Below are 103,758 nucleotides of genomic sequence, written 5' to 3' on the forward strand. Positions count from 1 at the left end.
TGTGTGAAATGAAGGGGTGGGCGGCGTGCTTGCAGAGTTGAGATGTCCTCATCGTCCAGGTGACAGAGAAAGGCCACAGCACCTCATATTTCGCTTGGGCAGCTTACACTCCAGCGGTCTGAATATCCACTTCTCTAGCATACCCTTGCTTTCCCCCTCTTTCTCCATCCCTCCCCCACTCCAGTTCTCCGACCAGTCTGACTGTCCCCTTGGTTAAGTTTTATCTTTGTATGCTTCGTAGTCAACTTCTCCTTGCTAACAGTGATCTATTCTGCATTTTCCTTGAACTACATCCCCTTTGATGTCTCGTTCTCACTCCTTACCCTCCCTTATCTCTGTGTCTCCCTCTCCCCGGTCTCGACCCGAAACATCACCTATTCCTTCTCTCCAGAGATGCTGCCTGTCCCGCTGAGTTACTCCAGCATTTTGTGTCTTATCTTCAAGGTAAACCAGCATCTGCAGTTCCTCCCTACACAGAGGTCACGGTTTGTTGCGGCAGTGGGCGTCAGGGAAAGGAAACGGATATTTTCACCTTGGGACCGTGCCCTGGGCTGAAGTGGTTGATGTTTACTGACCAGTGTGTGTGTGTGGCCGGCTACCCTCAAGCCATGAGATTGCGACAGCCTCTATTTTGCCTGCTGCTGTGCTGTGTCGGTGGGCGGGGGGAATGGAGAAAGCTGCCAGACAGGAAGCCCGCACAAACGCACTGCTCCCAAACAAACGGCGTTTTAAAAGAGACCCTGCCTGCCAACGGGGGCAGCTGGACATCGCACGGCTCGCAGCAGACAAAGAGCTCACTCTTTAGGTCTGAACAACATGCCTTTGAAACACAACAGTGCTTAGCGGCTCTAGCTCTGCCAGTAGCAGAGATCCGTCAGCGCAAAGTCAAGGCACAAAAGATAACACGTGCCGGCTTTTTCTGATGATTGCAAGGGAAAGTTTGCACGACGTGGCAAAGAAAGTTATTTTCCTTGAAGTTCAGGTGTAATCTGTTTAAAACAAAAAAAAAGTAGTAGATCTAGAGTTGAAAGATGTTAACGTCAGATTGAGGAAAGCAGAAGGGAAGAGATTGTCAACAGCTTGGGCAGGTGGGCAGCCGTCCGAGGCGAGGTTGGAGCAGGGGGTTCCTCCGAGGCAACCATGTGGATCAGCAGTAAGCTGAAACTGTCCCAGGTGAGTGAGTGTTGGAACCGGGGATGGGCACCTTTGTGCCCGGCTACCGCGGGGAACGCACAAGTTTAGCCGCATAGAGCGTTAAAAAAAATAGCCGCAAAGTCTCAGACAATTCATATTTGTCTTCAATTGCACATCTATTAAAGCCTGCCCTGTTTGCAGATCCTCTCGCTGTTAACGTTGGTAGCCGGGGTAAATGTTTGCCATGGATATGGGTTGCGCCGCTTGCAGAGATCAGGAGACACGAACAATCGTGAAGGTACTTTTAACTCTTGTTTATTCCCATTCGCATGGGTTCGAGTTGTTTAAGCGAGAAAATGCCAGTAGTACATAAGTCATCACCGTGACCAGCTATGAAAACCTGTTTTGTGGTCTACTACTCGTTGACTTGCATTTCCAATCATTTGACATGACACAAATGTTAACTGCGCTTTTAAATCTTGCATTCTATATATATACACACATATATATATATGATGAATGAGCAGTATTCTGATAACGTCTGTTTATTTCAGCAGTGGCGAGTAGTGAGTGTCCTGATGATCGCAGCCAGTGTAACCCACGCACAGGTTGACAGCACGATTCGGAAACTTACAGGGATACCTTTACTCTTGTGAACGCAGCAACTGGTTTTAGCGCTGCGTGCCGCAAAGTCGTCTAGTGCGGTTAATTATTGTCCAGTTCAACACAGTAACAATGATAGTGATGATTATATTGCAGAACCGGCTGTTCTAATCGGTGGAAAACGCTTCAATAAACGGACCAAGAAGCACCACAATCTATTAGGGTGTTTACGAAGCTTTGAAATATATAAACGAATTAGAGGTTTAACGTTTTTTTTACCTTTTCTTCAGTAGAGATTGTAATCATTCAAATGACATGAGAGCATCTTAAATTGCGTTTCCCATGTTTAACAAATGCGAGTTTAATCGGATTATATAATGCGCTTGTCTCGTCGTCGCTCAGAGTGCAGAATGATGCCTGTTTACAACGAGGGATCAACCTGCTCGTCTCACTAAGAAGCCTGGGACGTTAAAGTTACATTCGTTCTCTACGTTATTTTTCCGTTTCTCGCAGTGGAGTAACGTCACAAATTGAGTATATCAGAATGAAACTAAAAGAGATTGAAATGTTCATTCCAAACCTTACCAATGATTGTAAATAAGATTGTGAGAGGGAAGCCAGTGAAAGGGTCTCGACCCGGAATGTCACCTCTTCCTTCTCTCCAGAGATGCTGCGTGACCCGCTGAGTTACTCCAGCTTTTTGTGTCTATCTTCGGTTTAAACCAGCATTTCACTTCCTTCCTTCACAAAGGGCATTTGGAGCTATAGCCTGATTTAACATGTTTTAGATTTAACATTGGGAGCTATTCTTTCAACTAGAAAATATAGATTTTAGTTGTTCAGAAAATTCATTTAGTGAACCTCCACCTGGTGATGAATTATCAAATTGTAATAGTAATAAATTAAAGTCAAAAGTAAGGTTTTTTTGTTATTACAATTTCCAGAAATCCTCAGTATTATGCATCTTATATTTCTAATGGGACAATCATTCCTGTGGAGGAAGGAACTGCAGATGCTGGTTTAAACCGAAGATAGACACAAAATGCTTGAGTAGCTCAGCGGGACAGGCAGCATCTCTGGAGATAAGGAATGGGTGATGTTTCGGGTCGAGTCTGAAGAAGGGTCTTGACCCGAAACATCACCCATTCCTTCTTTCCAGAGATGCTGCCTGTCCCGCTGAGTTACTCCAGCATTTTGTGTCTTATCTCCGGAACAATAATTGCTTTTGTTTTAGACAATAGACAATGTCAACAGTTTGGGCAGGTGAGCAGTCGTCTGAGGTTTTACTTCAATTTGTAACTGTCAAATCTGACAGCATCAGCTTTTGAAAATGTCCACAGTGTAATTGTATTATTTATATCACAACTTATACCATGTGAGATTTTACCACTGCAATTTTGAACTGAAATTGCTTATTCTTATCTAAAATTTGGTATATTTTGTGGAATATTTGCATATTAAAATTATACTTTAGAATTGATTGTTAAACTGTTAATAATCTGATTAAAAAATCCAGTGATTATTCAAATAGATGTAGCTAACTAGAAAGGAAATTGCAGTTGAAACAATTTGAACGTTGAAAGAGATCACATTTTCAGATGGGAAACAACTCTATAGGAGCTAACCGGAATTAACATTTTATTTGCATTAAAATGGGATAGCATTTAATATATTTAAGCATTTAATATATTTAATATATTTAAGCATTTATTTAAGCATTTATTTAAGCATTAATATATTTAATATATTTAAGCATTTAATATATTTTTGAGAATGTGAGTTTTAAAATTCAAAAATGTTAAAATTCAATATAAATGCTATATTAACGATATATTTGTGAAGAATAATATACAGACAGCTTAATCCAGGAGTGACAACCACCAAGTAATTACTTTAACCTACATAGGCGTTTTTATGACAAGTAGATTTACATTGTGTCTACTCTCGGGGATTGCATTACTGTTGTTAATCATTCATTAGAGCATCGACTTCTTAAATCTTCCTGGACCTTGATATCTGACATAGAAACATGGAACCAGGTTCCTCTGTTAATTTGGAGGCATGACAGTTTAAAAAAAAGCCTTTTTGTTATTTTAAGAGAGCAATGCCATTTCACCACCAGATGTAAAGTAACTGGTCAACTTTTGCAGTTTATGTTGTTATGTGGGACTCCTGGTGAGATAATTCTTAGTTAATTAGTAATCTCACAAAAACAAATGTTCTTAATTGCTATCCAAATTGAACTAAATTAAGATTAAATAGCGTCCTATAATATATTTTGGACATATATACTAGAATAACTCAAAAAAATAGTGAAGCTCAAAAGCCCCCATATCAAAAGCACTAGTGCCGTTTTACATCACAGTTGTCTTGCAGTGTCAACCACATCACTGATTCAAAGGACACACAATTGTAGGGATCTGCATAGTTTTCACATTCTACTTATGTTCTATAGATACTTCAACTTTTCATCAATATTACATTTTGAATAGTTGTTGAGCATTTGTGGCTGAATAGATTAAAGTTTTCCTTCGCAGACCATATGTTTTGCCTTTTCACTCTGTGGTCTTCTGAGATTAACCGTGTCTTGAGAGAACAAACTGGAAGCAACTATGCATGTTTTCTGCAAGAATTTGTTTTGTTTCTGTGGAGGGTGAGTGGGTGAAACCTGTTGGTACCAAAAGGATGGAATCTTAAAAATAGTTATCTTAACGTTTCAAGCACATTGGACGCAGTTTGAATGAGCCCACACCTTCACCAAATGTTTTTGGTGTTTGCACACTTTTGTTTTAATCTAAATCATTTTTTTGTTTGATCTTATCCTACAATTCATGTAATTTACTTTCTTAACTTGTGTAAAATGAGTTGGTGCATCCAAAAAAGCTCACAGTCTTGATTTGCCACACATTAGTCACTTCTAAATTTCAAGTGGAGGGTTTGTAGCATAATTAGTGCAGCTTTAGCTATTTCAATCATAATTCTCATCTCTCTTAATTAAATGACGATGCATGTATTGGAGCAGGTAGATCACATTTCTGAACACATTTTGTGGTTGTCTACATGCAATATTATTTTATAGGGAAATAAATTCAAACGATTTTCTGGATTATTTGGCTAACTAAAGAGTGCTATCCCTAACTGATGTTTATGTTTTGTTTCACACAGTTCTTTCAGATGCAGCCCGAGCTACTGCTGCAGGGTCATGCAGCAGCAGATGTTTTGAACTGCAAGAGGCAACCCCACCCAACTGTCGCTGTGACAATTTGTGCAAAAGTTATAACAGCTGCTGTTTAGATTTTGATCAACTTTGTTTGAAGACAGGTACTAATTCAGAGATGAACATGCTTTTAGTTGTATGTTCAAACAATTTTATATTCGAGGGCTTGTTACCCTCTCACTAGTTTCCCCTCGGCATCCTTGTGTCATGGTTCACGTGGTTGAGAAGGAACTTTCAGGTTGGAATTGGCTTTTCCTGTCTCTTGCTTCAACCTAGCACTTCATCATTGCAGTCTCTCTGCAGTGATTCTTGTAAGCGCCTGCTATACTGCATGACAATGTAACTAAGACGGGCATGCTGTACACTGTGTGGCATAGTAATGCAATATTTCTCCTCAACTAATTGTGCACTTTTCACCTTCTTCAAAATCAAAACATTGGAATGCAAGTTGAAATGAGATCCCATCTAAATATATGGTTCTGATACCCGAATAAAATAGTCCGATGTATTTTTGTTATCCCCATTTTCTGTAAGTCTATTTTCTCCCCTCTTTAGGTCACTCTTTTCCATCTCGTCTCAACCCTCGATCCAGAGGGCAGGCAGGTGAGTTAGCTGGATTCAAAATATTTAATCTTGATATAGTGTGAGCATGTTGTGATGTATTATATTGAAAATCTATTTTTGAATAAACGCTTGTATAATAATGGGCCCATTTAAGTGGCCAGTGTTTTAGCAATAATATTATGGTCCTCCAATAAGGTAATAGTCAATAAGATCCAAATGCAACCATGCCTATTTATACTTGCCTGCCATCTTCAGGTGAGTTTAACAAATACTCACACACAACCCATGTTCAGCTACCTATGGAAATCACTTTCCTCTCAGAGAGGTGTTAGCTTGGACCAAATCCTGACTTTCTGTCATCAGCTAATGCACACGTTTCAATTAGTGAAGCAGTGGGTCACTTGTCTTCCAATAAGCAAGTGATAAGCCTCTTAAGCTTGTCTTCCAGTAGATTCAGTCTTGCAAATTGTTGGTTCTTGAAGGACAATTTTATGCCTCTGATCATGACATCGGAAAATCTACAGCCAGAGCCTTGTATCCAGACAAGTTGGTAAATGTTGTATGGAAAGAAAAAAAAAATATTTGCAACCATTTATCAACGTAATTGTCAGTTGGCAACAGTTCTCAAAGCATGCTGTTCATAGGTTGGTGCTTTAACAAATTGGTAAGTCATGAGTCCAGACAAAGGTTGGCTAAGCTGAAAAAGTATGGTGTTGCCTATATGATGCTTTTTCACAGAGTACAATCAATGTGTGATGCTCTATAATGCTGCTACATGCATCCCAGTTGCTACTGCATTCGACAAAGTTACACAGCTCTGACCAGTTTTATCTGTTCATGTCCAGAAGCTTTGGAGAAAGTTGGCTGTTTGCTTTATTTCATGAGGATGCATATGTGCTTAGTTAGACAGTGTGGAAATGGGCCCTTTGGCCCAACTTACCCAGGTCTACCAACATGTCCCATCCACACTACACCTTACCAATGTCTTATACAATTGTAACATTCTTTACTCAATACTCCGAGTATGGGGTGATTTATTTCATATACTAGGTGTAAGTTTCCTCTAATTGTGGAAAGATTAGCAGTTGTTTACTTTGGAAGGGAAGACGTTGAGACATATAACAGTTTGAGGCATATTGAGCAGACAGAAGATCCAGACTAGTGGGTTAAAGTAATTGGTGAAACATTGAGAGGGAAGTTGAAGTGATTTTCGCCCAAAGGATAGAGGGGACAGAAAGTATCTGGGTGTGTGCTTGAAATGCTGAAATCTAAGTACTGTACTGTCAGTTGTGAAGTGGGGTTGAAATGGGCAGCTCAGTCATGGTCGTACATGACAAGATAGAAACAAATCTCCCTGTAATGATTCCCCAATTGGATGTGTAGGAAGGAACTGCAGATGCTGGTTTAAACCGAAGATAGACACAAAATGCTGGAATAACTCAGCGGGACAGGCAGCATCTCTGGAGAGAAGGAATGGGTGATGTTTCGAGTCAGACTGACGAAGGGTCTCGACCCGAAACGTCACCCATTCTTTGTCTCCAGAGATCCTGCCTGTCGCGCTGAGGTACTCCAGCATTTTGTGTCTATCCCCAATGGGATGTAATGGTATGAAATGAACTGATGTGGAATGCAAATCCCTCTGCTGGGATAAAATGGTGGACCTGGTCCAGGGAAACTGAGTTCCCAATCACGTGCGCTTGTTGTATAAATGAACCACCTTCTTATCTCCGTGAGATAAAAATCCAAGGCCAGCAAAGAACAAGGACTTTTCTGTATTCACACTGTCAATTTAAAAAACATTTTTTTTTGTGCCATTGTTTGAAAATTGGGTAGCTTGTTGTTCTCACTTCCCCATTATGAACACTTAAATCCTTCTTGATAAGATTACCCTTCTTGGCCAGCAACTGAAAAACTTCAATATAAGCTGGTCCATTTGGTAGAATTCCAGCCTTTGAGTTAGCAGGTTGTAATTACAATTTGCAATCCAATGGCCTGTCGTTGTGTCGTAGATTTATATGGCACAGAAACAGGCCGTTTGTCTCGAGTCATTCCTACTGACCAAGGTGCTTTCCTATAAGGTCCCTTTAGCCTGCATATTTGGCCCATGTCTCTTTAAATCTTTCCTACTTATGAACCTGTACAGATGTCTTGTAAACATTGTAATTCTTCCAAACCTTTTTATTTCCTCTGCCAGCTAATCCTATATACTGTACTGCCTTTTGTGTAAAAAAACATGCTTTTCAGGTCCCATTTTTAAGTATTTCTTCTCTAACCTTAAACATATACTCTCTAGTTTCCGTCTCCTCACTCTTGGGGGAAAAAGACTGACCATGCATCTCATCGATGCCCCTCATGATTTTAAATACCTCAATCAGGTCATCCCTCAGCATCCTACACTCAGAGGGGGGAACCCCAGCCAGATTAGCCTGACTAATCTTCTGGAATTTTTTGAGGATGTAACAAGTAAAATGGATAAGGGAGAGCCAGTGGATGTGGTGTATCTGGACTTTCAGAAAGCCTTTGGTAAGGTCCCACACAGGAGATTAGTGGGCAAAATTAGAGCACATGGTATTGGGGGTAGGGTAATGACATGGATAGAAAATTGGTTGGCAGACAGGAAACAATGAGTAGGAATTAACGGGTCCCTTTCAGAATGGCAGGCAGTGACTAGTGGGGTATCGCAAGGCTCGTTGCTTGGACCCCAGTCATTTACAATATATATTAATGATTTAGATGAAGGAATTAAAAGTAACATGAGCAAATTTGCAGATGACACAAAGCTGGGTGGCAGTGTGAACAGTGAAAAGGATGCTATGAGGATGCAGGGTGACTTGGATAGGTTGGGTGAGTGGGCAGATGCATGGCAGATGCAGTTTAATGTAGATAAATGTGAGGTTATCCATTTTGGTGGCAAGAACACAAAGGCAGATTATTATCTGAATGGTGTCAGATGAGGAAAAGGGGAAGTGCAACGAGACTGGGTGTCTTTGTACACCAGTCACTGAAAGTAAGCATGCAGGTACAGCAGGCAGTGAAGAAAGTGAATGGCATGTTGGCCTTCATAATGAGAGGATTTGAGTATTGGAGCAAAGAGATCCTTCTGCAGTTGTACAGGGCCATGGTGAGATCACACCTGGAGTAATGTGTGCAGTTTTGGTCTCCTAATCTGAGGAAGGACATTCTTGCTATTGAGGGAGTGCAACGTAGGTTCACCAGGTTAATTCCCGGGATGGCGGGACTGTCATATGATAACAGAATGGACGACTGGGTTTGTACTCACTGGAATTTAGAAGGATGAGAGGGTATCTTATAGAAACATATAAGATTCTTAGGGGATTGGACAAGCTAGGAGCAGGAAACGTTCTCGATGTTGGATGAGTCCAGAACCAGGGACCACATTTTAAGAATAAGGGGTAGGCCATTTAGAACTGAGATGAGGAAAAAGGTTTTCACCCAGAGAGTTGTGAATTTGTGGAATGCCCTGCTGCCTCAGAAGGCAGTGGAGACCGATTCACTGGATGCATTCAAAAGAGAGCTCTTAGGACTAGAGGAAGCAAGGGATATGGGGAGAAGGCAGGAATGGGGTAATGATTGTGGTTGATCGGCCATGATCACATTGAATGGCGGTGCTGGCTTAAAGGGCCAGATAGCCTACTCCTGCACCTATTTTCTATGTTTCTATCTATGTTCCTATCCGGTCTCTCCTCAGCTGTATGTCCTCCTGTCCTGGCAACATGCTTGTGAATCTTTTCTGCACTCTCTCAAATTTAATTTCAGCCCTCCTCTGTCATGATGATGAGTACTACACGCAATATTCCATATGCAGTCTCAACAATGTTTTATACACATGTAAGATGATATCCCAACTCCAGCACACAATGCCAAGTCCAATGAAGGCAAGCATACCATAATCCATCTTCACCATTGCTGCTGCACCCGCTGAGATTCTCCAGCATATTTGTCTACCTTCGATTTACCAGCATCTGCAGTTCCTTCTTAAACACTTCACCATTGATCTACCTTGATCTGCCACTTTCTATCTACATGTACCCCTACTCTCTGCTCCTTGATGTCATCTTCTCGTGTCCCCTTTTTGATCCTCTTAAGGAATGCTCCTACATCCTTTATGCTCCTCAAGGGGTTCACTTGATGCCAGCTGCTATACCATTCCATATGCCTCTTTTTTCTGACTTGAGCCTCAGCATCCGTCAACAGCCAAGGTTTCCTAATCCTGCCAACCTTACCCCTCACTCTGATAGGGATGTACTGGCCATGAACTCTCCCAATCTCACTTTTAAAAGCCTCCCATTTGGCAGACATCTCTTTATCCGCCAAAGGCCTTCCCCATTCAACCTTTGCAAGTTTTAGTCTAATGCCATCAGAATTAGCCTTGTCCCAATTTAGGACTTAAATTAGCGGTCCAGTCATATCTTTTACCATAACTATTAATGCTGATAGAATTATGGTCACTTTTTCCAAAGTGCTCCCCACTTAAGTCACTTGCCCAAATTCATTTCCCAAGAGGGAGTCAATAGACAATATGTGCAGGAGTAGGCCATTCGGCCCTTCGAGCCAGCATCGCCATTCACTGTGATCATGGCTGACCATCCCCAATCAGTACCCTGTTCCTGCCTTCTCCCCATATCCATTGACTCTGCTATCTTTAAGAGCTCTATTTAACTCTCTCTTGAAAGCATCCAGAGAATAGGCCTCCATTGCCTTCTGAGGCAGAGAATTCCACAGATTCCCTTCTCCATTAGGGCCATCTGCATATAGATTGAGAAGACTTTCCTGGTCATACTTAACAAATCGTGCAAGGGCTTAGATGGGGCACAGAGGCGTTCCTAGCGCCCCAAAAAACAAGGCTAACATTCCAATGCAAATGGACAATGTGTGATTTCATCAGACGAGTTTGCCTTTCAGAGGTGTTTGTTTGATGGAAGAGGTCCCATCAGACAACTTAATTGCCATCAGTAAAACAGCTGTTAATTCATCGGGTCAGGAAGCATCTCTGGAGAAAAGGAATGGGTGACGTTTTGGGTCGAGACCCTTCATCAGACTTTTCTCCAGAGATGCTGCCTGACCCTCTGAGTTCCTCCAGCATGTAGTGTATCTTTAGTGTAAAACAACATCTGCAGTTCCTTCTTGCACAGCTGTTAATTCATTGCAGCTTGTGGGTGTTGTGTATAATTTGATTGTTGAGTTTCCGAAATCATAGCGATCACTACACATCCTGAAAGTGTATATTTACCTTTGGTGCTTAAGAATAACAACAATATACATCAAAGATTGCAATTACTTATCAACTTTCTTTAATCTGGTGTTCTAAAGTTTGGATCTATCGATTGCAATAGAATCAAATTTTAAAAGTAGGATGCAACAATGCAGCTTGTGTCTTATTTTGTATTTAACAATGCTGACTAAGGGTGGCTATCTTGGCACCAATGTGCGACTAGACATCTTATAAAACTTGTGTTGTGCGTAACAGGTGGAAATGCAGTAATAATGATTATCAAAATGAATTCTGTGTTGATTTGTGCAATATATTAATCAAAAATATGAAAAAAACTATTCAAAGATGGGAGAAGTGATGATTGTAATTAGGAACATCTCTGAATATTTGTGTGGCTGGTGAATATTTTAATGATGCAGCGATTGCCACGTGTTTCAGGTCGTGGATGGGAGTGTAGCAAAGAACGGTGCGGGGAAGCCCGGAATGAAGATTTTGTTTGCCAGTGTTCGGAAGATTGCATGAGCAGGGGAGATTGCTGCACTAACTATAAAGTCACTTGCAAAGGTAATCTCAAGATTTTTACTATCCTCGCAAGAAGCTAAATGTGGTATGAGCCCTGTTTTTTGTGAGCATAGATTGTCAAGGTCAGTGCCTCCCGATTTCCTGTTCCAAATTTTAATGGAGGGAAAGAAAGGTCTTGACCCGAATCATCACCCGTTCCTTCTCTCCAGAGATGCTGCCTGTCCGGCTGAGTTACTCCAACATTTTGTGTCTATCTTCGAAAATAAAAGCTCTCTAATTCATTTCTGAGTTTCAGTAAATTCTACCTGCCAATTGCTTTCTTTTGGCAGTTGAGAAAGTCAAGAAGATTGAACCGTGGGTTGCCAACTGATAAAGTCCACTATTTTAATGCAAGCATTTCCTCCTGTGTTCATTCATTATTGCACTTGTAGGGTTATTTAGTTTTTGAATGTGTGCAATAGGGAAACTACTGCCGATAGATGATTTTATTCATGAGAACAGAATCCTTTGGAAGTAAATGGATTCCTTTGAATATGAACGAGAATCTTCAATAACTGGGTTTGATAATTCTTATAAAACTAAGTGGTAGTGGCCAGAATGTTATTGGCCTACTATAGAAAGGAAGTTCTTTCAGAGCATTTGGGTGTGCCTGGTATTTGCTTTGACTATGATTGCTCCTTTGCAGTTTTTTTCCCAACAGAATAAAAATGTTTCAAAATGCACATTTTGTTTTTAATATTTTAAAAATCAATAGCATTTAAAATGCTCTGACCAAATTCAGGAAAGTTCTTACATAAGCACATATTTGCAGATTATATACCATTGTTTTGTGTCTGGGAAAGTAATTAGCAGATCTGATTAATACGTAGACATTTCATCTCTGGAACTAGTCAAAACCAATCATTAATTTACTTTTTAAAACATGAGTTTCTGTTGTGTATATGAATGCTATAATCCAATATTTTGTCAGTCATATGATGAACTTTCCCACCAGGTGAGATTCGCTGGGTCAATGAAGATTGTGAAGATTTGAGAACAATGGATTGTCCAGCAGGGTATGTATAATCCAACATGCAAAACTAGACAGTGATCAAGTTAATTAGTTGGGGAAATCTACATTTGATTAGCATGATTGAGCTGCCATTTGATTACTGCAGAGTTAAGCCTCTGTCCCACTTACGTGTCCTTGGCACGCTAATTACGCGACCTCATCGTCGTGTTGAGCCGCGACGTTCCCGCGAAGGTCGCTCGCGTCATCATGCACTCGCACAGACGTCTGGAGCGCGTGACGTCATTTGAAGATGGACACAAAATGCAGGAGTAACTCAGCGGGACCGGCAGCATCTCTGGAGAGAAGGAATGGATGATGTTTCCGGTCGAGACTCTTCTTCAGTCTGAAAGAAGGGTCTTGACCCGAAACGTCATTTATTCCTTCTCTCCAGAGATGCTGCCGGTCCCGCTGAGTTACTCCAGCATTTTGTGTTATCTTCAATTTTCTTGGCCCCGCTCTGGGAGTAGAAATGGGGGCGGATCCGGACCGCAACGGCCGTGAGCCCCAGGCCGAGTTCGGCGATCGTTTGCCTGCTTCTGCTGCTGTTGGAGGTGAGACGTTGCGTCGTACTAGGGTCTTCGGCCTGTCCCACTTTGGCCATCAGTTACGCGACAGGCCGTTGGCGCGCGAAGATTTTGTTCGCTGCAAAAATTTCGGAGCCCGGCGCGATGTCGCGCACAACTACATACCCCTCCATGCTTCTCAGTGGGACCTGCCCCGCGCGGCCATACTATGCCCGTGCGCCTCAACGCGATGACGAGGTCGCGTAATTTGCGTGCCAAGGACACGTAAATGGGACAGGCCCTTTAATCACATGTACTTTACTTTAATCACCTTCCCTTTGAAGTTAGAATTGGTGAACACAAGACTTGTTAATATGTACAGTACGCATCGTCTTGCATTTTACCAATAATATATTGGAACTTCACTTTTGGATGCACGTTTTTTAAAGTGCTTCTTTTTTTGCTGTTCAGACTTAGTCATAGACATTGAGTGATACAGTGTGGAAACGGGCCCTTCAGCCAAACTTGCCCACACTGACCAACATGTCCTAGCTACACTAATCTGACCTGCCTGTGTTTGGTCCCTATCCCTCCAAACCTGTCCAATCCATGTACCTGTCTAACTGTGTCTTAAATGTTGGGATAGTCCCAGCCTCAACTATGTCCTCTGGCAGCTTGTTCCATACACCCACCATCCTTTGTGTGGAAAAGTTATCCCTTGGATTCTTCTTAAATCTTTTCCCCTTCACATTAAACCTATGTCTTCTGGTCCTCGATTCACCTACTCTGGGCAAGAGACTCTGTACATCTACCTGAACTATTCCTTTCATGATTTTATACACCTCTATAAGAACACCCTCATCCTCCTGTACCGCAAGGAACTGAGTCCCAGCCTACTCAACCTCTCCCTATAGCTCAGCCCCTTGAGCCCTGGCAACATCTTTGTAAATCTTCCCTGAACCCCTTCCAGCTTGACAGCATATTTCCTATAACTTGGTGACCAGAACTGAACACAATATTCCAAATGCGGCCTCACCAACGTCTTATACAACTGCAACATGACCTCCCAACTTCTATACTCAATACTCTGACTGATTAAGGCCAATGTGCCAAAAGCCTTTTTGACCCCATTCCTTATTTGGATATCAGGAAATACCAAATCTCACATGAACCAGCACCACAAGAAGGTGTTTTGAAATGGCTTTAAAATTGTGTAAATATACATTTCTGCATGAATATGCATTTTACATTTCTGAGTAGACAGATGAAATGTTGCAACTAAATGGTAATTAGTGGTGATGATCACTTAAATTGCATTCAACTAAGTTTTATGTTTTGGTAACTACCTTTTGAATAGTGCAGAAGAAATGTACATTTCCTTCGTATGCCTAGACATGCATACATTTAGTTTACAAATATTTTAGCTGTATTGCCATTGATTATTTGAGACCACATCTTCGATTTAGTTTTTATTTGATATCTAACAAAGCACCAGACTTTGTCCATAGGATGACATGACACTGAAATACCGGGATTGCACTTTGCACAGCGTTTCTGACTTGCAAAGTAACGCTCGATTAATTTTTGCTTCCAGGATCCTATCCTTTTCCTAAATGGGAGAATAGATGTGATTTAGTCATTGTTAATATCCCGAAGTCTAATAGATACATTATCAGAATAGCAATTGCATTGATCCCTTCCGTTAACATTTCTGCTTTGCACATTGCAGCTTTGTTCGTCCACCATTGATCATTTTCTCTGTGGATGGCTTTCGTGCTTCATATATGAAGAAAGGAGGCAAGGTCATGCCCAACATTGAGAAACTAAGTAAGATTGTCTTTAGAAATGCTTTGATTTTATTTAGGATCAGCTAAGATTTGTGCTTACTAAAAGATGGAAAGTTTCTATAATGCCGATCAGAATAAGCTGCACCAAATTTAGATTTAGAAGTAGCGAATGAATTTGTGCTCTAAGCAGCTTGTTTGGGGGGAAGCCGTAAGTCGTGCTGTATTCTTTTAGAAGCTGGATTATGAACCTGATTTATGCTCGGTCGTAAACTGATATTTGGAAATGATTGGCAGTGGACACTGGTGAAATGATTCAGTCAGAGCCACACAGCGTGGAAAGGGACAATACTGCCCGACTCATCTGAGCCCACCAAGTTGCTTAACCCAGCTGTTCCCGATTGCCTGCACCTGGATTGTCATCCTCCAAACTTTTTCTATCCATGTACCTGTCCAAGTGTCTTTTAAATGTTGTAAACGTGCCTTCTTCTCCAACTTCCTCTGGCAGTTCTTTCCATGTACACTAGTTTAGTTTAGAGATGCAGCCCGGAAACGGGCCCTTCGGCCCACTGCATCCACACCAACTAGCGATCCCCGCACATTAACGCTATCCTACACACTGTAGGGACAATTTACATTTATACCGAGCCAATTAACCACCTACCTGGACGTCTTTGGAATGTGGGAGGAAACCGAAGATCGCGGAGAAAACGCACGTGGTCACGGGGAGAACATACAAACTCTGTCCAGACAGCACCCGTAGTCGGGATCGAACCCGGGTCTCTGGAGCTGCAAGGCAGCAACTCGACCGCTGCGCCACCCTGCCCGCCCACCCCGATGCTGCTTATATGCATGGCTATCACATAATGTTCTGAACTGCTGGGGCAAAATGGCACATTACACATGGAGCAGTATTAGTAAAGTAGCTGTTAATATTTCATATGAAAACGATGTCTTAATATGTGATTAGAGTTTTATTTCTGCAGAGGTGTTCATTTGATATCTTAGTCTCTGTAAAACTGATGGCACTGAATCTGTTACCATGGGCTAATACTTAAGAGAATGTTCACTAAGTAAGAGATAACATTTGAAAATTCTAATAATGCTTAGGGGCATTCAAATTTCCCTAAAAAAACATGAATACATTTTAGAGTTGATACAGACTGACTCTAGCACCATGAATGGCGCATTTTTAAAATTGGGATCCACTCCAAACTTGGTAAATTTGGTCTGGTTTAGTCTATAGCACTCTGTTACTCCAAACCAGCTTCAAATAATAACATATCTATGTATGGCAATCTACTCTAACATTCAAAGTACATCTTGCACTTGCCTTCCATCCCTAGATTGAAAAATAATTTGCAGTTGCAAAGATGACATAATGAGATGAGAACATTTTGAGGGATCTTGAATGAACTCTCTTTGCTAGTATTCAATTCAAAGATCTTTACTAAGCACATCCACTTGATTGCATTTTGTTTTACAAGATTAATCAGGAGCAACAAACAATCTGTTTGAGGAACTCTATGGATCAAGCGGCATTTGTGGGGTGGAAGGAACTGTTGACATTTCAGGTCAATACACAGTTTTAGGACAATTCCATTCCTTATCCAGGAGTGGGTTAACATATGATGAGTATTTGACGGCACTGGGCGTTTGCTGGAGTATAGAAGGATGAGAGGGATCTCATTGAAACGTCTTGCAGTCTTGCGTTCCTATCGTACAGTCGACAGGAACTTCTGAACATCGGTTCCTGCAGCTGCAACAACTTTTTGCGCAAACTCCGTCTCGCGCCTGAACTAGCCAGAAGAGCGGAGCAGTGGATCATAGACGGCGACGCAAACGCAAATACCGCCGTGAATGCCGAGGTGGGTTAAAGGCCAGGTTAGAGTTAACCCCACACAGGCTAGCGATTCCTAGCCTTCTTCTCGCCAACGTACGCTCACTGGCAAACAAAACGGAAGAACTCCGGCTACGGATTACCTCCCACAACTGGATCAAAGACTGCAGCATCTTGATCTTCACAGAAACATGGCTTAACATTGACGTTCCTGACAGCGCCATCGAGCTAACGGGGCGTCATTTACTCCGAGCGGACAGGACAACAGACTCCGGTAAGACCAGAGGTGGGGGTCTGTGCATTTATGTAAATAAAGCATGGTGCACGGACTCCACCATCATCGAGAGTCATTGCTCAGCTAACCTAGAGTTTCTCATGGTAAAATGCAGACCATTTTATCTGCCCAGAAAGTTTACTTCCACTGTTGTGACTGCAGCCTATATTCCTCCGGATGCTAAAGCTAAGCTTGCAATGAAAGAACTGCATACTGCCATTAGCAACACAACCCCGAGGCAGCCTTCATTGTTGCGGGTGACTTCAATCACTCCAACTTGAAGACTGTACTCCCCAAATTCCACCAACATGTCTCCTTCGCCACTAGAGAAAAAAAGATACTGGACAATGTTTACACAAACATGGCTGAAGCCAACAAAGCCGTCCCCCTTCCCCACCTTGGACAGTCTGATCAACTCTCATTGTTCCTGCTCCCAAAATACTCTCCACTCATCAGACATATTAAACCCACAGTGAGGACAGTTAAGGGCCTGTCCCACTTACGTGTCCTTGGCACGCAAATCACGCGACCTATTGGTCGCGATGAGCCGTGATGGTCCCGTGAAGGTAGCGCGCGATTTAATGCGTACGCACAGCCGTCTGGAGCGCGTGACGTCATTTGAAGATGGACACAAAGCTGGAGTAACTCAGCGGGGCCGGCAGCATCTCTGGAGAGAAGCAATGGGTGATGTTTCGTGTCGAGACTCTTCTTCAGTCTGAAAAGAAGGGTCTTGACCTGAAACGTCACCCATTGCTTCTCTCCAGAGATGCTGCCAGTCCCGCTAAGTTACTCCTGCATTTTGTGTCCATCTTCGATCGTTTGACTGCTAATGCTGCTGTTGGAGGTGAGACGTTGCGTCATGCCAGGGTCTTGGGTCTATCCCACTTTTGCCATTCATTACGCGACAGGCCATTGGCGCGTGAAGATTCATTCGCTACAAACATTTCTGAGCCCTGCGCGATGTCGCGCACGACTACATACCCCTCCGCGTTTCTCAGTGGGACCTGCCCCACGAGGCCATACGATGCCCGTGCACCTCAACGTGACCACGAGGTCGCGTAATTTGCGTGCCAAGGACACGTAAGTGGGACAGGCCCTTTAAAGTTTGGTCAGAGTGAGCGGACTCCACACTTCAGCAGCGTTTTGGAAACACTGACTGGAATGTGTTTGCAGCTCAGGCCATCCTTGACTCCCACACAGACATTGACTCTTATACCTCCTCCGTTTTGGACTTTATCAACTCCACCATTAACAGTGTCACCTCCCTGAAACGGATTACCACATTCCTGAATCAGAAGCCATGGATGAACAGTTCATCCAGGGCTAACCTGAAGAGGGGCATCAAGAAGGCCAAGCACAGCTACAAGCTCAGGATTGAGGAGCACTTCAAGAACAACTCCGACCCCCGGCGCTTGTGGCAAGGCATTCAGGCCATCACGGACTATAAACCCACCAACACCACTCCCACATCCAGCGACGCCTCCTTCCTTGAGGAGCTTAACCACTTTTATGGCCACTTTGACAGGGACAATCAAGAGATGGCCATCAAGGCTGTGCTACCTGCTGATCACCAGCCGCTCACACTCACCCCCATCGATGTGCATGCAGCACTGAGTAGGATTAATGCACGAAAGGCTGCTGGCCCTGACGGCATCCCCGGGCGTGTCCTCGCGGCCTGTGCTGCGCAGCTGACAGATGTCTGGACTGACATCTTCAACCTGTCACTTGCCCAAGCAGCTGTTCCCACGTGCCTTAAAACCACCTCCATCGTGCCAGTGTCAAAACACTCCACTGCGGCGAGCCTCAATGACTTCCGCCCAGTTGCGCTTACTCCCATCATCACTAAGTGCTTCGAGAGGCTGGTCCTGACACACCTCAAAGACTGCCTACCTCCCACACTGGACCCCTATCAGTTCGCCTACCGCAAGAACAGGAGTACGGAGGATGCCATCTCCACGGCACTTCACTCCGCCCTCTCCTCCTTCGACAACAGAGACACCTACGTGAGAATGCTGTTCATCGACTTTAGCTCAGCATTCAGCACCATCATCCCCTCCAAACTGATCACCAAACTCAACGACCTGGGCATCGAACCCTCCCTCTGCAACTGGACATTGGACTTTCTAACCAACAGACCCCAGTCTGTTAGATTAGACAATGTGACCTCCTCAAACCTCATCCTGAACACCGGCGTTCCACAGGGCTGTGTGCTGAGCCCCCTCCTCTACTCCCTCTTCACCTACGTCTGCACACCTGTATATGGCACTAACACCATCATCAAGTATGCAGATGATACAACGGTGATTGGCCTCATCAGCGACAACGATGGGTCGGCCTATAGGGAGGAGGTCCAGCTCCTAGCAGCATGGTGCGCTGACAACAATCTGGCCCTTAACACCAAGAAGACTAAGGAGCTCATTGTGTTCTACAGAAGGTCTAGGGGCGGCACGCACACCCCCATCCATATTAACGGGACGGAGGTGGAGCATGTTTCCAGCTTCAGGTTTCTGGGGGTCAACACCTCTGATGACCTCTCTTGGACCCACAATACCTCAACACTGGTCAAGAAGGCTCACCAACGTCTCTTCTTCCTGAGGAGACTAAAGAAGGTCCATCTGTCTCCTCAGATTCTGGTGAACTTCTACCGCTGCACCATCGAGAGCATCCTTACCAACTGTATCACAGTATGGTGTGGCAACTGCTCTGTCTCCGATCGGAAAGCACTGCAGAGGGTGGTGAAAATTGCCCAACGCATCACCGGTTCCTCACTCCCTTCCATTGAGTCTGTTCAGAGTAAGCGATGTCTGCGAAGGGCGCGCAGCATCGTCAAGGACTGCTCTCAACCCAACCACAGACTGTTTACCCTACCCCCATCTGGGAGGCGCTACAGGTCTCTCTGTTCCCGGACCAACAGGTTCAGGAACAGCTTCTTCCCTGCTGTTGTTACACTACATAACTCCACGCCTTGGTGATTGCCAGTCACCCCCCCCCCCCCCCCTCCCCACCTCGGACACTTCTTCCCCCCCCCAAAATTGCACTACTGCTACTGTTTATACATATATATATTTTACTGTTCCATTATTTTGTGTTCCCACTTCTGGGTGAGATGCTAACTGCATTTTGTTGCCTTTGTACTTGTACACTGCACAATGACAATAAAGTTTTGAATCTGAATCTGTACCGATTAGTGAAAGGCCTGGATAGAGTGGATGTGAAGAGGATGTTTCCACTAGTGGGAGAGTCCAGGACCAGAGGTCATAGCCTCAGAATTAAAGGACGTTCCTGTCGGAAGGAGATGAGGAGGAATTTCTTTAGTCAGAGGGTGGTGAATCTGTGGAATTCATTGCCACAGGCGGCTGTGGAGGCCAAGTGAGAATGGAGGCCAGAATGGTCTAATTCTGCTCCTAGAACCTATGATCTTAGCGATGCTAAATGTTAATAAACTGAGTCCCACAGGTTGCTCCAGATTCCGGTATCTGCAGCCTCTGGTGTCTCTACTTCTCCTTCATGAATACTTCAGTCAACTTTCACCTTATTTGAGAGGAGTCCTTTCACTGCTTTCATTTCAGGCCTCTCTTTTTTTAAATATTCGAGGGAAAGTGTTGTTTCATCTTTACAGATTCCTATTCAGTTTACCAAAGAGTCCATTTGTTTCCCATGAAAGTCGAAGAAAGTTTAAGTAAGAAGGCGTTAAAGCTGTATGTAAATGTTTTCTGTCCTTATTTTTCGTTCTGCTGCATTTACATTAATTAAACTACATTCACAAGTAATGTTAAACAAATCTATGGTTTGAATCGGGCCCTGTTCTCCGAAACCCTAAAAGAACATAAGTAGCTATTGAAGATAGTAGAACCCTCTGTCTCAACAGTGACAGCATGAAAACTTGTAGTTTTTTTATTGCTGTATAACATATTCCTTAACTGTGCCTATTTTAGGAGACCTATGAACATCAGAATTGAAATAGGTTTTCAGGCACAATGGGTTAGAACCTGACTATGTGATGATGTAAATATTTGAAATTGAATCGGCACAGTTTGACATGTCCCAATTTTGATATCTCTTGACTTCAAACAATGAAATACAAGGTAATACGGGAAAGAGACGATCAGATTTGTGCATACAGTCAAGAACGACACTGATAAACCTATTAACATGCAGTTTGTTGCTTAAATTCATTCAGTTTCGGGACCGTTTTGTCTACTCCGCTATTATATGTGATTTCAACTATTGAAATGTTCAGGCTTTACATGGAAATGTTGCCGTGAAATGTAATGACTTCCAGATGCATATTTGATGTGATCCAAGGATGACAAATTCTGCAAGAACTTGATTTAAGTTAAAGAAAATGAATCCAGATACACAATTTTTACAGATGTAACAATTTTATGAAAGTTGATGTTTCTGAAGAATTGCATCTCAATCTCAGTTGTATATTTTGTAGCTTTTAGAACTCCTCCTGGGTATTTCTTACCCACAAATCAGTATTGTATTTGATGACAAATGTTTCCTCTTAATTAGGATCTTGTGGGACTCACGCTCCCTACATGAGACCAGTTTATCCAACAAAAACCTTCCCCAATATGTATACTCTTGCTACAGTAAGTGTTACATTTTATATAACTAGCTGCTTTTGCTTCTTTCATTTTGATACAATGCCAATTTCTTTATCTCTTAGCAAATAAACTGATTTATGAACACTTGGCTTGCATTTACCAAATAACCTTTAATTTCTGCACTATTTTGTAATACAAACTTTCTTTTCACTGCTCCATGAAGAAGTAATTATTTGTGATGGCCGTGCATTTGTGCATACTTCATATAATGAAACTTGGTCAACAAAAATAGGAACATATGTATATTTCTTAATGTGTGGCAATTTAGGCAGGATTTAGCAAGGCAGTAAATCTCAAGGCAGCAAACCGCGAAAGGAAAGTGAACTGTCCTAAATTTAAAAAAAAAAATGCTCGTGACAAATCTGTTGTGTACTTCCAGCATTTTATGCTTTTTTAAAAATCTTTTTGCGTTAATTGCAATTATTCAGGCTAGATGCAGGAAGATTGCTCCCGATGTTGGGGAAGTCCAGGACAAGGGGTCACAGCTTAAGGATAAGGGGGAAATCCTTTAAAACCGAGATGAGAAGAATTTTTTTCACACAGAGAGTGGTGAATCTCTGGAACTCTCTGCCACAGAGGGTAGTCGAGGCCAGTTCATTGGCTATATTTAAGAGGGAGATAGATGTGGCCCTTGTGGCTAAGGGGATCAGAGGGTATGGAGAGAAGGCAGGTACGGGATACTGAGTTGGATGATCAGCCATGATCATATTGAATGGCGGTGCAGGCTCGAAGGGCCGAATGGCCTACTCCTGCACCTAATTTCTATGTTTCTATGTTTCTATTCGCCACTCCTGAAAAATTGTGTATGAATTATTGGTGAAGATGGATTGGAATTGGTTTTGTCGACTTTTGTAATATCATTTCTGAAAATACTGCAGATTGCTGGCATTAAAGGGATTTTGCTGCAATCAATGTCATAAGGAAGAATATTGTTGCAGGAAAACAAATAGCAACACATTTTTTTAGAATACTGGTTTGGCATATTTCTTATAAATGACATTGACTAACAAGTTATGCATAAAGGCTTGGAAATAAGCCAACAAAGTTAAAATAAATCCTTTCTAATAATTGGATGACAAGCTTTATCCTTGTTTCCAGCTGTTTGTTGAGTACTGCTCTCACAAGCCTGATTTAAACTAATTTTAACGATAAACAAGCCTTAATGTGCTGCAATAGTGGGGACCCTGTGTGCATCGGAAATATATGTGATTCATTAATGGAAATAGTGTTTTGGTTAATGCTATGTCAATACCTCGCTGCACTCTCACCCCATTTTTCACTTTTACAGAACATTCTGTAGTATAACTCCAGGTTTTGAAATCATTGAATGAGCAAACCATTTAAAGCTGAAATAAAAGGAAAAAGAAAACATGTTTTACCAAGCAAGCACAACTGCTAGTTTTCCTACCCTTTTCAGTACCTGGCTCAAATAGGCAGACAGTTTTGGCTATCCAATTTTAAGTTGCTATGTATGGTTATTTGTTAAATGATTTATTGTGGCAAAGGTTGTGTAGATCCCGAGTATTAAAGACCGTGCCTGATCAATTTTCTTTGGTTTTTTTATACAAAGGGACTTTATCCTGAATCACATGGAATTGTTGGAAACTTAATGCATGACCCTGTGTTCGATGCCAACTTCAGCCTTCGAAATAGAGAAAAATTCAATCCTCGATGGTGGGGAGGACAACCAGTAAGTTCTAACTCCTTTTCAGTTGAAACCTTGGCCGAAGAAAGTAGCACAGTATGTCTCCTATTTGGAGTCCATTTATCATCCAATGTTTTTATTAATGTTTCACAACATAATTAAGGAAAGGAAATGAAAAACTTCAAATACGTTAACTGATAAATAACATAAAGTGAACGTTTTTTTTTGCATTGATTTATTCTGAAATAATGAATTCCTGAGTTTAAGTGGATGAACAAATGACACTTTTAATAACACAGGAGGCAATAATAATATCGCAGTGGTAGCACTCAATCTGAACCAGTAGGCATTAGTTTTCACTGTTATCCAAGGGTTTCAGTGTGCAATCTCAGCTGACATATCAGTGCTGGGCTTTCAGAGGTGCTTTGCGGCATCCAGCACCCTCCATGCAAGAACAGACCATCACCTGCATAAGTGGGGAGGGGAGGGGGGGGGACAGACAGCCCTGTTTGCGACTACGGACATCCAGACCAGACCATCTCACACAGCTCACTGAGGCTTTTTCCTGGGGGCATCAAAGCCATCCACCCAGTAACTGATGCTGCACTGGCCTGGATGTCTACCCTTGATCTACAACTTCAGGCTGTGCACGCCATACGCAAGAAGATGATGAGGTGCTTTCATTTGTTTTTAATTATTTAGTTTTAGAGAGACAGCATGAAAACAGGCCCTTCGGCCCACCAAGTCGACACCATCCTGCGATAACCCATACACTAGCTCTAGGTGTCCTTGAGACTCTTGAAAGGTGCCCATAAATAAAATGTATTATTATTATTATTATTATTATTATTATCCAACACACTAGGGACAATTTACAGAAGCCAATTTATGGATTCAAACTCAGAGAATTACAGTAGTAGCCATTCGTAGGTATTCGGGGCTATTTTTTTTTCACTCGTGGACATTTTTCAACATGCTCAAAAAACCCCCGACTTACCTGATGCCCCGAGTACTTATGGCCGGCGTAACGAGCCGCTACGAAATATCTGCGGATTCCTACGGACTCGCTACGGACATTCTCTGAGATTGAATCAAGGGGAAAACTCGGGAGAATTTGTGAGTAACTCGGGAAAGTGGGACAGGGGCTTTACTTACAAACCTGCACGTCTTTGGAATGCGGGTGGAAACCAGCATTTTTTTTTCACGAAAAAGATTCATGATCATTTTACATCTTATCTGATGTATGAAAAACATAACTTTCACCCATATTGCAGTTGAGCAAACATGGTTTCGAACAGGTAATTTCTGTATATAATTTCGGAAATAATCACGATGAGATGAGATTTGCAATCTCTGATTCAAGAATTGATTCCTCAGTTCCAGGCAGTTTTATTGAACCGTGATCCCGTGAGTTTCTTTGACCAGGAATACTTGCAGCAGTCATCTCGGGGCACTGGAAATATTCCACCAATGCTGTCTTCACAAAATCCTCTAAATCCACTGGAAGGATAAGAGAAGTGATGTCAGTGCATACTTCCAGGCCACCATCACCTTCACAGTGGTCTGTTCCCACTCTGTCAACTCTGTTGACCAGGCCAGATCGTTGACATGCCTGATCCAAGACTCCTGAGACAGATGGTCTATTAGTTTAATTTATTGTCACGTGTGCCAAGGTACAGTGAAAAGCTTTTGCTGCGCGCTAACCAGCCAGCGGAAAGACAACAATACACAATTACAATCAAGCTATTCGCAGGGTACAGATACATGATGAGGAAATGTGCAGGAGTGAACTGCAGATGCTGGTTTAGACCGAAGATACACACAAAAACCTGGAGTAACTCAGCGGGACAGGCAGCATCTCTGGAGAGAAGGAATAGGTGATGTTTTGGGTTGAGACCTTTCTTCAGACGTCTGAAACGTCACCCATTCCTTGTCTCCAGAGATGCTGCCTGGCCCGCTGAGTTACTTCAGCTTTTTGTGTCTATCATAATAAGGGAATAATGTTTAGTGCAAGTTAAACCAGCAAAGTCCGATCTTTCCAAGTTCTGACATGACAAGAGATTAACACGGGGACCTAACACTACATACATAAACTGCTTACAGCGCTCCCTCAGAGGGGCTCAAAAACGCTAGGGAGTAGAAATAGGTTTTGAGTCGTGACTTAAAGGAGTCGATGGAGGGGGCAGTTCTGATGAGGGATGCTATTCCACAGTCTAGGTGCTGCAACCGCAAAAGTGCCATCGCCCCTGAGCTTAAATCTAGACAGCAGGATAGTCAGTAGCCCCAAGTCATCCGACGTGAGGGACCTGGAGGTAGAAGGTCTGTGTTAAACAGTGGAAGGAGCGGAACCATCTCTCAAACTATCTGCCCTGTTGGCCCATCTTTGGAAGAGTCTGTTGTCCCCAAATTGTATTCATCATCCACCACAGTACTTACAATGCCAAGTCATGCTCAATCTTGAACCAACATGTAAGAAGACATTTCATTGGCAAGATTGATGCTGGTGGAATCGCCCTTTGCTACAGACAGAAATGTATCTTCCATCCGCAGGAATTTAATTGTCCTCAGCAGTAGGTCCTTTCTCAGCAGGCCTTTCTTTCCAGAGCAAGCCCGCAAATGCATAAGCTGCATGATTTTGTAGAGTGACTTTGATCCTAATGACGTTTAGGACAGCATTCAGAGATGGATGTTAGCATCCCAAGGACACACTGATGTCCATACTGGAGTTTTGAAAGAGCTGGCCATACATTTCATGGAATTATTCTTGTGGAATAAATGTACCCCGACCATTTACAAAAACGCGAGAGAGAAAACTGAGAGCTACTGACCTGATGGCTTAATGTCAGTAGCAGCGGAAATGTTGAGATCAGTAATAAAAGATAAATTTGCAGAGCACCACAAAAGCATCATAAAACTGAGTAGAGTCGGCACAGGTTTATGAAAGGGGAAATGATGTCTGACTAATCTATTGGAACTCTTTGATCTGACTCATAGAGCAGATACAGAGGAACCAGTGGATGTTGTGTGCACTAGGTTATGGTCACTAGTGAGGGATAGGAGTCAGGGGTTCCCATAGATAACAAAAATGGCTTTTGGTAATGATACTAGTTACCAAGGCACATGGTGGGAATCCATCCATCGATATCACACACATGATGTGTGTTTCTGCTTATCAGAACAAGGTGAAATCTGCAAGCACTCCAGGATCTTGGGCACAGCTGCCACTCTACCCACTTCCTAGTATTCCTGAGCCTATCTCTGGACAGTGACTTAAGCCCCTGTCCCACTTACACGCTATTTTCTGCAACTACAGGCAACAAGGCTGTGACCACATGGTTGCGGGGTGATGACTGTATGGTTGTGAGTTGTTGTCTCAAGTCACCTAAAAAGTCGTAATGTTTTTCTGGCCGCCGCTGGATTTTGAAATGTTCAAAACTTTTCGACGACTGTGGGCTTGACATAGCTCCTGTCGTAGGTTGTCGCCAGGATGATGCAGGTTGTCGCCAGGTGATGTGGTTGTCGCCGGGTGCTGACTTTGGTGAATTCCATTGGCGACTACCTACGACAACCGGCGACAGGTTCCGGCGACTGAGTTGTCTTCAGTTGTCGCCGACAGTGTCGTTGCTTATCATAGCTTGTCGCGGGTGGACGCAGGTTGACTTTGGTTGTAGCCCTGTGGCCGTAGATTGTCGTAGGTGTGGAAGTAGGTGGACGTCTTAATGGGTCTCCGGTTGACAGTAGCTTGCCGTAGCTTGACGTCGACAAGCTGGTAGGCTGTTGTAACTTGTCATAGACATTGTCGTGGGAGGGTCCAGTCGACGGTTTTTCGGCAACCTGCTACGACTGTGAGAGTCGCCGACAGTCACTGAAAAAAATCGCCTAAGTGGGACAGGCCCTTTAGCCCACATTCCCAGCAGCACAGTTGACTATCCATGCTTACTACATGCTCATGGATACAATGATCTTTGGAATGCAGGAGCATATATAATGAAAACGTATTGCATTTAGAAGTCTGTTAATAAGGTCCCACACAAGGTCGGTCATTAAGTGTGGATCTTAATCAAATCTTATATTCTAGTGAGTTAGGAGTGAGAGTCGCAAGGCAAAGGAAGAAAAATCAAGAAAAAGAACTGTCGAATCGGAGAGAGAGGTTGTTTGGGAGGAGCAAGGGTCATTCAGAATGGGAACAGGTGGTTGAGAGGGGCAGGCCGTGGTCAGAAGGGGCCGGATTACTCAAGGGAAAGTGGTTGAGTGTGAGATGAAGGGTGAGTTGCAGAAATAGAGAAAAAGAGAAAAGGAAAATCAATAGAAATGGAAAAGTGTGATTAACGTTTAGAGTGTAAAACTATCTTGGGTGATAGGTATTGGGCAGGAAAATGTCAAAACTGAGAACATGATGGTAACGATTTCACTGAGAGGCAGAGCCAGCCTGGAGGCAGGGTGGCTACCTCCTGTTGCCATCTCTGACATTCTGGCAGCGACTGCCACCTCCCGGCTGATCGCTACCAAGTCAGAAGTATAGAAAAACTATATAGCTCTATCAGCAGACCAGGAATAGGTGGCGTTTCAGGATGAGACCCTTCTACAGACTGAGAGTTAGGGAAAAGCGAAACGAGAGATATTGACAGTGATATAGAGAGATATAGGGGACATTAAATTTTTTGCACTTTTTCAAGTTAATGAAAGATATGCAGAAAAGTAACGATGATAAAGGAAACAGCCCCTTATTAGCTGCAGGCTAGGTGGAAACTATATTAGCAAGTTCCCTCGCAGAATAGATGTCCCTCCCATCGATTTAGTAAAATAACTAGATTTCAATCTTAAATATAGGATGGAAAGTTTCCACGTATAGTATTCACCCCATCAGCAGACTCCTGTACATTGACTCCGTCAAAGGCATATTTACTTTCCACCAGGATGCATACTGGCATTGCAAGGGAATTGAATGGAATAAAATTCCAGCACATCCTAAAATGCCTGGTGATTGCCATTACATGGTTACTGGTAGAGAGTTAAGAGACAAATCTCTCTCATGAAATTTTACTCCAAAATGATCACACTTTGATGAGAAAAATAAAGGAAAGCCAGTTTAACATCACATTGATGTTAACATATAATGAGCATTTGATGGCACTGGGCTTGTACTCTGGGCAGAACAATGTTGCACCATGTCTGTTCTGAGTGTGTGATGCAAATTATTACTTAATCTTCAATTGATAACCGGGGCTTGTAATGAAGAATTAGGTTGACTGAAAAGATATGTGATCAGATGTCATTTTGGTCAGCCTTTTGGGGCAGGTGGTTGCCTTTCGAGGCTTCCTTAAAAGGACAGGAGCAGTAGACAGAAGGGGCCTCTAAAGTTTCTCTGAAGTTGTGTATCGGAGGCACAGACATGTAAAGAAATTGTTTCATCATAAAGCTAGAACATCCTACCTTTGCCATGTGGACCATGTAACCAGCACACATAGGGGACCCACCACCATGGATAACATCTGCTGATTTCCCCAGCTGCCAAGAATGAATAAATATAGCTTCTGCAATGCAAGGGAAAGCCAACTTTTCACTTCCCCTGGTATTTACCTGTACACCATTCTACATTGTACCTGTACCGTGACAACTGATTTCCTTTCCTGTGTCTTGTTAGATCTGGGTAACAACTGTCAACCAAGCAGTAAAAGCGGGCACGTTTTTCTGGCCTGTGTAAGTAAAACATTTTATTTGTTTTCCTTTGACATTCTCTTTATTGATGTGCCAAGATGTGGCTTTAAACAGCATCAGCAAAAATATATGTACAGTTTGAAATCTCTTTGCATGTGTAATTTGGTCCATTTCTTGGAATTTTTGTAATTGGTGCTAGCCTGTTACTGGTTCTGTAACCCTCTCTAACTTGTGTGCTACGCATTTTCCTGCATTAGCTATTTGCCCTGATTTCACATCACTTTCTCATTTGTGATTGCTTATGTGAGTTCATAAAGAAGGCTATTCAGTAACAAGTTTTATGCCTGTTTTACAAATTAAAACCTAACAACTTGATATTTTAATGGATTTATGTGTATTGATTGGTCTTGGATAAGTGTTTATTTTCTGATTACAGTGTCATTCCTCATGAACAGCGAGTCTTTACAATACTTCAGTGGCTGAACTTGCCAGACAATGAAAGGTACTTTTCTTTTCATAGATCGTAGATAGATAACAATCTCTTCGAACATTTAAAAAAAAAATATTGCTGCAAATCATCTGTGGCCAGGATTTGTTTATATTTTGGTATATTAAAAAAAATGAGCCTTAAAAAAATGCTGTAGGAATTTTATTATTTAATCCCTTTTTCCAATCTTTTCAGTCCAATCGTTTAGGGGTGGCCAACGGTCTACATGGTTATAGCTTTGCATTTTTCACACACTGCCTTATTTGCCTTCATGTCTCTTTCTCAAAAGTTAATAAGATGTGTATTTGATAAGTTTGTACTTTTAAGCACCATGATAGTAATCTGGAAATTACAGTTTAACATCAGTCTTGGGGAAGTTTATAGACCTGATAACCTGGGGAAAATTAATAGTCAGTTGGATTAATGTTGAAGAACCAGCACATAATATTATGGGGATGCTTCATGCCCTCTTACCTTGGTTGAATTCATTGATGATATTACCCAGACAGGTTGTAGCAGGGTGGACAGACAAATTAGATATAGATTTTCAAAATCTGTAATTTTCAAAATATATAATAGCAAAAAATAAACAAAATGAGCTCAGAAACAGAACAGAGGGTAAATTGTTTTTTCTTCAACGGGAAGCAAATATATAGACTTAACCCTGGAAGAGATAAATTTCTCAATCTCATTGGGTGAAAAGGCTAATTGGGTGAAAAATATAAAATAATAATTATGTGTAATGTTGGCTGCTCCAAAATGATTGGACTGAAGAGATGGGCAAAGGGAATAAGATAGTGGAATTCCTATTGAATGCTTAAGGTTCTTTGTTTATATACCAAATATCCGGCTACAGATAACTTGGGATTAGATCTGGTAATTGTCAATGAACCAGAGCAGATCAAGGAAATAAAAATGTTGGAACTTCCGAGCAATAGTGATCATAATGAAATAAGGCTTCTGATGATAATAACAAAAGACATAAGTGTAATAATGACTGAGTCAATAGACTTACGTAAAGCTAATTTGGAAAGGCTGAGAGATAAAATAGGCAGCAGTATTGACAGCAATAATGGGGAAACTATTCGAACAGTGCTCAACAAAGTGGGAAATCTAATCCTTCACTAAAGTTAAAGGGCAAATTAAACATGAGAGCCCATGGATGAAAAAGACATGCTGGAACATTTGATGCATGAATAGAGGAAGATGTTTATATGCAGCAGAAGGGCCCATGATAAGAAAGAGGGGATGAAGAGAAAAGTTAAAAAAAAGATTAGGAACACTTTGGAGGAACTATGAAATTAAATTGTTAAAAATCGTAAAAGGGGTTGCAGACCCATCCTTAAAAAAAGAAGGTTATGTTAGGAATAGGGTCTTTAGGGGAAACTATAGATTATGACTGAAATATTAAAACATTTTGGTATTTACTGGGAAGATATGAAGACATGAATTAGGAGTGGGCCACTTGGTTATTTGCACATAGCATCGGAAGATGAAAAATGAAATCAGGATCAATACGTTATTATGATATGACTGTGGGATGGAGTATATATGCCAATCACTGGATATTGTTCCACAGGATAGCAAAGCAAAGTATCTATACATAACTAAAGCTCTGATCTTGTTATCTTCCGGTTTGCACAGTCTTTATATTTGCGGTAAAACAGTACGCGATAGTGCTACGTTTTTTGCCAGCGCACTCACTGTTCTCCTCTGCCTCGAGTGCACCAAGTTTCGTAACGATCGGGGGGCTAATGTAAAAGTGAGCGAGGTTTAAAAATTGCGCGTGCGCAGATCGATCTCCTCACCTGCCAATCGGTGGCGCCTGGATTGGCCTTTTCTCCTGTCACTCTGCGGGACGGTCCGCCCCTTCCTGTGCCATCGCGTCTTTACTGGAGCTGAGGGAGGCTCTGGATGGCCGGCTCTTGATGGCCTGGTCTCCAACCAGACACAATTTTCGGAGGGACTGGAAGCGGCCCAGCCCAGCCCAACCCAGCCCAGTCCAGCCCGGCGCGGAGACAGAGATGTCGCCAGACGGAAAACGGAGACTCTGATCCCGGTGGAGGAGACCGTCCAGCAACCAGCGTGACCAGTGAGTCCTCAGCACACCGTCAGCTACAGCTCCTTCCACTCTGGTCCCCCTCGCTGGCTCCTGCCCCCCCCTTCGCCGCCTTTTCTCCGAGTTCTCTCCCCCCACCCCACCCACACCCCCCACCCGCCACAAACATTCCCCCCCGCCCCCACACCACAACCCGCAACCCCCCACCCCCACCTCTCCGGCTCCACAATGCTCGCAGCCCACCCCCACAACCCACCCACCCCTCCCCCGGCCCCCACATCCCCCCCTCCCGCTCCCACACCCCTCCCCCCCACAACCCCCCAAACCACCCCCCCCGCCCACAGACCCCTTCCTCCCACATATCCCCCGCACACCCCTCCTCCCACACACCCCTCCCCCTTCTGGCTCCACAATGCTCGCTGCCCTGCCCCCACAACCCACCCAGCAGATATTTGAGGTGTAGTCTATTTTGGGTTTGGCTGCACAGACAATGAAGGAATCAATGAGGAAAGATTGCAGAAGGTTCAAATGAAGCACCAATGCCAGCATGGGCTTGTTGGGCAGAATAGCCTTTTTTCTGTGTTGCATACGCTATGCAATCTTTTGTAAAGTTTGCTTGGGTTTTGATGCTGCCTGACCCACTGAGTTACTCCAGCACTTTGTGTCATTTTGTGTAAACCAGCATCTGCAGTTCCTTGTTTCTTCAAAAAGGCATGGATGGTCTGGAAGGGAAAGATGAGGATCAGATATAGAGGTCATCTGCCTCCTGCTCTTTGACATGGGCCAGATTTCTCCAGTTGATGATTATTTATCTGTAGATTCGGCTCCATTTCTAGGTTCAGGCTAACAGTCCAAGCTTGGACATCTGGCTAGTCTCAGGTTGTGGCCAAGAGCGCTAATGATGGTTCACATCTCTTGTAATATTTGAACTCATCTGAACTGACATAGTACCTAGATAGTGATAATGGTGGCTGCTGGATGCCATAATAGATTGACGGATGGAGCAAAGTGGCTAAATAGCAGCAGGGCATCTCGGTCCTGGCAGCTCATGGTAATGCTGGTTCGTATGGCTATCTTCTCGAGTTGGGATAAGCAAAGGACAGCTCTAAGTTGTCTGTCCACACTTGCCCATTGTGCACCAACCTATATATCATATTCAAAAGAAATAGCTGAGTGGTCCCTGTCAATCATAATTCTAATTGATTCATCCCATTAGTGAAACAATTGCCAACAGACAATCTTCAAATATGAGCTCCTGCCAGTATAGGTAATAGATTATTATCCAATTATGTTTTATATTTGTATTGGACACAAACTTGTTGAGGATGCATTTATGCAACAATCCAAGATAAGGACCATTCTAAATCATGAACTGGGTCTTTTCTGCACCTGTTTGTTTCAAGGTGTCACTTCTTTTCATTTGTGTTTCAGCCTCTAGAACAATTCTTATTTTCCCAGAGAAATGTGGCCTGGATTTTCATTATGCTCCATGAGCTGCCTTTCCAGAGTTTTCCTGCAAGTTTAAGCTCTTGATTAAAATGCTATTGTATTCCTTGCCTCTGTTCCTGAACAATGTCCCAGTCACTATTATAAGGGTGTACATGCAGTAAGTGAATTCACTTTACACATTTTGACTATAATCTTTGTAATTAGTTCTTGTTCTAATTTCCACCGTTTGAAGTCATGGTGTTAACATTCCAATATTTGCTGCATGTGGGGTGGTGAATATGTGATCTACAAGCAAAAACTATAAACTTGGATTACAAGGGCCAGAGGAGAGATTTGCATTCACCTTGCATCTTCCTTGGAGGGTGTGACAAAGATTATAATGGGGAATAAGGAAACGGCAGAGACATTTAACAAATATTTTGTCTGTCTTCATAGTTGAAAACACAAAGACATTTGCTGAAATTTATTTGAAACCATGGGTCCAATTGGAGTTAATAATTAATACTTTCAATATCAATAATCAATTCCGTAATTATTAATTAAGGGATTCTATCCCAGATTATTAAGAGGCAAGATATGAGAATACTGGGGCCTTGACGGAGATCTTTGTGACCCCTTTATCCAAAGGTGGGGTCCCAGAGGACTGAGGATTAGTCAATGTTGTTTCTCTGTTAAAGAAGGGCAGTAGCGACTCGGAAGTTATGAATTGATGTGTCAGGTCACATGTAGAGAAATTATTGAAGAAGATTCTTAAGGATAGGAACTACTTGCATTGAGTTTTTTGAGGAGGTGAGGAAGATGCTAATGAAGGTAAATCAGTGGATGTTTAAACATGTACTTTAGTAAAGCTTGCAACAAGGTCCTTTTTGGTAGGCTGATCCAGACGATTGACGTACATTGGATCCATGAAGACTTGATCGATTTGATACTGGTTTAGCTAGGGGTGACAGGAAAATAGTGGAGGAATGTTATCCTGACTGCAGGTCTGTGACCAGTGATGTTCTACACAAATCAGTGCTGGGACCTCTGTGATTTATGCAAATGATTTGGATACAAATGTAGCTGGCCTGATTAGTCAGCTTGTGTATGACACAAACATTTGTGGAGTTGTGGATTATAGTATTAGCTGCAAGCGGACAAATTTGGATTCTTTTCTCTGGAGTGTAGAGATTGAGGGGTTGTAAATGGCCAATGCAAGAGGACATAGCATTGAAGATGTAGCCATGGGAACTTGCGTAGGCCCCAGCTATGCCTGCCTTTATGTTGGCTACATTGGACGGTCCTTGTTCCAAATATACATTGGCGTCATCTCCCAACTCTTTCTCCACTACATCAACAAGTCCATCGGGGCTGTGTCCTGCATCTCTGCAGAACTCATTGATTTCATTATCACCATCACTAACTTCCACCCTGCCCTCAAATTCACTTGGACTATCTCTGACATCTCTCTTCCCTTTCTTGATCTCTCTGCCTCCATCACAGGCCAGACTTTCAACTGACGTCTACTACAAACCCACTGCCTCACCTAGTTAACTGACCTACACCTCCTCCCACCCTGCCTCTTGCAAAGATGCAATCCCCTATTCTCCATTTCTCCATTTCTGCCATATCTGCTCCCAACATGAGGCTTTACACTCTTGGACATCTGAGATGTCCTCTTCCTTCAGTAAACGTGGATTCCCTCATGCAGTCGTAGATGGATCCCTCACCCATTCACCCATGTCTGCTATGTGTCCCGTAGTTCTGGTCTCTCTTCCCCTCTCCCCAGATGGAACAAGGATAGAGTTTCCCTGATCCTTAACTTTCACCCTACCAGCCTCTGTATCTAACGGTACCCGGACGGGGCGTGGAAGGACGAGAAGCCGAAGCAAAGAAGCCGAATGGAAACAAAGCCAAAACGCCAAATAACCAAAAGTATACAAAGCCGAAACGCCAACGAACCGAAAGAGCAGGACGCCTAAAAGCCAACTAACCGAAAGGCTGCGTCGCCTAAAAGCAAACTCACCGAATGGCCGCTCTGTCTAAACGCTACCTAACCGAAAGGCTGTCACCTACAAGCCAACTAACCGAATGCCGCTCTGATGAAAAGTCAAACAACAGACATGACGTCGCCGGGGGGCGGTAATTGTCAGCGATTGTTCCAGATCTCCGCGTCCATCGCATCATTGGCCGGTGGAGACGGGAGGGTGGGGGTCATTTTCCCACACAAGCCATTATTTTACTTTTCGGCAAAGCAGCATTCAGTTAGTTGTAGGCGACGCAACCTTTCGGTTAGGTGGCGTTTCGGCAGAGCGGCCATTCGGCGAGTGCTTTTAGGCGACGCAGCCTTTCGGTCAGTTGGCTTTTCAGCGTCCTGTCCTTTCGGTCCGTTGGCGTTTCGGCTTCGTATGCTTTCTGTTATTTGCCGTTTCGGCTTAGTTTCCATTCGGCTTTTTGGCTTTGACTTCTTTGCTTCGGCTTCTCGTCCTTCGACACCACGTCTGCACACGGTATCTAACATATCATTCTCTGCCATTCCTATTCATGTACCTATCCAAATGTCTTTTAAATGGTATCTGCCAAAACCATTTCTTCTGGCAGCTCATTCCATATTTCCAGAGGTACCAGCCTCTGTGCAAATAAAGCTGCCCCTTGGGTTTCTGTTAAATCAATCCTCTCTCACCTTATACCTATACATTCTAGGACTTGATTCTCCAACCATGGGAAAATGCCTGTGAGCACTGACCCCACAAATGCCAACCATGATATAGTGTTTACAATATTTTATGTGCTTTCTACAATTAATAGTAAAAACTTGGGTAGATCTGTGGCTTTATTTCAAGGATTATAATCTGGGAAATATGGAGGTGGCTCACACGGTACAAAGAAAAAAACAAACAAATAGTTTACAAATGGGAAGAAACAGTAATTCTTGGCAGGGGGAAAGATCTGAGTGTGCCTGTGTACACAATGCATGCAGTTATAATCACCAAGTAGGAAGGCAAATGTCATGTTGAACTTGACGCAACGTAACACTGAATGCAACAATCGTGGTGTGAAAGAGGAAATAAATCGTGCTGCAAATGTACAAGACTGTGATGAGATTGAAACAATGTACAGATTTGGGCAGCATGCCAAATGATTGAAGTAACTTGGAGAGAGTGCAGCATAAACTCCGTAGGTTACGCACTTGATTGTAATCATGTATAGTTTAGAGATACAATATGGAAACAGGCCCTTCGACCCACCGAGTCCGCGCCGACCAACGATCCCCACACACTAACACTATCCTACACACACTAGGGACAATTTACACTTACACCAAGCCATTTAACCTGCAAACCTGTACGTCTTTGGAGTGTGGGAGGAAATCAAAGATCTTGGAGAAAACCCAACGCAGGTCACGGGGAGAACGTACAAACTCCATACAGACAGCACCTGTCTCTGGGTCTCAGGCACTGTAAGCGCTGTAACTCTGGAACCTGGGTCTCTGGCACTGTAAGCGCTGTAAGGCAGCAACTCTACCGCTGCGCCACCGTGCTGCCCAACTATTATAGTCTTTTTGTTGAATGGATAGCAAGCAACAAAACATATTGTAAACACTATATCATGGTTGGCATTTGTGGTGGGGGGGGGGGTCACAAAAATCTGTCCAACATTACAAATAAAGGGAGGATTAGGACACATGAAACCCTCAAGCCTACTTTGCAGTTTCCAAAGATCCATGCCAACCAGGATGCTCATCTATACTCACAGAAACATAGAAAATAGGTGCAGGAGTAGGCCATTCGGCCCTTCGAGCCTGCACCGCCATTCAATATGATCATGGCTGATCATCCAACAGTATCCTGTACCTGCTTTCTCTCCATACCCCTTGATCCCTTTAGCCACAAGGGCCACATCTAACTCCCTCTTAAATATAGCCAATGAACTGGCCTCAACTACCTCCTGTGGCAGAGAATTCCACAGATTCACCACTCTCTGTGTAAAAAATGTTTTTCCTATCTCGGTCCTAAAAGATTTCCCCTTTATTATTCCCCTCTTCTTATTTCCCAGTATTTAATCCATATCTCTCTAAACCATTCCTTTATTTGTAATGTTGGACAGATTTTTGTGCCCCCCACAAATGCCAACCATGATATAGTGTTTACAATATTTTATGGGCTTTCTACAATTAATAGTAAAAACAGGTAGATCTGTGGCTTTATTTCAAGGATTATAATCTGGGAAAAATTGAGGTGGCTCACACGGTACGAAGAAAAGAAAAAACAAATAGTTTACAAATGGGAAGAAACAGTAATTCTTGGCACAGGGAAAGATCTGAGTGTGCCTGTGCACACAAAGCATGCAGTTATAATCACCAAGTAGGAAGGCAAATGTCATGTTGAACTTGACGTAACATAACACTGAATGCAACAATCGTGGTGTGAAAGAGGAAATAAATCGTGCTGCAAATGTACAAGACTGTGATGAGATTGGAACAATGTACAGATTTGGGCTGCATGCCAAGCGATTGAAGTAACTTGGAGGGAGTGCAACATTAATTCCGTATGGTTGACACCTCTTACGCACTTGATTGAATGGCGGAGCTGACTTGATGGGCCGAATGGCCAAATTCTGCTCCTATCACTTATGACCGTATAACTTTGTGCAACATGGACTTTCTGGAAGTGTAGAAGAATGCGAGTTCTGGGTTGATTCAGGTCCGTGTTCATTGAAGCTGTTAACATTGTGAGAGGGATTGATAACAGAAGAATATTTCCACCAAATTTATTTAGAAACATATTGTCAAGTTTGCTCAGCTTTTGATCTTTATTTTTATTTCCCTTCCAATGCACAACACTGTACCATTTTTAATATTGCATTCTTCAATGAGGTTACCATGTTCACTGGCTAGTGATTTCACGCTGTGGTTTCTGTGGTGTGCTGCCTTCCCGCCTGCATGTTCATGTCCTGACGTGAGAACATTGCAAGAAGCTGGGAAGCCGGGTGATACTGAGGGAAGGGGAGTGTTGCAGAAACAAACACAAAAGAGATTTAAAACAGAAAGGGGAAGTAAAGTCTTCCTGGCTTAGGGAATGATTGGAAAATGTCATAAGAAAATGAAAAAAATGATACAAGCAAGTGCAGGAGTATCTCTCCTGCGAGCAAAGTCCTAAGTTTGTTTTATGTTTGAACATTATTGTGCAGTGGGAATGGAGACCGAAAATGCACAACATCCAAGAATGCCGTCTTTACCAGAGGTGAGGCTTTGAGGATGGGTGCACGTAACACTGAATGCAACTATTATATTCTGGAATAAAGGGAAAAGGGAGTGTGAGGGCGAGGACAGAAGCAAAACTCTTTTGTGTATGGAGGAATCGAAACATGAAGAAGGAAGAAGTGTATTTTTTAATGTTGCATGTGAGTTAGAGGGGGCCTTGTACTGTTGCAGCAGAATGACCACCTGAAGTTCTTGTGCTGAGGAAAGGAAAGACAGCTGCTGCAAACGTGAGACTTTGCAAAGCAATTATTTTAATGACCTTTCCTCCTGCTGAACAGATTTGTTTGATTCAACTGGGATTGCTCTTTTAGTGTTACATTTTCTAGTTTTGAAAATGAAAATGAAAATGAAATGAGAGAGCAATAAATCAGGCTTCTGTACACCCATACTCCGTACATGCGGTCTGCCATATAACATGGACAGTGCCATTGCGGTGTTTTTAATGGGGTTGTAAAAGTAATCTCTGAAGAATTTATATAAAACTAAAGGGCCTGTCCCACTTGGGCGACCTAATCCGCAAGTTCTGGCGAGTTTGCCCTCGACTCATACTCGCAGCATGGTCGCCACGTGGTCGTAGGAGGTCTTTGTAACTCTCCTTCATGCTCGAGAGTGGTCTCTGCGTACTCAAGGCCTCAGCTAGGTCGCGACATTTTTTTCAATATGTTAAAAAATGCCTGCATGTAAAAAAAGGTCGTCATGCAAAAAAATCAATACTTTTTACTCGTAGGTTTAGTCGTAGTAGGTCGTAGCAGGTCGGTATGTTAGTCGTACGTAATCGAGGGTAGTCGAGGGTAGTCGTAGATAGTCTTCATCATAGTCGAAGGGAGGTCGATGGAGATCGAAGGTGGTCGTCTTCACTCTCAACTATTCGGTGTCCAATTTTCCCAAAGTTAGTAGTAGCTAGTCGAAGCTAGTCTTCAGCATAGTCGAAGGAGGTTGAAGGAGGTCTTCTACATAGTTGAAGGAGGTCTTCAACATGTCATTTTTTTATACTCTTCTAGTCTCACCAATTAGGTCACTCAAGTGGGACAGCCGCTTAACACTTATTTTTAATCCAGGGGTCCACAGATCAACAAAAAGTCACGGCTGATTTTATCATCCAAAGTGGGCAAATTTAAAATAATATGTTTCCTTTATATGGCCGCACCTTCTTTCACATTAATAATGCAGACTGAAAACAATTATTGCAATATCCAATGGTTGTGGGTAAAAAGAGCGACTAAAAGTATTACAAAATACGTTTAGATGATTTTAAATAATTAGTCAGAGAGAAGAATGATTTGAAGAGAAATGTATTTAATGGCAGCATTTCAGAATGCTTTGTTGTGGAGTATTTGAGGTTGACAACATTGCATCCTTTAAGTTAAAAATACTGGTATATATGAGAGGTCATAACAGTCAGATTAATTTGCACTTCAAAGAGTTTGCATGGATGCATTAGATAATTACCGCTTTTTGACCCGCAAAATCATTTTGGTTTTGTTGTTGTACCTTGAGCTCTCCATAACCAACTTTTGAAGTTACCGTTCTTTTTGTGATCATCCTAATAGTCAACCTCTTGTTCTCATAAAGTGGGAATATTGGTGTTATGGTCTCCGTCACCAATGTTGGTTTAATAAACAATGCCAGTGTTAGCGTAATGGAGACTGGACATTGAAGGTGATGTTGGTCTCATGAATGCAGCAGGCTCGGCAATGCAGGTTAGCTGTAAAAATACTCAAAGTGTAATTCTGCGCTGTCCTGACTGCCCAGGCTTGTTCAAGCCACACAGGAAGGTACATTATGGCGAAAGATAATGCCACATCCCACAACCAGTACAAGTACATTATGTTATTTGCCCCTTACCAGAATCCAACCTTTTATTCAATTCTATGACTTCTATGGCACCAAAATATAATTTGTGAACACACTTTCTAAATACTCCATAAGTTGAAAGGTTTCAAGAGTTTATTTCTTTAACAGCCACAGGGACTAGTACAGCTTCCATAGTATACTTCACATAAAGATTGGGATCAGATATCAGAGGAGATCCAGTATGTGACTTTGTTTAAATGTTCCTCTATGTTCTCTATATAACGCATTGCCTGGGGACCCAAAGGCAGAGCTTGGATAGAGCATTAGGATGCTTTAAATAAAAAAACCTGCAGATGCTTGAAATCTGAGACAAAAGCAGAAAGTGCCAGAAAAACCCAGTCAGTCTGGTAGCAACTGAGGAGAGAAAAACAATTCTCCTTTTGTGTCTACACCTTTCATCAGGTGAATATGTTCAGCCTGAAATAGCGACTGTTTCTCTTAGCATGGATGTTGCTTTACTTGCTGAGCTTTTCAAGCTTTTTTTGTCTTTGTTTAAGGTTAATAAAGGCTATCGAGAGATGTCCCAGCTTAATTTCATCCCAACTGAGCAGAGGACATAGATGTTATCTACTTGGACAAGCAGGGAGTTTCTGATAGTGATAGGGAGTCTGCAAAATAATTATCCTTTGTGCTAATAGGTTTTAGGAACGGTTTCTTCCCCTCAGTTATCAGGCTTCTGGATGATACTTCCATAAGCCAAGGTACAGACCAATTCTCCTCTGCTTCATTGTGGACATTGGACTTTGTCTATGGCATGGTTGTGCTACAATGCTGAAAACTATATTCTGCAATATATTTCCTTTTGCTCTATCTTCAGTATTTGAATTTGGCTTAATTGTATTCATATATAGTATTGTTTAATGTGATTGGATGGCATGCAAAACAAAGCTTTCCACTGTACCTTGGTGCTCATGACAATAATAGACCTGAGGCTGAGCAACCTCTCCATACTCCAATTGGTAGAACACTTGTCATCATCTGGAGAACCTTCAGACAGTTCCACACTGCAGGTGTGAATGTTGGTCATGAGTGCTTTGCATGACTGCTCATCATTGGTGGCGGCTGCTCAGCAGAGCAGGCATTGCGGCTGACGTTGCATTACAAAGATGAAAGTGGCATGCAATGGCTAGGGAGATGCATCAAGGGCTAACCTTTTCGAGTTTACACTTCAGCAATGAGAGGTCCCACATGGTACATCATGTGAAGTTCATATTAAGCCATTGCACCAACTGGCCAATCACTCAGTCCCAGGAAAGAGACCATCCATGGATTCAGTTTGGGCATGTCCTCAACAACCCTTGTCCAACTTCTACTGATGCAGCGTGGAAAGCATCTTATCGGGATGCATGACAGCCTGGTTTGGGAACAGCACCATCCGAGACCGCAAATAATTTGCGCAAAGTTGTGGACGTCACCCAGTCCATCACACAAACCAGCCTCACTCCCTCCCATTGACTACATTTACAATTCACGCTGCCTCAGCAAGGCCACCAGCATAATCAAGAACCAGTCTCTCCCCGATCACTCACTCTTTCCCCCCCCTCCTCCCCCCCTCCTCCCCCCCCTCCTCCCACCCCCCCCCCCCCATCAGCAAGAAGTACATCAGGCAAAGTTGAAAACGCACACCTCCAGATTTAGGAAAAGTTTCTTCCCAACTGTTTTCAGGCAACTGAACGGTTCTCAAATCACCTGGAGTGCAGTCCTGACCTCCCATCCACCTGATTGGAGACCTTTGAACTATCTTTTATTGGACTTCAATGTTATATCTTGCATTAAATATCATACCTGTTGTCCTTTATCTGTGCACAGTGGATGGCTTGATTATATTCATGTCCAGCCTTTGACTGGATAGCACACAAAGAAAAGATTTCCCTAGACCTAGTGCAAGTGATGATAAACTAAACTAAATTGCAGCATTCTGTATTTACAGAGATGCCTGGTGAGAATCTAGTGTGAATCTCTGTCCTCCTCCCTGCAATGCTGAGCCAAATCCTGACCTCGCGGCAATGAACCGCCCTGTGGTTCAGGGGGCAGAGGTTGCCTATGAGGGTTGAGGTGAGATGTGAGCTTCAGACCATTACCCTGGCCGGCTCAGAGAGTGCTGTCTCTAATGGGGGACAGCCAGCACCTCCTGCCCGATTGCTTCGATCTCACCATCTCCATCATCACCTCCCGTGGGACATCATGGAAGCTGCTCTCTTCCCTGAATTTCTTTGATGGCTCAACTCTCCTCAGCCTGGAAGCTTGTCTGTGCTAGCAACCTCCAAATGGCCAGCGATTACCATTGCCAGTTTAAGGGAAGTAGTTTGTGGATAAAAAAATATACACTCTGAACATGTGGTATTAACATTGTTTATGTAGTGAAGGTAAGTGGCTTGTGTTTTTAAAGGGCTAAAGTCTGAGGCATTTATCACAGTTCTCAATGAAATGTGTGTGCTCATGTCATTCTTCTATGAAGTGAGCCAGTGATCTCATAGAATACAGGATGGGGGGATCAATGGCTAGTTAACTGAGGTGAACAAAAGACTATAATGTTCAACTGACAACTGTGTCTGCTAAATGTTGAACAGAAACGCTTCCACAAAAGAAAGTGGAGCCAGATTTTCCGAATTCAACAAATGGCCAGACTCAATTTCAACAATTACTTCAATTTCAGGCCCTATGTTTATGCCTTCTATTCGGAGCAGCCAGATGCCTACGGCCACAAATACGGACCATTCAGCACCGAGGTTAGTAAAGCATGTTGGCATCTAGCTGGGGCACAAATGAAATCTAACCTTTCCATCTGTGAAACACCTGTCTCTGCTGCTGCTGCTGCTGCTGCTGTTAGAATTTAATGGTTAATGTTAACCAGATGTTGTTGCTTTTTATGTTGAAAAAAGGCTTTTTGTTCTTGTTCTCTGGTGCATTTCCATGTGTGCAGACTGGGGAGGGGAGGGGAAGTAAGCAGAAATAAATAAAGAAAGTTCTGAAGATTGGAGAACGCAAATGCCAGCTTGAATATGAGATCATTGTAATGTACCCGCGGTGCTGAATGTGTGAAAATATCTCCTGCTTTGATTTAAATAAATCTCCAGCACTTTGCAATGTACTACTCATTTCAACATTGAGCTTCATCTTCTCAACATATTTCAGGATTTTTCTATCATTTGTTGCTTATGAAACAGAACAGTAAGGATGGGAACAAGCCCTTCAACCCACAGTGCCAAACATGATGCCAACTTAAACTGATCTCCTCTGTTTGCACATCATTCTTATCCCTCGCTTCTCTGTGCTATCCACGTGACAATCCGAAAGATCCTTAAATGTCACTATCGCATCTGCCTCCAACTCCAAGCCTTCGTAATGTGTCTCAGACGCCCACAACTGTGTGTTTAAAAAAAAAAAAAAAAAAAAAACTTGCCCCACACATCTCTGAACTCTTCCCCTCTCACCTTAAAGCTATTCCATCTTGTCTTTGACATTACCACCTTGGGGACATTATTTTGATTGTCAACTCGATATCTGCCTCTCATAATTATTTATATATTTCTATCAGGTCTCCCCCTCCCTACCATCTACATTTCAGAGAAAACAATCCAACTTTGTCCATCCCCCCCTCTAGCTAATACCCTTAAATCCAGGTTGCATTCAGGTAGACCTTTTCTCAACCCTCTCCAAAGCTTCTGCATCCTCACTGTAATGGGGCGATCAGAATGATCAAAGTTCTTTAAAACTGCAACGTGACTTCCTGACCTTTAAGCTTTATGCCCCAACCAATGATGGCGAGCATTCCATTCTTTACCATTGTACCTATTTGCTTCCTTGACCAAAACTGCTAATATTCCTCTTTTCTGGGTTTTTCAATTTGGACTGCCAGTTTTTGTTTCAAATCAGCAGTCCATGGCTGGCAGAGTCCTCCCAATCTGCCCACTGAATTCAAAGGTACTTCATGCAAATTTTTCCTGAACTTTCTTACAAAAAAATAATTAAGCCCCTGTTCAAATTAGTCGTCCTTCATTTCTTAAGGTAAAATTCAGTTTAGTTTATTGTCGCCTATAGAGATACAGTGAAAAGCTTTTATTGCATGCTATCAAGTCAGCAGAAAGACAATATATGGCTACAATCGAGCCATTTAGGGTGTACAGATACATGATAACTGATACAGTTAAGTCGTAGCTGGTATACAAAGCCTGCTCTAAGGTCATCAGAAGTAACTTCAGAAACCCATCGAGTTACAGCAGTGAAGAAACTATTGTGATGTAAGCAAGGTGCCAAACAGCTAAAACCCTTAAAGCAGAAGTTTATAGGTAGACAAAAATGCTGGAGAAACTCAGCGGGGGAGGCAGCATCTATGGAGCAAAGGAAATAGGCAATGTTTCGGGTTGAGACCCTTTTTCAGACTGAAGAAGGGTTTCGGCCCGAAACGTTACCTATTTCCTTCACTCCATAGATGCTGCTGCACCCGCTGAGTTTCTCCAGTACTTTTGTCTACCTTCAATTTTCAAGCATTTGCAGTTCCTTCTTAAACAAGCAGAAGTTTATGTTGTTTAAGGAATAAATCAGCTACAATCACTGCAAGTGCGTTTTCTTTCTTTGAATGTAGAAAAGAACATTTTCTACCTATTTGAACAAGACACAATACTGTGGGGGTACTGCACTGTCGATGGTGCTCTTATCAAATGCTTCTTGAAATTGATGTAATGAATGCCCTAGTATCAATGGAAAAAAACTAAAATAATTCTACCGTGTTCCATGAGACATGCGTTTGTTCTGCATTATTAAAAGCCATAATTGGCCTTTTATCATACTGCCATTGGTAGGGTCTTGTTATAAACAAAACAGCAGCTGCATTTCCCAATAAAAACAATGACTAATTTATTGGCTGCAAGGTTCTTTGAGAGGTCGTGAATCATGAGGGGTGCTGTGTTGTATACCAGGGGGTGAAATTAATCTTAGCCAGAAGTAGTTACAGAGATTAGTCAGAGAAAATAATGTAATGGAAAAGAAAATTGAGTGCAAAGTGATGTGCCAGTTCACATTACAGCTGTTTTCTGCCACTGTCAAAGATCACTTTCGTTCTCTGATTTTTTTTTTTGTTGCTTTTCTCAAATAGAATTTGTTTGCTGCATAATTAGTTTGCAACAAGTTTTAACATTGATTGTTTAACTGAAGTTGAGTTATTTAGTACTGCATGCTGCTGCCTTGAGAACGGAATGCTAGAAGATAATTGAAAAGGAAATGCTTGGCACTACTGAAAATTCGAAATAAATACAAACTGCTGGGGATATTCCACAGGTTAGAGATAGCATCAGTGGGGAGAAAAGCAATGCTTCAGATTGATGAACTTTTTCTTGGATTGTGTGAAATATAAAACCAGGCTCATTCTAAATTCAGAGAACAAGGAAAAGTGGGTAGAACAAAAGGCATATTTGTGACAGAGTGGAGACCATGAGAGGCTGAACGTTAGAACAAAGTCAGGTTGACCTGACCCCAAGATGAAAGTTACCCAAGAAGTCAAATTTTCCCGTTTACACGTTTCATCTTGCAAAGTCATCTTAAAAGAGATTGCACTGATCATGGCTTTTGAAATGAACTATGATGCCGATAATCTGCTTAATAGATAAAATGTCTAAAACTTTCCCGGCCTATTCCTCATGGCAATTAATAATGAATAACCAGATTGATGAAACTGAGTGACAATGTGTTGTCCTCAGCAGTTATCTGCTTTTCTTCAACTGACATTGTTGTATTCTCTCTAGAATTATTTTGATATTGTAAGTATTCTTTATTCATGATTTACAAGATATTGTACATTCTGTGTTTATTTTTTAATATATGGAGAATGCAGAGGTGAACTGGCCTTTATAATATATATATTTGAATTGGGAACAAAATAGCACCCCCTCTTATATTTAACATGTATGATTGTAACATTAATAATCCTCTCAACAATGTTCTCAAATTAGAGTGATATCTTTAAAATCTGCAGGATATGTGAAGTTACAATATATATAAAACCCTTGTCTTATACATAACTCTTTTGGTTCGAGTCTAAACTGAATTTAATGCTAAGCTATTAGACACACAAGGAAACATGATTGATTTCTACCACAATGGGGTCTTGCAGCTTGCAATTCTATTTGCCCTGCTCAGAAATCTGTTAGGTTAAAGTGTTTGTCGTACAAGGGGAAGCATTAACACATAGATCGAGGGTTCCCAGGGGGTAAATTTTGCCTACCCAGGAGGTAAATTTGTTGATTCTGGATTTGTACATATTTTTTCTCATTGACTGACTGTGTTTGGTTCTGGTATCTGTTCATCATTAGTTGTTCATAAATAAGTGAAATAACATTGTTATGTGCTATTAAAGTTGCCTGGGGTAAACGGGATGAAAAAGGTAGAGAACCCCTGACATAGATAGTAAATGAAGATAATATAGAGGTAAAAACAATTATATTAAGTAGTGAAGTGGCTGATACGTCCCTTTAATTGCAAGTAAATCGTTTTATGTTTTAACGTTTAGGTGACTGAAAACCTTCGACAAATTGACAGAATTGTCGGAAAGCTGATGGACGGACTTAAACAAATGAACCTCCACCGTTGTGTCAACATCATCTTCCTTGGTGACCATGGTAATGTATTTCAATGGCACAACTCTTGGGTACTAAAATTTTTAATTTACTTTCAATAGACAATACACAATAGGTGCAGGAGTAGGCCATTCGGTCCTTCGAGCCAGCCCACCATTCAATGTGATCATGGCTGTTTATCCCCAATCAGTACCCTGTTACTGCCTTCTCCCCATATCCCCTGATTCCACTATCTTTAAGAGCCCTATCTAGCTCTCTCTTGAAAGTATCCAGAGAACCGGCCTCCACCGCCTTCTGAGGCAGAGAATTCCACAGACTCACAACTCTCTGTGAGAAAAAGTGTTTCCTCGTCTCCGTTCTAAATGGTCTACCCCTTATTCTTAAACTGTGGCCCCCTGTGGTTCTGGTCTCCCCCAACATCGGGAACATGTTTCCTGCCCCTAGCGTGTCCAAACCCTTAACAATCTTATATGTTTCAATAAGATCCCCTCTCATTCTTCTAAATTCCAGAGTGTACAAGCCCAGCCGCTCCATTCTCTCAGCATATGAGGGTCCTGCTATCCCGAGAATTAACCTTGTAAACCTACGCTGCACTCCCTCAATAGCAAGAATGTCCTTCCTCAAATTAAGGGACCAAAAGTGTACACAATACTCCAGGTGTGATATCCCAACTGGCGGTGGCTGCTTGATTTGTTGCCATTACAGCTAATCAAATTAGAGTGACCATGGCAGGTGTGAGGCAGTGGAGAGGTGTGAGACGTGAGATTATGGGATCCTATTCTGCTCCAGAGTTTTCAGCACATATATCTGGGGGCAGACTCGCCTGTGCAGCAGCAGGGTCAAGTTGCCTTTTCTGATATGTCATCCATAAGATCATATGTGATACGAGCAGAATTAGGCCATTCGGCCCATCATGTCTACTCCACCATTCAATCATGGCTGATCTATTTCTCCCCCCTAACCCCAATCTCATGCCTTCTCCCCATAATCTCCAAAACCCGTACTAATCAAGAATCTATCTATCTCTGCCTTAAAAATATCCTTTGACGTCCTCCACAGCCTTCTGTGTCAAAGAATTCAACAGATTTATCACCCTCTGACTAAAGAAATTCTTCCTCATCTCCTTCCTGAAAGAACGTCCTTTGATTCTGAGGCTATGACCTCTGGTCCTAGACTCTCCCACTAGTGGAAACATCCTCTCTACATCCACTCTATCCAAGCCTTTCACTAGTCAGTATTTGAGAGTAGATGTTTAACTGAAGCCTTGCCTGTCCTCTGAGTTGATTGTCCAGGTACCATGACACTGCCATAGAGAAGAACATAAAGTTATCCCTGGAGGCCATTCGGCCCTTCAAGCCAGCACCGCCATTCATTGTGATCATGGCTGATCGTCCCCAATCAATAACCCGTGCCTGCCTTCTCCCCATATCCCTTGACTCCACTAGCCCCTAGAGCTCTATCTAACTCTTAAATCCATCCAGTGATTTGGCCTCCACTGCCCTCTGTGGCAGGGAATTCCACAAATTCACAACTCTCTGGGTGAAAAAGTATTTTCTCACCTCAGTCTTAAATGACCTCCCCTTTATTCTAAGACTGTGGCCCCTGGTTCTGGACTCGCCCACCATTGGGAACATTTTTACCGCATCTAGCTTGTCCAGTCCTTTTATAATTTTATATGTTTCTATGAGATCTCCCCTCATCCTTCTAAACTCCATTGAATACAAGCCTAGTCTTTTCAATCTTTCCTCATATGACAGTCCCGCCATCCCAGGGATCAATCTTGTGAAGCTACACTGCTCTGCCTCAATCACAAGGATGTCCTTCCTCAAATTAGGAGACCAAAACTGTACGCAATACTCCAGATGTGGTCTTACCAGAGCCCTATACAACTGCAGAAGAACCTCTCTACTCCTATACTGAAATCCTCTTGTTATGAAGGCCAACATTCCATTAGATTTCTTCACTGCCTGCTGTACCTGCACGCCAACTTTCAGTGACCGGTGTACAAGGACACCCAGGTCTCGCTGTACCTCCCCCTTACCTAACCTAACCTCATTGAGATAATAATCTGCCCCCTTGTTTTTGCCACCAGTGGATAACCTCCATTTATCTATATTATATTGCATCTGCTATACATCTACCCACTCACTCAACCTGTCCAGGTCACCCTGCAACCTCCTAACATCCAGAGTTGTGCTCAGATCAAAGGGCAAGAAGGGCAAAGTATTCCACTTCAAGGTTTGTTGAATGGATGGTCCTACATCTGTGATGGTCTGCACTTCCTTGTAACACTGTAAAATACCTGCAAGTAATGACTCCGTTTTGCCAAGCCCATACCCTAAAGCAATGTCATCTGGCCAAAGGAAAGGATATAACACAATTTTTATTAGTGTTCATAACAGATATAATGTACTGGTAAATAAAGCAAAACAAAAATATAGAACATGGAATTGTCAAGAGAGTTCAAACTGCTTTCAAATCATGTTGAAAATTTATAGCTTATGGCTCCAAAAATTGGAGAATGTGCAGAACAATAGAATAATTGTTGATTTAAGTTGAATGGGAAATTATCTTCAGCCATCTTTATGTTCTCTAGTTGAATCAGAATGAATCTCCAGCTGGGCATTGCTGTTCCTGAAACTAGTATCAAATGCTTCTTGCCAATTCTAATGCAAAATAATTGTGCACATGTTGCAGGACTTTTACCAGACAACCTGGCTCTAATTTTGGACAGCTACTTGGCAAACCTGTCCATTATTCATAGTAAACTGAATCACACATTAAATGGACCAGGGTGGCAAGACTAAAGCAGAAACCTGCTCCCCTACCTCATTTTAATGTGTGATTTGTTCCAGGGTATACTTTGATCATCGGCTCCACAGTGTACTAGCCAACAGCTAGACCATATCATTAAAACATCTGCAAATTTAGTTATTCTCGTGAAACACATCTGTAATAAAACACATGAGGTACTGCTTGAATGCAGCATCAACTGCACGGACCCAATGTTCAATTACATGTTAAACTTAAGAAAAATAGAAAAGTAATACCCCTTCTGATTTGTCTTAAAGGAATGGAAGATGCCACCTGTGATAAAACTGAATATTTGACCAACTACTTGTCCAACATTGATGACATAATTTTGTTCCCTGGTTCTCTGGGGCGTATTCGATCCAGATATACTAACAATCCCAGATGTAAGTACATTTTAGATGTTAATATTTATTTTTGATTTTCAACCTTGGGTACTGCAATTCTAGATTTCCAGACTGTTTTTTAAAATGACTCACTAATATTCTGATGGATAGCTCATTTGATCAGCTATGCCTACGATTCATCAGCTGCAATTGTTCTCTGCCTCCATTTGTGGACTGAATGCTCTGGTGATGGATGGGATTCAAATTAAATATCTTTCAATGAATCTGAAAAATGACAAGATGCAAAGTTTGTCATTGCAGAGCCTCGCTGTTTATTAAATATACTAAAAGATGCAAGATATAGTTCTGAAACTTTGCACAACAAAAGGGAAGGGGTGATTTGAAAATGTTTAAATATTGTATGCCGTTGTTGGCTGGACTTTGGATATCCTATTTCTGCTAGAGTTATAATATATAATAGCATATTATAATAGCATTGCAAATGCAAGAAATCATGGAGCACTGGAAATACACAGCTTGTCGGGCAGCATCAGTGGGACTGGAGCAGTGTCAACATTTTGAGTTGACGTCCTTACATCAGAAACAAGCGACAAATCCCATCTGGATTAAACTAATTGACAGAGGTTATTTCAACGCAATTTTGGGACTAATTTTGGCTAGTTTAGTTTAGAGATACAGCGCGGATACTGGCCCTTCGGCCCACCGAATCCGCACGGACCAGCGATCCCCGCACACTAACTCTATCCAACACACACTAGGGACAATTTATACGCACGCTGTACACCAAGCCAATTAACCTACAAACCTCTACGTCTTTGGACTGTGGGAGGAAACTGAAGATCTCTGAGAAAACCCACGCGGGCGGTCTGGCACTACAAGTGCTGTACGGGAGCAACTCTACTGCTGCGCCACCGTGGCTGCCTAGTTTGTCTTTTATGATGTATACACGTGAGGTGTAAATTCTGACATACATGATATAGTACCAAATTAAACAGTTTCACCAGCTTCATTTACGGCAATGTGTCAATGAGTAATTTTTAAAGTTATTGTATCTGGAGCAGACCCTGGTTTGTGCTGAGCGCAAGTTATTGTTGCCATTGGAAAAGTTCGATTCTGGAAGTAATGCCTTGCACCTGGAAGGAATTTTTTTGAATATGTACTGAAACACCCCATGGGTGCTTGTGACTGGGAATGTTGTCATTGCCTATCTTGCTTCTTGCTATCAGTGGGGTGCCAGTCTTACACACTGATGCAAAATGCCTGTGGCAGTTAAGGTGGATCTAGATGCCTAGCTATGCAAATGTGCATGAAGTTCTCCTGCACTTTGCCGACTTTCTGTGTATCCCCACAGTGTCATTTCTAAAAGGGCAATTTTTAAATTATAGTTATTTATCAAATGCCTTTCTCTTCAGGATTTGGGGAACCATGCGGGCTCATTTCCACTCTTTGGCAGGTAGTTACACCTGATCTTAATCAGAATCCCTCTGTTGCCTGGTGACGCAATGGTAGCGTTGCTGACTCACAGCGCCAGAGACCAGGGTTCGATCCTGACTAAGGGTGCTTGTCTGTACGGAGTTTGTACGTTCTTCCCGTGACCTGGGTGGGGTTTCTCTGGGATCTGATATTTCCTCTCACACTCCAAAGGCATACAGATTTGTAGGTTAATCAGCTTGCTATAATTGTAAATTGTCCCTAGTGTGTAGGATAGTGTTAATGTGCAGGTCGGTGTAGACTCGGTAGGCTGAAGGGCCTGTTTCCGCACTGTATCTCTAAACTAAACTAAAGCCTGTACCTCTGAAGGCTATCATCGTTGCTTACATACTGCAATAGTTGATGCAATCTGGTTGGAATATGATATTGTTGTTGAAACAACCTCTTGGTTTATCAACTCAGAATGTAACAAAGTTTTAAAAATATTATTTATTACGTAAACCTTTTGCTGCACTTTCATTGTTCTGTCCATTGCTTAAAAATGCAATTGCCTTTCTTCACAGATGATCCCAAGGCATTGGTAGCCAACCTTACTGTGAGTATATAGTAAGAAGATTAATATTTAAATAGAGGGATGGTTAAATGTTATTAAATATTGAAGTTTGTTTCTGTACTCATTCGTGGGATATGGTTGTTGCAGGGACGAGCAACAATTATGATCCATAACGCCATGGCACTGTCTTGGATCACTACCTCTCATCATTTAGAATCTAGCCCCATTCACTGTGAAGAAATGGTGATATATTTTAGGTCAGGATGGTACATGTGTAGAAAGGGAACAGATGTTTGCATCTGCCTGCTACCCATGGCTTTCTTGGTGGTAGAGTGCTCAGTACTTGGGAGTGTTGTAAGAATAGCTGAGGTAATTTACTGTAACGCATTTGGTAGATAATACTCTGTTGTCATACGATATAGGTAGTGCAGGGAATGGACATTTTAGGATGATGGATAAATTATGTGAGCTGTTTTTTTCCTGGAAGACGTTGAGCTTTTTGTGAGTTGTTGAGACAGCCCAGATCTATCCGTCTCTATCTAATTCCTTTTAGTAGAAAGGCCTTGGGATGTGAGAAAGTTCATCCCTCAGGAAAGGAGACCCAGCCTCTTGTATCCACAGGGATGTATATTGGCGTAGTAAGTGGATCTGCTGCCTCTCAGGTCTAGCAACCCAAAATAATCCTGACCTCCATTGTGGGTTTGTGCAGAATCTGCTTATTCTGCTCAACTTTCCTCTTCCTCCTCCATCCCAAAGATATGCACATTGGTGGATTAATTGTCCCCTGCAAATATTCCCAAGAGTAATGTGAGTGATACCATTGAATGGAACGTTGGGAGAATTGGTTATTGGGAAAATAAGTGGCGGAATGGTATTGCTTTGCCAGCTGGCATAGAATTAGTGGGCTGAATGGCCTCATTCTGTATCATGGGGGTAATATGGAAGTTTGGTTGAAGTAATTTATGTCATTGGTCCATTTAAGATTTTGTTCCATCATGTTGATGGTGGGAGATTCGGTAACACCACTGAATGTCAAAGAAAGGTGGTTGGACACTCTCTTATTGGATCCGGTCTTAGTTTGGCACTTTTCTGGCACGGATATTAGTGTCACTGATCAGGCTATGCTTGAATATTGTCAAGGTCTTACTCCATGGAAGTATACAGGGGTGGAAATCGCTATTAAAACATGGGGGACACACGTCTCTCCACCCCCCCACGGGGATTTCCACCCATGTAAGTATATACTGCTCAATTGGTTAAGGAGTCATGGATGAAATTGCACTTTGTGCAATCACCATTCAACTATCCCACTTATTTAATGGAAGGAGGGTCGATGGCCAAGCAGCTGAAAGTAGATGAGTCTAGAGCACTTGCCCTTCAGCCCCCTGAGTCTGCGCCAACCAGCAATCGTGCATGCACAAGTTCTACCCTACACATGAGGACAATTTACAGGAGCCAATTAACCTATAAACCTGCACTTCTTTGTTATGTGGGAGGAAACTGGAGCACCTGGAGGTAACCCACGCTTGCAAGGGGGAGAATGTGTGAACTCCACATGGCACCCGTAGTCAGGATCAAACCCCAGCCTCTGACACTGTGAGGTAGCAACTCTACCACTGTGCTGCCTACTTTCTATCAAGTGTTGATTGTATTATAACATTGGTTCCATTTCCTTTGCAATCAGTGCAGAAGACCTGACCAGCACTTTAAGCCATACTTGAAGATGAACCTACCAAAGCGTTTGCATTATGCTAACAATAGAAGAATTGAAGATATCCATTTAATGGTTGAGAGGAAGTGGCTAGTCGCAAGGTATTTATGCTTAGTTAAATTCAAAGCACAGGTTGCTTGTTCTTATTTTGAGATGGCTTTCAGTGCTGTCGAGTCAAGTCAAGTTGAGTTTATTGTCATATGCACAAGCACATTGAGGTACAGGTACAATGAGAATCTTGCTAACAGCTGCATCACAGGCACATTGACTCAACCTGCACACAAAATAAAATTGTATGTAAATTATACATTGCACAAATTCAGTGAAAGGAAATATCTGCAAAAAAACAAGACATGAGTGCAAACCTATGTAATTAGTACTTTATTTCTGTGTTATGTGCAGCTGCACTATGTGGGTTTTTTGAATTATTAAATATCATAGTTTCTACTTCACACTCTTGTAAATTGTGACAGTGTCTCTCAATTGTACATTAGTGGCATTAGGCCTCTATATAATAACCTTTCTGTAAACTTTGTCATAAAGTCATAGACTGATACAGTGTGGAAACAGGCCCTTTGGCCCAACTCGCCCACACCAGCTAACAATGTCCCAGCTACACTAGTCCCTCCAAACCTGTCCTATCCATGTACCTGTCTAACTGTTTCTTAAACGTTGGGATAGTCCCAGCCTCAGCTACCTCCTCTGGCAGCTTGTTCCATACACCCCTTTATGTGAAAAAGTCACCCCTCAGATTACTATTAAATCTTTTACCCTTCACCTTGAACGTATGTTCTCGGGTCCTCGATTCCCCCAACCCTGGGCAAGAGATTCTGTGCATCAGTAATGTTTTCACTTTGAGACTATAACTCAATTTATAGTCCGTTCATAAAATGTGTGAATAATATGAGGCTGACTCTAATGATTTGTTATTGCCTGAAATTTGTGGATTACATGATGTGAGATCTGAGCAGGGCCAGGGTCATGTTTGGTGTCTCACATTTAGATATGTTTTGTTCAAATGACCGGGCAAACCTATATTCATTTTTAATGCATCCATGTAAATCTTTGGATCAAATGATGAGGTATCATCCAGAACAAGGGGTCACAGTTTAAGGGCAAGGGGGAAATCTTTTAGGACCGAGATGAGGAAAACTTTTTTCACACAGAGTGGTGAATCTCTGGAATTCTCTGCCGCAGAAGGTAGTTGAGGCCAGTTCATTGGCTATATTTAAGAGGGAGTTAGATGTGGCTCTTGTGGCTAAAGGGATCAGGGGGTATGGAGAGAAGGCAGGTACAGGATACTGAGTTGGATGATCAGCCATGATCATATTGAATGGCGGTGCAGTCTCGAAGGGCCGAATAATAATAATAATAATAATAATAAATTTTATTTAATGGGCGCCTTTCAAACATCTCAAGGACACCTTACATAGTATATCGGAATAACATATAATCGGAATAAAACAAGTAATAAAGACATCACAGAGACACAAATTAAAAACAGGATTCAATCCAAAAACAGAAAATCAAAAACACAGTGTGAAGAGGGAGCAGCGGCAGCCAAAGCGCGCCAGCGTTCACTCTCTCTTCACGGCAGCCATCTTGGACACAGACCTACAGGACTACAGTTAGACAAAAAAATCATCCCCCCACAGTGGATACCACTGTGGGGGAAGGCACAATGTCCTACTCCTGGCCTACTCCTGCACCTATTTTCAAAGGTATCAAAGGTATTTTATTAGTCACATTCACATACACCGAGGTGTAGTGAAGTGAAATGCTTTTTGCCATTTTGCAGCACACAAAAAAGAATACAGGCATAACACCAATGAGAGTCTTAAACACAAAGAACATCCCCCCACAATGGCTCCCACCATGAGGGAAGGCACAAAGTCCAGTCCCCAATCCCAGTTCACCCATAGTCGGGCCTATTGAGGCCTCCACAGTTGCCTCTACGGAGGCCCGATGTTCCTGGCCGTTCTCGCCGGGTGATGTTGCTCCGGCGTCGGGAGAGTCCTCACAGCGGCATGGGAACCCTGGAACGGCCGCCTCCGTACTGGAGGCCGCGGCCTCCGAAGCCGACAAGGCCGCGCCGGATGGAGCTCCACAACTGGTGATCTCGTCGCGAGATCCCAGGCTCCCGGTGTAAAGTTCGGCGCCGCCGCCCGCAACTGGCCGCTCCACAGACCCACAGCTCCGCGATGTTGTTCCCGGCGGCCTCAGCTCACCGGAGCTCCAGCACGGCGACCCAGGCAAGGCATCGCCCGCTCCACGATAGCGCTCCAGCGCTGTTCCGCCGCCGAAGCCGAGGTTCTGGGTGGTCCGCGACAGGAAACGCCGCTCCAGGCCCGCTGGTAGGCCGCGAGGACGGGTCGAAGCTGCAGCCCGGAGAAAAGCTGCCTCTCCGACCAGGTAGGGACCCTGAAAGGCAGTTTCCCCCTCCCCCCCCCCACCCCCCACACAAAAAAGTCTAGACCTCCAAACAAAACACTTTAACTAACTAAAAATAAAAATAAAACGGCGAAAAGACAGACAGCTGCTGGCAGGGCAGCCGTGCACAGGACAGCGCCCCCTCTGTTTTCTATGTTTCTATGTTTCTATGTAAACCTATTTCGCTAACATCACACTATTTATTTACTAACAGATATAAATACAGTATATCTTGCTTCACCGACAAGCTAGAACATGCCTATAAGTATCAAGGCTTAACATTCCATCATTGTCTTGAATTTCCAAACCAATATTTCGAATAATATAAAAGATAGACACAAAAAGCTGGAGTAACTAAACGGGTCAGACAGCATCTCTGGAGAAAAGGAATAGGTGATTGGATTGAGACCCTTCTTCAGAAATATATTTTTTAATGGATGGTATTCATTCAAAACACATTAAAGTGTTTTTAAGTTTAAAATGGAATCAATAAGTTTGTATTAGATGTCACCAATACTTCTTTAGATATCAGACGTGTCAGATTTCACGGTTCCTTAGTGAAGGCACCTTAGTTTCTTTGCGGCTTCTTATGCCACCCCTATGGAACTGAGTTCTGTTTCAATCAACAATAATAGGTAATGCATCCTCACTGTGAACCAATTCCTAGCTATTTCTAAAATCAGAATTAGTTTAAATCTGGGCATTAAATAATGTGGCCCCTGGTTCCTGGTATATGTGGAAACATGGAGTTTAGAAGGATGAGAGGATAACTTATTGAAACGTATAACCTTATTAAGGGTTTGGACACGCCAGAGGTAGGAAACATGTTCCCGATGTTGGGGGAGTCCAGAACCAGGGGCCCTAGTGTGACCACAACTGGAGTATTGTGTGCAGTTTTGGTCCCCTAATTTGAGGAAGGACATTCTTGCTATTGAGGGAGTGCAACGTAGGTTTACAAGGTTAATTCCCAGGATTGCGGGACTGTCATATGCTGAGAGAATGGAGCAGCTGGGCTTGTATACTGGAGTTTAGAAGCATGAGAGGAGATCTTATTGAAACATATAAGATTATTAAGGGTTTGGACATGCTAGAGGCAGGAAACATGTTCACGATGTTGGGGGAGTCCAGAAACGGGCTACAGTTTAAGAATAAGGGGTAAGCCATTTAGAACGGAGACGAGGAAACACTTTTTCTCATAGAGAATTGTGAGCCGGTTCTCTGGATACTTTCAAGAGAGAGTTAGATGGGGCTCTTAAAGATAGCGGAGTCAGGGGATATGGGGAGAAGGCAGGAACGGGGTACTGATTGGGGATGATCAGCCATGATCACATTGAATGGCGGCGCTGGCTCGAAGGGCCGAATGGCCTACTCCTGCACCTATTGTCTACTGTCTGTTAATTATTTCCAATATTTCCAATTTACTTCCTTGAACATGTAAACACAACGTGAATGTTTAATTGTTTAGAATAAAATGCTTTCAAATGAATGGAAGGCCCTCAGCATCCATAAGGACTCATCACACCCCTGCCACGGTCTGTTTCAACTACTTCCCTCCGGCAGACGTTACAAGGCCTTCTACGCCCGAACCTCCAGACTCAGGAACAGTTTTATCCCAAGAGCAATTGCGGCTCTGAACCGGCCCTAATGAGTGCCTCCCCACCCACTCCCTTTGGACAGTCTCCCTCAGATGGTCACGTCAATCAATTCAGCTTGCTTATTTATGTATTGTATTTATTTACCTTTCTTGTACATCAGTGGAGCTGCACACTAAATCTCGTTGCACTGACGTGCAATGACAATAAAAGATATATTATTATTATTATTATTATTATTAAAGTACAATAGCGAGTATTAATGAGGAAAAGCAATGCATCTATATGTGCAATACGGCAAATAAACTCGTAGAGTAAGCAATCGTGACTCCGTTAAACAATGACATTGATATAATAGACCTTTTGGAGAAACGTGCCAGGCTAGACGAGGTAATTGCAATTCTTTCCATTCCGATGTGCTCTATATATAAGCAAATGCATACACGCGATGTTTGTACATTATGTTTATATAAAAAAATTGTAAGTACTATTTAAGAAGGTACAAATTAACTTTTCTTTCTACTTTTAGAAAACCAATGGAGGGAACCAGAAAACCATCTGGAAAATGTAACTTTCAAGGTGACCATGGTTATGACAATAAAATCAATAGTATGCAGGTAGGATTATATGGTAATACCTTCAATTGCCTGAACGATAGTTTACTAAATTAATTTTGAGAATCTTTCACATTCGATAAAAATAAAATCCGTAATCAAGTTCACTTTTTGTTTTGTTTGAATAGTGTTCGTGGAATCGTTTGACGAGTTAATGGCTACAAATCTCTTTTGTTTTCATCTCTAGACTGTTTTTATTGGGTACGGTCCAAGTTTCAAGTTCAAGACAAAAGTGCCACCTTTTGAAAATATTGAATTATATAATGTAATGTGCGGTAAGTTTATTTTTGGATTTATATCCAAATGCATGTATTGTTGGAAAATATAGCTTACAACAGGGCATTTCAAATGCATTCTGCCACAAAAACATAAGACCAAATTACTTTAATTATTCAAAGGACATCAAACATTTAGGGACTAAACTTTTCAAAAAGAAATTGGGGAGATTTAAGGTGAAAGACATTTCTAAAGATCTTAAAGTGTTGAACATATGTTCATTAATATACCGTGATTAATATAAATAATTCCGCACTACGAAAAGGCAACTGAATACCACTAGGAAATGCTTTCACTGTTCCCTTGTGTTCTATGGTTTGTGGGAAAGTTGCAGAGCTGTTATTCTGTTAGAAAGTACATTATGTGCTCCTTTATACTGGATTGTTACTTATGACATTTAAAATTTTGTTATAACTTATACTTAGGAACAAATAAATGGTATATTGCTTGTACTTAGGAACAAATAAATTTGTGGTTTGGTAGGAAGAAAGCAGGACTGATAGATTGTAACAACGTGGAGTTCTTCTCAGGAAATAAAAAATGCAGAGGTTATTTTCTTTTGAAGCCAACTTCAGAACTAAAGAAGGTAGACAAAAATGCTGGAGAAACTCAGCGGATGAGGCAGCATCTATGGAGTGAAGGAAATTGGCGCAGTTTCGGTTCGAGACTCTTCTTCAGACTGATATGAAGGTGGGGGGGGGGAAGAAGAAAGGAAGAGGCGGAGACAGTGGGCTGAGGGAGAGCTGAGAAGGGGAGGAGAAAGCAGTGACTACCTGAAATTAGAGAAGTCAATGTTCATACTGCTGGGGTGAAAACTGCCCAAGTGAAATATGAGGTGCTGCTCCTCCAATTTACGGTGGTCCTAAATCTGGCCATGGAGGAGGCCCAGGGCAGAAAGGTCGGATTTGGAATGAGAGGGCGAGTTGAAGTGCTGAGCCACTGGGAGATCAAGTAGGTTAATGCGAACCGAGTGGAGGCGTTGGGCGAAGCGATCGCCAAGCCTACGCTTGGTTTCACCGATGTAGAGCAGCTGACATCTAGAGCAGCGGATGCAATAGATGAGGTTGGAGGAGATGCAGGTGAACCTCTGCCGCACCTGGAAAGACTACTTGGGTCCTTGGATGGAGTCAAGGGGGGAGGTAAAGCGACAAATGTAGCATTTCCTGCGGTTGCAAGGGAAAGTGCCAGGAGAGGGGGTGGTTTGGGTGGGAAGGGACTAAAGAAGTCTTTGATAGTGTAGAAGTCTTGGAAAGCCCAAACGCCAGCCACAAAGTTACTGACAAATCCAATAAGGAATTTGGGGAAAAAGCTCTTTACTGAGAGGATAGTTACGATCTGGAGTTCACTCTCATATAGATTGCAACAAATAACATATGCCAAGGGAAAGATAAGCAATGAGAGCGAAATGAGTAGAAGGTTATGTTAATAGTGTGAATAAAACGTACGATAATAGCAGACTTGTCTAGAGCATAAAGACACGCATTCAGCCAAAGGACCCATTTCTGTGATGTAAACACTTTCTGATAATTTGGTCTCTTTGAGATAAATATTCAGAGAAACTGTTCCTTATGTAAAATCTTCTCTGATCATTAATATTAATGGAAATGGAATCGAGTGCCAAATTCTCTCTTTTTTCTGAGAGTAGATTTTCTTAAAGTTCACAAAATTGATCACTCCAGGAATCGGCTTTAAGCTGCATGAATCAACCACAGTGTGTGTACTATAATACATGAGGGAGTGTAATTAGCAGTGTTAGTCTGGTCAGCTTTTCCCATCAGACAAATTATTTTGCATATAGAAAAACAAACAAGTGTTCTAATAGTATACACCTACGCAAATAACTTCATGGTTTTAACTGTTATCTCCAACGTCTGCACAATGGGATGTGAGTCTGTAGAGTCATATAAATCTAATTCCATGTGTGTATCACTTTACAAAAGGAAATGCTGCTATAGATACTAGGATTGTGAAATATAAACAGAAAATACTGTGCAGGACAGGCAGCATCTATGGAGAAAGCACCACAGTTACCTTCCGACAGACTCATCCAAAATTGCTCCATCCTCAGCCTTGCATTCCTCTCAACATTCTTCTCCACCTGATTCATGCACATCTGGCCCAGAGCTCCGGGTTTGATACAGCTGAACGGCCAGCCCTCTTCATTATTTCTCCACCATGTTCAACTGAATGGGAACACAGTTGCCTGGCTCCCTTCTTATCCATTCTGTTGTCGCCAGAGAATCGGCAGCACTAGATAATCTTCCTACCAGCGCCTGAGTCACCCAAGGATTGATACCTGGTCAACTGATCATTTCTGGAGTTTTTTTATTTTTTGGGTGATGCTACAGTTCTTTGTAATTATATTCACAGAAAATCCAAGGTTACATCAAAAAACAGCGTTCCTTCTTCAAGCAGTCTGAACTTCATGAATAGTTGATGGTGTCAGTTCTCTGCATAGGTTTCAGTTGCAGACATTTGCTTCAACTTAATTATATAGAAAAATGTTTTTTTTTTGTATGAGCAGGTTTCCCAAAAAAAATCACATTGACGCCTTTTGGTTACTAAACAACATTTGGCAGATTGCTTAATCTTAAACTTAAACATAAATTAAATCCAAATTTCAGGCTAAAAGTTGAAGAAAACAGAGTTTGTGATATCAGATGAGTGGTTTTGATCCTTATCATTACTAATTTGCATTAATAAGGCTCAATGTAAACTCATGCCAAGAAAGGTCGAGAACTTGAATCTGATAAGACAGCTTGAACTAAAAATTGATTTGATCATTATGTAATGGATGGAACAAGGGCAAATTGCATTTGATAAGCAAGTATAAGAAATGCTGTGTAGAAAGAAAACAAAAAGATAACCTAATTGTATCAAAGCAGCTAACAGGGAGTTGTGTTCAAACAGAGACAAGGACATTCAAGTTAGTGAGATAACCAGGGTTGAGCCACACTGCTCGATCCTTGATATTGGAGGGTTGATTGAGGATAAAGGACAGAAATATCGACTTTCTTGCTGGCTGCCTTGAAATATATATGTGACATACTGAAACCTGTAGTGAGGGTAGATTAAGAACACGACTGTACACTAAATATTGACCGCAGAACACGTTCAAAGTAATATAGAAAATTTGGAATCAAAATGACCAGCATTTGGAATGGATGTTCACATTAATGAGATTTTCTCTTGGAAATTTAGATATCTAGAATCTTAGACTTTCTTAGATAACAAAGTAAGAGTTTTCAATATTCAGCCTGCCAAATAGGTTCAGTTTTATGTGTGGAATGGAATATTTACTGATATATAAACACAATGCCATGAAAAGCAGGGAAGGGTCAATCTACTTCCTTCTCTATGATGGTTATTCATCTGTTTTAGATTATTGGTTCCAAATGAACCAGCCTCATGAACATCTTTAAAACACAAAGTACTTCAGTCACTCTGCTGTTCAGGCAGCATCTGTGGATTGAATCGATAGACAGTGTTTTGGGTCTGCAGAAGGATCCCGACCCAAAACGTCACCTCCCTACTCCCTTTAGAGATGCTGCCCGACTGCTGAGTTACTCCAGAACTTTGTGTTTTAATCAAGATTCCAGCATCTGCCGATCCTGTGTCACGTTCTGTAAACTGGCTTTCTTCTCATCTTTCTCATAGACAATTTAAAATCCTTGCTCTGCCTGGCATGAAGACTGCTACTTCTATCAATGGCAAAAATATATATGGCGCTGAATGTAAAAACAAAAAATGCTGGTAACACTCAACAAATCAGACTGCATCTGTGGGAGCAGAAACAGAGCTGATGTTTCAGATCGTAGACCCTTCATCAGAACTTGGAATGAAACAAGATACATTTCATCAGAATGACTTCTTTGTCAATCAACAAGTCAACACAAGTCATAGAGTCATAGAGTGCTACAGTGTGGAAACAGGCCCTTCAACCCAACTCGGCCAACATGTCCCAGCTCACCTAGTCCCACTTGCCTGTGCTTGGTCCATATCCTTCCAAACCTGTCCTATCCATGTACCTGTCTAATTGATTCTTAAACGATGCGATAGTCCCAGCCTCAACTACCTCCTCTGACAGCTTGTTCCAGATACCCATCACCCTTTGTGTGAAAAAGTTACCCCTCGGATTCCTATTAAATCTTTTCCCCTTCGCCTTAAACCTATGTCCTCTGGTCCTCAATTCCCCTACTCTGGGAAAAAGACTCTGTGCGTCTACCCGATCTATTCCTCTCATGATTTTGTATACCTCTATAAGATCTCCCCTCATCCTCCTGCGCTCAACCTCTCCCTGTAGCTCACACCCTCTAGTCCTGACAACATCCTCGTAATTTTTTTCTGAATCCTTTCAAGCTGGACAGTATCTTTCCTATATCATGGTGCCCAGAACTGAACACAGTATTGTAAATGTGGTCTCACCAAAGTCTTATACAACTGCAACATTAGCTCCCAACTTCTATACTCAATACTCTGACTGATGAAGGCCTAAGTGCCAAAAACCTTATCTACCTGCAACTCGACCTTCAAGGAACCATGCACCTGTACGCCTAGATCCCTCTGCTCTACAAAACCACGCAGAGGCTGACCATTCACTGTGTAGGTCCTGCCCTTGTTCAACGTCCCAAAATGCAACACCTCACACTTCTCTGTATTAAATTCCATCAACCATTCCTCTGCCCACCTGGCCAATCGATCCAGATCCTGCTGCAATCTTTCATAACCATCTTCACTGAAGCATTGATTGTTTTTTTTCCTCTATGTAGTCTTTACAAAAGAAATGCATACAAAGATGAGAAAATATGACTTGTTTAAGTGCTTCTTCACTAAACCCGAGATGGAGGTTAATGATTTTAATATTTGGCCTAAATGTCTATGCCATTTCCTGCTCTGGGGTTCAGTTGTTGAAAGTCATGTAATGTGACATTTGAATTTTTTATCCTTTCTGTAAGGGGACAGCCAGAACTCCACACACAACTCAAAATGTGGCTTAAGCAAAGTCCCGCAAAGCTGCAAAGTGACATCCCGATTCTTACACCTAAAACTTCTCTTAGTTACAGAAAAGCATTTTCTCACGTCTCTCTTGAATCTTTTGACCAGTGTAAAGCCGTGTCCACCAGTCCATGAACTATTAGCTCATGAGAACAATTCCTTTCAATATGTCTTATTTACTTTAGTCGTGATCTTCTATACCTCTATTAAATCTCCTGTCAACTTCTCAGGAGTAGTTCACTTTCATCATTTTAACCTTAGAGCTGTGATCCCACATCCCTCAATCCATTCTAGAAAATGTTTTTACACCCTTACCATGCCCTTCATATTTTCCTAAAATGCAGTGACTAGAATCGAATGTGCTTCTGTTTATGCATTCCAAGATCCCCAATAGTTTACGAACAACCATTTTTAATATTACTTCTGCTTTCAAAGATCAAGTCAAATCAAGAGAGTTTATTGTCATGTGTCCCAGATAGGACAATGAAATTCTTGCTTGCTGCAGCACAACAGAGTATTGTAAGCAAAAATACAGAACAGTTCAGTTCAATATGCACGTAAATAAGCAGATAAAGTGCAATAGGCTGTTACAGGTCTGCGTCTGTTTGTTGGCGAGTTTAATAGCCTGATGGCTGTGGGGAAGAAGCTGTTCCTGAATCTGGATGTACCAGATTTCAGGCTCCTGTACCTTCTACCGGATATTCATTCTTCCACATTGCTTTCACTCTTCATAATTTAAATTGAATCTATCTCTCATCTTCCCATCCTATCAGCCAGTTTCCTGTCTTGCGATCTGTTACTATCCTTCTCACTGTTTGCCACACCTCCAAGCATTGTATCATCTATATATTTGGCTGTTTTACTCCCAGGTCTTAGTCATCGATGTAAATCAAAAGCAACGGAGGTCCCAGCACTTTCCTCTTGGGAACACCATTGTCTAACATCCACCAATCTCTGGCACTACCATTTACTACCCGGTTGCCAAACACTTTTAATTCCCCTCCCATTCCCACACTGATCTTTCTGTCCTGGGCCTCCTTCATTGTCAGAGTGAGGCCAAATGCAATGAAGGAGGAACAGCATTGGAGGAACAGCACCTCATATATCGCTTGGGCAGCTTAACTATTGATTTCTCTAACTTCAAGTAACCTTTACATCCCCTCTCTCTTCGCCCCTCCCCCACCCAAGTCGTTGGACTAGCTTCAAAGTCGGCTTGTTGATTCACATTGTAACTCGTTTTCACCAAGCCCACAGCTAACAATGGCCTGTTTCCTTTATCATGGTTACTTTTTTGCATATCTTTCAATCATTTGTTCTATATCTCTCTGCATCACTGTCTACATCTCTTGTTTCCCTTTCCCCTGACTCTCACTCTGAAGAAGGTCTTGACCCAAAAGGTCACCTATTCCTTTTATCCAGAGATGCTGTCTGACCCGCTGAGTTACTCCAGATTGTTGCGTCTATCTTCCATTTACTATCACAATCAGCCTTCCCCTGTAAGTTAATTTCCCAGCCCTGTTGCTCATCACAGTGTAATTCCATCTGCCTCAACTTTTGCTAACAAGCCTACTATTATCTTATCAAAAGCATTCATAAAATCCCCATCATCAATGCTTTCCGTTTCCTCATCAAATAAGTTCAGTCTGTTTTCTCAAGTAAAAACTTTGGCTTGGCCTTTAACAAATCATACAAGTACCTATCAATACTTTCCTTGAAAAAACCTCTAGAGTTGAGATTGAACAGATTGGGTTTGAAATATTAAGGAATGCAGATGCTGGAATCTGTTGCAAAATATATCTGTTTCCCATGGGGAAAAGAACCTAGCCTGTACATCATACATCATTCCATGATCATTTTACTAACTAATATTGGGTTCCAATTTATTTTAGCCAGATCCCTTCTAATTCCACTAAGGTTAGTTGTAATTTGGAAGTTCTGCTTTTGCATTTCTCTTTGCCTCTCATCATTAATCTAAACCTTATGATCCAATAATACTGCTCACCGATGTTCTCCAATGGCATGTTCCTACTTTCTCCACCTAATTCCCCAGAACCAGATCCAGCAATGCTCATTTGGTTTGGAACACAATGATCAACTAAGTCATAAGGTCGTAAGTGATAGGAGCAGAATTAGGCCATTCGGCCCATCAATGCCATTCAATCATGGCGGCTCCTTATAATCAGCTAAGGCTAAAATGAGGCTAAGTCCTCATGATCATATTTAAGAAATTCTCCCCCCTTGTTTGCCCTTTAACTAAAAAATTTTCCAACCAATATTGGGGTAATCAATATTGCCAATCCGCACCTCTTGCACATTTCACTCATTCCCTTGCAGATTTGCTCTTCTATCTCCCTCTTTTGTAGCCAGCAGACTACCTCACTGATTTACATCGGGGAGACCAAGCGTAGGTTGGGCGATCGTTTCGCCGAACACCTCCGCTCAGTCCGCAATAACCTACCTGAACTCCCGGTGGCTCAGCACTTCAACTCCCCCTCCCATTCCCAATCCGACCTCTCTGTCCTGGGTCTCCTCCATTGCCAGAGTGAGCAACAGCGGAAATTGGAGGAACAGCACCTCATATTCCGTCTGGGGACCTTGCGTCCGTATGGCATTAACATTGAATTCTCCCAATTTTGCTAGCCCTTGCTGTCTCCTCCCCTTCCTTAACCCTCTAGCTGTCTCCTCCCACCCTCCCATCCGCCCGCCCTCGGGCTCCTCCTCCTCCTCCCCTTTTCCTTCTTTCTTCCCCCCCCCACCCCCCATCAGTCTGAAGAAGGGTTTCGGCCCGAAACGTCGCCTATTTCCTTCGCTCCATAGATGCTGCTGCACCCGCTGAGTTTCCCCAGCAATTTTGTGTACCTCAAGTAAGCCGATGGCTCCCTTCTTGCTTTTCAGTTGAAACTTAATTTTTCAAGCAAATCTCCTGTCTTCAGCTCTACAGTGCGTTCCTTCATTGGCACTGCTACCCAGCCTCTGATATTTTTTACCCTTGCCTTTTCTGAATATCTTGAATATCTTGCATCTCAGAATATTTACTGCTCCATTATGGCCCCTTTTGGTTGAGTTTAGTTTAGAGATGCAGCGCGGAAACAGGCCTTTTGGCCCACCGAGTCCGCGCCGACCAGAGATCCCCGCACATTAACACTGTCCTACACGCGCTTGGGAAAATTTACACTTATACCAAGCCAATTAACCTACAAACCCGTACGTCTTTGGATTGTGGGAGGAAACCGAAGATTTTGGAGAAAACCCATGTGATCACAGGGAGCGCATATAAACTCCGTACAGACAGCACCTGTAGCCGGGATTGAACCCGGGTCCCCGGCGCTGCAAGTGCTGTAAGGCAGCGACTCTACTGCTGCACCACTATGGCACCATGTTCATAAGTTCTAGGAGCAGAATCAGACCATTCGGCATATCAAGTCTACACTGCCATTCAATCATGGTTGGTCTATCTTTCCCTCTCAATCCCTTTCTCCTGCCTTATATATTTTAGTAATATATAACCCCATATTCACCCTATTTTCTACCATAAAACCCAACTTAATTATTTTAATAACAATTGTATTTAGTTTTGAGGTCACTCTACCTAACTTCATTTTTTCTCTGTCTTGTCATTATTTACTGACGACATTATTGTTTGCATTGATTGAATTTAAGCTGAGTTTTAATTTGATGTACTTTGGAAGTAGAATGTGATCCCAGAGCAGAGGTTTAATATCTTGCTGTAATATATTATGCATAAGTATGAAGACTTGATTTTGGGATCAGAAGGATGCTTTCAACTTGGCAGGAGAGTTCATTGGCTATATTTAAGAGGGAGTTAGATGTGGCCCTTGTGGCTAAATGGATCAGGGGGTATGGAGAGAAGGCAGGTACAGGATACTGAGTTGGATGATCAGCCATGATCATATTGAATGGCGGTGCAGGATCGAAGGGCCGAATGGCCTACTCCTGCATCTATTTTCTATGTTTCTATGTTTCTATGAGAGCTTGCCTCTCTCAGGATGTCTGGGTGAATTGTGTGCAATGGTGAGCAACCTTATTACTGATGTTGTGCGGTCCCTTTGTTAAAACATTACAGCAGTCAATGTTTTTCACCCATAGATCTTCTTGGACTGAAACCAGCTCCGAACAATGGCACACATGGCAGTATGAACCATCTTTTGCGGAATCCCCCATTCAGGCCGTCCATACCAGATGAAGTGGCTAAACCGGCTCCTGTGTTAGCTGCTTCAGCAGTTCTAGATGACTTGGGTTGCACGTGTGATGAGAGGGTCAGAGAATAATTACATTTTCCTATCAGTTGCTGAAATAATATGTTGTTTGGTCAGCTATCTGGATGTAAAAATGTCTTTACGAAGCTTTGCCTTTGACCGGACTAACAGGCAAAATCTCCATTTGTTTATTTATTCTTAACTTTATTTATTCATAACTTACTTTATTTTACATTATGCAGAAAGGAAACCTTCTCTTTAGTTTATTAGTTTAGAGATACGGCGCGGAAACAGGCCTTTCGGCCCACTGAGTCTGCGCCAACCAGCGATCCCCTCACACTAACACTATCCCACACACACTAGGGACAATTTACAATTTTACCAAGCCAATTAACCTCTAAACCTGCATGTCTTTGGAATGTATGAAGAAACCAGAGCTCCTTGGAGAAAATCAACGGAGAGAACGTGCAAACTCAGTACAGACAGCACCTCGTGGTCAGGATTGAACCCAGGCCTCTGGCGCTGTAAGTCAGCAACTCTAACTCTGCGCCACTGTGCCACCCCCCTGTGCTTGGCAGAATGTTGACTGTATGGGCAAAGTAGAGGAATGGGCTATTCACTGCATTGTTGGTGCTGTGCAGCTGCTCCAGTCATTATAATTGGTACTGAGTAGGCATCAACCTTGTAAAGACTGAAAAGCTATGTCCCTTAGCCTTATTACTGATGTTGTGCGGTCCCTATAACAAAAGTTATAGCCTGAATCTGGCATGTTTTTAGTTTTGAATTGGAGCTGTGACAATCAATAAAGGAACTATGACCAGACTAAATTCAGGAAGGTTGGCCAAAAAATGTGGTTTTAATATTTTCCTTGTGGCACACAAGGTGATGGAGTGCTTGCCTCCGAAACCAGAGTTCCAAGTTGCTTCAGCTCCCTGATGGTTATAATTATATCAGAAGCCCTGTCCTCAGCTATCTTCAGACCCACCCACCAAACATTGACCGTGTGCTTGGGAAATGCAGCCTTTGATCGCCATTGCAGTCTTGTTCCATCCACACCTCCACCCCATTTCACCAGACTCCTATCCACCCACCAGATATGTTGTCGTCTTCATTCTCATGTTTCTGGAGTTTATGCTGGTATCATCATGGCTACTCCCCTGGACTTGCACACCACAAGTCAATGTATCAAGGCTGCATCAATGTGTTGGAAAGAACTGCAGATGCTGGTTTAAATCGAAGATAGACACAAGATGCTGGAGTAACTCAGCGGGACAGGCAGCATCTCTGGAGAGACGGAATGGGTGACGTTTCGGCTCGAGACTCTTCTTCAGACTGGGGAGTGGGAGGTTCAGAGTGAAAGTGTAGTCGGAGACAGTAAGACTGGTGGGCGAACCGGGAGAGGATTGGGCGAGAGGGAGAAAGCCCTTGAGGAGTGTCTCTCCCTTTCCCTCTCCCCTGACTCAGTCTGAAGAAGGGTCTTGACCCGAAACTTCACCCATTCCTTCTCTCCAGAGATGCTGCCCGTCCCACTGAGTTGCTCCAGCATTTTGTGTCTATCTAAGGCTGCATCAATGTAGATTTAGTGTTTTAGTTTGAGAGATACAGCGCGGAAACAGGCCCTTCGGCCCACCGAGTCCACATGGACCAGCGATCCCCACACACCAACACTATCCTATATACTCTGGGGACAATTTACAATTATACCAAAACAATTATCCTACAAACCTGTACATTTTTGACGTGTGGCAGGAAACCAGGGATCCCAGAGAAAACCCACTGAGGTCACGGAGAGAAGGTACAAACTCCGTAAAGACAGCATCCGTAGTCAGGCTAGAGCCCGAGGCTCCTGCGCTGTTAAGGCAGCAACTCCACCGTGCCGCCTTAAACTTTGATTCCTGATGCAAATTAACTAATTACAGCTTTATGTTCTTCTTCTTCTTCTACTTCTTCTTCTTCTTCTTCTTACGCATGGCGTGCACAGCCTAGGACAATGTTCTATTTGATGTATTTGATTGAGCATGCCGGGTTGATTGCATTCGTCGAAACAGCATGGACCACGTGAAGGTTGCAATCTTCCACCCCAGCTTTATGTTCATCTTAACTCTCTGAATTGAAAGTCTATCTTATAAGCAGATTTGCTGATCACTGATTTAATTGACTTTTTACACTTTTGTTAATTATTTTAGAACAGAGGAGAAGAACTGAATAAACGCTTGCAGCATAGGGGAACGGAAGGTAAGTCCTTTCGGGCTGCAGGCACATGCTATTTCAATTCTATTTTAAAATGATACTGATAATAAGAGCGTGTTTATGAGTCTAGCTCATCATTATTCGTGCAAGTGATTACACGTTTCTGCTTTAATATTTTAATTTTTGTTTTGAGATCTTGGTTTTTATTGCATGTGGTTGCAAAAACCGTGATGGCAAATTCTTCCTTCACTGGAAGTGTCATTGTCTTTATTCCTCAGCACAGAACTGGATCAGTTGTCTTCATCTCTCCGATGTGTATAATTTCATCGCATTTGCTTATCGTTCCCTTTTTCTTTGAATAAGAAAAGAAGTTTAATGCTATTTAGCTGTCACAATGAAGATTTAAGGCTATAGAAATGATTACAGATGTCCTTAAGATCTATGTAGGAAGGAACTGCAGATGCACTTACACTGAAGATAGACACAAAGTGCTGGAGTAACTCAGAGGGACAGGCAGCATCTCTAGATAGAAGGAATGGGTGACATTTCAGGTCGAGACCCTTCTTCTCGACCCAAACCGTCACCCATTCCTTCTATCCAGAGATGCTGCTGTCCCGCTGAGTTACTCCAGCATTTTGTGTGTATATAAGATCTATTGAGCACTTAGAAGTAAACTTTTGTTTTCTTTTCTAGTGGCAGTGCAGTTTGCCCAACCAACGCAAAGCCTGCCTGATATCCCATTCACCAGGATCAGAAACATATGGACAAAACTTGGCCTTCAACATCCCAGTGAGAATTCAGCCCATGGCCCAACTGTTTCTGGATTATTTTACTTTCTTTGACATTCCCAATGTTGTTATAGACATTTTAGCCATTTTGGTTATCTAGCCTGCTGAAAATGTCATGAAGGTGTAACTTGATTAAATCTGCTCATCTGCAAATATTACAAATCTTTAATATATTCTTCGAGAGAGCTCCATTGTTAGCTTTCTCTAGCATTGTTGATTGGCATCCAAAAATAACCAAAAAAGTCCTGAGACTGCTTCACTTAAGGGCCTGTCCCACTGTACGAGGTAATTCAAGAGTTCTCCCGAGTTTCCCCTGATTAGAACTCGGAGAATTATGGTAATAGCCGTTCGTAGGTACTCGGGGCTCTCGTGGACATTTTTAGCAGTGCTGAAAAAACTTAATGAGTTATCGCGTTTCCCGAGTACCTGCCGTTAGCATTACGAGCCGCTACGAGACATCCACGAGCTCCGACGTAGCCGCTACGTACATTCTACGTACTTACCACGAGTTTGATTTTTTTTTTAATCGGGAGAGCTCTTGAATTACCTCGTACAGTGGGACAGGCCCTTTAGATTGTGTGCAAAAGGGAAAAAGAACAAAGTATATACTTAAAATCTCTTTGGATTCTCCTTAATCTCACCTGCCCGCCCCTTCTTTACGTATGCTCCTCAATCCCCTATATTGCTCCAGGGATACACTTGATCTCAGCTGCGCATATCTGACGTACCTGACCAGAGCCTCAATTTATCTTGTCATCCAGAGTCCCTTCCTCCCACCTGCCTTGCCCTTTATTCTGAAAGAAACATGCATACCATGCACTTTCACAATCACACTTCAAATGCCCCTACTTTACGGACGTCCCTTCACCTCCAAACAACCTACTCCGAATAACTCTTCCAAGCACCTGTCTAATACCATCAAAGTTGGCCTTGCCCCAATATAGAAGAATTTTAAAGCTGATAGACCCATGGTGGCTGGTCATATCAGGCTCACCCACTGCCACATTGACCTGCCCACTTTCCTAAGAGTAGCTGAAGCTTTGCCATCTCCCTTGTGGGGCCATCTACATATTGCCTGAGCAAACGTTCCTGAACACGTTTGAGAAATTGCACCCCATCTAAGCCCTTGACACAATGGCAGTTCCAGTCTGTATTGGGAAAGTTAAAATCCCCTCGTGTGACAACCCTATAAGACTTGCAAATGCCTGCAATCTCCTGGCATATTTGTTCCAATAGTTCCAGTTGGCTACACGATGGCCTATTGTACAATAAGATGATCATCCCCATTGTATTTCTCAGCTCAACACCTACAGGCCCTCTGGGTGATTCTGCAGGTATGTCATCTCAAAACATAGCCTTGCTACATGAGGTCATCTAGGGTGTGCAACGCAAATGACAATTTCATGCCACCAATTTTATCTCCAAGAATCTCCCCTCAATCTCAGCCCAGCTGAAACTGAAGAATGCTGTATTCTGTATAAACCTTCTGTTTATTCAATCTTGAATGAAGAATGTTTAATTGATTACTTCTGAATTGATGTCATCTAACAAAAAAACACTTGGTTTCCCCCCTTCAGATAACAAGCATCTACTTTATGGTCGACCAGGCGTCCTTTATCGTACCAAGTACCATATTTTGCATCACCAAGGTTATATAAGTGGTTACAGTGAAACCTTTTCAATGCCACTGTGGACGTCATACACCGTGCCCAAACAGGTTTGTGCTCAACGGTTTAGAAAGTGCTTGGTAAATTCAACAAATTGTAGGTAGTTTGGCTGCTCTTGGTGTTGAAACTGCAGGTCTAAGGTAGAAAAGCGCTTTGTTTGCCTTCATAGATACAAATGTTAGGGGTTGGAAAATCGAAGTGCTGCATATTATTGGTAGAAACATATTCTGAGCAGATTTTGCTTCCAGAGGTTGAAATGTGTGAGTATTGCAATGTTTTTGCAAGACAACCAGTATTGCAATTATATAATAAAAAGCTTTAAATAGTTTAGCTCAGGAGGCTATAAATCTATTGCCTGAATATCTTTGGTTGTGCCCTTGCTTATTTATAGTGTAGATGATCAGAGATTTCTAGTTTAAATGTGGTTCTGGGAAGATGGGTGGACAGGTCACCTCCCCTCCAGGGACTTGCATTAGATATCGGCCTGATTGAGAAGGCTCGGTTTTGGTGTGTGAAGTGCCTGATCTGTGATGAGTGTGGTTACGTGAAGACAATGGACAATAGGTGCAGGAGTAGGCCATTCGGCCCTTCCAGTCAGCACCGCCATTCAATGTGATCAAGAGAGTCACCTTACAGAATCTACTGCACAGAACAGGAAAGCATTTATTCCACAAACTGAAGGCTGGTTTTACTCTGTACATCTACCAAGCCAGCTGTGGGTAGCACCACGATCGGGACCCTCTTCCTCTGATCACCCTGTGCAGGCAGTGTTCAAGTCAGACTGATTCATTGCTAAACAGAATTGTGAGGAAATTTAACATCCAGCGTGTGCCTAATTTCGGCAGTCAAGAGTGTCTAATTGTCATATGTCCCAGATAGACCAATAAAACTCTTCCTTGCAGCTACACAACAGAATATGTAAACATAGTACACTGTAAACAATATAATAAACCATTAAAAAAGTACAGTTGTGTATATAGTCTTGATATCGTATAATCCCAATGATCTGTTACTCATGCCAGATAATCATATTATCATATTAACATGCGATAAGTTTTTTATTCTTAAATGCTTATTTTTACCAGGTTAATAATGCTTGAGATTACTTTGCATCTTTGAAGGTTCATTGACCTATTATAACAGAGTCTTTTACATCACATGTAGGTGGAGCTTTTTAATCTTCCGGACTTTCTGAATAATTGTGTGAGACCTGACATTCGCATCTCTGCAAGCCACACCCAAAGTTGTTCGGCTTATAGAGCAGACCGACAAATTTCATATGGATTTCTTTATCCTCCCAGTAAGTTAATTTACTTTGAATAATCTTTGTAAAACTGAATTGATAGATTTGAACAATATTATCAAAAACAATTTACTTCATTTAAGTTGAGAGGTTGAATATTTTCATTCACAGTTCAGATCCGTTTCCAACTGAAGGGAACCATATTCATTTTGACAGAAATAAAGTTTTATCTAATGATTAAAATATTAACAGTTTTTAATTACATTGGGGATAGCAATGGTTCTTCAGAGAAGAAGGCTGCAGGTCTGTTTATCAAACCAGTGTTAGTGTTTCAAATTCACTTTCCATTCTGTAAAACACTTTGGACTACCTATTTGGTGAAACCACATCTGGAGTATTGCGTACAGTTTTGGTCTCCTAATTTGAGGAAGGACATCTTGTGATTGAGGCAGTGCAGTGTAGGTTCACAAGATTGATCCCTGGGATGGCGGGACTGTCATATGAGGAAAGATTGAAAAGACTAGGCTTGTATTCACTGGAGTTTAGAAGGATGAGGGGGATCTTATAGAAACATATAAAATTATAAAAGGACTGGACAAGCTAGATGCAGGAAAAATGTTCCCAATGTTGTGCGAGTCTAGAACCAGGGGCCACAGTCTTAGAATAAAGGGGAGACCATTTAAGACTGAGGTGAGAAAAAAACGTTTTCACCCAGAGAGTTGTGAATTTGTGGAATTCCCTGCCACAGAAGGCAGTGGAGACCAAGTCACTGGATGGATTTAAGAGAGAGTTAGATAGAGCTCTAGGGGCTAGTGGAATCAAGGGATATGGGGAGAAGGCAGGCACGGGTTATTGATTGGGGACGATCAGCCATGATCACGATGAATGGCGGTGCTGGCTCGATGGGCCGAATGGCCTCCTCCTGCACCTATTTTCTATGTTTCTATCTTTCTAAAGTTTAAAGCGTTAATCACTTTAGAGCCTTCCTGTGCCTTGAATGAAAATTTGAGGCAAGTGGTTTTATTATAACTCATTTGTTCTGCGACCATTTCTTATGAAGTTGACATGAACACATTTTTAAACATTAGCCTTTGACTGACTTGAGTAACGATGTCCAAAATGAATGGATACTTTACGCTAAATGTCAACATAAAAATTCAATAAAACTGAATCTAAATAATTATGTTACAATCCCAGCAACTCCTTTATGTTTTTAAGGATGATCTTTGCAACTCATAAGCATTGTCCATTCCAGTCAGCAAAATGCAAGGCACCAAATTAAAGAAAGCAGACAAAAATTCCGCAGAAACTTAGCGGGTGAGGCAGCATCTATGGAACGAAGGAATATGTGACGTTTTGAATTGAGACCCTTCTTCAGTCTGAAGAAGGGTCTCGATCCGAAACGTCACATATTCCTTCGCTCAATAGATGCTGCCTCACCCGCTGAGTTTCTCCAGCATTTTTGTCTACCTTCGATTTTTCTAGCATCTGCAGTTCTTTCTTAAATATTAAAGAAAGCATTCTCTTTACAGATGGAGGGTTGTTTGTGAGATAGAAGATATGAAAATGTTATCCGATTATTTTGAAACAAAACCCTTGACAATTTTAGTCATGATTTTAATTTGATGCATCATTCAGTTGGGCCATTGCTAATTTATGTAAATAATGTTTCATGCTGTATTTAATTTGTAAAGTTAAAAACCGATTTTCCAAACGCAATTTGGAAATATGAAATAACAGAAAATGCTGCAACTACCCAGCAGATCTGACAACATCCGATGAAGGAGAAGCAGAGTCAGCATTGCAGGGTAATGGCCTTTCATGGTAACAGATAAAAGTTCTGATGAAAGGTCACCAACAGGAGAAATCATTTGATCCAGCATTGTCATTTTGACATGGAAAAAAGCAAGACTTGTCGCGCTCCATTACTACCTCCAACTGTTCCTCAAAATGTTCCAATGTGTGTTTGCCTTTGCCTTCTCTTGTTCTCTTCTGTGTAGAAAAGCCAAGGTGGTTTCAAAATGCCATCTGAACATATGCCATGTCATCTTAGTTTCACTGATGCTGGATTGACTTTTCCAAACAGCTCACTAGCTTACATGCTTAAAAACCCTCTCTAAGTTATCTCTTTTTGGGCCAAAGATTCTAGATTTCTACAGTTGTTCCACATAACCAAGGCTTCTGGCAATGCTGCAAGGAAAAAATAATTTCTTATGCAGGTAATCCAACCCAGGCTTTCAAGTCTTTCCAGTTCGGGATTAGATGAATATTAGACCAGAATTGAAATTCAGATGAAGTAGGTTTGTCTTATTTCTTTAGTAAGTTTACACTCTCCTGACTTGTGCTCTTGCAGAGAGTGAGAATGGGTTTGAGGAATCAAGTAGTGAGTCGAACCTGGCCTCTGCCTATAATCTGACAACAGTAATTATAACTATATCACAAAGGATGGCAATTAGATCTCCAGTTATTGTGTAGCATATGTGTGGTATTTATCATTGACATTTTAAATTATAAATCAGGTGTGCAGAATTTGTTTTATTTTGAAAATTATACATTTTATTGTAATTCCCATCTGCTCAATTTGTGTTTTCCTTATTTTACAGCCCTTGGATCCTCCCTTGACGCTAAATATGATGCTCTACTAACATCAAACATAGTTCCAATGTATCCTGCTTTTAAAAGTGAGTACTTGGAAAATCAGAAAGGAAAAATGGGCAAATAGTAGAATTTGATTTCCTCATTGTATTGAGATTTTAAGCATTTTTTTTGCAGTTGTGATTCCTGAGGATATTGATGTAGAAGGATTCACAAGAAAACAAAATAAGGGGGTGGAAGAGTCCACTTAGCCCCTCAAACTTGCCTCACCATTGAACAGAATGGCTGATCTGCCCCAGGCCTATTTTCTTCTGCGCCTGCTTACCATCGTGCCCAATGCATCCATCTTTCTAAAATGTATCTATCTCCCTTTCAATCCTTCTAAATGATCTAGCTCCTGGGCTAAACAATCCAAAGTGGCAGTGTAATTGAATGAAAAGGGAGATGGCTCCACGCTTCTTTAACAAAGGCATGAATTTTACATGACAATCACCAACCCAAGTCCTTCCATCTGTTTGGAAGGTTTAGGTTGCAACATATTGTCATAAGTGACCATACAACACTTTTTGTATTCTTTTTCACAGTCCCAGTCCATTAATTTTCCTGGAGCAATAATTTATTTATGGAAGAGAAGAAAGTATTTTGAAATGCGCATCAGTGCTCTCCAGGTTAACAACTTGAGATTGTGCATGGTTATAAATTTTCCTCTAGATTACAATGTTTTATAAGTGCAGCTGAACTGCCAGGGATGTGAATCTTGAGCATGTATCACAATATCAAGGGCCAAGTATTCTACAGCTTTATCAATATTAATGATAACCGGTAAATTTCAGTCGACGTGTGAAACCATCACCCCACTGCTTAACTGGCTGCTGTTACAATGCTACAATAGATTTGGCAGCACTATGATGACGCATACGATAATCCATCTTTTTGCGTTGCCGTCCTGATAACGTCCAAGAATGGTTGTTTTATGGGTTGGTGAGGCATCTGTTGAAGGCGGGTGTCGCAGGTAGTTCCAAGTAATAGCAGTTACATTGTAATCTTGTGTTTGTTAACCATTGTGTTGCCTTCATTAGCTGTTTTCTTTCTTCCTGTTCTGGTTGTTGCTGAGTAGAAGTGTGGAACCATTTTCACAAGGTAATGGTCAAACGACTGGCTACAGAGCGGAATGGAATCAATGTGATAAGTGGACCTGTGTTTGATTATGACTACGATGGCCTTTATGACACGCTTGATAAAGTTAAACGGTAAGCCTAGATTTTTCTTTCATCTGGTTAAATATAAGGCAATTTTCTCTACATTTTCTTAACATTTTGATGGTTTATTTCTTGAGATTGGCCAGGTATTGAACCTGTGGTATTATTTCTAGGAGGAAAAGTGTGTGGTGTCTAGCTAGCATTTATTCCTCAATGTTACAAAAGCCGACCATAGTTGTATTTGTGTGAAGCGGGTGTTTGTAGATTAGCTGTTGTCTTTCCAGTTTTGTATGGCGGTGATATTTCAGAAAGAACCAATTGGCTATAAACTGTTTTGGAACCCCAAAATAAATTACAATAGTGCCATATGAATATAAATATTCCTACATTGTTCAGCCCTTCATGTAACTTTTCATTTAGTAGCAGAGCAAAAACAAATACCTACAGTACTTTTCAAAAACTCCAGATCTAATGACATAATCACATTAGATGGACACAAAATGCTGTAATAACTCAGCTGGCCAGGCAGCAAGAAGGAATGGGTGACGTTTTTTGTCAAGACCCTTCTTCAGATAGGCAGTGAGTCTATTTTTACTCATTAAGTTACAAGGTCACAAGTTATAGTAGTAGAATTAGGCCATTCGGCCCATCGAGTCTACTCCGCCATTCAATCATGGCTGATCTCTGCCTCCTAATCCCATTTTCCTGCCTTCTCCCCATAACCCTTGACACCCATTCTAATCAAGAATGTGTCTATCTCTGACTTAAAAATATCCACTGATTTGGCCTCGACAGCGTCTGTGGAAATGAGTTCCACAGATTAACTGCCCTCCTACTAAAGATGTTCCTCCTCACCTCCTTTCTAAAAGAGCGGCCTTTAATTCTGAGTTAATTCTAAGTTAGGGAAGCTAAATATTTGGACGTGGACGTGAATCTGGGTGGGTTGGTTAGTAAAATTGCAGATGACACCAAAATTGGTGGAGTTGCAGAAAGTGCGGAATATTGTCAAATTACATGAAGCAGCTGGAGAAAAAGCAGATGAAATTTAATCTGAGCAAGTGTGAGGTGTTGCACTTTGGGAGGTTGAATGTAGGGGGCAAATATAAAGTAAATGGCGAGACTCTTTTAACAGCATTGACGTATAGAGGTATCTATCCAAGGCTACAGCTCACTAAAAATGGCCACACATGTAGGGTGTAATGAAAGCATATGGAATGCTTGCCTTTATCAGTTGGGCATTGAGTGTAAGAGTCATATTGCAGCTTCATCGGACTTTTGTTTGGCTGGATTTGGAGTATTGTGTAGAGTTCTGGTCACCTCGTTACAGGAAGAGTGTGGAGATGTTGGGGACAATGCAGATGAGATTTACCCACAAATGCTACCTGGTTTAGAGAATATTGGCTTTCAGGAGAGGTTAGACCAACTTGCCTTGTTTTCTCTGGAAAGTCGGGGATTGAGGGGAGACCTGATAGAAGTCTGTACAATGATGAGAGGCATAAGTAGGGTAGACAGTCAGAACCTTTTGTCATGGTGGGAATGTCAAAGACTAGAAGGCATGGCTTTAAGTTTGGTTTAACTTGGCAGCATGTTCGTCACATACATTGTGGACCGAAGGGCCCGTTCCTGCGCTGTACTTTTTTACAGTCAAATTAAGAGGGAAAATTACTACTTTTCATTTAAAGTTTGATAAACAGATCTTTATTGCATGGTTAAAAGACACAATGTGCCAGAGTTACTCAACTGGAAAGGCAGCATTTCTGGAGACCTTTGGTGGTACGCTCTCCGCCATGGACCGACAACTGCAAGCCCTTTTAAGCATGTTTTTTGACACCACCCTTTCACTAAGGAAATGGAACATGTTGTACCTATAAATGTGCCTGGTTAATATTTGAAACTATAGGTCATGACTGAGTGGAAAAACAACATTTGAAGTTTTCCATCTCAAAAAATCAATTCTGGGCCGAGGAAACAAACCAAAATGTAAATGCTAATTATGTCAAGACTTTAAAAAAAAGAAAACCTGGAGAGGATCTCCAAGTGTTTTAAAAACAATCTTGTGAATATTAAGTAACTTGATAATCAAAGAGCTTTATTAATGTATCATTATTCAAGCTTTTGGGATTGTAGCAAGTAGTGTTGCCAACTGTCCCGTATTAGCCGGGACATCCTGTATATTGGGCTAAATTGTTTTGTCCCATACGGGACCTCCCTCGCCCCGTATTTGGCTGCTACTACTCGGGTCGAGGGGACTGTCAGGTCAGAGCGCCGCGTCCGGTCCCGCCTCACCCGTCCCGACGTAGTGCAGCCCATGGAGTGCAGCAACAGTGCTTCGTCGGTCGGCAGCCCGGCCAGCTGTTCGACCTTCGGACCTTTGCTTACTGCCGACACCACCACCACTCCTTCTCATGGACGATCATCAGTTCATGAGTTGGATGGGGTGCCGGACTTTGCACATGACGTCGCGCGGCCCGGGCCAAAATTCCTCAGCTGGCCGCCGGCTGGGCTTTGTGCGCAGTCCAGCACCCGGGCCAACTCATCATTCACCCAACCACGGCCGAGTCAGTCAATGAATTGCCATTAGGAATTTGTCCCTTATTTTGACCTTTTGTCCCTTATTTGGGAGTGAGAAAGTTGGCAACCCAAGCAGCAAGTGTGCTGAAATCAATATTTATATGTTGCTGCAAGCCTTAGCAGTTATATTCCTGGATCTGCTGAAAACCTAAGATTCAATTATATAATTTATATCTGCATGTTTACCATTAATTGAGGGGTACTTCGCTGCACAAACATTCATAAAATGTAATGGCGTGTCACAGCCACTTGAAATATTTACATATTTAAACTACGATTTAAATGTTCCAGCATTCAGGGGAAAAAAAGAGGAAAGGCTATTGTTCACTATTGTGTAGGACTTGCATTTTCACGACCTTCTCTGTCATTTTGAGTTCTTCTGTTCTTTTGGAAAATTCCATTCAGCAAAATGAATGAAAGCAAATATGAACTGGCTACTCGCTTGCAGTTATCTGGAACTTGATGCTTATGAACGCCGGGGTGCACTGTCAAATATTTACAGACAAATAGTCAGTAAAGCCAATAACTCAACCCTAGTATTTGTCAGTACATTTTAGTGAGCATATTAGCAGCCCTGCGTACATAATGTTGAACTCATTGTATCCTTGATGAGAGAATCCATTTCCACCAAGAATTCAAGGGGGCATTGCATTCAAACTATGCCAACACTGAAGAGAATCCGAGTCCATCGTGGGGGCTTGAGCAACATGATACAACACTGATCTGGAGTTGGGCTGCAGTAAAGGGCCTGCCCCACTTAAGCTATTTTTTAGGCTAGGCTGTCGCCACATGGTCGCCGGGGGTGTCGCCTGTATGGTCGTGAGTGGTCTCCTCAGTCGCCCAAAGAGTCGTAGCGTCTTTCTGGTCGCCGCTGGATTTTCATGTTGAAAAATATTTGGCGACAGTGGGCTTCACGCCAATGAGCGTAGCTTGACTTCTCCTGACGTAGATGCTGTCGTAGGTGGCGTAGGTTGTCGCCAGTGCTGACTTTGGTGAATCCCATTGGCGACTACCTACGTCAACCTACGGCAACCAGCGACAGGTACCGGCGACTGAATTGTCTTCAGTTGTCTTCAGTTGTCGCCGACAGGGTCGTATCTTGTCGCGGGTTGTCGTAGGTGTGGTCGTAGGTGGACGTCCTAATGGGTCACCGGTTGTCGGTAGCTTGCCGTAGCCTGACGTCGACTAGGAAGAAGGTTGTTGTAGACATTGTCATAGACATTGTCGTAAGGGGGTCCAGTCGCTGGCAGTCGCCTACAAAATCGCCTAACTGGGACAGGCCCCTATACTCTAACCAGTGAGGGCTCCTGGAGCCAATATCACCACATTGATTTTAGTGCATTTGGCTGTACCCATCACTTTTCAACCTGGGCACCAGCCAGGGAAAGTATAGGTTCACCAGCCTTGGTTTGAAAGATTACATAACAATTGATAAAACATAATGGAGCAATTTCATCGTGATTTATTAAATTCTGAAACATTTTGATGGACCGAGGAGCCAATGACAGGAATCATCTAATTATTTTAGAGAGTGCTTGCTGATGCACTGTGTACCCCAAGAGAGCAGAATTATCCTCTACACCCTTGGCAGAGAGCAGTGGCCCGACTGATTCAGCAGGGTAGCAAGCAACATTATAAAGAAAAAGTAGCAGATGATGTTTAGGGTGGGATAAATGCAGCAGCATCCATAGTGAGTATGAGAAAGGCAAATCCATATATTTTCTTTCCTTAAAAAAACCTATGACGGGGTTTAAAAAACCCCCCAAAAGGATTGATGTAAGCAAACCACTAACATTTGGGCGGTCACAGTGGCGCAGCGGTATAGTTGCTGCCTTGTATTGTATTGCCACCCTGCCACGGTCTGTTTCAACTACTTCCCTCCAGCAGACGTTACAAGGCCTTCTACGCCCGAACCTCCAGACTCAGGAACAGTTTTATCCCAAGAGCTATAGTGGCTCTGAACCGGCCCTAATGAGTGCCCCCCCACCCACTCCCTTTGGACAGTCTCCCTCAGATGGTCACGTCAATCAATTCAGCTTGTTTATTTATGTATTGTATTTATTTACCTTTCTTGTACATCAGTGGAGCTGCACACTAAATCTCGTTGCACTGACGTGCAATGACAATAAAAGATATATTATTATTATTATTATTATTGTATTGTATTCAAATTTATTGTCATTGTCTCAGTTAGAGACAACAAAATGAATTTCCCTTACAGGCAGTATCATAAAAATAAATAAATAATAATAAATAATAAAACATATTAAAAATAAAATAGAATTTAAAAAAAAGCACAAACACTGAAAGTCCACGACACAACATAACACAGTGTACCTTACAGTGAATGCAGCGCCGGAGACCCGGGTTCGATCCCGACTATGGGTACTTTCTGTTTGTACGTTCTCCCCGTGACCTGCGTGGGTTTTCTCCGAGATCTTTGGTTTCCTCCCACACTCCAAAGGCGTACAGGTTGTAGGTTAATTCGCTTGGTAAATGTACAAATTGTCCCTAGTGGGTGTATCTCTAAACTAAACTAAACTAATCTAAAAGCTGGTGCACAAGTCCAGAAAGCAATCTAAAAAGGCCATTGTTATACACAGGGCTGAATTTCAGAAGTAACACTGTATGTTTCAGGCATGGTCAGATGTTATCTGGGTACTAGCCAGAGAAAGTTCAGGTTCATCAGCCTTGGTTTCAAGGGTTACATAACAAATATAACTGCATTACCTAAAAGAATAACACAGCTAAATTGACCAACGACTGTATATTGTTGGAATATAAGGGGAAATGTGGCTGTCTTCACAAAATTCAATCTGAAATGCCTAAAGATGATGCATTTGTAGCTCCTCTTAAAGAATGCACATTGGTATGGGAAAAAACAATGATGTATTTCTGTTTTGGTTTTGGTTTTTCTTTTAGACTCGTTGATGCATCGATCCCAGTACCAACCCATTACTACAGCATTATTACCAGCTGCCTGGATAGCACCCAGCCTGTGGACAAGTGTGATGGGCCACTCACTGCTACATCATTCATTCTGCCCCATAGACCTGATAACGATGAGAGCTGTAACGTAAGTACTGTGTAGATGGCAGTGTTTCAGTGCGGCTCTGCCTGTAAGGGGATGGCATTCTTACGTCTCTCTAAACAGGTCGCTGAAATGCTTTCCTCATTTCACTTTGCCTTAATATCCCAGGAGCCATCACTGCCTAAAGGACTAAACCCAAACCAGCCTATCCGCTGATACAGCCCTTCTACTTACCGGGCCCACACACAAGATTAGAAGTTGTTCAGCCAAAACTGAACGCACTTCTCAGCATCTGCATACAATGATGTATTTCTTGTGCGTGGTGGTGGAAACATGGCCGCGACGTGAACGCTCTTCCCTTGGCCCTGATACAGCCCTATTGATGGTCCATTGCACCCTGTAGTTATTTCTGGGAGTGAGTAATGAGTGTTGTATGCTGTCCATGTGCAGCCACTGTATATTCTTCTGCTGAATGTCAAGGGCCTGTCCCACTTACGTGTCCTTGGCACGCAAATTACGCAACCTCGTGGTCGTGTTGAGGTGCATGGGCATCGTATGGCCGCGCGGGGCCGGTCCCACTGAGAAGCGGGAGAGGGGTATGTAGTTGTGGGCGCGATATCACGCGGGGCTCCGAAATTTTTGTAGCGAACAAAATCTTCGTGCGCCAACAGCCTGTCGCCTTCTGTCTCCACAGCCTTCTTTGGCAATGAGTTCCACAGATTCACCACCCTCCTCATCTCCTTCCTAAAGTAACGTCTGTTATTTTTGAGGTTCTTCTACTAGTGGAAGCATTCTCTCCACATCAACTCTATCCAAGCCTTTCACAATAAACAACATCACTTGCTGGTCTGTCAGGTCTTCATCCGAGGCAACATGTTTAGTTTATTTATTAACAAGTGTAAAGAGCTTCAATGAAATGCTTGCTCTCCATGCTATCCAGTTAAATCATTCTATACATGAATACAATAGATCCTATTCTGAACCAGCGCACAGAGGTCCATGTTCTGACACCTTGCAACTTCCAAATCTCTCAAAAGTCTGATCTTGCCCAAGGTTATTTGCAAATTATTTTCTTCTCACCTTAAGGAGCCTTGCTCAGTTCGATGCTGTTGACGCCTTCTGCTGCCACAGACTGCATTCGATCCACTCGGTCATGCAGCTGCTGTGGGACCCCCTGCGGCCATATAGTTTAGTTTTAGTTTAGTTTAGAGATACAGTGAGGAAACAGGCTCTTCAGCCCACTGATTCCGAACTGACCAGCGATCCCCGCACACTAACACTATCCTACACACACTGGGAACAATTTTACATTCATACCAAGCCAATTAGCCTACAAAACCTGTACATCTTTGGAGTGTGGAAGGAAACCGAAGATCTTGGAGAAAACCCACGCAGGTCACGGGGAGAACGCACAGACAAGCACCCGTAGTCAGGATCGAACCCGGGTCTTTGGCGCTGTAAGGCAGTAGATCTACCGCCACGCCACCGTGCCTCCCAATACTATGACCCACGACCATGGCAAATGCCCCATTTCCTCATGTGCACAGAGGTTAAAATGTCCCCCTTCCTAAGCCGGCCACGGAACTTTTGCAGGCTTTCCGAGTGCGTAAGGGTGAGTTTGTGGACCATTTACAGCGTGCATGGGGAAAATGCCTCAAATATTGAATCTAGTTCCCTTTCAATTCCAAAATAATGTATCAGAATCCAAATGATTTTTATCATCTATTATCTACTTTTTCAGTTTTGTTAATTCATTGCTGTTTGAGAACAATGGTCTTGCATTTGGAAACCCAACAACACTTGTAGGCATACAACCAGTTCACCCAGAAATCACAGATCCATTGGCTGGAACTCTAAGTAGACGGTGAGAGGGGGAAACGGGATTTCATTGCAGATCCTGTAGTCTTGTGCAAGACTCACAATGCTAGAAGAACTCAGTGGGTTAAACAGCATCTGGAGAGGGAATGGACCAGTCCCAACGTTTTGTGTTTGAGCCCTTCTTCAAATGAAGAAGATCCCCTTTTTGAATTGTCACTTATCCATTCTTTCACCAGATACTGCCTGACCCACTGAGTTCCTTCAACGCTTTGTGTTTTGGTAAGAAAGGGGCTGTGGCTGTATATCTGGATTCGCAAGTTGCCGTGAGAAATATGAGCGGATCACGATGGAAACCCAACGAGCAATCATAGTGAAGCTTGGCAGAGATTTTTAAGAGCTGGCACAGCAGATAGAGAAGTAGCAATAATTAAAATAATGCAATAAAAAGGGGAAAACTGCCCTCAAAGAGACTGGAAAAACACAGAAGGACGATCAGTGCCAATAACAAGACGAGGCAGCCAATGTTTTGATTTTGAACCTTCAAACGGTTTGAACTAAATGCAAATGAGCAAATCAATAAGGTTAGAAAAAATGGCAAAACATAAACATAGATAGTAGCAAGATGAGTGACTTTTTGCCCTTCGAGCTAACATTAAATGCAGGTTGAAATTTTATTTTCACCTCCTGCCCGCGAGAGACATGGGAAATGGCAAAACGTGGCTGAGGTTTGACCACGCTCGCTGTATCATCTGTGTGAAATACCACTGTCCACAATCACCTGTAGTGCTGATTCAACAATGCTCAAGGGTGATTCATTGTCATGGAACTATGGAAGTCGTACTTGCTGCAGATTTACAGGCACATTATATGTAACTCCATAACAAATATGTATACAACAAATTGTCAGTTGTACTAGGTAAATCAGATCATAATATTGCAAGCTTAAGCCTGCAGTGCAACCTAATACAATGTCCGCAGTAGTTCGATGCTGAGGTAGCAGTGACATGAGAGCAAGGCCTGGGTGGTCTGGATTTTTGATATTACCTGCCTTGAGGCAGCAATTCCAATAGATCCCTTCAATGGTGGGAAGGTCAATACCATAATGCACCAGGTATATATTCCCACCTCCTCAATCTTTCCACATCCCCAAAGCCTTACCACCAGTCACTTTATTTTATGTTTCATGTATTTTTTATGACTGTCGGGAAATTAACTTCCCTCCTGGGATAAATAAAGTTCTATTGTATCATATCGTATCATCTACCACTTTCTGCAGCCTCCTTCTTGGGCATTCAAATTATCCAAACCAATCTGTGATGCAACCAGTCTGCTCTCCATGCTAAACTTGTAGAAGTTCGATAGACTATTTGGCAACATGCCAAATCTCATCTAACCTTTTGAGGATGTCAAGCCATCTGTGACCTTTCCTTGTGATTGCATTGATGTGTTGGGCCCAGGACAGAACATCAGAGATGAACGCTGCCTCCCAGGAACCTGGAGCTGTTGACTTTACCATGAACAGAAAATATATTCAGAATGAAAGCAAGTATACCAAACATGAAATGTCCTTTTTTTTTTTCCAGAGTAACGATGAAGATCCAAAATGGATTGAGGACCTCATGAAACTACACACAGGACGTGTGCGTGATATTGAGCACCTGACTGGTTTAAATTTCTACCGCAAGACCAGCAGAGCCTACCCTGAAATCCTTTCTTTAAAGACATTCTTACAGACATTTGAAAGTGAAATCTAAATCTCTTTATTTGTCTTGCAATACATCTTTTATTTACAGGTGTATATTTTTGATACTGTTTGTTTTTTGTATTTATTAATTCAAAACCAGAATATTTTAAAACTGATTCTTTAAAGCTTTTAAAATAATAAGCATGTGCCTCTTTTCCCTCTTCTTTTGTCATTATTTAGATATTTGTCATTTGTGTTGTACTTTTGCAACTTTTATCTTTGCCTAATACTAGGACTAGGTTGCGAGAATTGATAAACTTACGTTGAGAAAAATCCAAGATTGCTCAGTACATTGTTCTATAATTTCTATCTTACATATATCAAAGGTGCGATATGTATATATATACTTCACTATTGCCGTGATGTAGACTTGTATTTATAATTTACTCAGTGTGCCAAAAATATTATAAATTGCAACAAATGTGAGTGTAAAAAGAAATTGTTGACGGGACTCAGCTAGTCAGGCAGCATCTGTGGAGGCGGATGGATAAATTATGCTTTGGGTCGGGATCCTTTAGATTGATGGAGTAGAGAAGAAATGTTTGATCAAAACAGGTGAGAGGTAAGGGTGAGGCAAGTACTGACGAGTGATAGGTGCAAGGAGGGGTTTAATGACAGATGAGTAGATGGCAGAGAGAAGGGTAGCGATGGTAACCAAGGTAGAGGTTGAGGAGATAAAGGGTGCAAATGGTAGAGTTTGATAAGAAAGGATGGTGGGACTGAGATATTGAACTGAGATATTGAGAGGGATGACGGGTAGAAGGGACAAGGGGGGGGGGGGGGGGGGGAGTAAAATGGGTGATTGAGGGTCGGGGGGATGTGGATGCTGTTTGGGTAGAGGAGGGGGAAGGAGCTGGGTGATGCGACGGGGAAAGAAAGATGTGCACGGGGTGATCTGGAGAATTGAGGAGGAAACTTGCTTTAAATTAGAGAATCCAATGTTCATGCCATTTGGTAGTAAGCTACACATGTGTGGAATATGAGGTGCTATTCCTCCAGTTTGTATGTGGTCTCAGTCTGTCTATGGAGGAGGTCAAGGACATCCTCCTGGGTATGGGGATGGGAAGGGTTGCATTGAAGTGGCTAGCAATCGCGAGCTTCACCTGTCTCTAGTGGATATTTGGCGAAACAGTCATCTAGTCCAAGCTTGGTTCCACCGATGTAGATGAGATCACATTGGGAGCACCTGGGTAAAACCTTGCCATTGGAGGGAAAAGTGCTTGGGGAGGGAGAAGTGTGGGTGGGAGGGATGAGCCAACCAAGGTGTCATGGAAAGACCAATCTCCAATAAAAGACGGAAGAGGTGGAGTTGGGAAGAAATTTCTGGTGATGGGATCGATTTGGAGCTGGCGGAAGTGTTGGGGAATGATGTGTAGAATGCAGAGGCTGGTGGTCTGAAAGTTAAGAACCAGAGGACTCCATCCCTGATCGGTTTGGGGGCAGGGCAGTGAGGGCAGATCTGCAGGACACAGAAGAGGCAGGATGAGGGCTCCATCGACATCTGTGGGAGTGAGCCACGTTGTAGGTAACCACAGGAAACGGACAGTGTCTTCACAAGAAATGGGGAGAGAGGGGGTGCGGTCTAGGTAGCTGTGGGAGTTTGTGAATTTGTGGTCAATGCCTGTAGAGAGTCTGTCCTCTGTGATGGAGGTAAAGACATTGAGAAAGGGGAGAGTGGTGTCAGTGATGGTCCACGTTAATTTGAGGGCACAGTGGAATTTTGAGGTGAAGTTGGTGAAATGCACAAGTTCTGAACGAGTGCAGAGGAAGCTCGATGTTGTAGAGCAAGAGTTGAGGAGTGCCAGTGTCTGAACAAAGTGTTCAAGCAGCCAACGTGAAAGACAGGCCTAGCTGGGGCCCATGTGAGGGCCCACTAGGCTGTACTTTTGCTTTGGGGGAAAAAAATGAGAGGATTGGAAAGAAAAGTGGTTGAGAGTGAGGACACGTTCTGTCAGGAGGAAAAGAGTTAGTTGAGGGAAACTGGCTGGGATTGTCTTCTAGGAAGTAGCAGGGGAACCTGGGGTCTTCCCGATGGAGAATGTAAGTGTAAAGGGATTGGACATTCATGGCAATGATGAGGCAGTTGGGCCAAGGAATTGGAAGTTGTTCAAGTGGTGGAGGGCATGCGAGGTGTCCGGATATAGATGGAAGAGACTGGACAAGGGGGACAAGGTAGTGAAGATGTAATAAATGGGTTCAGTAAGAAGAGACATTGGGCCTCCAGTGCAGTAATGTTTGTGGATGTTGGGTAGGAGGTAGAAGCAAGCAGTGTGAAGTTGTGCAACTATCTGGTCGCAGTTTATGTTGGGGGAGTAGTGATAAGATCTGTGATCGTTTGAGAGTTAGTGGCCTGGTGTTTGTTGGTGGGGTCATGGTCACAGACAAGATATGATGAGCTGGTGCTTTGATTTGTGGAAAATTGATTTGCCTGCTGTAAAATATACTAAATGCAATGTAAACAAGCTTCTACTTACACTTTAATTGACGTTCTCGGCTGAAATGATGTACGAAATGATCTGAGGGCAAAAGAGATGGAAGAAAATAGTGTTGTGGCTGCTTTAATTTTTGGGGATGGGGGGGGGGGGGGAGACGTGGATGGCTGTCTATTTTCTTTGATATTTGATAACCTGTTATTGGAAATATTATGTGTGCAGGGAATGGGTAGATATGGCGCATGTGTTGGCAAAAGGGATTAGTTTAAGTAGGTATCACATTTGGCAGATAAATTGTGGGCTTAAGGGCCTGTTCCTGTGCTGTACTTTTCTATGTTCTATTGTTCTAAGGTATGATACGATAGAACTTTATTCATCCCCAGAGGGAAGTTGGTCCGCCACATAATCTGTGATCAATACAATATATTTGAAATGTTCATTTTCCAAAGAATCTTCTTGGCATTGCAGTAAATCATGAGTTTTTTTTGCAGTTTATGTGTTAATCCACTTTAAATGGATCAGGCCTGAAGCAGTGGCCAGTTTAGTATAAACTATCCAAGTTCACCACAATCTAAATTCACTTGCCAGTTACAGAAATGGTATAGAAAGAGAGGAAAAATATGCCAAAAATAAATGTAGTTACAATATTCACTGTATGTCGCCATTAAAATTGTAACAACTATCTGTCTTGGTTTTTGAACAAGTGGCAAATATTTACTTGTTAATTTTGTACACATAATTAAATAACGCTTGTTAATTTTGAAAATGTAATATCAGTCTTGTTTCTGTAGTCCAAAACAGACGAATCAAGTGCAAAGCGCAATGTTTTCATGCATCTCAAAGTACCTTGCCTTTAGGAGCCGAGAGATGGTTTGATCAATGAAAAAACGTTTTAGTCAAGATACTCCATTTTCATTCTGCAGTTCAGAGGTGAGGCCTTGATAAGGCACCAACGTTTTCCTCAGATACAGATAAGTAGGTTTGCTAAGGGTCCTCCTGAAAGTTGTGCCGTGCAACACAGAGGTAATGTAACTGCAGCGACATCAGCTGATTGTTCCGAATCCCAATTCTTCTGCTCAAATTGAGAGGGGAGGCGAGGAGCCTCTGGTGATTTCACCCCGATACATTTGGTTTTGAAATTGAACCTACAATGACACTACTTTAGCAAAAAAGTCAGAAGTGCAGAATATGAAAATGTTAACTAAATGAATGTGTTGAAGTGTTGGTAGACACAAAATGCTGGAGTAACTCAGTGGGACAGGAAGCATCTCTGGAGAGAAGGAATGGGTGATGCTTCGGATCAAGAAGGGTCTCGACCCGAAGCGTCACCTATTCCTTCTCACCAGAGATGCTGCCTGTCCCGCTGAGATACTCCAGAATTTCGTGTCTACCTTCGATTTAAACCTGCATCTGCGGTTCTTTCCTACACACGTTGTAGTGTTGTCCATCTTTGTAGTCCTGAGGAATGTTTCCGAGGATAAAGAATTGCCCAAAATCTGGGAAGATGTGTGGAGTGAAGTATCTTGGATGTGAAAAGTCTGTTTCCGTTTCCTGATAGCTTGCCGTGCATTTCCTTGCCCTCTCGGGTCTAATTCTGTTCCAGTTAAATATGCATGAATTCCAGAGGAGGGATTATCATTAAAACAAATTTTGCTGGATAATAGACAATAGACAATAGGTGCAGGAGCAGGCCATTTGGTCCTTCGAGCCAGCACCGCCATTCAATGTGATCATGGCTGTTCATCCCAAATCAGTACCCCGTTCCTGCCTTCTCCCCATATCCCCTGACTCTGCTATTTTTAAGAGCCCTATCTAGCGCTCTCTTGAAAGCATCCAGAGAACCTGCCTCCACTGCCCTCTGAGGCAGAGAATTCCACAGACTCACCACTCTCTGTGATAAATGTAGAATATACATTCGCAATAAGCTGACAAAAGTGTTTTGTAATTTTGTATTGCTTCCTCCTCATCATTCATTGAAGTATTTTATGGTGACCCAGCAGTAGTGTTGGTACAAATTGTACATACACTTGAATTGTCCTGACATATTAGGTAATTTCCATGTACTGGGTCAATAATACAATGGAAACAAATAAATATTATGGGAAAAAAACTCTTGAACATTGTATTGTGATAGTATTCAGAACTCAAAGTGCAGTTAAAGTACCTCATTGGGTTGTGCTGAGGCAGATGACCCCAATTCATGTTTTTTCTCTTTAAGTCGTGACCTGTGGATGAGTGATGAGACCATTTCACATTATTTCTCCACTTCCCCCCCCATCTCCTTTGACCAGAAAACCAGTGCTGCTGATTCTGTGAACCTTCTGATACTCTGGCTGAACACAATCAGATGATCAGATCTGTGCAACCCCCGGACTCGATCTCAAACCTTGCACAGTGGGCGATTGACCTAGCATTTAATTTATGCAAGCACTGCCCTTCAAAGGATTGAGGATTACTATCGCTCTCCTCCTGATTTGTGATGTTTTGGCGTCCTTCTTCACTTTCAATAACCCATCATTTTGCTTGTTGACTTGTGAGGGAGATTCATCCCTGTAATTGAGAAACCAGGTTAGAACACTGAAAGAAGCAAGATTGGTAATCTTTGAAATCTGCCCCTTCATTCATCCTGTCACTGGGACTGTTTGCTTTGCAAGGCACGAACACCCACTCACTCGTTCCACCAGGGTTCACGCTGATGCTGAACTTTCCCCAGTTACGTCAAAGAAGAGCTGGCATGTGAACAAAACTGTTCCCGTCAGTCACATTTTCATTACTGCAGCAGAAGGATTTTTTTCATTCAACCTGAGGCCATAGTTATTTTATGCCCACTAAATACAAAGTTGTTTGAGAGATTCTGGCAGGCTCATCTCTTCCTCACTTTTCGGGCTAAGGGTCAGTGATGTAATTAATGAGTGAAGTGCCAAGAGAACCGGCATTGCAATAACCCCGACACCGAGTTAAAATAACGGTGCTTTTGATCTTTCGCCCGTCAACTAACAATATGTGGCACGCGAATATCATACCGTATACGAAAATAAGCTAAGCATGCGGTGACTGTGAAAAAAGATTTGTGGGCCTGTTGCTTGCCTTTCCCTCATAGAGAAGAGTGTTGATGGTGGAGGAGTTTTGAATTAAATGTGCATTCATTTGGAATTAAACATGCTTTTCTGTGATATGCTAAGCAAGAGAGCAAGCCAAGCAAAGTTCATTCATCAACAGGACGATCAAAGTGTGACCTAACATGTCAGTGCATCTGGTCACACAGCAAATGTTGTGGGAAGGAAATGGGCAACTTCCTGGCATTTGAAAGAAGTCTTTGTTGTTGTTGATAAATGAACAGCAATTCTATATGGTTGCTCCTGTGTCGGTGCTTACACTTTGCATCGGAGGGTCTGGAGTGAAACCTAATGGGGGAAGGTTATTAAAGCAGATTTATGAAAGACCTGTTTCAGAGACTATAACACTTTTTTTTGCTGGTTTCCTGAGTACAATTAAAAAAAATCTTTATCTGGCAAACCTGGGCAAATAAAACATTTGTGCAAGAAGTATTTTTTTGTGGAGAAGCTGGTTTATGATGAGAAAGGGAAGATTGGCAATTCCAGATCATGTTGCAGAATAATATTGTACTATATAGCAGCATAAGGATAGGACAGGATAATCAATTGCTGATCAGCTTGAGGCTTAAAGCAGAGTGCATCTGCAAGTGTGGGAGTGACTGAGAGGCAGGCAGGAGGTGTCCCGTGAACAATGAAGAAAGGTTCTCTGAACGGAAATCCTTTCCTCCTCTCTTGTGAGAAATACTGCAGGGAAGGGCCAACATGTGCCATTTTGAAGTTGTTATACAAAGGACACATTTGAATTGCACTCAAAACCCATGTTTTAGTCTTTGTGCTGCCAGATTCAAATGTACAGACATCAGTCTTCAGAGTCGACACTCTGTCAATGACTACCTTATTGCCAGCTACCATTTATAAAAATAAACTTATGTTTTGTCATCTTCCTGTTTTATTTTCCCCCTCCACTGCCAGTGCCCATTTTCTGGGAGCTTTAGTTTAGTTTAGAGATACAGCGCGGAAATAGGCCCTTCAGCCACCGAGTCTGCGTCGACCAATTATCCGTGCACACACACACTAGGAACAATTTACAATCATACCAAGCCAATTAACCTACAAATCTGTTCGTCTTTGGAGTGTGGGAGGAAACCAGAGAAAACCCACGCAGGTCACTGGGAGAATGCATGAACTCCGTACAGACAAGCACCCATAGTCAGGATCAAACCCGGGTCTCAGGCACTGTAAGGCTGCAACTCTATCTCCGGACCAGGGTGAGCTGTGGTTGAAAATCTGTTCTGAGATGGTGGTTGATGTGTGCACGTACATTATGCTAGGCAACATATTGGTGAACGTTTTAACACATGGGAAGCAGGCTCGGGAGGAGGCACTTGGATGTCCATAATTCTTGTCCATCATTCAACAAGATAACTAGTCACCTCATCATGACCTTGGTTTAATTTCTCTGCTGCTTTCCACAACCACTGATACCCACCCCCCACGAAAAAACAAAAACATCTTTCTCCGTCATGACAATATTCAATGGTTCCGCCTCCACAATGGACTACACAAAATGTATCAATTCTAGCCTCCATATAACTCACATATAACGTGAAGAGCAGCGGGCCCAACACTGACCCCCGGAGGAACACCACTAGTCACTGGCAGCCAACCGGAAAAGGCCTCATTTACTCCCACTCTTTGCTTTCTGCCATTCAGCCAATCTTCTATCCATGGCGAGCTACGTTCACTGACTCTCCTTTATCTATTCTACTAGTTACTTCCTCAAAGAATTCCTACAGATTTGTCACGAAAGATCATGCTGACTTTCACCTATTTTATCATGCGCTTCCAAGTATCCTAAAAACTTATCTTTAATTATGGACTCTAACATCTTACCAACCACTGACGTCGGGCTAACCAGCACAGCATTTCCTTTATTTTGCCTCACCCTTTCTTAAGCTGTGGAGTTACATTTGCAATGTTTCAGTTCTCTGGAACCATTCCTGACTCTTGTGCTTCTTGAAAAATCACTACTCTTGCTTCCACAATCTCTACAGCCACCTCTTTCAGAACCCCATAGTCCACCTGGTCCAGGTGACATCCACCTTCAGACCTTTCATCTTCTCCTTAGAAATACTCTTTCTCCGTTTTGAAGGATGAGGGGGTATCTTATAGAAACATATAAAATTATAAAAGGACTGGACAAGCTAGATGCAGGAAATATTTTCCCAACGTTGGGTGAGTCCAGAACCAGGGGCCACAGTCTAAGAATAAAGGGGAGGCCATTTAAGACTGAGGTGAGAAAAAAAGTTTTCACCCAGAGAGTTGTGAATTTGTGGAATTCCCTGCCACAGAGGGCAGTGGAGGCCAAATCACTGGATGGATTTAAGAGAGAGTTAGATAGAGCTCTAGGGGCTTGTGGAATCAAGGGATATGGGGAGCAGGCACGGGTTATTGATTGGGGACGATCAGCCATGATCACATTGAATGGCGGTGCTGGCTCAAAGGGCTGAATGGCCTCCTGCACCTATTTTCTATGTTACTATGTTTCTATGTTTCTATGTTTCTATGTTTCTATGTTTCTATGACTGCATTTACTTCTCTTGAATTTCTGGTGTCTTGCTTGTGGCTCAGGTAGCAAACCAGAGTTTATTACCTTTTTGGTTCTGCTTTTTTAATTTAGTCCTTAATGCTCAAATTTGGTCATCAGAACTACTTTCCTTGTTTTACTGACATCGTTGGTACCCATATGGACCACGAAGACCGGATGTTTCCCCTCCCATTCCAAATTCCTCTGCCGATCAGATGAGATATCCCAATCCTAGGCACCAGGCAGGCAACGCCGCCTTTGGGACTCTTGATCCTTGTTACAGAGTTGTGTCTATTCTCCGTCATTATACAATTACAACGACTTGTCTCTTCTCCCCCCCCCCCCTCCTTCTCCCCAACACACATCTTGATTGGTTCCCTGGTCCACTGTGCCATGGTTATGTTGCATATCTTTTCTACAGCTCATTCACGTGCACACGGGGAGCAAGAATCTCAGCCCTGTTAGACAAACTTAAGGGCTGAGGCTCCTCCAACACTGCCTCTGGGATCCCGCTACCTACCTCACTTGCAGTCACCCCCTCTTTCTCCTGACCACGGGCCAAATGGGTGTGACTGCCTCCTGAAACACAGAGTCCCGGTAATTCTCCCCGCCCCTGATGTGTTGTAGCGATTGAAGCTCCGATTCCAGGGAAACTTTGAGCCTGAGTTGTCCTCGAGCAACCAACACTTGCTGCAGATGTGGCCACCAGGAACCACAAAAAGATGGAGAACTCAAGTTCAGAGATGCTGTTCGATCCACTGAGTTACTCCAGCGTTTTGTGTCTCTCTACATCACATAAACAGGTCCATTGGCCCAACATGTCCATGCCAACCAAGTTGCCTAACCAAGCTAGTCCCGCTAGCCTACACCTGGCCCATATTCCACCAAATCTTGCCTATACATGCACCAATCCAGGTGTCCTTTAAGTGATCTCCCATTGTTTGGAGAACTTCCTGGGTTCTATGAAAGCAGGACATCTCTCCTTCCCTGGAACAAAGATCTGCACTGTAACATCTAGGTCCCCTGGAACCCACTCTCCTGCATACTGTTCCCTTCATGAACACCGCCCTGATCCAGTCCATGCTGCAATACCTGCCAGCAGCCAGCAGGTGAATGAAGTCTCCAGCACTTGATGTTTTGCTCAAGATTTCAACATCTGCACTTCCTAGCTGTGGAAATGAGGTTGGTGAGCTACCTGCACCAGACTCCAGGGTACATGGTATTCCTGTTTCAAGAGCCCAATGACCATCTTCAAGCATTATCCAAATTGATCTCTTTGCTTTTGGAAACACAAGCTAAATTAATCTCAAATTTAATGGTGAACACCTATTACTGTTGATGCACAGAATGGAGAACTTGGTGAGCAATAATTCAAATACACAAAGTGATACCAAATGAATTCATTTGCTAAACTCAGTAACATTTAATGCCTGCATTTCATTATAAACCTAAGTGAATATTTAAAATGATCAAATGAGTTGAGCAGAAAATAGCTGATCCACATTGCCACCTGGTGGTTTGAGCCAAAATTGCATGAATCAAGAATGGTTCACCCAGAGCAATCACTTGTACAGTCTTAGCTGTGATTCTCATTAACTTCTTGACCCCTCTGGTGAAAAAAAGATAGAAACTATAGAAAATAGCCGAGTTGGGACAAAAGTGTGGTGTGGTCCATCTGCTGAAGAAGGTATTGTCTTTGATTCTCGTTCCCTTGAGTGGCTGGGATGCTCGGACTGACCTTTCCAACTGCGCATCTCCTTTTGAGCACTTTATCTCACATGTCTGATAGTAAACTGAATTGTTCTTCCTGCAAGACCATTTTTTCCTTAGAGATACAGCACAGAGTGATGAGCAATCCCTACACAATAACACGGTCCTACACACACTAGGGACAATTTACACTTATACCAAGCCAATTAACCTACAGACCTGTGCATCTTTGGAGTGTGGGAGGAAACCGAAGATCTCGGAGAAAACCCACACGGTCAAGGGGAGAACGTACAAACTCCATACAGACAGCACCCGTAGTCAGAATCAAACCCATGTCTGGCACGGCAAGCGCTGTAAGGCAGCAACTCTACTGCTGCGCCACCATGCTGCCCACGCCCGATGGTTTACAATTGAAATAAATTACTTAAAATGTTTATATAAGCTCTTCCATAATGTGATCACTATTCCCCCAGATGCATCTTAACGATCAGATCATCAATTAACTCTTTCCCTTTCCACATAAATGAAGCTGAACCCTCTCACACCTTTCCAATGAAGATCCAATCTAAGCTCAGGAAACACCAACTCGTCTTCTGACCGAACATGTCACTGCTCTCAAGATTCAACATTGATTTTGATCATTTCAGATAATCAGCCTTTCCAGTTTGTGCCAGAACTGGTCAGTTTCTGTGCAAGGTCTTTTAACATTAACCTTGTTTCAACTTCTCCACAGATGCTGCCTGACTTGCTGGGCAATTCCAACAACTTTGATTTCATTTTTCCACATTGTTTTGCACTACTTATTTTTTTCTGTTCAAATTCATTTAATTTTATTCACCTCCATTCATTCTCTCCATGGATGCTGCCTCACCCGCTGTGTTTCTCCAGCATTTTTGTCTACCTTCACCTCCAGACACGTCAGTGTAACAGTCTTACCCACCCTCTCAGCTCGCACCACCACGCTTTGTGTCATTTCATGTGTCTTGCTTTGTCTCTACCCAAAATGTCACCTTTCCTTCGCTCCAGGGATGCTGCCTGTCCCGCTGCCCCTGTCTACTACTGTCCGACTGTCACTCCCACTCTCCTGCTCTGTCCGACTGTCACTCCCACTGTCCGACTGTCTCTCCTGCTCTGTCCGACTGTCTCTCCTGCTGTCCGGCTGTTCTCTCCTATTGCGTCTGACTGTCCTCTTCTCACTCTGTCTGACCGTCCTTTCCCACTGTCAGACTTTTTTTTACAAAAAAATATGTATTCAATTATTAAAAAATAATATTTACAATATAATAAAACAAACCAGAACCCACCACCATAATACAATAAAAACAAATATCCCAAATAAACTACTATACAACTATGTTACAAACCTTATTGAGTATGCATTCAACCCCCTGCGGTGCCCAGCAGTCCCGGAACTCCCGCAGGGTGCCCGTGGACAGTGCGTATTCCCTCTCTAACCCCACTGTGTCTGACTGTCTCTCCCCGTCATATCAGCTCTTTCCTCTGTCTGACTGACCTCTGTCTGACTGACCTCTGTCTGACTGACCTCTGACTGACTGACCTCTCTGACTGACTGACCGACCTGTCTGACTGACCTCACCCCTTGCCAAGGGACCTCTGCCACTGTTCGACTGACCTTTCCAACTGTAATATTGTCTTCCCTGTTGATGGGCTGAAGCTGACGTGTCTCACCGCTCGACTAGTCTCACCGTTGTTTTTTTCTCTGTTGATGGGCTGAAGCTGACGTGTCTCACCGCTCGACTAGTCTCACCGTTGTTTTTTTTTGTATCAAAAAATAATTTATTTAATTTCAACACGATACAAAAACCCAAAAAAACGAAACCGTGGTGACATACCCATGTTACAAAATCATCAAACTATTATTTTACAGATACTCTAATAACTACTATACAACCCCGGTAAAGGGGCAAGCATCTGGCTCTGGCAAAGCCCTCTTCCACCTGGTGCCGTGACTCGCGGATGGCCAGCTTGGCCAGTCTCACCTTTCTTGGACTGACCTTCCCACTCTGGATATTGCACCATTTTCCCCACTTGACTCACGTTCACAAGTGATAGGAGCAGAATTAGGCCATTCGACCCATCACGTCTACTCCGCCATTCAATCATGGCTGATCTATCTCTCCTTCTCAACCCCATTCTCCTGCCTTCTCCCCAAAACCCCTGACACCCGTACTAATCAAGAATCTATCAATTTCTGTCGTAAAAATATCCACTGACTTGGCCTCCACAGCCTTCTGTGGCAAAGTATTCCACAGATTCACCACCCTCTGGCTAAAGAAATTCCTCCTCATCTCCTTCCTAAGGGAATGTCCCTTAATTCTGAGAGGGCCGTCTTGTCCTCGACACTCTAGCTGTCAGCATGGTGTTGGTGCGACTGTACTCACCCCCTCACTCTAGTGACATCCGCACAGTGTAGATATGCGCACAAGTTACAGGATTGACATCGAACAGCAAGAGCCCCAGGAGCCTGAGAGAGGGCAGGCTTGGGGTTGTGGGTGAGTGGGTGTGCAGAGTGGGGGTGCAAACCTACCTACCTACCTATCAGTAGCTTCATTCAGTAGCACAGGGCAAATTCTGTGGGTACTAGTGCTTTGAGGAAATCTGCCAACAGAACAATTAGCTGCTTAAGAAAAAACTGCAGATGCTGGAAAAATCACATTGCCTGGGGAAAGGATGAAGTTTGAAGCCTTCACCACGTATACAAGCACCAAGATGCATGGATCGTACTGGCTATGGATCCAGAGCTGGGAATTAGGAATGGCTAAATAGCTTAGAGTGACGACACACTCACAGTGAGTGCACACTCTATGACTGCACACTGACAACTCCACACTTACGATGATGCACACTCACAATTACTGTGCTCATAGTGACTCCACACACAATGACTACATCCACTTTGCAGACTTTGGGACTTTGTTCTAACTTTTTTTGTTAATTCATGGAATTGATTTTTTTTCGGTCACTCGAGTTACTATCGGTAACTGGTCACAACAAAATTCCTGACCTCAGTCCTCAGTGTCCATGGTTCCAATCAGGAGGTAGAGTGGGAGGGAACATCACTAAAGCATGTATTAGTAGAACAACAATTGTGCATTCAAGTACAGGTACCTGCCTGTACCTATACAATTTGTACCAATTTCACGTTCTGCTTGTCAATTGAAATGTGTCCTATGGGCAGCGCGGTGGCACAACAGTAGACCCACTTCCTGATAGGTTTATGTTAAGTGGCTTGATATAAATGTGAAATTATCCCTAGTATGTGTAGTGTGAATGTACGGGGATCGCTGGTCAGTGCGCACTCGATGGGCTTTATCTCTAAACTAAACTAGAAAAGAGAATCATTCGCACTTGGATTCATACAGCAGAACAATATTTTTCTGGAGGAGCTTCCAACATAAGTAATTATTAGACAGGGCAAATTGTTTTAAACTGTAGGCATGAGGAACTGCAGATGCTGGTTTACAATAAAAGACACAAAGTGCTGGAGTAACTCAGCGGGTCAGGCGGCATCTCTGGAGAAGATGGAGAAGTGATGTTTTGGTTGGGACCCTTCTTCAAACCCCTGATTTTTAATTTCACACCATAAAGGAGAGAGGGAAGAGGTCTTGCACGTGTCCAGTAGATAATGATGCTGGAAGCAATTCTAAACTTCACCACTTTGGGGTGCTGCTGTTCAAAACATTTCAGATTTTAGTTTAGTTTAGTTTAGTTTAGAGATACAGCGTGGAAACAGGCCCTTCGGCCCACTGAGTCCGCACCGACCAGTGACCCCCGCACATTAATACTACCTTAGGGACAATTGACATTTATACCCAAGCCAATTAGCCTACAAACCTGTACGCCTTTGGAGTGTGGGAGGAAACCGAAGATCTCGGTGAAAACCCACGCAGGTCAAGGGGCGAATGTACAAACTCCGTACTGACAAGCACCCGTGGTCAGGATTGAACCGGGGTTTCTGGCGCTGTAAGACAGTGGCTTTACCGCAATGCCACTGTGCTGCCCCAAGTAGGTCAGGCAACATCTGTGGAGGGAAACATAGAAATATAGAAATTAGGTGCAGGAGTAGGCCATTCGGCCCTTCGAGCCTGCACCGCCATTCAATATGATCATGGCTGATCATCCAACTCAGTATCCCGTACCTGCCTTCTCTCCATACCCTCTGATCCCCTTAGCCACAAGGGCCACATCTAACTCCCTCTTAAATATAGCCAATGAACTGGCCTCGACTACCCTCTGTGGCAGAGAGTTCCAGAGATTCACCACTCTCTGTGTGAAAAAAGTTCTTCTCATCTCGGTTTTAAACGATTTCCCCCTTATCCTTAAGCTGTGACCCCTTGTCCTGGACAGTCGCCGACCCATTTTCTGCCACATTTACCGCCTGGCCCACCGAGTTCCTCCAGTAGTTTGTTCTTTTACTCAAGATTCCAGCATCTGCAGTCTCTTGTGTCTCCAAACTCTGAGCACCATTTGCACCCCTCGTACAGTAATAGCAAGATGTACCTCCTTGTGAAAACGTTTAAGGATAAAACTGGCTGAAGGTTATTTGTTCTATGAGTAGCCAGCAGGTGCAAGCTGCAAGAGGGACAATGGCATCCCTGTCTGTACAAACGCCAATCGCATTGCTAAAATATAGGAGGAGGAGCCATCTTGGGGAACGGCTGCTAACCAGCAGCCGTCCATTTAATTCACTTTTTTTTTGTAGTTCTAGTGAGTCCTGTGTTTTGTTTGTGGGAGAAATAGACTTTTTAATGTGGGGGGAAGGGGGTAACTATATTTCTAGGTCCCTACCTGGTCAGTGAGGCAGCTTTTTCTCCGGGCTGCCCCGTCGACCTGTCCTCGTGGCCTACCAGCGGGCGTGGAGCGCCGTTTCCTGGCAGGGACCGCCCAGCACCTCGGCTTCGGTGGCGACACAGCGCTGGAGCGCTATCGCAGAGCGGAGCGGGCGATGCCTTGCCTGGGTCGCCACGCTGGATCGACGCGCTGGAGCTCCGGTGAGCTGTGACCGCCAAGTTCAACACCTCCGGGCTGCGGGTCTGCGGAGCGGAGCGGGCGGCGCCGACTTCAACATCGGGAGCCTGGGAGCTCCAAACCGGCGCGGCCTTGTCGGCTTCGGAAGCCGCGGTCTCCGGTAAGGAAGTGGCCGTTCCAGGTGGCCCAGCCGCTGAGAGGACTCTCCCGACGCCGGGGCAACAGCACCCGGCGAGAACGGCCAGGAACATCGGGCCTCCGTAGAGGTAATAGCGGAGGCCTCAATAGACCTGACTTTGGGAGAACTGGGGATGGGGACTGGACATTGTGCCTTCCCCCACAGTGGTATCCATTGTGGGGGGATGATTTTTGTGTGTAAGTGATTATTTTAGTTTGTGTCCAAGATGGCTGTCGGAAGGGAGAGTGGACGCTGGCGCGGTTTAGCTGCCGCTGCTCTCTCTTCACATTGTGTTTTTGATTTTTTTGTCTTTGGATCGAATTCTGTCTTTAATTTGTGTATTGGTGATGTCTTTATTATTTATTTTACTCCGATTATATGTTTTTTACTCTTGTTAAATTCTGTAAGGTGTCCTTGAGACTTTTGAAAGGCGCCCACAAATAAAATTTATTATTATTATTATTAAAATAACAGAGAATGGACACAAAAAGCTGGAGTAACTCAGTGGGTCAGACATCGTCTCTGGCGAAATTGATCAGCCGACGTTTCGGGTTGAGACCCTTATTCTGATCATCGGCGAGCAGGAGGAATCAGAGAGGGGGAGCAGCAAGAGAAGATGTTGCAAAACTCTCGTCGGAGAGAGGAGGACCACATCTTCAAAGTACTCTTACCTTGAGGAGGTTTCGCAGTGGAGCGGACAAGATTTCGCACAGGAGCGGAGGAACTGCAGATGCTGGTTTAAACCGAAGATAGACACAGAAAGCTGGAGTAACTGAGTGGGTCAGACAACATTTCTGGAGAAAAGGAATAGGTGACGTTTCGGGTCAAGATCCTTCTCATTAAATAATGGAGCCCATTTGTTAGATATTCTGCACAGATAGCTAACACAGCCATGGAGCTCCTCGCATTTGGTATTGAGGGTTTATAATGCCTGCTGAAGGACTCATCAGTCTGAAGAAGGGTCTCGACCCGAAACATCACACTTTCCTTCTCTCCAGAGATGCTGCCTGTCCAGCTGAGTTACTCCAGCTTTTTGTGTCTCTCTTCGCCTCCTCTTTAAAGATAGTCGGCGACATGCAGGTCAGCCCACCAAGATTTTTCAGCAACCCCCTGGCTGTCAGTTACAATGAAATGTGAATATTTGACAGCATTCAACATCTTCCTAAAGAACTTGGACAGCACAGAGGCAAGCAGGTAATGCGGCTGTCCCACAACTCCAGCTACCCCAGTTCCATCCACACCTCCGGTGCTGCCTCTATGGAATCTGCATATTCTCTCTGTATCCAAGTGGGTGTTCCTATGTGCCTTCGTTTCCATCTCCATCCCACTAAGGTGTGTTTTGTGAGTTTAGTTTATTGTCACATGTACTGATGTACAACAAAAGGCTTCTTGTTCAATGCCAACCAATCAACAGAAAGACAATACATGATTACAATCGAACCATCTACAGTTACAGATACACGATAAAGGCAATATTGTGAATAACGTTTAGTGCAAGATAAAGCCAGGAAAGTCCAATCAAAGATAGTTCATGGGCCACCAATGAGGTAGATGGTAGTTCAGCACTGCTCTCTGGTTGTGGTAGGATGATTCAATCGCCTGATAACAGCTGGGAAGAATCTGTCCCTGCATCTGGAGGTGTGCATTATTACACTTTTGCCTGATGGGAGAGGGGAGAAGAGGGAGTGGCCACGGTGCGACTCATCCTTGATTATGCTGCTGGCCTTGCCGAGGCAACGTGAGGTGTAAATGGAGTCCATGGAAGGGAGGTTGGTTTTGTGTACTGGTCTGAGCTGTGGCCACAATTCTCTTCAATTTCTTGTGGTCCTAACCCCCATCCCCACCCCCCACATAAAACAATCTAAAGAACACTAGAAACATACATTTAACACATACGATTAAAACAACAAAGAAGGAAGGGACAGACAAGGCAGGGCAAGGCAGCCAACCCTGGCGCCCCCGGTGGTTTTCTACAGTGTTTCTATGGAAGTTGATGGGTTAATTGACCCAATGCATAGGTAAGTGGAAAGATAAGTGGGACAATATTTATGGGTGTATTACAGAGAACTTGGTGGGTGAATGGGGTTGAGTGGGTTGCAATGACCTAATTGTCTCCTTCTATGTTATAAGGAAATTTAAGAATAAGGAATAGAAGAGGAGTAGGCCATAGGACCATATGTGCTGCTTTAATAAGCCATTTAATAAGATCATGACTAATCAGCGCCAGTCTCCAACCTTTTGGAACCCAGTGGATTAAAGGCTCAACATGTCGTCCAAGTGGGGTGCTTTGCCTTGCAAATGAACCACTGCATTTTTGGATATGCATGAACTATGTACTAACACCTTTGTGAAATGATACAAATTGGTGACAAGGGTGGTAGCTTCTCCTCTGGAATGCTGAATGACATGGATGACTCTCTATGGCAAGTTTTAGGTAAATCTGCACGGTGGCACAGCGGTAGAACTACTATCTTACAATGCCAGAGATCCTGACTACGGGTGCTGTCTGTATGGAGTTTGTACGTTCTCCCCATGACCTGCTGCGGTCTTCTCCGGGCGCTCCGGTTTCCTCCCACGCAGTAAAGACGTACAGGTTTGTAGGATAATTAGCTTGGTAAAAATGTAAATTGTCCCTTGTGTGTGTAGGATAGTGTTATTGTGTGCGGATTGCTGGTCGGT

At 42.8% G+C, this 103,758-nt stretch overlaps 1 protein-coding gene across 3 annotated transcripts; it reads left to right on the top strand.

Annotated features, from left to right (window-relative positions):
* Positions 1-669: 669 nt before the first annotated feature.
* On the top strand, positions 670-90,669 carry enpp2 (ectonucleotide pyrophosphatase/phosphodiesterase 2). Of its 3 annotated transcripts, XM_033019195.1 has the most exons (27): positions 670-1,173; positions 1,336-1,432; positions 4,903-5,058; positions 5,510-5,557; positions 11,190-11,315; positions 12,268-12,328; positions 14,557-14,654; positions 21,244-21,323; positions 22,909-23,028; positions 28,628-28,683; positions 29,078-29,143; positions 42,389-42,461; positions 46,238-46,346; positions 49,376-49,501; positions 51,457-51,488; positions 53,131-53,258; positions 57,709-57,796; positions 57,981-58,068; positions 67,172-67,341; positions 69,468-69,516; positions 70,165-70,260; positions 71,837-71,976; positions 73,091-73,226; positions 75,773-75,850; positions 76,882-77,014; positions 82,457-82,610; positions 85,967-90,669. In XM_033019195.1, the coding sequence occupies exons 1-27, from the start codon at positions 1,141-1,143 to the stop codon at positions 86,135-86,137; spliced, it is 2,712 nt and encodes a 903-aa protein (XP_032875086.1). In that variant the 5' UTR covers positions 670-1,140; the 3' UTR covers positions 86,138-90,669. The 3 variants fall into 3 exon arrangements, with proteins under 3 accessions (XP_032875086.1, XP_032875088.1, XP_032875087.1); XM_033019197.1 differs by lacking the exon at positions 4,903-5,058; XM_033019196.1 differs by lacking the exon at positions 70,165-70,260 and having other exon boundaries at positions 671-1,173.
* Positions 90,670-103,758: the final 13,089 nt, after the last annotated feature.

The sequence above is a fragment of the Amblyraja radiata genome, chromosome 4, assembly GCF_010909765.2.
Source record: "Amblyraja radiata isolate CabotCenter1 chromosome 4, sAmbRad1.1.pri, whole genome shotgun sequence".
In the NCBI taxonomy this organism is placed as follows: domain Eukaryota; kingdom Metazoa; phylum Chordata; class Chondrichthyes; order Rajiformes; family Rajidae; genus Amblyraja; species Amblyraja radiata.

Coding starts and splice junctions, on each gene's coding strand:
- enpp2 (XM_033019195.1), top strand. CDS start 1,141: ATGTGGATCAGCAGTAAGCTGAAACTGTCCCAG. Junction 23,029..28,627: donor GATGGTGGGGAGGACAACCA/GTAAGTTCTAAC, acceptor GTGTCTTGTTAG/ATCTGGGTAACAACTGTCAA. Junction 70,261..71,836: donor ACTTGGCCTTCAACATCCCA/GTGAGAATTCAG, acceptor TCCCCCCTTCAG/ATAACAAGCATCTACTTTAT.